Here is a 121896-nt window from a genome sequence, read left to right as displayed (position 1 = left end):
TATTATATGCCAACCCACCACAATATACATTATACTTAACTACACTATAATGCATTATACGACCATGTATTATACTATGCTATAACAAATATCACATATATTTTGCTAAATTACACTGTATTATACTACAATATATGATACTATACTACACAATGCTAAACTACTCTGCATTAGACCACACTACAAAACATTACCATACTATACTTTACTTTGCTATATACGTACTATACTATGCTATGCTATGCTATGCTATGCTATACAGTGATAAACCGGAAAGGGCTGCACAATATTAGGCAATGATGATTTTATTGTTAAATATTGCGATGAGGAAATCAGTTGCACTTAGCAACATTTCCCTCACCGGAATATTAAAGTCAACAAATACTGCATTCCTGCATAATATTTAGGTTGCACTAATACTGCCACATCAAATATTTTGGGGTCCTAACACTCTACTCTACTCTACTCTACTCTACTCTACTCTACTCTACTCTACTCTACTCTACTCTACTCTACTCTACTCTACTCTACTCTACTCTGATCTGATCTGAAATAATCTGTAAGACCCATGTCTGTCGGGATTGCACCCATTGCATGTATTGCCACCAAACTCATTTATCCAGAAGCACCCTGCCTACTTCTTATTGAAAATGAAATGAATACTTGTTGGTGTTGCGTATTATGTGAAAAGCTTGTCATGCTTGCAGGGGAGCTCATGTGTAATAAAGAGGAGGCACGCTTCCCTTAGTGCACACTGATGCTTTGATGTACAAAGTTGACCTACGGTGCTTTACTGTACAATTTGTACAGTTTTCATACCCAAAAAACATATTCAAAATGTTTTAAGTAATTAACTGAAATGTCAAAATAACCAAAATACGGTATGAAGATATATTATTTAGCTCTTGGTAATTTAGAGGCCAAAAGCAGTTTTGCCATGAAATGTAAAATTACAAAGATGTGTATGAAGGTAACTTACATTTAAGGTTAGTGCCTTCAAAGTCTTTTTGTTTGATGTTTCTGAAGAGGAAATAATTTTATGTAATTTGAGTTCTTTGAAAGGATGAAATGAATCAATGCATTTTGTGGGTTTAACAGGAACTTGGTTTTTTTTTCTAACTTTCCAGACTTCTCTGCCCAATATGCATGGCAGTAATATGGTCAAGAAAGGAAAAGAAACAGGGGGAGAACAGAGTTGGCCCCACTGGCCCCTCACCATGCCTGTGTTGAATATGAAAATATATTATACCATAATGTCTTCAGTATGCAAGCTTGAAGAAAACCATATGAAAAAAGTCCCAGACAAAGAGTCTTCTGTGTTCCAGCTGACCCCCCTCCCACCCCTATCTTTCGTCTGCTTCAAGTGAGGGAGAGCGACCGCTGCATACAGGGAGAGAGTAAGAGAGAGCGAGAGGAAAGAGGTAAAAGGGGGAGGTGTGTGCAGTCATAGGAGCTGAAAAGAGCAGCACACACCCTTCGCTGCCTCACACTGCCAGACTGCCAGACCCACCGGAGTACAGGTGAGCAGCATGATCAGAGAGCTCTGAATCTAGGAATTTTATCTGTTGCTGAAACCGTGACTGCTGCAGTCTAAAGTCACCTGCTGCTTATTTTATTTATCTGTATGGCGCAAAATGCAATCTTAGCTTGGAGAAGCACATACAGGGGAATGGGTGATCAGAGGGAATGCAATGAACTGGGGAAGAAAAAGAGGGAAACTTTGAAAGTCTTTGTCTGAGTAGATGACAAACATCTGTGGTTGCTGCCTTGCACTGTGGCAAGCTGTAGGATTGCAGAGGGGTTGAATGGCTACATTAGTACTGATATTCAAAACTATTGTCCCAGCTGTACAGATTCTGCTGTGCAGCTAAGTTATAGACTTGAGCTGCACTGTGTAACTTTAGTGGGTGCATCCAATTAAGACCTGGCTGGAGACTGCATTTACTTGCTCATTTCTGTAATTGCTTCCTGTTAACACTGCAGGTGAGAGTTATTAGGTACTTTATAGGGGAGCAACAGGGGGTCTGGTTCTGCCATATGTTAAACATATCTATGGACCAATAGCAGTCCTTTATATTTCTTGTTCTTTAAAATAATAGAAAACTGCTTTGACAAAGGTTTGAATGCAATCAGTCACTCTACAATAAGTTCATGAAATAATGGTTATGCATCCAGAACTTTGATTTAAAATGTACGAATATTTGAACCCCTTTGATGACTAACAGGTTTTAGAAGTTGACTCAAACTGTTTTAGAAAGCTCCTCCTTCTAGACACAGATTTATGCACACCTCCTTCAAGTATTTATCTTGTTTCTTTGAACTTCTCCATCTGTGATTATAGGAGCAGGTTGACCTGGCACATGAAGCAGAGACAGCTCTACAAGGTCTTTCACAGAGTGATTTATGACAGCACTCTCAGTAATCCTGAGAAAAGTGGAGGCAAATACAAAGAGGCATCTCCGAGTTTCATTAGAGGCAGTGCATAGCAATGTTTTTCCTGTGTCAGTCATCGGGCTGCGCAAGCTGGGGCCCGTTTGCCATCACAGCCTCCTGAAACTGTGGAATTATGAGCCAGGAATGCCCATTTCAGAGCACTGCCCAAAATCATTTCACAGTGCTTCCAGGGGCCTTGAATGGCTCTTTTGTCTCATCAAGAGAGAGAAGGAGCAAAGGGCCCTACTAAAACCCTTTAGCATTTACAGCTGAGTGATTTGTGCATGCCAAAGTGTAAAGGATCCAAGCAAAGGGCGAGAAATAACAGACACACAGGAGCTCTGCCCTGGAGGCGTCTGATCATAAAGACAAAGCCAGAGCTGTGATGATGTGCTGCCTCAGTACAGCCCCTGTAATTTATACTGTTACACTTTTAGGGTCTTACAGTTGGCTTGGAAAGAAAGCTCACCTGACATCCAGACATTTCACATACCTTAACACTTGTGAACCCACAGCCTTTGATGATGTACAGATGCCATACCTGAGGTCGTGGGGGGATGAGTTATGAGGCAGCTGACATGCTTTCTACAAGTTGTCTATTGATGAGAATCTGTCAAAATGTACAATATGAGGATAGTGGGAGATAAAAAAGAATCACAGTTCCTGCAGCTGCAAGGACAGTTTCCTTTGTCTGTCATCACCAGCTGCAGAGAGCTGTGGATTTGGTGCTGTCATATAAATCCATCATAAAAATAAAAAATAAAAATTTTAAATTGCAAAGAAAGAGAAACATGCTTTTCACTTTTTGTTCTACAAATAAAATCTGAAAACTGTATCTTGCATTAATAGGCACACCCACTTTATTCTGATACTCCTAAATAAAATCCAGTGCAATGAGCTGTCTTCAGAAGTCCTGTAATTAGTAAAGTCTCAGTATAGATACAGCTATTGTGTGAAGGCTCAAGAGGGTTTAAAGAAACGCCACGGAGCCAACAGCATCATGAGGACCAATGAGCACAGCAGAAAGGTCAGGGATAAAGTTGTGGAGAGGTTTGAAAACAGGGTCAGATTAGAAAACAATATGCTTAGTTCTGGACTTCGTCTGTTGCACTGTTCAGTCCATTACACTAAGTACACATTCCCTGAAGTGGAACATGGAGATGGCAGCTTTATTGTGTGGGCATGCTTTTTTCAGGTAATGCAAGCTGGCCATAGCTGATAGGATGATGGATTTAACTAAATAAAGGTCAATCCTGGAAAAAAAAACAAAAAACTGTACAGACAGCAAAAGACTTGAAACTGGGTAGAATGATCACCGTCCAGCAGGATATTGAGGCTAAATATACGTCCAAAGCTATACAGTATAATGTTTGGAATGGTCTAGTCAAAGGCCAGAGTTCAAAAATCACTTGAGAATATGAGCCAAGACTTAAAAATTCCTGTTCCCACACATTTAATCTGATCAAGGTTGAGCTAGTTTGAAAAGAAAACTGGGCCAAAATGTCTGTCTTTAGATGAGGATGGTGTGTTAAGGAAGATGTTACAAAATATTTAAAACCTTGTACCCTTTTCATTCCACTTTACAATCATGTGCTACTTTTTGATAGTTCATAACATAAACTCCAAGCTAAAGAGGAAAACCATCAGTGCAAGCCAGTCTGTCTTTTGAACTTCAACCTACCTGTACTTGGAAGCGGGATGCTGGTGGGTTACATTCAACTTCAGTCGATCTGGTATTGTGAGTAAGGATAAAAGCTGGAGTGGGTTAGAAATTGTCAGATAGTCTGGAGTAAATTTAGCCCCCAAAGCTGCAGACAAACAAGCAGAGACCATTAAAAAGCCTGCAGCAGATGTAGATTTCAGTGGTCCATATGTCAGTGTTTTGTTTCCATAAATGGAGTCAAGTGTGCATCTCTGCTGCTGTCAGTTTGGAGTGTCCTACATCTGTTCTTCGTCTGCCATTTAATAAACATTTTCAGCATGGATTGAAGATAGCAATCTGTATGCATTCTAATCAATCTGGTGATGCTGTGTTGGGACAAGACCTCAACAAGTGCTCACCTTTCTTTTCTGTGATTACAGTAAACACGAAGTTCTGGCTTGACGAAAGACATCTTTCACAAAGGAAAACATCATAAACTTGTGGATAAAGGATCATCTGAACAGCCAACAAATGAGATGCAGACTGATCACACATCTGGGAGATTCAAAGAGCTATTGTCAGAGTGCCTAAACAATACCAGCCTTCATCTCTGCTCACTTGTCAGGATCACGCCAGTTAGAGACACTGTCGAGGATTTTGGCTTCCTTGCAGCAGGGAGGTGGGCATGTGTTGTGTTTGAGAGGACTGTGAGCAGGCCTCAACTCAGCTGGTTTTTCTACTGTCGAAACGTAAAGGATGAAAAAAAGGTTCAGGTGCTCACACACCTTTGAAAAAGATTAAAAGCAGGATAGCTGCTGTGTCTGCGAGGAATGTCACAGTTATGTGCATAGCTGTCTGCACTGGCCTCCCACTCCTCTGTGATACAGCTGTGAATCACAATCAAAAGCAAACTGAGCCCTCATCCGCTCAGGGGAGAGTCAGATCAAGGAAATGGAAGTGTAAACTCTGGTTAATCATTACAATCGGTGCTTTTATTAACATTAAGGGGGGAACATAACACTGCTTATTCTTAATGAAATGCTTTATAGGATCATCTTTGTGTAATCACTTCACCCTGGTTGGAAAATTTTAAAACTGGCACTTTGTAACGTATCACATCACAAACCCTGAGGGAGAGGTGATGATACTTTTACAAATTTACTGCAGGCCTGAATCAAATGTTACTTTTCATCTTTGGCCTACAGAAGGGAGCTGAATTTAAAGTCTGTATCCTTAAGGATATAGAATAATACTTCTCATTACACAGAATTAAATTTTTCCCATAAGACAAGGAACGTCTAATAAAATCCACTACTATTTGCCCACGATTGAACTGTACTTACCTCCAACCATTTCCAGTCAAATCTGACCAACCTTTCTGTCCCTGCTGAAGAAAAGCCTCTCCATGGCATCATACTGCCACCTCCATATTTCTAAATAGTGATAGTGCTTTCAGGTTGATGTGCGGAGTCATTTTTCCACCACACATTATATTTTACATGTAGACCAAGAAATAACAAAATTGTATCCTTAAATTATACTTTTATGACTTTTTCTCAACAATGACTTTCTTCTTGTCTTCTTGCATTATTGCCAGATTTGTGGAGTTAATGACGAAAAGCTGTTAAAAGATTCCCCTACTTACAATGTGGATCTCTGCAGCTCCTCCAGAGTTATCATGGGCTTCTGGGCTGCTTCTCAGATTACTGCTCATCTAGCACTATATTCACTTTCGGTGCATGGCCTGTTTGTTCACTAATGATATCTAACAAACCACTCATACCTTCACAGAACAGCTGGGTTTATATTAACAATAAATCACACATAGATGGATTCATTTTTACCAATTAGGTCACTTCTAAAATAAATTCTTTGCACTGAATGTTTATTTATTGATATCGGAGTAAAGGAGGCTGAACACAAATGCGCGTCACGGTATTATTTGTAAACAATTTTGAACATTATGTATTGTTTTCTTTCCGCTTCACCAGCACACACTACCTTGTGTTGGTCTATCACATAGAATCCTAATCAAATACATTAAAGTTTGTGGTTGTAATGTTAAAGGGGTTTGTATGCATATGTAACACTCTGTTTTGCATTGTTTTTGCATTTTACATACCTGTATTTAACAGGCATGTTTCTCCTTTTTGCAGGCCAGAAAATTAACCTGGACGTTGCCTAAATAAAGCACAGAGACCTAACATCTACGGACAGCTGATTTCTTAAAGCTAAAGCAGTTTGGATTTATTTTCCACACGGGTCAAAATTAAAGCTTTCAACCAAAGAGGACATTTAGAAGGCTGATGCAATTCGGTAATAACCAAGCAACTGTGACTTTAACGAATGAGAAACAAGCACAAAGCAACTCTTACTAAATACTTTGGAAGACTGTAAACAAAACAGCCTCTTGAATGAACTTTCCAGCATAAAATGTTATATTCACATGCACCTTAAATGGGAGGAAGTGCCATATACATTGTTTCCCTTCACGTCCGTCATGTTAGACTTATGATATCCAATATAAAGACCAGATCCCTTTCTTAAAAGGAAAAGTAATCTGTGGGCTGCAGACTAAGATGGAAACAAAAAGCATGTTCTGCTTACCAAAATAGAAGAGGAAAGGAAAGAAAAATCTGGGAAGGAGGAAAAACTGGAGAGTTTCATTACCCTTTGCTCCAGATTTTTCAGTGTTGTTTTTCCAACGGGATTTCTTCCAAGGGACGTTGGAGCTGACCCTCTGGGAGGTCCAATTAGACTGAGATAAACACTTCATGAAGGAACAAAGTAAGAGTAAACTCTTTACGGCAAATTTCAGCTGACTGCTTGGGGAAGGAAAACGGCTACAGCAGGAGTCATGCATGGAAGCAGGAACCTGAAGTGCTGAAGTGCCTCTTTACATTCTCAGTTTTTAGGTGTTTAAACAATTTTGTTGGACAAAAAACAGAAACAGAAGGATCTGATTCTGGATAGTAATGGAAAAAGGACATACATCTATAAGGAGAGGGGTGAGCTGGAGTCCAGGAGGACTGAGAAAACCTACTGAGTCAAAACAAGAAACGCACCCTCCTGAGACTGACCGCAACACATCCTGGGAGAAGACGGGATTCAGCAAACAGCATATTAGTCGAAAAACAAGTAGGTGTTTGCTTTATTTGCCATTTTCTGGTCTTTTTTTAATGTCAAAACGAAAGCAAAAACTTTTAATGCAGAAATAAATATAGCTGTAGTGTTCCCAGAGGTTTGTCTGGTACTTTAATGCACTACTTAGGCTCGGACTGACCTAAGAATAAATCTTGCTTAGAGAGACTGGGGCTGACAACACTTGGAGAAAAAACAGTCCAGGCTTGTCAGAGCAACCTGACACAGTAAAGCGCTGCATGAAACATCTGCTCCTGGGAAAGCAGAAATGGAAATACAATCATAGACAACATATCTTAATATACATCTCAAAAGCTGACAATCATGGGATAAAAGTAGTGGGAAAAGCTACTGGGAACTGTACTTTTATATCCATCTCCTTCTACCTCACAAACAAACAAACCAGCCAAAAAATGTAAAATGTTGTCACACTGTGACAACACAATAACTGAGCAAAACACGGCAACATGACAAGAAAAATAACTTCCTCTGGGCAGTGACAAGGCTTTCAGACACACTATTCAGACTGAGTAATTGGTCATTGTGCATTATAATAGAAATGTCGCAGCCATCAAAAACCGTCTTATCTAAATCTATAGCCTGTGTTCTACCAACACCCTTCTAATCACTCATTACCCAGTAATTAGTTTCCTCAGGTCCCTGAAAACAACACAAAGACGCTGATAAAAAACTCACTTTTTGTCTGTTTGAAAAGTTAATACCTCATAAGAATGATGTTAAAAGTAAAAAGAGAAAAGGAATTTGGTTTTTGCCCTGTGGTATTTGATTCTTGATTCTTCCAACCGTGTCTTGCAAAAGTATTCATACCTTTCCAAATGTTGTCGTACAGTGGTATGAAAAGTGTTTTCCCCTGCCTCATTTCTTATTTTCTTTTATTTTTTGTTTGTCACACTTAAGTGTTTCAGATCATCAAACAAATTTAAGTAATAGTCAAAGACAACAGACGTAAACACTAATTGCAGTTTTTAAATGAAGGTTTTTATTATTAAGAATGAAAAAAAAAATCCAAACCTACATGGCCCTGTGTTAAAAAGTGATTGCACTTTAAAGCTAATAACTGGTTGGGCCATCCTTAGCAGCAACGACTGCATCAAATGTTTGTGATAACTTGTAAAGAGCCATTTACAGCACTGTGGAGGAATTTTGGCCCACTTATCTTTGCAGAATTGTTGTATTTCAGCCACATTTGAAGGTTTTCGAGCATGAACGGCCTTTTTAAGATCATGCCACAGCATCTCCATTGGATTGACATCAGGACTTTGACTAGGCAACTTTAAAGTCTTCATTTTGGTTTTTGGATTTTTCAGCCATTCAGCGGTGGACTTGCTGGTGTGTTTTGGATCATTGTCCTGCTGCAGAACTCAAGTTCTTTTCAGCTTCAGGTCACAAACAGATAGCCAGACATTCTCCTTCAGGATTTTTTTGGTAGACAGCAAGTCTTCCAGGTCCTGAAGCAGCAAAACAGCCCCAGACCATCACACTACCACCACCACTATATTTTACTGTTGGTATAATGTTCTTCTTCTGAAATGCAGTGTTTGCACTTTTAGGCCAGATGTAATGGGACACACACCTTCCAAAAAGTTAAACTTTCATCTCATCAGTCCACAGATTATTTCCCAAAAGTCTTCTGGATCTCCAAGATGTTTTCTGGAACGTTTGAGATGAGCCTTAATATTCTCTTTGCTCAGCAGTGGTTTTCTTCTTGGAACTCTGCCATGCAAACCATTTATGCCACGTCTCTTTCTTATGGTGGAGACATGAACACTGACCTTAACTGAGGCAAGTGAGGCCTGCAGTTATTTGGATGTTATTGTTGGGGTCTTTTGTGACCTCTTGGACGAGTCATTGCTATGCTCTTGGGGTCATTTTGGTCTACCGGCCACTCCTGGGAAGGTTCAATACTGTTCCATGTTATTGCCATTTGTGGATAATGGCAGTCACTGTGATTCGTTGGAGTCCCAAAGCTTTAGAAATGGCTTTATAACCATTTTCAGACTGATAAATCTCAGCGACTATCTTTCTCATTTGTTCCTGAATTTCACTGGACGTTGGCATGATCTCTACCTTTTGAGAATCTTTTGGTCTACTTCACTTTGTCCGGCTGGTTCTATTTAATTGATTTCTTGACTGAGAACAGGTGTGGCAGTAATCAGGCCTGGGTGTTGCTAGAGAAGGTGAACTCAGATGTCATAAACCACAATTAAGTTATGTTTTAAAAGGGGGAGCAATCACTTTTTCACACAGGGCCATGTAGGTTTTTTTTTCTCCCTTAGTGATAAAAACCTTCATTAAAAATTTTTACTTTGTGTTTACTTGTGTTGTCAATGACTAATATTTGTCTGATGATCTGAAACACTTAAATGGGAAAAACATGCAAAAAATAAGAAATCAAAAAGGGGGAAATACTTTTTCACACCACTGTATTACAAACTACAATGTTTTTTAATTGGGATTTTAGACCAACACAAAGTATTGTGTTGATTATAAGGTGAAAGGAAGTTTCTCCAAAAAAGTTCACAATGACAGATTCGAAAAGGGTGACATGTAATTGTATTCCCCCTGTTACTCTGATACCGTGAATAAAATCTAGTGCAACTATCCCCCTTAAAAAGCCATCTAGTTAGTTAATAGAATCCATATGTGTGTGATTTAATCTCAGTAGAGGCGTAAGAAGTTTGCTAAAGAACCTTAGTAAACAAACAGCATCATGACGATCAAGGAACACAGCCAACAGGTCAGGGAGAAAGTTGTGTAGAAGTTTAAAAAAGGGTTAGGTTATAAAACAATAACCTTAGTTGTTGACTACTCAGGAAACACTGTTCAGTCCATCATCTGAAAATGGAAAAAGCAAGGTAAAACTCTACACCCAGCAAGACATGGCCATCCACCTAAATAAGCTGGACAAAAACAGCCCAGATAAGCAGCCTAGGTCCTTGGTACCTCTGGGGGAGGTAGACATGCAATCCACACATCTGGCAAGAAGAGAGCTATTGTTGAAAGAAAATCATGAAAACGTTACCACAGGTCATGTAGAGAACTCATCAAAACACTATGTCAGGAAACACTTATCATTTATAATGGCTTATCTTTTTATTTTTAACTTAGAAATGTAGACATTAGATACTATGTTCTCCTTGTAAAAACTCAGATACAGGAATACAATGTGGGCCCACTTTAGGTTAAATGCAACTGGAATAAGAGATTGATGCTTCAACATGTACTTAAAAGCTGTAATGTTACAACATTATCTTTTGATTATCTTTCAAAAACAGCATTAAATGCTTATTATGTCTGATTTATTCTTGTCAGAGAGGAATCATCACATGCTATGTCAATATGTAATCAAGACTTATGATTTATTACCCCTAATGATTAAATTATGGCCCACGGTGATTTTAATAGTCAGAAATATGTCAATTAATGTCGGTATAAGCCAATATTTATGTAGTTATCTATGATTTATGGCCAATATAAAAGTACATACTTTTTTTATTGTGACTGATGATGACCTCTGGAGGAGTTGGAGAGATCCAGAGTTCAGCTGGACGACTGTTAACAGAATAACTAGTATTCGTGCATTACACAAACCTGATCTTTATGAGAGAGGGTCAAGAAGCCATTGTTGAACGAAAACCTTAAGAAATCCAATTTAAACTTGGCCACAAGCCATATGGGGGACACAGCATGCAGGTCAAATAATGTCTAGTCAGAAACAAACAAAAGTGAACTTTCTGTTTGACAGGCAACATGCTATATGTGAAGAAAAACTAACACAATGCATCATGCTGAACAAACGGAGATTCATGGAGTTGGCGGTATTATGCTGTGAAAACACTTTTCTTCGACAGAGACACAGAGTCTAGAGTTTATTGGAGGATAAAATGGGTCAAATACAGGACAACTTTAGAAGAAGACCTGTTTGAAGCTAAAACAGAATTGAGACTGGGATGGAAGTTCACCTTCTAGCAGGACAAGGACTCTAAACAACCAGAGCTGCAATGAATAGTTTAGATCAAAGCATATTCATTTGTTGCAATGGCCCAGTAAAAGTAAAAACATAAATTCAATTTAGAATCAGTGGCAAGTCTTGAAAATGAATCTTCACAGATGCTCTCCATTTCTACTTTGTAGTGACAGAAAATGTAGATCTCTAGACATGAAAAGCTGGTAGAAACATAGACCAAAAGATCACAGAAAATGGTGGTTCTACTAAGCATTGATTCATACATTTGAATGCCACATTTTTCAGATTTTCGTGTCTAAATGTTTTGAAAAAGATATACCATTTTCCTTCCACTTAACAATTATGTTGGTTTATGTTGGTTAATTGCACAAAAGCCCAAATGAAATATATTTCTGGTTGTAGTCCAAAAATGTAAAGCATTTGAAAGGGTATGAATACTTTTGTAATGAGAACCGCTGAGAGTTTAAGTCTCACTCAGTCTGGTGAAATACACGGCCCTCTGTTAATCCCCGTCTTTCCATACCATTTCACACATCACCCACAGGGTCCTGGGCTGTCATCCTGCTCCCCACACAGCCATCAACCCGGAGAAAGATAACATCCGACAGGGTAATCTGACCTTTGATACACAAATGTAGGGTAGGCCCCCTTGAATTGAATTCTGCTGCTGTAAGCGGAAGTCTTCCTGGCTGCTCCACCCCAGGCAGGGGATGGGGGGAAAGGGACAGCAGGCATGGAGAAGAGACAGAAAAAGTTAAGAGGTGTAGGTGAGGTAGAAATGAAGGGTGGGCAATATGATGCAAAGCTCTGTACATCAAGTCAGGAAATTCCTGTCCTGCCTTTGCAAGTTGGAGTTCAGAGAGAGCAGACACTTGGTCTGAGATAATTGTTAGTTAACATACATGGCATATTCCGACTGATGTGAAGGGCAGCAGGGGTCAGGTGCTGGAGCTCTGGAGGCTCACTGGTCTAATCCATGTAAACATAAGCTGAGGTATCTCTGGTTTGCACTTCAAAGTTTGCAACAAAGGGTCAGAGGCTCCCCTGCCATCACAGGACATTGCAGAGATAAACTGCTCAATACTTACGATTGGCAGGACACTTATCCAAAGCTGTCAAAACAAAGATGAATCTCTGCAAAAACTACTGCTGAAACATAAACACTCTGTCAACAGTAGCAACGGATTTCACTCTCAGAAGGGTCTTCATTTTATTATTTAGAGAAAAGCATATGAAAGTAGCATTATGCATTTGTAATAGTATGTATTTCAGTAACTCAATTCTCATTTAGAAAAAATGAAACTGAAGCGGAGGTTGAGTGACAGACAGTGTAACCTCCAGCTACAAACCCTCCCTCCTTACCGTCCCTTCCCTTCCCTCCCCTCTCTCCCTCTCCCTCCCTCCCTGTCTGTGTCCTGCTGGACTGCAGAGAAAAAGAAATCCGATCTTGTGTCTTGCTCCAGAAAAGAGGGGGTGTCAAGTCTTCAGACACACTTAAAATTGAAAACTCTTGTGGAGGTACTACAAGACAGCGGAGGTCTGAGTTTTGACATTGAAAAGGTAAGAGGAGTTAGGTGCTGATGTGGATCTAACAGCGAGGCAAACTCTCAGGGAACTTGTGAGGATGTGCCATGGTTTAAATTCCAACGGAGGAGCAGTTGTGTTGGATTTGTGAGGAAAGGTGAATCGTCTGTGGTTATGTGTGGAGTTTGTTACTCTAGAAACTTTACAGGATGTTTTGATTTTTTACTTTGATTAAACGCTGACTGTATTGTGTTGAGTTTCTTAGACATTTGGTTTATTATGTGACCTAAAGTTTTCCTCTATATTTTCTTTTGGTTGTTATTTTTTTATAGATATAATTTAAAAGCAATAATTTAACTTTTGGTTTGGTCTCTAAGGGGTTCTGCACCTGTATGCTATCTGATTACCCGTCTGGCCTCCAGTCAAACATCTAAGCCGGATATATATATATATATATATAAACTTTAAATATCTTCTATCAGTCAGTTCATTTGTGATAGATGAATCATCTACCAGATTTACAGTATCTCTATGACAACCACTTCATTACTGTGCTCACTAAAGAGTCTCTTTTTCCAAGAGTATATTTTGTAATAAAAAAAAAGAAAAGCCCGGATCAAGTTTTTATTTCCCTCTTTGATGTAGTTACTATGTTTAAAATGGGAACACTTAATTGTATAGTGTATTTATAGACAGCACTCTCAGAAAATAACATTTGGTAGCTGTAGATTGTAAAAGCGGTCTATTAAGGGCTTGAGCTCCAGTATTGCACAAATTAGCTACAGAGAGAAACCAAAGGCATGCTGCAAGCGCAGGCGGGGAGTTTTCTCAGCCGTGGAGGAATGCTCAGGGAGGGATGACTGCAGATGGCAGAGGAAATAGTTCCACTGCCTAGAAAAGAGAGCTTTTAAGCTCAAACAACAAAGTTTCTGTTTCAGCATAAGCAATTTCAATCAAATCTGTTGAACTTGTGTAGGAAAAAGGTTGTCAGACTCTACGTTTGCTGTAGCAGCAAAAGGCTGACCAAGTTCCATTAACTTTATTACTTAGCAAGCTTTGCCTTTTCATTAACATTTTTGTTTCATATGTGTCTCAGCCTTTGTCTATTAGCTCACTGTCTAGAGCTGCAGACTGCTGAGTCAAATGTCCACAAAGGCCCTTTTTTCTTGCTACATTGGTTAGAATCAAAAGCAAAGCAAACAACAATCTGGACAATGAGGTGGTAAAAGAGTTATGTGGGTTTTAAAGAGAATATTAAGAGCCAGACTTATAAAAGAAATTCCCCCATGTTGGCTTTATCTATTTGCATATAAAAACGTTAAGCATAGTTTTGTGGTGATGCTTAGGGAGCTGTCTCTGTATAGCAGTGGGTCTCAAGCTTTTTATAACAAGTGCTACCTTCGTAAAGTTTTTTTAAGTACAGCCATACTGACTTCTTCTACCTTGTAAATACAGTTTTTTCTAACATTTATTGCAGAAATATGCTTTACTATTATCATTGCTATTTAGCTTAATTCATGAAGAGGATCTCAAGACCATACCTTTGTTGAATGGCAACCCCAGCTTTTGGAGCCACTAGGTTAAGAAAGGCAGTTTAATTTTTCATTTTTACCCAGAAGTTGAAATTTTGAAGTTTCAAGCTGAAAAGGTTAATAGAAAGGTCCTGTGTACATGGAGTTTCCAGTGGAAAAGGTTTCTCACCCACTCCAACATTAAAATCCAATATGTCACAACTTTTTCAGTGAACATGTATGTACAGTATTTGAAAATGCAGAGAAACAATTTATCATCATCTTGCAGTTCAAAAGGTAATTAGCCACTGAAAATATCAATGAGCAAATCCTGCTTGTTTGTGAAATTGGAAGTGGAACATGGTTAAGTTGGGTTTGATGTCATTCCCAGATCTCTGGGATTTTAAACTGCCAAGAAATGTAAACAGAAAGAAATGTTAAACACTAGGAACTAGCACTACTTGTGCATCTACCTTCCATTTAATGTAGGTAATTAGATTAATAAGGTGTTTGCCCACATTAAACAGAAGACAAACAAATCATGAGTGTTGGTTTTCAGTATTTTCATTTCAACAAATTTTGGCTGTATTTTATAGCGAATGTGTGCTAAAAACCTTTTTGTCATCTTTCCTGCTTTCTGTGTCTAATTAGATCTGAGCAGGAGTGCCAGTTTATCAGAAAAAGAGCTGAAGGAGGCGCGGCTGAAAAGTCACATCATTGCCGCTCAGCTCACCATCCCCTCCAACTCTGGCTCCAGCTCCAGGGGTGTGCAGCTTTTCAACCGGCGCAAGCAGAGAGTGAACGCCTTCACGCTTGAAAGTTGTGGACAAGGGTCAGAGGTGGACAAAACTGAGAATGTGAAAAGTGATTTCTTGTCTGATAAGCAAACCTGGGCAGAGAGGAGCTGTGAGGAAAAGGACAGAGACCTTAACTTGAAGAATAATAAGACAAATTTCTTGCCAACTGTAAGCACCCTTTCAATTGGTGATATAATGGACGAGCAAAGTAAAAATTTTATCAAGGAAGAAGTCATGGAGAACAATGATATCCAGGAAAGACATTTCCTCCCTGTCAAAGAAGAGCCAGAAGAAGAGGAAGACATAAAAGACAAGATTCATGAGGATCTAGAGGATGTTGCAAGGCACGAAACTCCTCTGGGAAGTAATAACTCTCATCCAGCTGTGATGACACATGTTGAAAGGAAGACAGAGACAAATGAGGGCCACCCAGAGGTTGTTCCCAATGAAAAGCTTCCTAATGGCTGTCACAGCACCTCTGGTTCAGAGAGGACCTCCTTACTCTCATCCTCCAAAAAGACGGCCGCCTTAATCAACAGAACAGCCCGACCCTTCTTCTCACCACCAACAGTGCACTCTCCAGAGGTAGTCAGTCCTGCTCTAGACATCCCACCTCCACCGTCTTATGCCACTCCTCCTCTCCCTTCGTCCACTCAACCTGTCACATTCTCCTCTCCACCTCCAGCACCATCATATCCAACACCTCCGCTGCCAGCCTTCACAAACCGACCCCCACAGACTTTCTACTCAAGTCCACCTCCAATGTCTCCTGTTACCTCCCCATCATGTCCTTCACCATCTAACTTTCCTGTTTCCCAGCACCTACCTGCACCCCACTGTGGCCCCTCGACAGCCCCAAAGCCCTCCACCTTTGTTCCACTGCCCACTGGAGAAAGGAAGTTGATAACAACAATCAAAACAGGGATACTAGAAGAAGGTTCAGCCAGAAGGGCAAACAAGAAGTCAATGTTTACATTTAAAGAGAAGCCAGTGGTCACTCCAAACCCTGAATTGCTCTCTTTGGTGCAAGGAGTGGATGAAAGAAAGAAACATGGACACAGATTGGTCCCTGAACCTGTATCTGAAGAGGAGTTACTGGCTTTGGGAGCAGAAGCCTCCAACTTCCTTGCCAAAGAAGAGGTAAAAACAAAGGGAGCAAGAGCCCCAGAGTGGGCCTCTTGTCTCAAGAGCTCAAAGACCCGACCAAGGCTGGACCACCATCCAGAGCAGACCCTCACAAATGTGTCAGGAAAGGGGGCAGAACTGTTTGCTAAGCGTCAGTCAAGGATGGAGAAATATGTTGTTCAGAATGAGAATCCAGGACAAATTAGATCTCCTTCTCCTACAACGTCTCTGCCACCATCCTGGGTTTATCCATCGAACATGCCAGGAAGGGTCAAAGCCATTGCCAAGAACTCTGAAGTAAATGCACAGATTTCACAAAATTTAAAGGCCCAGCAAGTCGTCAAGCAAAAACCAAAACCAAAACTTACAGTACCAGAGCCAGTTCTGGAGCCACCTACGTCTTTAGAAAATGGTTGTTCCAAGATAGAGATGGACCTCGCAAGACACCGTCCCTATCAGCTCAACTCTTCCCTCTTCGTCTTTAACCCAGTCAAGGACCCGATAAGCACACTACCCAAAGGAGCGCCTCAAGCCAAGAACTTACTTAGTGGCCAAAGTTTTTCCAGACAGACTTCTTTACCTAACACAGCCTCTTCTTGCTTCAGTAGCATGTCTCTTCAGCAGCCTCTCACCTCCAAAAGAGGATCAGGGCACCCTTCAAATCCGGCTTCCCCGCATCCAAGGATCACTTCTCCGATGTCTGCTTTTTCTCCAGAGCGAGTATCCTCCCCTCGGTCTGGAATTCAGGCACCAAAGCCAACGTTTTCTGCCAAGAAGGCAGGAATTACGCCACAGGTGTGGAGACCGAGCTTATCTCATTTTTAAATTAGACTGACTATTTTATAGTGATGGAACATGTGGTTGGCATATGGAAACTAATTTAAGTGAGGCTAAAAATCACTGCACTTTGTTTAAACCACTGACTTTTCTTGTGCCTTTTCATAGCATCAGGTTTCGCCGCAGTATGAAGGAACAATTGTAACACTGACATTTACCATGAAACAGTGGATGACATAGATAACCACACATTTAAGTTAGGGATGAAATGTTTTGCAAATGATAAAATTATTTAAGTAAATACATCCTGCTTTATCTGTGAAAACATAGTATAATTGCATTTTTTTTTGGGAACCAAAATCCATTCAGCAGTGATTAAGTTCTGAAAATTAAAACTGTGCTTTGGTGTAATTGATAAAAGTTAGCAATCTCAAAAGCAACACTGGATATAAGCACTAAATGTCAATTTAAGGAACATTTTGAAACATAAAAACAATCTCATAAGTTCTCCACCGGGCACCATCAGGATTCTGCTTCACAAAGACATTTAACAGATGGTTTACCATCTGCTTTATGATCTATGATTTGCAACTTAACACTTTTCAGAGGAATGAAAGTTGTCACAGGAGGAATCTTTTATGCCTTTATGTCTTTGGGCAATTTACTCAGCTTTCTAGCTTCATTTACCTAAACACATGGTACATATGCTTGCATTCTGTGCTACTTTAAATTTGCATCAGTTTGCATCTGTTGACACTTTTCCAACTTAAAGCAGTAATTCTGTTTTCATTCTGTTGTGTTCGTGTCTGTTTCTTTACAAAAACTTTGATTTACTGCTCTTTCCTGCTGTTTCTCCCCTGTCTCTTATAACTGAGAGTGTTCTTTGCAAAAATAAGTTTGTTCTTTTCTGATTAAATCTTCTTGCTAACACTGCAAAGATTTCCTTCTATTTTTTTCGTCCTTTAATTTCCTGTTTCCACTGGCGTCTCTTAGGCATTTAATCCCGCTGCTAAATCATTTCTGTTGAACTCCTTTGCTGTCGCTGGGAACATCTAAAATACCAGTAAATGTTATGCCTTTATTAAATACAGAGACAACCTACAGCCAGAAACATCAGTGTTCAAGTTCAGCTTTCTGTCTTAACAGTTAATAACTTAAAAAAATTAATTAAAAAAAATCTTAAAAACCTTCAGTTTATTTCCAACAGCAAAGCTTTAAACCTTTAGAGGATGACTATGATCTTACATGAAAATAACTTATACGATAAATGATACTTGCGCTTTGAATTATAACACAACACCTTCTTGACATGTTATCATCCTAAGAAAAGATAGTTAATTCTTAATTGGCAAGGACACATGATGAAATGCAACCTTTGCTTTGGTTGAGTAACTTCATATCCTTGGAAAGGGTAACTACCTCAGGAGGGCAAAATGACAGTAACCTGAGAGAGACACTATATACTGGGCCTACATGTGCTAATGGCCAGGCTTACTCAAGAAACACATGTAGAGGAAAAGGAAAGTCTAAAGTTGGTTTGCATGTAACTGAGGCCCAAAGTGAACAGATATATTTAAACCTGTCAAAACATTTTTACTTTTCTGACAATTCAACCTTTCTCAGGGTTGTGTCACCAAAATGGTCAGTTTATGAATGCTGTATAATGTTGTATAATGATTGAAATTTGAAAAAAAGGAGGATATGCTAGTTAATCACAATACTGCAGTCTAAAAGCTTTTGTTTTACAAATCTTTGTCTTTTACGTGCATTAAAGAAAAATCATGTGTCATGTTCCAACAGGAATCAAAGGAGTCCTCCCCTGTTGAGTTTACTGGTGAAACATCCACAGCAACCAGCACACCTAGCTTAACCAGACATTTCAGCAGCCTGGCTAGCCAAACAACTAGATTATCAATCTCCAGCTCTCAAACAAGCCAATCACCAACGACCATCAGTGGATCCATCTGCTCAGTCACGTCTCCTATCGACCCGTCCAGTAATGCAAGATCCCAGTCCTTTATGACCAATCAGAATAATCAGTTTTCTTCTGTCAACTCCACTTCTACACCCAGGACCTACCAAACAGCTACAGCCACCTCTCCATGCTCTCCACCTTGGGGTTTAAGATGTCAGTCCCCAGCTGTCAGCCAGTCCTCCACCACTGCCTCCATTCCTTCTTTCAGACCCTCAGAAAACTCTAAAACTAATTACCCTATTTCTCCTCCTTGGGGTTCTAGATGCCAGTCCCCATTTGTGAGCAATAACAAGGCCTCCACGGCTGCATCTTTCTCCACGTCCAGACCCTCCATTACATCTGTTGCCACTTCTCCAATATCCCCTCCCTGGGGATCAAGGTGCCAATCCCCAGGAGTGAGTCAGAATACCCAATCTTCCACCATTTCCCCATGTCCTACATTCAGACCTTCCCTAACTCCTCCATGGGGATCAAGATGTCACTCGCCATCTGTAAGCCAGAATAATCAATCCTCTGGTGTCTCTGTTTCCCCATCCAGACCTTTGCAAATATTTGCAGCCACATCTCCTGTCTACCCTCCATGGGGCTCACGCTCCCAATCACCTGCGCTGTTTCAAAGCAGCTCATCCTTTCATTCCCCTAATCATCTGCACACAACAGCCACCACCTCACCTCCACAACAAAAAGACAGTAGCTGCATGTCCCAGATTGTTAACAACCTAGACTCAAAAGCAAATCATCGACTCCTTGCGAAAAATATTATAAATGCAGCCAAACGTAAAAACAGCCCCTCCCCTGGTGCACTGAGCGGTCATAGCCTCCCCATTTCACCTCTGGGAAATACCCAAAATGACTGGCAAAAACCACCAATCGGCCCCTTCCTGCAGACACCCTTGGGGGCACAGTCTCCCACCTTCACCAGCCCTCCTCCCACCCCAACTCAGAGAATCTGCTCCCCTGTAAGGCTCTACAACACCCGTTCTCTGACCGACTCGGATGCATCTGTTGAGTCTGAGGACTCAGGCCTCAGGTCACCTGGCCTGCACTCCTACAACAACTGCCCCCGTGGTTGGGGAGGCAGCCTGAGGGTCAAAAGAAGTACTGTCTCCACTGACCTGTGAGGTTGTTAGCCTACTGGATGTTCAATTAAAACATACTTCCTGTGTAAACTTATTTTTGGCATTTAAAAATAGTTTGAAAGAGTTTTGGACTGAGTTTCCTTACATTTCAGTAAAGCTAATTGTTGGGCCTAAACCATAGTAAATGTTGTATCAAGATAGTTATAGTTTTCCATATGGCTCACATTCCTTGTATGCACTGACAAGAACAAGTTTTTTATGAAACACAGTTGCTGTGGCTTGTACGCTTTTGACATACCAAAAGTGCTAAAAACATAATCAAAGATTTTAAATCGTCTCCACTATAGTTTTGGAACAAAGAAATGTCACAGTCATTACTACATTTATCATATTGACTGGTCTAATAAAAGTCATAACGGAAAGAGACTCAAGGCATAGAACAGACACATTAAAATGCTAATAATATTTAGCTTAATGGGCATTTCAGTGCTTTAGTTAAAACATGATATTTTGCACTTATACACTACATGCAATGGTCATATTTTACCATAAAGTCAGTTGTAATTGCTTTATTTTGTACTGGGTGGTATCTTGAACTTTTTCACATTTTGCTGTGTTTCAATCACCAACTTACATTTTATTATTGGACCTTATCATTTTAAATGATCCAAAGTGGTTTTCAAAATTGAACAAAAATCTAAGATAGTGTGCATTTGAATTTAGCACCCCTGTGTCCATACTTTGTAGAACCCACTTTCGTTGTAATTACATTTGCATGTCTTTTGGTAGATGTTTCTATCAACCTTTCACATCTTAAGGAGGATAATGTTGCTTGGTCTTGCAAAACAGCTCAGGCTTAGTTAGATTTCATTCAGAGCTTCTGTAAACAGCAATTTTTAAGTCACAGTTTCTTGTTTGGACTTAGGTCTGGGATTGACAGGGCCATTCTAACACATGAATATGCTTTGATCTAAACCATTGTAATGTAGCTAAGGCTGTATATTTAGTGTTGTCCTTCTGGAAGGTAAACTTCTGCTCTACTCTCAAGTCTTTTGAAGCCTCTAACCGGTTTTCTTCTGATATAACCTGTATTTAGCTTGCTTGTACACTGTAGAAAACCATCCCCACTGCATGATACCGCCAGCACCATGTTTCACTATGGTGATGATTTGCCATGGTTATTGTGCAGTATTTTTTTTCTCGAACACATAGCGCCTTCCATGTAGGCAAAACATTAACGTTTGTGGGTGTGGTGTGACAAAATCTATCTGCTATCAAGGGCAATGAATAGTTTTCCAAGTTACAAAGCCCAAAGCTCCTAAAAACTTTTCCATGATGTTCACATTGTCATTCTTGGTAAAAAAAAAAAGAAAGAAGATTGATCTAAATTCCACCTTAACCCATTTACATTAAAGTCAATCGACAATTTTTGCAGTGCAAAACCAGTTGGCATGTTGTATAAAGGCTCTTTTAAATATTTGAAAAAACGAACGTGTGCTTCACAGATGGAACATCAGACAAAGGGAGAGTATTGAAAAAAAGACATGTGGAAGTAAAGTTTAATCAAGTATTGGTGACATGCGTAAATATTCTCAGAATATGTTTTTTTTATGTTTACTTTGCTATCACCAACACCCACAGCTCATTACTTCATATCAGTAGGATCTTTGACGTGGGATAGATAAAATGTTTCAGTCTGTTTCAATGAGGTTTGGAGGCAGAAGTGTATTTCACACAAGTAGAGTAACATGATTAAAGGTTATGATGAAAAGAGCATAAGTATGTTGGAAGCCATGCAGTGTTTGTCAGAGAGAGATCAAAGGTATTAAATATATTATATTTCAGCTGGATAATGAAAGTCTAATGTATATTTTTTGTAACTTCTAACATTTCTCTGTATACTTGAATGCAGTTGTGATCATTCCATTGTAAAGACTAAATAGGCATTATTAAAAGCTTGAGCTCAAACAAATACACCAGTCAAATAAATGTCTTGCTATTAAACTTTAACCAGTTTTGGATGACACTGCATTTTGACATGAAGCTGGCAATTAGCTGCAAATGTAAATGCTCCCAGAATTATGTTTCTGCGTCAAGAAGTGTAACTCTTCCCACCATGCCTGCTCCTCCACCAGAACAACACATTACTTCTGCATTTGCTGACTCACAGGCTAAGAGCATCAGCACATTGCTAAATATTTACTCTGTGTGTCTTTTGAGTGACAGGAACTTCTGCTTCTTGGTGTCCTTGCTCCCTCAGCAGGATTGAGCCTATCACTGTCATGGATAGATTTCAGCTCTGGACAAAATGCAGATACCCTCAAACAGATACAAAAAATATATCATCACCTGTTTAATTCTGCTTAATGGTTTTACAGCTACCTAATAATGTCACTGCATTTCGTAATTAAATTCTTGTTTTATATCATAACACAATAAATCCACAACTGATGCAAAATAAAACATCTGTTTCAATTTATTTAAATGCAATAACAAACCAAATTGACATTTTTAACCAATTGAGGATTTTCTAAGCATGTGTAGTGTCCATAAAATCAGTGGAAACAAAGTAAGTGGAAGGGAAAAGAAGAAATGACAAGCAATGTCAATCTACTGCAGATAAACACTAAGTGAATTCCTGAAGAAGTTGTAAAATTTCAAAGACCTGACAATAGGTCCAGGCACAAATTAAAAAAAAACATCTGTTTCATAGTTTTACTTCTTAGATAATTTTCGGCTGCAAGTCTTATATTCACATAAATAAAACAATAAAACAATGAACATGTTATTGATTAAGCACACTCTAAGCCACAATATGGTAGTAATACGTGAAAATTCCACCCATAAGAATTAAGAGGGTAAATAGCTGTTTATCAAATGCACTTGATTAACTGATCATCAGGGTGAGTACCTTACCTTCATTAGGGCAGGAGTTTTGGAAGATTCCTCCTTGTGTTTTGATATTATACTAAACAATTAATCAGCAATTGACTTCATATAACAAATGATGCTGCCTGTCAATCAAAAAATGAAATTAAAATAAGTTTCTAACTAAGGCAATTAAAAAGAAAATACTACAGTAAACATATGATTATAAGGAAAGGTCACCAGTAAAAATATTACTCTTTTTTCTTAAACAGAGCACAGCTCAAGTTTGCAATTTTAGTTGCAAACAAACTAAAGGGCTTTTGGAACAATCTTCTTTAGACTGATTAGTCCAGATTTAAGACTGGCATCTGCAATGCACACCGTAATGATCAGTGAAAACCAAGAACTGTATTTAAACACATCCTAACAACCATCAAGCATGGTGGTGGAGGTTAATGATTTGGTCTTATTTTCCAGCCCAGCAATAAGGCATTTGCAGCCACAGAGTTAACTAACAACTCAGTTTAATAAATGATCATGGGATAAAATTTCAGACCATTGTTACAACAACTCCAAAGAAAAAAGAAAGAATCAAATCCACACCTCATTCTGACCGAGATGCTCTGCCTTCAAATTTCAATGCTCCAAATATAGATGAAAGTGACATTTCACTGTGATGTAAGGTACAGAACACAATTATTTCAACGTATTGCTTCAAGGGCACCTTTACAGGCTGTAGAATTATGGAAGGTCATTTGCAAAGAACCATTTATGCTTAGTTTTTGTTAAAGAGTTTAATGTTCATTTAAAGTTGTTTGAGATATTATTAAGATTGTAGAATTTATTTCACTTCTTTTATTTTAATATATAAAAACTTAAGAGAAAAAGAAAAATTTTTAATAACTATATATATTAATATAACTTCTCGAGACCAAGGTCAGACTGTAGCACTCCTGTGCATTCTCATCAAAAAGCGGGGAATTATCTGGTATAGATAATAATATTAATATTAAAAGTAAATAATGGTGTGATTTGCTTGTACTAATACAGCATTTTGCAAATACCGTAGCTTCAATGATTTAAAAGTCCCACTTTTAAATATAGTCATAAAAATGTGATAATTGAAATAAGCTACATGCACCGTTTTCTCTAAATAAAGTCAAAACAACAATAATGGCCTACCTCATGAGACCATAAAGACTTTTTATCTTTGACTTTCTATCTTGTGCTGAGTTCACTGTTAGTTCATTATATTTGTGGCAAATGTTTGGGAAGTGTAATGTCCCCAAAAAGCAGCATCCAAAGGTTAAAAGCAAACTTAAACCAGGTTCATAGACTGCCATCTGTAGGACTTCAGACTGAAGTTCAAATTAGTCAACACTAATGGACCCGACTCTGTTCAAGCATGTCCTGGGAAACACATCTCTGAGCATTTCATGACTTTAAAGACATTATCTGCTTCTTTTCCAACAAAGGGTCCTTTGAAAATATAGCCACCAGATATTAGACCTACCAAAAAGCACACATTTAAAAAGTCTACAGATAGCCAGCCTAATTATATTAATACCTGAGCATTTCTCATTTCAAAATATCAAATTTTGCACACAGAAATTTAAAGATTCTTATTTTCTGTTTTTTTTTTATCATGTAAACAATTTGTTTTCTACAAAATAGTCAAGTTTAACAAAACTGAAAGCTGCTAAAAACCTGGTAAAGCACAGACTATAAAGAAGGTAACAAGTAAGTAATTAAGTAAGTAAATAAACAGAATACAACAGTTCAAAAAGTCACCTGTTTACCTAATGAGTTTATGAGTAAAATGTTAATTTAATAAAAGGTTATACTCTAGACTTCTTTATGTGGCACTAAAACTGCATATTGTGACTTATTGTTTTTCCACTCTAAAAGTTAGATATGGACTCAAATCTAGAAATACCAATATTTTTCAAAACTTTTTTCCCATTAGACACTAAAATCAGATAGGATTGTTTTCCAGACTATTCAAGACAGAGTATAATTCTGTCACACCCACAACACCTTGGCAGGTAATTCCGAATGGTGCAAATGTACATCTGCATTTATTATTATTTTTGACACGTGTTCACATGCATGCGTGGGTTCTCACCGGGTACTCCGGCTTCCTCCCACAGTCCAAAAGACATTCCTGTTAGGTTAATTGGTCACTCTAAATTGCCCTTAGGTGTATGAATGAGTGTGTGCATGGTTGTTTGTGTGTTGCCCTGCGATGGACTGGTGACCTGTTCAGGGTGTACCCCACCTCTCGCCCATAGACTGCTGGAGATAGGCACCAGCTCCCTGCGACCCACTATGGAATAAGTGGTAGAAAATGACTGACTGACATGTTCATGTCCTGCAATGACAAGCATGAAGCTGAGCATCAATCTACATAAATATAAATGTTTAATAGAAATATATTTAACAATGTACACAAAACATAACCCTAATTATGACACACACCCTAACACAGAATTCAATAAAACTTTGGCTTTCATTCATAAAAAATAATAATAACTCCCCATGCAGGAGTGCCACCAGGAAATAATTCTTGACATGCCATTTTCTTTCCTTACATTTAAATAGAAAAGGTTTTCTTTCAAAACTAATCCACCTTTTTCTTTATTTTATTGTCGTTTGAAACATATCTGTGTCATTTCCCATTTGAAAGAAAGTATTGGGTTTAATGAAAACAATTGTTGATATAAAGTCTGCCGGTAGTATGAATAATTTAGGGCTTAATTGTATATGAATCATATTTTTCATTTATGTAATTTTTTGTAGGGAGAGTGAACGTTTCAGTGAGTTTCATAATTTATTTATTTGCTCCATTACATGCTCCATAGAATTGTACTTAATAAATATTAAATAACTTAATTGGGACACCATGATAAAATTCTAAACTTCTGTTATATATTGGTTGTTTTGGTGTGCCACCACAACATGGCCAGTGGCCACTATTTCACCAACCCTTTGGTAACTTTGTAGATGCGCCCCTGTACTCATGTTTCATTGTCGCAGAGGCATAACTTTATTACCCCATAATTAAAATAGGTTTATGGCAACCATAATTAATAGCATGTTTTATAAATTATCATTAATTACTAGAATATAAACAGTGGGTAAATGTGTTTTGTGATATTTTTCATTGATTTATTAACACGCCTATAATGAGTTCATCTTGAATGAAGCTCTTACTATTCATCTGATCAATAAAGTGCTTTTAAATTGGATTATGAGGAAAAAGGCTTAACTTTAACTTTTTTTTAAGTTAGTGAGAAAAAAAAACTAATTCGAGACACAAGAGGCCGCTCTTGAGGTAAAAGGGGCTAAAAGCCAACACAGTGGGTTTTGTCGTTTGACAGCAAGGGCTTGCTTCCCTGGAAAAAAAGAAAACAAAGATGAAGGATCTTATTAGCAGCGATGGAGTAGAAGAGATAACAATGGAGGTGTTAAGCTGAAGGGCCATCCGCTTTAACACTATCTGTGGGTGTTTTTTTTTTTTTTTTTTAAGCAAAGAGCCTTCTTTCGTTGAATGTCAGAGGGATTGCAGATGGATGTCTGTGCCTTAGTTAGGTGTCCCCGAATTGTTGTTGTTAGCCGTTAACGCTAACGGTAGAAGTTACGAGCTAGCTGGGCTAGCAAGAGAGAAAAAATAACAAGTGACTTTTGTTTGATTTGACCTGCTCGGAGGTCCCCGGTGAGTAAACCGTGTTCCGTTCAGCTAATGGGGACAACTAACCTTGATGGGAGTAGCTCTAGAACTGTGACTTTAGCTGAGCTTTCCAAGTACCTATCGCTTTAGGTTACTTTAGCTTCCCAGATAGCCACCACTGTTCCTTGGAAGAATGAGCAGAAAACACCATCGCATAAAGGGAGCCGAAGTCAGCTGCTGCGTTAAATACTTCTTATTTGGATTCAACATTATATTTTGGGTAAGTTCATTTGTTTTTTGTGTTTGTTCCACTTTATGTACCAATAGAAACTGAGTTAGTGGGTTCACTAAAAAAGTAATATTTTATGGTAAAAAGTTAGAGTACCGTATCGACCGTTGGTGTTGTCTATGTCTAACCTATATTAATGTATATTTTTTGGTATTGTTAAGCCACTTGTTCTGGCTTTAAAGTATTGAACTCTTTTAATCCAGTTGTTCTGATTTGCATAATTAGTGATTTCTCACATAACAGATAAGCTTGTATTAATCTTGATTACTCTGCATCAGTTGGTGGAATTTAATAGGTTTAAGGCAGTCGCCATAGAGGGATTTTAAACGTTTTAAATAAACTCAGTAACAATATAATAGTTTATTTACCACATTTTTTTGTTTGTGTTTTATTGTTGGCCTCAACAACTTGAGTGTGAAAAATAGTTTGTGCTCTTTGAGCTTCCGTAAATATTGCAAATCATTCTGTAGGTTGACAAAAAAGTTATATATTAAAATAAAGGTGGCTTGTTTTAACCATTGATGTTGTATGCTAAAGTTTGATTTATATACGTTATTTTTTTTTTATCTAATAAGTGGCTGATTGTGGCCTTTAAAACATATAATTGTATTGTTTAGTACTGTACATCTTGCTAGTACCAGGTTGGACTCCCTTTTGCCTTCAGAGCTGCCTTACATCTTCACGGCATAAAGTCAACAAGGTGTCAGAAAGATTCCTCAGAGATTGTCGGCTGCACAACTGTGATGCAAATCCCTTGTTCCGCTGCATCCTAAAGGTGGTCTATTGGATTGTCATCTGGTGGCTCTGCAGGAGTACACTGAGCTTATTGTAACATTCAGGAAATCAGTTTGAGGTGATTTGGACTTTGTGTTATCTTGCAGAAAGTAGCCATAAGACAATGGGTACATTGTGGGTGTAAAGGAATAGACATTGTCAGCAACAAAAGTTACATGGGCTGCAGTGTTGAAATGTAGTCAATCAGTACTAAGGCCTAAGGTTATTGTTCAGTTTTGGAGGCCTGTGGAAAATGTAGCCTCAGTTTCCTGTTCTTAGCTGATATCAGTGGCACCTGGTATGGTCCTTTGCAGCTAAAGCCCGTTTGTTTCAAGGTTTGATGTGTTTAGTAATGGTACAAGATATTTTTGTCCACACGACTGCTGCTAACTGGATTTTTTTCTATTTCTTGAATAATTCTCTGTAAACCCAAGAGATGGTTGTGTGTGAATTTTCCAGTAGAGCAGGAGTTTTGAAATTCTCACATCAGCCTGTCTGGCACCAACAACCATACCACTTTCAAAATCTTTTAAATCCCATTTCTTCCTCATTTTGATTCATGATTTGAACTTACGCAAGTCATCTTCATAATGTATAGATCTCTAAATGCTCTTAGTTGCTGCCATGTGATTGGTTGAGTCTAAATTGGTCTTAACAAGCAACTGAAGAGGTGTACCTTATAAAGTGGCCAGTGGATTTAGTTGTAAATTAGTGACTTCTTATGTGACAGACAAGTTTGTATTAATCATGATTTTTCTAATTTAGGTTGTTCAGGTTATGAGCCCTGGGGCAGTGGTTTAAAAGTTTTTTTTAAATAAAGTTTGTGTAACATATATACTTGTTTATACTTTTTTTTACTGGCTGGTTTGGTGTCTTAAATTTTCCTTAAAACACAAATTGCCATTTGGTTAAAATCAGACATTATGTCCAAATGTTGTCTAATGCCCACGTTTTTCAACAAAATAGCTAAGTAACTGACTATACTGTTTGTGTAATTCCTGCTTTATTTGTATGTGTTGGTATCAAGCTGAGTGCGAGAAATGGCATATCTCCTTTACAGCATATCCTCCATCTTTATCCCTCCAGATCGTCAAAAGATTCTCTGTTTAGGTTGCCTCACCCGTCCCTTCCTGACCCACCTGAATCGCCTCTGTGCGGCTGGTGTAGCATAATGTCTGTGGGTGAAGTAATGGTGTGTCTATCTGCCCTGGAGGGTCTTCCCACACACAGTTGTAAAGAAAAGGCCACACGGCCTGAATGCTACCCAGCCCTGCTCTTTTCATACATCTCTTTTAAAGTCTCCACAGCTATGGTGTTCAGGCTTTGCTCGACAGCTTTGTTTTTCTGCGCTCACAAACCCTCGAATGCACAAAGAGGAATGGTAAGAACAAAGACCGGCTGAAAGGGAGTCACTGGGGGGCTTTGAGGCTCTTGTTTTCATCCATAATGCATACGTTCTAATTGACTCATTAAATATATGAAACACAGATGCTCGCTTCCTTTTCATCATCACCTACTCACACCTCCAAACCTTTAAAAAGTGTGTGACTTTGACACTTTCATATAAAACTGAGGTAATATGAACTAGATAAATCCCATGGGCCAAAGTTGTATGAAGAGAATGACACATGTTTATATATATGTAGGCCTACCGTAATTTGCCTCGAATGAGAAGTGCTTTGCAATTCAGTTGGACTGAGGGTTCAAGCGGGAAATATTGAGTCAGAGGGCTGTGGTGCTGTGTCTGACTCATATTTTGTTCTTTCAGTTTGACACTCGGGCCAAGCCAACAGGCGCATATCTGCACTTTGCGTGCAACTGTGGAACATGTTCCAGCTCGCTGGCTGTTTCCAAGAAGATGTTTCCCACTTGTGTGTGTACTGCGCAGCCTGATTTTGATAGACAAGCTCGTGCATTGGTCAAATAGATAGAGATAGGGGTTATTCCTCTTAAATCAGTTCATTTGTTTTTCTCAAAGCAATCTTTTCAAGCTTGAAAACACTGCCTAAATTGGGAGAGAATGATTGTAAGGCCATAAATACTCTGTTGGGTTCAACCTTGTGCTTCTTTTCTCAGTGAGTTTTCCTGTCTCTCCGAGCTTGCTCTAGACAGCCAAATATTCACGCCGGCAAACAACACACCTTCTCTCGTCTCTGGAATAGATGCATTCCTCATATCTATTTAATTAATCACATTTTCTGCTCGAGCTGCTGAAATGTGTGGAAGCTCTGCCTGCTGTAATTAAGAGCTTGTTAAGCTGTAACCAAGTTACCAAATTGGTTGGATTCAGGGTGTCATTAGGCAGCTCCACAGCTCCACATTGTCTGTTCACAGTTGGTGCTACAGCACACACTGGATGGTCTCACGGAGGTGGAAAGCTATCGGGGGACACGTGTGAATGCTGTTGTTTGGGAACACACCCGTCAAGATAAATTTAGAGCTGGAACCCTGTTGGCTTGTGGTATTAGCTTTTACCTGAGCTGATCCAGTCGCAAACGGACACTTTTGAGTACTGATGTGTTTTAAGATATGTTATCTATCTATACAACCATATGGTACAACTACATACTTTAATGTAGTGATAGACCAACTCAAGCTGTGGGTCATGTTATTGTATATAGTGGGTACAAAAAGCATAACTGGTTTTGAAATGTTTTACACGTAAAAGGCTGAAACATGTTCTGTACACATCTGTTTCACATCCACTAAATCCTGCCTCATACAGTATTATTCAGGTTATTATCAAGTTTTTATCAAGCTTGCACAGCGTGATTTCCTCAGGTCGTTTTGGATGTTACGAAACACAGTGCGTACCGGCTACTACAGATATGCTTGACAGCAGTTTTTAACAGGTCTTAAAACCTTAATCTTCGTAATAAAGCTTTTCCTGTGCAAATAATTTAGGACATTTAACTCCTGAATTTGAGGCATGTTTAGGTAAATAAACCTTTGAAAATATTTAAGTGTTTGAGTCAGACGAGCTATTCAGGAGGCTTTGAGGCATTTCTGTTGATGTATCTGAAATACTGACTACGTTTAGAGTTTCACTCTTTGAATATCCTGTTGAGTCTTTACTTATTCATATGGGCATGTCAAAGATGATGGAGACTTGTCTTGTAGTTGGTTGGGGTTAATACGATTGTACAGCTCAAGGAGGGATTTTCTCATGTTGATAATCCCTTAGTTCTAATGGAAAAAAAGATTCGTTTTGTGACACTATGATTAGTCAGAACTTTCCTTAAACAATCCTTGAACCTGAATAGGAAAGCAATTACAAAAAGATCTTGTTCCAGACTTTATTTGTTCTGTGATGAAGTACAAAACTACAGTTATTAAAGCTGAGTGAAGAATGAGATGCAAATTACCTACAAGCAGAGTTGGAGGATAAATATTCAAAGACTGAGTGTGGTTTTTAAATGGAGCTGAAGCACTGCTTTTCCTGCTTACATTTATTTCCCAACTGTTAAGAGGTGGTAAAAGATTGTCACAACAGGCAATAAAGAGCACTGTTGTCTTACAGTGGAAATAATACAGTAGTATTATAGTTTTGGAGTCTGACCTCAGCTTAACCTCCAGGGTTCACATTTCACTCTGGAAAAAGTTAGATAAAAGGACGTAATGTGGCAATGCTCAAAAGCAAGTTCAGATTGGTTTCGGTGCATCCATTCATTTGAATTCCATTCAATCCCAGTCTTTGTGTGCCATGAGGCAAGTTTGATTTGCGGATAGAGCTTGAAAAGCATTGAGTGTTGTCACATATACAGGTCCTTCTCAAAAAATATGCATATTGTGATAAAGTTCATTATTTTCCATAATGTCATGATGAAAATTTAACATTCATATATTTTAGATTCATTGCACACTAACTGAAATATTTCAGGTCTTTTATTGTCTTAATACGGATGATTTTGACATACAGCTCATGAAAACCCAAAATTCCTATCTCACAAAATTAGCATATTTCATCCGACCAATAAAAGAAAAGTGTTTTTAATACAAAAAATGTCAACCTTCAAATAATCATGTACAGTTATGCACTCAATACTTGGTCGGGAATCTTTTTGCAGAAATGACTGCTTCAATGCGGCGTGGCATGGAGGCAATCAGCCTGTGGCACTGCTGAGGTCTTATGGAGGCCCAGGATGCTTCGATAGCGGCCTTTAGCTCATCCAGAGTGTTGGGTCTTGAGTCTCTCAACGTTCTCTTCACAATATCCCACAGATTCTCTATGGGGTTCAGGTCAGGAGAGTTGGCAGGCCAATTGAGCACAGTGATACCATGGTCAGTAAACCATTTACCAGTGGTTTTGGCACTGTGAGCAGGTGCCAGGTCGTGCTGAAAAATGAAATCTTCATCTCCATAAAGCTTTTCAGCAGATGGAAGCATGAAGTGCTCCAAAATCTCCTGATAGCTAGCTGCATTGACCCTGCCCTTGATAAAACACAGTGGACCAACACCAGCAGCTGACACGGCACCCCAGACCATCACTGACTGTGGGTACTTGACACTGGACTTCTGGCATTTTGGCATTTCCTTCTCCCCAGTCTTCCTCCAGACTCTGACACCTTGATTTCCGAATGACATGCAGAATTTGCTTTCATCCGAAAAAAGTACTTTGGACCACTGAGCAACAGTCCAGTGCTGCTTCTCTGTAGCCCAGGTCTGGGGAATGCGGCACCTGTAGCCTATTTCCTGCACACGCCTGTGCACGGTGGCTCTGGATGTTTCTACTCCAGACTCAGTCCACTGCTTCCGCAGGTCCCCCAAGGTCTGGAATCGGCCCTTCTCCACAATCTTCCTCAGGGTCCGGTCACCTCTTCTCGTTGTGCAGTGTTTTCTGCCACACTTTTTCCTTCCCACAGACTTCCCACTGAGGTGCCTTGATACAGCACTCTGGGAACAGCCTATTTGTTCAGAAATTTCTTTCTGTGTCTTACCCTCTTGCTTGAGGGTGTCAATAGTGGCCTTCTGGACAGCAGTCAGGTCGGCAGTCTTACCCATGATTGGGGTTTTGAGTGATGAACCAGGCTGGGAGTTTTAAAGGCCTCAGGAATCTTTTGCAGGTGTTTAGAGTTAACTCGTTGATTCAGATGATTAGGTTCATAGCTCGTTTAGAGACCCTTTTAATGATATGCTAATTTTGTGAGATAGGAATTTTGGGTTTTCATGAGCTGTATGCCAAAATCATCCGTATTAAGACAATAAAAGACTTGAAATATTTCAGTTAGTGTGCAATGAATCTAAAATATATGAATGTTAAATTTTCATCATGACATTATGGAAAATAATGAACTTTATCACAATATGCTAATTTTTTGAGAAGGACCTGTAGGTATTCAGAACTGGGTACTGGGATTGTGAGGTAATGTTAGACTCTGTCCTTAAAATAATATGAATTTGTAAGGATTTTGTTAAAAAATAAACACAAGTTAGATTGATTAAAATCTCAGTCCCATTTCAAAATGGCTCTCGAAGTTTACTTTGTTAGCCATATAGATGTCAACTATAGGGCAAAAAGAACCACAAACATATAAAACAAAATCTCAAGCACATATCAGGTAAGGATACCACTGCAGGTCTTCCTGTTGAAGGTGAAAATAACACCTTTCCTGGCCACAATGAAGGTCTGAATATTGGCAGATATCCTCAAGAGTTAGAGTAATTTGTGGTAGAGCTGCCTGATTAAAAAAACAGGCCATCTCAGTGCCTGCCTAACATGCAGGAGACGTTGGATTCCTAATTTGGGGCTAGAACCTCAGACATGATTGTGTGTGCCTGGTCGGTGCTAATAATTACATAAGGAATTAGCTCCAGAAATCTTAAAAATGTAAATTTAGAAAAGGAAAGGAATAAAATGTTTTTCCTGGGAGTAAGTTATGCCTTAATGACACAAGCTTTTTTTTCTTAAGCTGATTAAAGGACACTTGCTCAGACTGATTAAAGACTACTGAGCAAGCGACAGTGACAGATGGGTAATGTGATGACTGTGCGATAAGTGATCTAAGGTGTTTCATCTTGTAGCTAAAAATCACAGAAATGTGTTTAATGTTTTAAAGCATTTATCAACCCAAAAGAGTGATGGTCTTCTTAACGGATATTCACTTACTTGCGCTAAAAAGAACAGAAAACCTGTGGGAAATAATGTATATAATATTAGCAAAGTTTAAGCTTTTGCATTGTTTTATACGAAGTAGTTCTTGAGTTGCCCTGTTGTATTGATTAATAGGGACTACTCGTTGAGCTGGCTGACAGCCCTTTGGACATTAAAAGCAAAATTGCACAAAAAGGTTTTAGTCAGAGTGATCAACACAACCATACTAGCTGACATGATAGATGTGCCCTTTGTTTTGGCAGTGTGTGACCAACTGTTAAACGGCATAAATTGCCATGTTGTGCTTGTATATAGTTCCCTCATGTACTACTAAGGCCCTTGTTTGGAAAAGGAACAAGTTTCTATGTTTCTTCAGGCTTAAATCATCCAATCCAGTAAACAACACCAAATAAGAGTTAAGTACATTAAGCTGTTTAGCATAAAGGATTTGGCAAGTTTTTCATTGGCAAAACCCACCTTATATTACTTTTGCAGCTCAACCTTCAAATGCATTTTCCATATAAATGTGGAACCCTTTTAAAGCCCTTGTAGGGAGTTCTGGGAAATCAGTGGACATTGCTTGAAAATTTGAGCAAGCACACCTTGCAGGTCCCTCCCCCTTGCTCTCTGCTGTGCTACGTCCCTCCCTCCACAGCGGAGACTGCTGTGAATGTGCAGGCTAGTAAGCAGGGCCACTGATGACGGTGGAAAAACCGCTATGGCACATTGTCTGTTAGGGATGAAACTACAACAGTATGCTTTACATTGACAATGGCTTGCCCATACTTTGACTACAAACTTGGTCCTCAAATCCTTAGCACAGCTGCAGCACACCGGCAATGTTGAGCTTGAACAACGTTACGGGCTGTGTGGGGCCAGGAGTGTGAGAGCACATACACAAGCGTGATTGACGTTCCTCCTAGCTCTGATTGATTGTTTCTGACCGGGAGTGGTGTATTTCTGCAAATGGCAGTAGGACCACTGGGAGGAGCCAGAAGAGCTTGATATTTTTTTTCATAGATCATCTGTCCAATATTGTACTGTCAAGACATGGTGACAGTTTTAACAAAAATTTACTAAAGTTGCCTACTGTAACTTTAAGGAGAAATGAGCATGCTTTCCAACAGCATAAGATTTATTGAGAAGAAGCATTGTTACTACAACAAATAAACAACCAAACTCAGACATTCTTTTGTGTTGAGCTAGGTTTTGTTTGTGTGGCAGCATTTGTAACAGAAAAGATCTGTAAACACTGTGAGAATAGTGTGACTAGCTAACTGTTAGCTTCTAAAGTTGGTCTGAATTTGAGCGACCAATTTAAGAAATTTCTGAATTTTGAAATGAGTCAACATTTGATAATCTCTAGCTTACTACACGCTAACACTATGATAATGATGATTGAGAAGAACTCAAAAAGGTCAGTAAAGCTCCTGTATCTGGCCTGTAAGCAGTAAACCTTCCGGACCGCATAAGCTAACGCTATAGATATATCTTCACGAACTCGGACAGCCCAACGACAATAACTGTTGGTCTGAGCTCCACTGTCGAGATGCGCTTCCAAGATGCAGAGTTCGAACCAACACTTCTTTACAAAGAACAACTTTATAAAAAAACAACCTAACCGAACATGGCACACATCGAGTTGACAAAATCACTGAAAGGCGTATGAAGGAAATAAACGAAAGGATTCAACTTGGGTATGCTGTAAACACAAAATGCCAGCGGTTTCAAATCGTTCTAACACACCAAATTAAAGAAGTATTTTAAAATGTTTAAAAAGACATGTTTTAAAGGCTTTTTTATTCTTTCTGTCGATTATTAAGAAAATGTATGGTTTCATATGTGAAAGTAATTCAATAAAATTTGGCTTTCAGTTGGACTTATAAACATAGAGTTTGGATAGTAGAAGTAGCAGGTTAATAACATAAAAAGTGAAACATTAGTTTTCTGTCGATGTCTGTGTAACCAATTAAGACATTCTTCTAGTATAAAGAAAAATTAGGATCGACATGATTAAAAGAATGGTGAGTTTTTTTGATAGTGTAACAATGACCAAACCAAATTCTGTTCATGTATTACAACAATATGCTTTTATTGTAGGAGAGTTAAGATGTTGACTCTACAGACTGAGCTTTACTAGTGTATCTTTCCAACATATGTACAGTTATGTCCATTCCTAAAGTACTGGATGCATTTTAAGTAACTGTAAAAAGATAATTGAATGTAACAAGCATATTTATATCCTATCCCTAATATTTAATCCAAAATATCTGCAAATGAGAATTAAAGCTACATTGTTCTTCTTGGAAACAACATTGGGTTTTGTATGGTTAGTCTTTGTTTGGTCATCCATTTGAATCTGATGGTATTCAGTCTGATTAGCATAGAACAAAGATTTATGTTCTGCAACATTATGCTGTCAGTTTCTGTAGCACCACGTCTGCCTGCGTTTGCATTTCTGTGGTAATCTTTCTGTAGAACTTGTTCTTGTGCTATGGCTGCAGTGAGGGGAAGTCGTTATTTAATTATTTTCAGTTTGCTCTCTTGCTTTTGTTGTGATTCATTTATGCAAAGTTGTAAAAAAAAAAATGGAGCAATAAACTGTGAAAAGAACAAACACAAAAATGCTGTCATTATAATTTGTTTTATCCCTGCTTGAAAATGTTGACTGTAAGATAGAGCACAGCCTGTGGACAGTGTGCAAACGCCACTAGATAGGTATTGCTCAAACCACATGTAAAAGTTACTTTGTTAAATTTTTTATTTTTCTTGCGTGAGCATTTGTTAGTTTGGCTTGTTCGTCTAATGTCATTCCCTAAACTCAGGCTCACACTTTGTTTTTTGCAACTGCAAAGCAGCTCTATAGAGCTGCACAATGTGTCGGATTGCAGCGGCCATCTCTATATCAGTGTGTGCAACATCGCAGTTGCAATGGACGGCTTGGACAAAAGATTTGGTAGGACACTATGCTTCAAATGTCATTGATTCATGCTGTGCATACTGGAAATGTAGTTGGACGGACTCAGTGGCCACACCTGATGTATATTTTTAGTGGCTGAGATACCAAAGCTTAAATGTGTTTTGGGGACAGTGCGGAATAGTAAAGAAGACAAGAGTCAGACAAATGTTGGTTAGTTGTATTCAATAAAGTTGTCACAGGTCTCTGCTATAGTATCCCAGTTACTTATTTTCCTGAAATTGTGCATCCATAATTTCTAAATATGTTCATTAGGCATTGAGTGAAGGGATGAGTAACACTATTAACAGGGGGACGTTCAGATGAGGAAACAAGGAACCAGGAAAATAAATCACCACTAGAAATCTTCTTTTGAAGGCCCAAGAAGACCATTCAGAAACCACACAGAATGCAAACAATGTTGTTCCCATATACCTTTGTTATAAGAGCATAGTGTTCGTTTTTTTTTAGTATCACAAGTAAACCTAAAGTTTGTTTCAATAGATTGTTGACAATATTATACAATGTATACTAAAGGTTTGGTTAGCTTCTATATTCTCAAAGTTTGAGCTGGTGCCATGTGGTACCAGTTTTGTGCTGCTTTCGTGGTCACAGTCTGTCTTTAACCTGCAGCAACCTGCAGGTTAAAGACAGTAAAGCTCCTGATCTGCCATTTTAATCTCTGCTACCTGGTGTCTGCCTGTGTATCCTTGCTCTTCCTGGCTGTCACTTTCTCTCTAAATCCAGCCCCACCACAACCTTCACTAGAACTGTTATACAGGTCCTTCTCAAAATATTAGCATATTGTGATAAAGTTCATTATTTTCCATAATGTAATGATACAAATTTAACATTCATATATTTTAGATTCATTGCACACTAACTGAAATATTTCAGGTCTTTTATTGTCTTAATACGGATGTTTTTGGCATACAGCTCATGAAAACCCAAAATTCCTATCTCACAAAATTAGCATATCATTAAAAGGGTCTCTAAACGAGCTATGAACCTAATCATCTGAATCAACGAGTTAACTCTAAACACCTGCAAAAGATTCCTGAGGCCTTTAAAACTCCCAGCCTGGTTCATCACTCAAAACCCCAATCATGGGTAAGACTGCCGACCTGAGTGCTGTCCAGAAGGCCACTATTGACACCCTCAAGCAAGAGGGTAAGACACAGAAAGACATTTCTGAACGAATAGGCTGTTCCCAGAGTGCTGTATCAAGGCACCTCAGTGGGAAGTCTGTGGGAAGGAAAAAGTGTGGCAGAAAACGCTGCACAACGAGAAGAGGTGACCGGACCCTGAGGAAGATTGTGGAGAAGGGCCGATTCCAGACCTTGGGGGACCTGCGGAAGCAGTGGACTGAGTCTGGCGTAGAAACATCCAGAGCCACCGTGCACAGGCGTGTGCAGGAAATGGGCTACAGGTGCCGCATTCCCCAGACCTGGGCTACAGAGAAGCAGCACTAGACTGTTGCTCAGTGGTCCAAAGTACTTTTTTCGGATGAAAGCAAATTCTGCATGTCATTCGGAAATCAAGGTGCCAGAGTCTGGAGGAAGACTGGGGAGAAGGAAATGCCAAAATGCCAGAAGTCCAGTGTCAAGTACACACAGTCAGTGATGGTCTGGGGTGCCGTGTCAGCTGCTGGTGTTGGTCCACTGTGTTTTATCAAGGGCAGGGTCAATGCAGCTAGCTATCAGGAGATTTTGGAGCACTTCATGCTTCCATCTGCTGAAAAGCTTTATGGAGATGAAGATTTCATTTTTCAGCACGACCTGGCACCTGCTCACAGTGCCAAAACCACTGGTAAATGGTTTACTGACCATGGTATCACTGTGCTCAATTGGCCTGCCAACTCTCCTGACCTGAACCCCATAGAGAATCTGTGGGATATTGTGAAGAGAACGTTGAGAGACTCAAGACCCAACACTCTGGATGAGCTAAAGGCCGCTATCGAAGCATCCTGGGCCTCCATAAGACCTCAGCAGTGCCACAGGCTGATTGCCTCCATGCCACGCCGCATTGAAGCAGTCATTTCTGCAAAAGGATTCCCGACCAAGTATTGAGTGCATAACTGTACATGATTATTTGAAGGTTGACGTTTTTTGTATTAAAAACACTTTTCTTTTATTGGTCGGATGAAATATGCTAATTTTGTGAGATAGGAATTTTGGGTTTTCATGAGCTGTATGCCAAAATCATCCGTATTAAGACAATAAAAGACCTGAAATATTTCAGTTAGTGTGCAATGTATCTAAAATATATGAATGTTAAATTTTCATCATGACATTATGGAAAATAATGAACTTTATCACAATATGCTAATATTTTGAGAAGGACCTGTATAACTATCAGACCAACCAAACCACACTGCTACCCTGGCTATTATGTTTAACATTGCTGGACCTTTGTTGTCTTAAAACCAATTAGCTGCCTTAAGTTTTTTTTTTTTTTATCCTATTCAATCAACTTTACAATAATTTAATACCTTTTAAATGTAACTAATACAAATTTGAATATTACTCTGCTTCACGTTCCTTGAATAGTTTGATTCTGCAAAATCAAATTTGTACATCAGAGGCGATAGTGTACTTTTCAAAAAAATAAACCTGAATATTTGGAGTGCATTTTACCATAGATATCAGGTATTTGCGTTTTTCTTGTTGAGACTTTCTTGTCTTCAAAGTAATGTTTCTTGGCTTTAACAACGACAGGATATGTGCAGGATATGCAAACTGGGATGTGTTTTAAAAACGTTTACATTTTCTCAGTCCTAAAACAAAACCGTTCTTCTCTTTAGTGAATATTTATTCAGCCATAGTCTTTCAGTATCATTGTATACCTTAAGGTAAATTAGCAGAAAATGGTGCATATCAATGAAAGCAAAGTTTGGCCATGCAACAAATACATCCCAGAACCAATACAACTCATACTGCTTTTTAGTAAAGGTATTGTGAACCGAAACTTGAAGTTGCTACTGGACACAGCTGTTATTGTAGGTTTAAAAATTTGAAACACAAGAAAAACCTTGCATCACACATTAATATCAGAGTACTTGATTAATCAAGGAATTATTCAGTGAAATATTTGATAGCTGCACCTCTACAGAAGCATTTAATCAACTCTTTATAAATGCCTTCTTTGGTCAATAGGCAATTGAGTGGAAAAAAACCCTGTGAACTTATTGTGCAGTCTGGTTTGGAGTTCTGTTAGCATTGCTTTTATGTTTGTCTAAATTTGTATGTTAACATAAAGTGGTCAAGTAAGTTCTCCTTTTCTTTTGGTGTTGTCTTTCATATGTTAAAAACCTGAAACCCACTTTCATACTTCACAGGGTTAGTGGAGTAGCACTCAAAGGGTTTTCCTTAACACTCAAGTGGTCAGCCTTTAAACTACATGCTTGCAGTGCCTTATAACTACAGAAAACAACGGTTGTAATGATTCTCTCTCTGAACAACAGACATAAAGCACCTTAAAACACTTTTTTAGACGCGAGACATGGGGCGTTTATGACTTTATTTGTTAAAGCGTTGGCGTTCAATCATTCAGACATGGCTCACTTTGGCTCCGGTCTGACAGGCCTGTTAAAGTGATTGAGAGAGCCACAGTGCCTGGGAAATATTTGTCATACTTGCAATATTGAAACGCATAACAAAGGAAGTTTTAACGCTAAAGTCCTACTGAAACCATAGGTTTCTTTTCACAGCATGCCCTATCACCACCATTCACACTGTCAGGCCAAGCATGTGAGTCATTGGAAAACTTACATTTACAGAGTATCTGTATGCAGTGCTGTTGTATTTTTATTTATTCACAAATCTGCTCCTATGTTGCATAAATAAATTTATTGAAATGCAATCTTCTGAGCAAGAAGGAGGATCAGCTTCAGACTTGCTGGATTTAATACACATGATATAAAGTATGTATGCTTTGTATTTGTAAAAGTATTTGTTTTGTTTTTCTTCTCACTTTGTGGACCGCCAATATTTTCTGGACTTTATTTGCACCGTGGGAAATGGTAATAACCTGACCAAAAAATATTTTCAAAAAATTGCATTCATTCATTCCATGAAGCATTTTCTCCCTTATTCCTCTGAACAGTTGATTTAGCCTAAAATCATCTGCTGTACCTACCCCTGTGGTAATGCAAGCTTAGACTTGTGCTTATGACCGTGCTATAAAGCTAGACCTAGACACAGTGCTGCAAATCATTATGCAAAAGCACTAGAGGGGTACATAAAATAAGATAATGACAACGTCATGTTGCAATAGCATTTTTTCCCAGTTTTGGTTATGTAATTGAATGCCAGTTTTAAGAAGATTCTAATTATTTCAAATCAGGCAATTCTCCAATTATAAATTTTTATTGCCTTGATAGCAAAACATATCAGTTAAGGTTTTTTGGGAGGAGGTGACATGGATAAATCTGTTTACCATAATAGCACAACTGTCTTAAGCATTTTTTTTTATCTGCCTACATTACCTTGGAGTCAGGGCTGTAAATTATACCAATCCCAGTACAGGCCTGATAACAGAGGGTTTTATGAAATTCCTCCCAATTAAACAACTGTAGATAATGCCTCACATGTATTTGCATTCAAACCTGATTCATACATTCTTCAACTGTTATGTGATCAGGAGTTTTTTTTTACTGTTTCACAGTGGGGCTTGCTTCTTCTGTCTGCTTTGTTTTACAGTTGCTAGGAGCAGCATTCTTGGGTATAGGCCTGTGGGCATGGGCGGAGAAGGTATGTATAAACATACGTACACAAATGCACACTGAACGGACAAAATGATCACCACAGCAGCATAGCTAAAATTCCTCTAGAGTGAATGCTGAAAATATGATTTGCTGTTAAGGCCCAAACCCAAAGTGGTGTGAAATGTAAGTGCACCGTTCCACAGAATACAGAAACTGAATAACACCGGTGCTGCACCCCCTGATGCTGGTCCAGCATTTAGTTTTTGATCCATTGCCCAACAAATGATATTTGTTGGGCAATGGATTTCTTTATTTTGTTTGACTCAAACCCATCAGAAGTTGAAAACATATTGTCTGAAAGTCTGTCAGAGGAAAACGTGCATAGAATCGGCTTTTTTTTCTGTGCACACAATAAAGAACACAGAAGTCATCTTTTGCTGTTAACCTTTTATGTGCAGTGATTGTGGCAGCATGCAAAACTTCTTCCTACTTCCATTTTGCTCATTAATTAGCAAGAATTTATACCAGTCTGTTCCGTAAATGCTGCACCAACGTGGCCGAGTGTACCGATTAGTAACGTGTGGTCATGAACTGTGTGCAAATAGGGCTGCACTGGAGTACCTTTGTGGAATAGTGTGAATAATTTATAGGGATTAGGCTGCATGATGAATAGCATCGCCTGGAAAGACCTAATGGTGAATCTGGGTCTGAATGACTAAGGTGATTAGTTTCAAGATCTGTTCTTGGAGCCTGACACATTATTGTTTAAGGCCATGTGCTAAAGCTTTAATGAAGGCAGTTTATTTTCCCACAATTGACATAAAAACATAAAAAAGTAATATTGCCTGTTTCATATACCATTTTTTTTGCCCAATGCATTTTAACTTCACAGTATAGGATTTCATTTTTTTGGTATTTCATAAAATATAAGTTTTTATCACATGGACCTTTGCAGCCTGGTGGAAAAGAAAGGTCTGAGTGGGTGTTTTGGTTTATATTTAATTCCAGTTGCCCCCTAATTTGTCTAGACAGACATACAAACCTAACCTCTAAACAAGCACACTGGTAGTAACGGTGTCTGATACTGCAACAAAAATTAAAACATGTATTTTTTAGAGTACAATTATAATCTAGGAGAACAATTTTAATTTTCCACCATTTGTGCAATTATACCCATTTTTGCACATTTTCTACATGAAACGTTTTGCTTAAAGAAAATGGGGATAGTAATATTGGTGCATATGCACAAGAGAGTGGAGCAGCAACTGTCAGCATCAGCATAATCCAGTTGACTAAAGGATTTCCTATGGCTTGAAAAAGGTCGTGAGTAACCGTAAACATCCTGTCACTGCAGTTGCAGTTAATAACTTAGGTAGAGTCACTGTGAACTCAAGGTAAAGGTAACACATTTTAAATGAATGTCTCTAGCACAGACACCCACGTTTAATTGCCTAAAGGAGAAGAGAAAGCTCTCCGGTTTGGATTACAACCAGGTGTTCTACAAAAATAACATTATTTCACAGTGGTGACACCATTAAACAGTATTAAAATCACTCTAAAGTTAAGTAAAGAATGAACGTTACTCTTCATTGAATTCATTCAACATGCTCTCCAAGGTTAGCTGATTCTGTTAAGGTATTTGAATGTTAACCCTTCAAAACACTGATATTCATCAGGAGTGACACGGTTCAAATGTGTCGGCAAGTATCATTTACTCCTGCAACTTCTACAGAAAATATGTGGAGGAGTTTGAACTGGGTGATGACCGGGAAGATTAAACTAATAAAAAATGTTTAGCAGCCTCCCACAAAACCTCGCCCCTTGTTCAGGGTAGGAGCAAAAGTTCTGCCTCCCTACTAGGCCTGTTTTCTGGGGTTAATTTATTTTCTGATTTTGCCCTGGTTCCACCAATGGAAACAATAGGAGTAAGAGAATGCAGATAAAAAAACTAACATGGTTCCTGGAAAAGGTTCTTGTAATAAACTCCCCTTTTAGATTGGTAGTGAAAACCCAGATTAGTAAGGTTACTCCCACAAAATTTGTTTTGTTTGTGAAATATTGCAGTTTTCTCTGATTCTTTCACATGAGTAAGGCATAGGGCCCTAATTTTAGATAGCGTCACTTTTTCAACTTTTTTTAATCCACTTTAACATTATAGTTAGTAGCAGGTGTGATGCACAGCAGAGACTGACAGGAAACTGCTGCTCTGTTTGGTTTGGTTTCAGAGAATAGGATATGCACAGAAGAGAAACACATATCAGTCCTTGAATGTGTTTATACCTTTGTTTTCGTTATTTTATTAACAGTGCAACATAATTTAAAAGGTTGATGAAATAAGTGTCAAAACTTCTGAAGAATGCAACAGTGAACCTCTTGGATGTTAACATGAAAACACTAAAAGGTTTCTGTTTTATGTAGAATTTTGTCAAGGCAATACTTTGTCACTGTTTTGATGGATCAAGTTAGTATTTTATCTGAGTTTTTCCCACTTTTGTCTTTCTTTCCCTCAGGGCGTGCTGTCAAATCTGTCGTCGATCACTGACCTCGGGGGCTTTGACCCCGTGTGGCTCTTCATCGTCGTGGGAGGGGTCATGTTCGTCCTGGGCTTCGCCGGCTGCATCGGAGCCCTCAGAGAGAACACCTTACTGCTTAAATTTGTAAGCTCTCTCTTCTTCTGAAGCACAGGCACTATTTGAACCAGTCGACCCCCCCCCCCCTCTCTCTCTCTTAGATGTAAGGCTGCCAGGGTAGCAGGTGTCACTTTGACTCACCATTGCCAAATGCTCGGAGTGGTTACACATCATAAATATGTTCCATTAAAAAAGCAGTGAGAAGAAATTCATCATTTTCCACTCCAGGATTTTCTCTATGCACCTTCTTTGCTTTTTATATTTCATATTGAAGACCATCTCCTCACCACTGAGGTGGGTTATTTGGGGTTGGCTGTGTTGATAGCAGCATGTGTCTGACTGAGACAAATTTGCCTCATTGCTGGCTGCGATTCTGAGCATCTACTAGCTCCAGCAGATATCCATTAGCAGCAATAAGTCAGGCGTCAGACTGAGGAGCTAATGTGGCTTTTGTGCATTTATCATCAGCCCAGTCTCCTGCATTTACTGTAAATGGATAATGTAACAGTACCTGAGGGACTGGAGTCTTTGTTGCTACACTCGCTTGACACTACAGTTCGGGCACCACAGCCAGCCATAAAAGATGCCAGAAAATCAAAGCGTTCCTGGTCATTTGTTTGAAACACTGTCAAAACAAACGTTGTGCATCTTTATTACACAGATTTATTTGTGCGTGATGTGAGAGATGTATTGTTTTCTGTTGGTTTGTGTAAACGTGTGGTCATGCCGTCGTGTGTCCTGTCCTCTCCAGTTCTCTGTGTTCCTGGGTTTGATCTTCTTCCTGGAGCTGACTGCAGGGATCCTTGCCTTTGTCTTCAAGGACTGGATCAAAGACCAGCTGAACTTTTTCATCAACAATAACATCAAGGCGTATCGCGATGACATCGACTTGCAGAATCTCATTGACTTCGCCCAGGAATATGTGAGTTACCACACCCATCGACTGAAATTCATGTGAAAACCTATCTTCCTTCCTTAGGCATTGCTCATCTGCCTGCTGGAAGACTGAATTTTCTCTTGTGCAATCTTGTTTTTTACGTACTATAGAGATCAGCCTAGTATTTAGCTGCGAGGACATTTTTGGAAAAAATCTCATTATTAATGTGATTGTAATTCCTTCTCTTCATCATCCAATTACATAACTCCATGCTCTGTGATGACGTACTGTAAAATAGATTAGATCTATGGTTGATTCAATTAGTTTTCTGTAGTCCCCACAAGCTACAGTAAGCTGCCTATCTAACTGAGCTTAAGAGCTTAGATCAGAAAGCAGGAATTTTCTCTGAGCCTGTTGTTTCTGCTGTCTCAGTGGTCGTGCTGTGGAGCTCATGGGCCTGACGACTGGAACCAGAACATCTACTTCAACTGCACTGACAAGAATCCCAGTAGAGAGCGCTGTGGAGTCCCCTTCTCCTGTTGTGTCAAAGATCCTGCCGTGAGTCATTCATTGCCATCACGAAAACATCTCCATCTGTTTCACTTGCATTATTTCTCATTATTTCACTTTAGTGGTTCTCATCCTAGTGTTTCTCCCGTTTTCCACCACCAGAGATCTCAGCACAGATTAGACACAGCAAGGAAACATTGGAATTACAAGCGTTTTTAAAAAGAATTAGACAATACCTAGAGTTGACAAATTTTTGATTAGAATGGTATTCCCTGCAGACACAATCCGGTCCTACAATTATACCAGCAAAAAACAACCCAAAAAGCTGTTTATTATGTTTGATATAGCACCTTGCATCTGCAAACAAAAACTGTCAAACAGGAGCCCCCCCAGAAAATTGTCAGCAGTCTTTATGCACCATTTTGCAGCATACTTCAGTTGGAAATTAGGTCCCATTTAAGATTTAGACAAGTTCTTCATGAGCCCTTTGAACTCTCTTGTCATTAGGATGATTCTTGTCAAACAAATGTTTCATAAAGAACACAGGTTAATTAAATAGCAGATTTTTCAGGGAAGAGCTATTGCACCCAAACTTTCACTATGTTCTTCCATTCCTTACATATCTGCTGAAAGCTGAATAACTACAGGTGCTTCTCAAAATATTAGCATATTGTGATAAAGTTCATTATTTTCCATAATGTCATGATGAAAATTTAACATTCATATATTTTAGATTCATTGCACACTAACTGAAATATTTCAGGTCTTTTATTGTCTTAATACGGATGATTTTGGCATACAACTCATGAAAACCCAAAATTCCTATCTCACAAAATTAGCATATTTCATCCGACCAATAAAAGAAAAGTGTTTTTAATACAAAAAACGTCAATCTTCAAATAATCATGTACAGTTATGCACTCAATACTTGGTCGGGAATCCTTTGACAGAAATGACTGCTTCAATGCGGCGTGGCATGGAGGCAATCAGCCTGTGGCACTGCTGAGGTCTTATGGAGGCCCAGGATGCTTCGATAGCGGCCTTTAGCTCATCCAGAGTGTTGGATCTTGAGTCTCTCAACGTTCTCTTCACAATATCCCACAGATTCTCTACGGGGTTCAGGTCAGGAGAGTTGGCAGGCCAATTGAGCACAGTGATACCATGGTCAGTAAACCATTTACCAGTGGTTTTGGCACTGTGAGCAGGTACCAGGTCGTGCTGAAAAATGAAATCTTCATCTCCATAAAGCTTTTCAGCAGATGGAAGCATGAAGTGCTCCAAAATCTCCTGATAGCTAGCTGCATTGACCCTGCCCTTGATAAAACACAGTGGACCAACACCAGCAGCTGACACGGCACCCCAGACCATCACTGACTGTGGGTACTTGACACTGGACTTCTGGCATTTTGGCATTTCCTTCTCCCCAGTCTTCCTCCAGACTCTGGCACCTTGATTTCTGAATGACATGCAGAATTTGCTTTCATCCGAAAAAAGTACTTTGGACCACTGAGCAACAGTCCAGTGCTGCTTCTCTGTAGCCCAGGTCTGGGGAATGCGGCACCTGTAGCCCATTTCCTGCACACGCCTGTGCACGGTGGCTCTGGATGTTTCTACTCCAGACTCAGTCCACTGCTTCCGCAGGTCCCCCAAGGTCTGGAATCGGCCCTTCTCCACAATCTTCCTCAGGGTCCGGTCACCTCTTCTCGTTGTGCAGCGTTTTCTGCCACACTTTTTCCTTCCCACAGACTTCCTACTGAGGAGCCTTGATACAGCACTCTGAGAACAGCCTATTCGTTCAGAAATTTCTTTCTGTGTCTTACCCTCTTGCTTGAGGGTGTCAATAGTGGCCTTCTGGACAGCAGTCAGGTCGGCAGTCTTACCCATGATTGGGGTTTTGAGTGATGAACCAGGCTGGGAGTTTTAAAGGCCTCAGGAATCTTTTGCAGGTGTTTAGAGTTAACTCGTTGATTCAGATGATTAGGTTCATAGCTCGTTTAGAGACCCTTTTAATGATATGCTAATTTTGTGAGATAGGAATTTTGGGTTTTCATGAGCTGTATGCCAAAATCATCCGTATTAAGACAATAAAAGACCTGAAATATTTCAGTTAGTGTGCAATGAATCTAAAATATATGAATGTTAAATTTTCATCATGACATTACGGAAAATAATGAACTTTATCACAATATGCTAATATTTTGAGAAGGACCTGTATGTCAGAATAAAATTAAAATAACCCGTCACAAACATAAAACACGACAACTCATACAAAGGGCAGATATGCATCAATGAAGATGAGAGTTAGTGTTAATATTTAGGTATTCTTGCCATTGTTTTTTCACTGTGAATGTGCGCCAGTGTTTTTAGTTACATGTATAGAAACCTTCAGTAAAAAAAACAACAATCGCGGAACCATTTGTTTACTTTTTGGCCATGTGGAAATACTTGCGATGTTCTGATCTGAACAGGTATAGGCTCGAGGTCCCGATCACGTCTTTTTAAACTAATCAGTAATTGGAGCATTTGATTGCACTGAACTCCTACTACTGTCTGTGGTTTTACATCTGCTGCACGCCCAACGCCATCAGCAGTAAAAGCCGTAAGCTGTCCTTACACGTGGCGTTGGAAAGTGCCCACTAATATTATTAGCATAAGTGTGGAAGAAGTAGAAACAGAAATGAAAAGCAGTTCAACTCAAATGCAGTTTTAGGAGCTGCTGTAGCTACGGTACACTCTCCTCTGCTGACACAAGCAGACACACCTTTATTTGAGCAAGATAAGAAATTCTTCATCATCTGAGTGTGTCATACGTCACCACTATTGGCTTCCTTACAGACATTTGGATGTTGGAGGTTTTCCTCATGTCACTGCCTACAGTGCAGCACACTAAACAGATACTGTATAAATCATTGAGAAATCACCAAGCATGTCTGTAATTTCACCTGATAATGAAAGAAGAAAAATGTGATGGACGATATGGAGCTTCCGAACACAAGTTGCTTTACACTTCCATTGGTTGTGCATGAAGGATTCCTCTCACAATGCAGCACCACAGAGAGCAGATGCTACTCATAGGACGATAACTGACTACTACGAGTCCTTTAAACTTGTGCACAGTGCTACTGACATCTCAATCATATGAGATGCATTGAAATTAAAAACGTTTTTGTACATATGGTACATAGAGTGCAATTCTGTGCCTGAATAACATGCAGGTATCAGATCAAGCCTCCATATCCAGGGTTTCTACACTCATTCAAAAATAAAACAAATGGCAATTTTTTCTAAACTATAATCTATAATTTTAAATTCTGCTTGAACTGGAGCTGATGAACTTGGTCTAAAATGCCAAATAAAACACTAAAACTGCAAATTTTTCCAAACGAAATGATGGGATCAATCTTTGTACAAGCATTTAGTCTAAAATTTCTTCATTACTTATTTAAAAAATCTACAAGTTAAACACTTTGAAATAGAGCTGATCTAAGTTAGTCCAGATTCGATAAAAGCAGAACGATGGCTCTATATCACGCTCCAAGGACTAATTTCAGCATTGTATTGTTTCATTATTTGTGGAATCCACAGATAAGACCAGATTTTCATAAACAGATTCAAGGTTATAGGTTTGTGCTCAAATGTAAAACAAAATGTGAAAAACATCGTACAGTCTGAAAAGTATGAAAAACGTGCAAAAACCCGTGGGTATCAGCAAATATGTAATCTTAAATGACTGAAATACCAAGGTTTTAAAAAGTCAATGAGTTTAATGTTTAATGTTTAAAGTTTAATGAGATGTCACAGAAAGTGACCGGGGTTGTCCCCAGTTGTCTCCAGCATAGAGTAACGGAGCTGTTGCTGCACACTGCTCGTCAGCTGGCACTTACAAAAAAAGTCAGATTCGGCTGTTTGGAAATATTTTGCTGTTCAAAGAACAGACACTCGACTGGCAGAAAGGTTGAATATTCTTCACAATGAGTACTTTAAAAATACAGCTATGTTTAGATGGTATTTATTCTTTCATTTACTTAAGTCCGTATATCAGAATCAAAACTGATATTTTAACTCTAATAATCAAACTGTCAATATTTTAGCAACAATGGGAAACGTAATGAAAACATCTGTTCCACTTGCATTATTTCTCGATATTCCGCTTAAGTGACTCCTAACCTGGAGCTGCTCCCCTTTTCCACTACCAGAGATCTCAGGACAGATGAGACCTAATCCTTAAGTACAAAGTACTTATTTCGTAATACCTATAAAACTGTGGTATTCTTGCTCAAGGTTATCATACCTTGAAAATCTCATCCCGGATCTGTTCTTTGACATCCCTGGTGAACACTCCGAAAAAAAAGTATTTTGCTACTTGTTTATTTTTGTCAAACTTAGCAAGTGTTCAATCGTTTGAGCAACAAGCAAAAATGCAGCATCGAAATAATTCAAATCAATCTTTTTTTTTGTGCTTTTTTTTATCCTATTTCTGTAGGAGGATGTCATCAACACGCAGTGTGGTTATGATATCCGGCTTCAAGGGGTTTGTATTCTGGCTGGTCTCTGTATTCATGATTATTTGATCTTCGCTAATTGCCTAATGACTAACATACTACTAAAAGGCAGTTAAATCAGGTATTGTCTGCTTTAAAGGAATAATATAGGATTTTTTCTGTTTTACAGTAAAAAAAAAATGGATTAGTAGACATTAAATAAAAGCTGTCCTAGCAGATGGAGAGAATGTAAAGGGTTTATAAGCACACAGACTCTCATGGATGCTTCTTCCCTGTAATAACAGATTGTTCTTCTAACAGGGATAATTAGACTCCAGTTTTAGCCCATAGAGGAGCCTAACTCCACTCTGTAATTGGCCGCTCTGTGGGTTATGCCAGTCCGTTCCCTTTTCCACCATGTGTGGGTGTGGTGGTTACAACTCACTGCACTGCAGTCACAAAGATTGCTGTTGCTAGGCAAGCTGCAGTACTGTGAACCACCTGCCACAGAGTTGATATGGATTAATTTTCTCTGTGCTCTTGTGCTGACCAGTGAAACTATCAGGGATGTGCAGAGAGTTCCTGTGCAGCCCGCCTCAGGAAGCACAGGGTGGGGAATGAGGAAGAGCAGGAGACATGTGGAGGACAGGGGAACAACAAAGGAAGGGAGCCAAAATAGCTTCAGAGGAAGTTCACAGGCAGAATAACATTGTGTTCCCTGCTTTTTTTATTGGCTGCCAGTAACCTCTCTTTACTCCTCATTGGCTGAAAACTAGCTTTTGAGTTTTGCAAGAGAACAAATAATTAGCCAAGTTGACTTGACAAGGAAGCTTTGTATGGAGGCGCCCATTCTTACCCCTCTCTTTGGTGTCATAGCAGCAGTAAATTACACCTTTAGCTTTCTCCCTCTAAATGTAAATCATCGGCTCAACGAGATGACAGAGACGTCTGGTATGAGGAAAAAGATTCCCACTGTTTGCTTATTCCAGGCAGGGTCATCAGCCACTAGCTTCATGTTCTCCAAACAGTCCTAGCTATGTGGAAATCATTAAGTGTGACTCAGCTCTTCTGCTGTGGTATGGCATCCTAAACAGTGAAGGGATCAGTGGGCAAAGTGCTTCCTATGTTTGTTTGGGCCAGCCGTTGATGGTCGCAGTTCCAGTTTTTCTTTTAAATGAATCAGAGACAGCTAAAGTCCTGTGACTCTATCAGTTATGCTAAAAAATGTCAGTTGGTTAAGTCCAGAGTTTTTTGTTATTCTAATTATGTGTTATGTTTTGTTTGTGAAAAGGATCTGGACCGGCAGAAAGACATCTACACCAAGGGGTGTGTGGGGCAGTTTGAGAAGTGGCTTCAGGACAACCTGATAATTGTAGCTGGGATCTTTGTTGGTATTGCACTTTTGCAGGTAATGTGTCTCTGTTTCCTCCAAACATTCACTTCAGATAAAATGGGGGTTATTTGTGTTTGTTTTAAACTCATGTTAGATTCATTGTGATTTTGTGTCATTACTGCCACTTAGTGGTGAGAGTGTGCTACATCAGGCCTCTTCAGTTCAAGCAGTTACAACCTCAACTCCACTACAGTAGTTCTATCAAATTGCATCTCAATAAATTAGAATATCAAATTTAAAGTTCATTTATTTAATTTTTTAATTCAAAGAGTGAAAATTGTATATTATATAGCTTCAACATGTTTTTTCTGTTAAATTATATAATTATAGCTTAGAACTAATGGGAACCTAAAATCCAATTTCTCAGAAAATTTTATTATTATGTAGTATGAATTTAAAAAAATAGATAATAATACATTTTTAATGCAGGCATGTCAGGTGACTGAAAATTGCTCCCATCTACTGTATTATATATCCACCTAGAACCTTAGGGTCTCCTTTTGCATGAATTACTGCATCAATGCAGCGTTGCAAGGAGGCGATCCGTCTGTGGCTCTGCTGAGGTGTAATGGGAGACTTCAGCTTGTCTGCGTTGCCGGTTATGATGTCTCACACCTCTCTCTGGACAACATCCCATATATTGTCTATAGGATATTGGTCTTGCCAATTTGCTGGCCAGTCAAGAACAGTGGCAGTGTGTGCAGGTGCCAGATGGCTGTGTAGATTTTGGACTTGATAAAACACAGTAGACCAACACAGGTACATGACGTGGCACCCCTAATTCACCACTGACTGTGGAAACTTCCCACTGGACTTCAAGCTGCTTTTATTGTGTTCTGCTCCACTCCTCCTGACTCTGTGACAATGATTTACAAATGCAATGTAAAATTTACTTTAATCTATACAGGGGAACATAGAACCACAGCGAATGTCCAGTGCTTTTTTCTCCTTAGCTCGGGTACAATTCTTGTGACATTGTCTCTGGTTCAGCAATGGTTTAACACGGAATACAAAGATTGTAGCCCATTTCCTAGTTGTGTCTGTGTCTCCTAACATTTCTTAAATGGAATATGGTTCACAAACCTCTCAAGGCTGCATTTATCCCTGTCGTCTATGCAGCATTTTGACTTATTTTCCTTCTACTTAACTTTCCTTTAACATAATTGGGTATAGCATTCTTTGAACAACCAGCATCTTTTGTGGCTAACCCTACTTGTGGAGTGTCATTGACTGTCAGCTGGACAACTGTCAGTGACGTGGTTGCACAGGGCATATCATTTCTTTATTAAAAATCCTTTTTTAATTGATCTTATGTAGTACTCTAGTTTTCAGAGAAGCTCACTGGTTGAATTGAATTTTCTTTCCATTTTACACATTGTTCCAGCTTTTTTGGTACTGGAGTTGTGCGATGCCTTACAACTAAATGTCTCCTGTGGCTGTTTTCCAGATTTTTGGCATCTGCCTCGCTCAGAACCTGATGAGTGATGTCAAGGCTGTCAAAGCCAGCTGGTGACATGAGCCCCATCCCGCACGCCCAGCCAGGTCATTGCAGCACACTTAGTACCATCCAGATATGGATGGAGAGACAACATACTTGCAAACGTACAGTCAAAAAAGTTTATTTTCCTGTTCTTCAGTGACACTTGAAATGGGGAAGGAACATATTCAATGCAAACCAAACAGCACAGAGTTTAACCCAAATATAAAAGAAGACAGAGCTGCCTACTTGAGAGTGGATTTAAAAATTTTTGTTTTTGTTCTTTGGACAAATGTATTTATGCCACACGGTTGCACAAAGGCCCTCTTGTCAGCTGGGAAGCCATGGACGGAAGTAAGGTGATGAAAACAATAAACCAAGGAAAATTGACAGTTTCCTTTTACAGTTCAAGCATCAAAGACTTTATTCAAATGTAAAAAAGTGCCATTACTTTCCTGTGTTTGTGTCCTATATTAAATTTATCCTGTCTGCCCCCCTAATACCTCAGGACCTGGCCAATGATATGTTCTTTCTGCCACCAGGTGAAGGTAAATCTTTATTTTCACCCCATCAGTGTCAGCTATAGATAGATGAAGCAACTGAATGCAGTAAAGCAGGGCAGTTCTTTGGATGATACCTTGTTTGCCCTTTAGCGATTGTAACATTTGTTGATTCTCTGATGGAGGTTTATTTTATTAGAGTTGCTTGGTCTGGTTAAAACCTGTAGGTCAGTGCCATATAAGGAAAGGGGTTTAATGCTAGAGATTGTTGGTTATATCTGAGCATCCTTTTGGGATGTGGGATTACTGGTTTGGGGCCTTTTGTTCTTGATTTATTTACCACTTTTGTCTTATAATCTGTCCTCTGCATTAATATTTGTTGTTTGAAGACATCTTTTATTCATGCTTTATTTTGTGTCCACTTACAGATGCTTATATTCCTAAGTCATTGTTTGATTTCAAGAGGCGCCAACTGCAAAATTGCTTCTATTTGTTGGTGTTACCAATCCTTATGGAGACCAAATGGTACCAGCTGACCACTAGAGATTTCATCTGGAGTGCAAATGCCATTTTAGAAAGTCGGAATGTGAATTTATTTCCCCTTCTGTTGGAAGTGCCAGTTGAACAAAGAAATCAAACAAAGATTAAATATTAAAATTTACATTTATCTTTAATTCAGTTGTTGCATCATTTTGTCTAAAAGAAATGTTAAATAAAATTGTTAATACATGCTGTTCTCACTTTAACATGAATGCTGCTTTAACTTTTACTAGCTACTCAGTGCAGTAACCCATCTAGTGAGAGATCTCACACAACAGATTTGGAAAGAATCTTTCGTTTCTGGATGTTTCCTCGGCTAATGTTGTCTTGTTTTTAAGTTGTTTGGCTCTTACGAGTTGACTTTGCATGTCTTGCTATCCAGTTGTGAGCACAGTTTCAGTTATAACCTGGTCATTTGATAATGGTGTACTTTATTTGCAGTGTTTAACTATTGTCTCTGGTTGTAACAGTGTCATTCTGATACATGGCATAAACAGGATCTGCTGCATACACATGCATACTTAGGTTTTGAATGCTATGCACACACACCTGAAAGATGAGAGGCATTCATATTCTGGGTACACAACCACAAAACTTTCCTGCTCCACTGAGTCCGTCTGTTGAATAAATATCTTAGCACCTTTTGATCCTCTGCTGCATGTACCTGTCACATGTTGCTTTCGCCCACGTGCTCCTTTACTTCAAACCGCCACCCGATCAGAGAACGTCGGATTTGCAGCCTGCAATGTTGATGTATTTTTAAACAGTGGAGAGAAAGACGGAAAGACACAAAACAAAACAGTTTCTTGAATTTGGATGTCACAGATCCTCGAGTGGGACGACATCAGGTTTTAATGACTTCTCTCAGTTAAACTGATGTTTATCTTTGAGTAATTAGTGAATAAGTGCCTGCTGCATTTTTAGAGAAATGATCACGAGTACAAAGGGCATATTTTTCTATAATGTTTTATTTGCCTTTCTTAAAGGACACGTTTCAAGGTTTTTACACATTTTCTTTATCAGTTGTGTTCAGGCATGTAGCTCTGGATAGATATATTCATTTATATTTAGAGAAATATGTAAAAAAAGAAATAATAATAATAAATACATGAACCAAAAAAGGTAACCACAGGTTGATGCAAAGTCTGCCGCTCAAACCTGAGTTCATAATGTCAAGGTTTATGTGGTGTTTTATCCACTCAGGACGACGAAGTCAGGAGAAATCTTGTCTGAAAGCAGCAGCCTGGAGACTTAACACACTGACACCACCCAAAACTAATTCAAAACACAGCTCTAACATCATTTAGGTTTGATGCTGTAAGTCCTGATTAGCATTGTGACTCTGATTCACATGGGCATGAACCAGTGCTCCCATTTCTTTGGTGGTTAAAAAAAAAGTCATTGTCAGTTAATGCTGCACATGTTGTGGATGGAAGGGAAGTTAAAACACCCAGTTGGTATCTCCAGTCAAACTTTCTTGATTTGGTTTAGACTCTGAGGGACAATGCTGCTGCAGCTAATTATTAAAAACAAATATGCAGGGTTAATGTTTGCAGAGCATGGTTATTCATTTATTTAATACTGCAACTAATAGAAGTACTAACAGGGGACACGTTTTACTTTATAAACTTTATGCTCACAAACAATACTCGCATTTTCTTCAGTGGTCTGGCTGTTGACACCTTGCTCAACATATCTGTCTTAATGATGGGACGAAGTATGTTATGTCTGCTTCTCTCAGCCTTTGATTGATGCTTCCCTTTAATCCCAGATTCCACCTGTTCAGAGGGAGTTTTTAGTGAGTGAGGAAAAATCCATCTTCTTTTCCTGTTTAATTTCATAAAGCTCACCCACTTTTCCAGTGTACATTTTTTTTTTGTCAAGAAGCTGTCCATTGTGTAATTATTATTCTTGAGAGATTTCCAGGCAGTACTGTTAATAAACACAATATCGTCCATAAATGGAAGTGCATATACTGTTTTGTATTTTTCATTTTTTGGATTTTATTAGCCCATTAAATTTGAAATGTGGATTTTCTTATTAACACCACGTATGAAACTGGTCTTTCCCACTCTAGATCTGAGTAAAACGTGTTCTATGTTTTTTTTCCTCTTTTACACATTAATGATTAATTTCCCTTCACGCGAGTTAAGGCAGCTGATATGTTATTTACAGCAAGGATGAACACATGCTTTTTTTTCTTTTTTAATCACCTATGATGGCATGTGGTGGCTCATACCTCTCCCACTTAGACAATGCAGGAACATTTGGTGTCTGATGGCAGATGTAACTTTATAGTGTCAGGTCTGCTGCATTACAGAGCTCTCTTGTACAAAAAGCACTCCTGCCCTCCTTTTTCTGAATGCGCCGATAATCCACCTCCCTCGGTAATGATAATAACGCTGTAATAATTGGCAGCTGCGGTACAGCAAATTTCAGACGCAGAGGTGACTCAGTGGTGTCTGCTGGTTTTTTAGAGCTTTGGGTTGTTCTGCTTTTGTATTCCTTTAATGTAGCGGAAAGCACGAGGGGAGAGAGCAATGCTCATTATCCTCTGTCCTTTATCGTTATGGCCTTGCATCGTGAAACACCTTCCTAATTTCTCTGCCGTCCGTCTGGGTAATTAAATCATTCCCAGGAGGAGCCTTATGCATACCATGAATGTACATTTTACTTTATCAGCATGGACCTACAGCTTCATGGTCAGTTTGAAATCTCCTTTCTACAGTGAACAAAACAAATGAAGTTCAGGAATGTGAATAAAGACCTGTGCCCAATGAAGATTTAACAGTTTTTTATTTTTATTTTTTTATTTTAGTTTTACATTTTAAACACTGAGGGTTTTGAATAATTAACACGCATAAAACATTTAAATCAGCATGTATAACAGTATGTGATGGTTTTTCAACACCTTTTTTTTCTCCATATCTGGAAAGGTTTGAAAATGCATTAATAGGTAACCGTTTCTGATAACATCGTCATCTTCATCCACCCTGTGGATTCAGCTATAATGGCGGTTGATATGTGTATGTCGTTTAATTTACGAAGGTGAGCCACACATCACACATTGACAAGTCTTACCTCATCGTGTGCATTACGCTGCCCACATCCAAGCACAGAAGCAGCTCAGCGGATTAGTTGCTGAGCATATTAACAGTAGCAGTACCTCGGTTATTAGCACTGACATTTCTACACCACGACATGACATCTGATGGGCATACAAGTGTAAACAGAAGTTATTTTGTTAAATTGTCTGCGTTTGCAGAATCCGTAGCAGATTATGGACACAGTTTGCAACCACCTAGCCACGCTGAAACCATGTCTTGTTTTACAGCCGGCCAGCAAAAATTTTCTTTTTTTGTGCATTCATAAGTTTTTATTATTTTTTTAATTCTCTTGCTTACAGCTGAATACTACAAATGCATCTGTCTGTTCCTTGGCTTCTGTACATGCCTATTCTGAGGTGTAGCCTTGCAAAGAAATGTAAATGGGTTTTTCTGGTCTGTTACACTGTATTTTCTGTTACAACATGGCTCTTTCATATAATAAAGAATACATAAGACCAGCCCTGTTTTCTTTTTTCTTCACTTGCATAATTACAAATCGAACTCATGAATGCTTATGCTGCTGTATCATTTAATAATGCACTCAGTGAGGTGGTGTCTGTGAACATTGATTATTAAATTCTCAATTGGATTTAGGTCTGGACTTTGACTAGGCCAGTCTAACACAATATGGTTTGATCCAAATCATTCCATCACACCTGTGGCTGTATATTTGGGTGAGTCTCCAGCACTGTCTAAAGTCTTTTGCAGCATCTAAGAGGTTTTATTTCAGGATTATTCTGCATTTAGTGCCATCAGTTCTTGTATGAACTCTGACCAGTTTCTGTGTTTTAATTTAAATTCTTTTTTAATGGGTTTTTATTTTGTTGCCACTCCTGTAAAGACCAGATTTGTGAAGTGTACAAGTAATAGCTGTCCTATATGCATTTTATTTAGGAGGATCAGAGTAAAGCCGCTGAATATAAATGCGTTTTGATTTTAAAATCTAAAGTGTTAAAATCAACCTTTATCTACTACTCCTACTTTCTGTTGCTCAGTCACAAAAAATCCTGTTGAAATACATTAAAGTTTGTGGTTTTAACGTAAATATGAATGCTTTGGCAAGGACTGATATTTATGCTGCTATAACATAGATGTTAGTACTTACTGTTTCTGTGATTACAAGATTTTGTTAATATTATAAGAATTTAGCCAATAGAGGGAGACAAACAGACGGGGAGGCCAGGTTGTGACACACAGCTGCTGTGACCTCATCTTTTAATCTGGCCAGAAAGAGAAATGCTTTACCAAAGCTCTGCGGGTGTGTGTGTGTGCCCGTGTGTCGTTGTGTGCACGCCTATTATATTCCCCCATTAGAGGCTGTTGGAGAGCAGCTAGAATCTATACAAATCCATTCAGTTACCTGCTGTTACTCTTCTGCACTACAAGATTAAGATCAAACAAAAAGGGAATCAACAAACTGAATCCATATACTTCAGAGACTATTGACATTTTCCCTTACCATTCATCTTAAAGGTAAAACATGCCACTGTGGCATGCAGATTAATGTTGTTTCCTTGACAAGTAATCACTGAGTTAATGGACACCGTTGAAGTGTTTGTGTTCTGATTTCTAGGCCACAAGAGAATAGCAGGAACCGATCACAGTCCTCCCTTGGATTTCATATAAAGCAGCTGCCGCAACAATCTGTGTCTGCCTGATAAATTTGCTCTATGCGTGTGCTTTCTTTTCTTTCTATCTGGACAGGAATCGCACATCGTGCACTGCAGGCGCAATCAGTTCTCATCGTTTAATATTATTTAGTGGACACAGTTCAGAGACGTCCGTGCTGGATAGCATACACTGCATTTCCTCCATGACTGAAGATTTAATTTGCAGATTGTGCCACACATCTACAAGGCCACTTCATGATGTCTGGCTGCCCACTAACATTGCATTTTATCTCAAAGCCGAGAGCACACAGCACATCTTCATCCGGCCTTAATGTACATAATGTTCCACGTGTTGCACTCTCGGTTTCCTGCAACTGACTTTTAAGGCTCATGCGCCAACAATTCAAACTTCAGTCTGTTTGGATTGGGTGTATCGATACATGAGAGTGTGTCATGAAAATAATTTGAGTGCATTTAAAAAAATTTTTTGCTTGCCTCAGGATTTATTGTTACATTTAGGAACTTAATCACATTATTTTTGCTTTTCTGTTATTAGATCAAAAGTATCAAAATCACCAATGGTCTTAAGGTAGCCATTTGTAAATGTTCAGTGCAACTGCGGATGGCTTCGTTTCTTTTATTTATTTATTTTTTCAGTTGCGTTGAGGGTAGTTCAATCCTGGTGAAAGCTCAGGATTGAGAAAATAAACTGAAGCTAATCCATTAAGAACTTGAAAGCAGCAGGAAATATAAGAGGCAAAGAAATACAACACATCACATTTTCCTGCCCACTCTGCCATACTTAAAGTCATATGACACCACAGTTGACACTTCTCTTCTGGCAAACATCAAGGCTTCATAGAGGAAGAACTTTGAACCGTTATTAAGTTTTGTTTAAGAGGACTTTAGAGGGGTTTACAATTGGATTAAATAAGGAAATGGTTTTACAAGTTTTGAATTACTATGGATTCCCAGTTATCCATAGAGGGTTCAAATTAAAGAGACATGATCAAATATACAGGTCCTTCTCAAAATATTAGCATATTGTGATAAAGTTCATTATTTTCCATAATGTAATGATGAAAATTTAACATTCATATATTTTAGATTCATTGCACACTAACTGAAATATTGCAGGTCTTTTATTGTCTTAATACGGATGATTTTGGCATACAGCTCATGAAAACCCAAAATTCCTATCTCACAAAATTAGCATATTTCATCCGACCAATAAAAGAAAAGTGTTTTTAATACAAAAAACGTCAACCTTCAAATAATCATGTACAGTTATGCACTCAATACTTGGTCGGGAATCCTTTTGCAGAAATGACTGCTTCAATGCGGCGTGGCATGGAGGCAATCAGCCTGTGGCACAGCTGAGGTCTTATGGAGGCCCAGGATGCTTCGATAGCGGCCTTTAGCTCATCCAGAGTGTTGGGTCTTGAGTCTCTCAACGTTCTCTTCACAATATCCCACAGATTCTCTATGGGGTTCAGGTCAGGAGAGTTGGCAGGCCAATTGAGCACAGTGATACCATGGTCAGTAAACCATTTACCAGTGGTTTTGGCACTGTGAGCAGGTGCCAGGTCGTGCTGAAAAATGAAATCTTCATCTCCATAAAGCTTTTCAGCAGATGGAAGCATGAAGTGCTCCAAAATCTCCTGATAGCTAGCTGCATTGACCCTGCCCTTGATAAAACACAGTGGACCAACACCAGCAGCTGACACGGCACCCCAGACCATCACTGACTGTGGGTACTTGACACTGGACTTCTGGCATTCTGGCATTTCCTTCTCCCCAGTCTTCCTCCAGACTCTGGCACCTTGATTTCCGAATGACATGCAGAATTTGCTTTCATCCGAAAAAAGTACTTTGGACCACTGAGCAACAGTCCAGTGCTGCTTCTCTGTAGCCCAGGTCTGGGGAATGCGGCACCTGTAGCCCATTTCCTGCACACGCCTGTGCACGGTGGCTCTGGATGTTTCTACTCCAGACTCAGTCCACTGCTTCCGCAGGTCCCCCAAGGTCTGGAATCGGCCCTTCTCCACAATCTTCCTCAGGGTCCGGTCACCTCTTCTCGTTGTGCAGCGTTTTCTGCCACACTTTTTCCTTCCCACAGACTTCCCACTGAGGTGCCTTGATACAGCACTCTGGGAACAGCCTATTCGTTCAGAAATGTCTTTCTGTGTCTTACCCTCTTGCTTGAGGGTGTCAATAGTGGCCTTCTGGACAGCAGTCAGGTCGGCAGTCTTACCCATGATTGGGGTTTTGAGAGATGAACCAGGCTGGGAGTTTTAAAGGCCTCAGGAATCTTTTGCAGGTGTTTAGAGTTAACTCGTTGATTCAGATGATTAGGTTCATAGCTCGTTTAGAGACCCTTTTAATGATATGCTAATTTTGTGAGATAGGAATTTTGGGTTTTCATGAGCTGTATGCCAAAATCATCCGTATTAAGAGAATAAAAGACTTGAAATATTTCAGTTAGTGTGCAATGAATCTAAAATATATGAATGTTAAATTTTTATCATTACATTATGGAAAATAATGAACTTTATCACAATATGCTAATATTTTGAGAAGGACCAGTATACATTCACATCATTATTTGGTTAACCATCCCTTAGCAAGCTGCAGTCAAGAAGATACACCAACAACCGTGTGGCACAATTCTGATTGGATTTTTGGTTAATCATCTTGGCAGACTTGGTAGAGTTAAGTTAAACTGGTCTTGTTTCGTGACACAAACCCTACTTGTAAGAATCGTCCACAGGTTTCCAATGGGGTTAAGCTCAGGGCGTTGTGAAGACCATTCAACAAACGTAGGCTGCCCTATTCATTCTTAATCCAGTTTTAATCTCTGGCAATAACTGTTTTGTTGGAGTTGCCAAGATACAATTATTAGGGTCTTGATAGAAGTGATGAAGAGTTTGGAGGTAGTCCTCCCTCTTCATCATTGATAGCACTACAGTGTGAAATGCACTTCACAGTGGACAGCAACACTGGCGCTGCAGTAGCTTACAGTTGATGGCAGGCTTAACATTTAGGCAAGTTATTTGTATAGCACTATTTTTAACACAAACCAATCAAGTTCTTTACAGTGAACCAAAGTAAAGACATTAAAATAGCAAAGACCTTTAAGGTTTGCCTAAAAAGAGAGCTCAACATGTGAAACACTTAAAAGCATTGCATTAAAGGAAGCAAATGTTAAAATGCAAATTTTATCTTCATTTTGACGTTTTTTTCACTCATTGGTTATTGGTTATTGGCCAAACAGCTAACTGGTGAGATTCCAAATGTTTTCAGTTGGATTTATAAGGATCTTGTCACAGACCTGACAGGCAACTCAGAAATGTATTTTGGCCCAAAACATTTTAGTGGCTTATAAACTAAAAGAAACATTTTTAAATTTATTCTTTCACAAACAAGGAGTCAGTGCAGTGAACTATCATTAAGAACTGGAGTCACATTAATTTCTTGGGGTTGTTTAAGACTGGCCACATTTTGGATGAGCTTCAACTGCTTGACTGATTTTGACAGACCTGTGAAGAAAGCATTACAATAATCCAAGCTGCTCAAACTCAAATTCAATTCAATTCAGTTTAATTATGTAGTGCCTATTCACAAAACATGTCACCTCATAGCAATTCAAAAAGTAAATTTAGTCGAATCATACAGATTTCAGGTCAGGTATATTCATTCAAATTTATCCTAACTATCAAACAGTGCAGTCAGATTCAGTTTATTATTCAGATTGGTTAAAAAGTATTTCTATCTAAGGAAACCCAGCAGATTGCATCCAGTCAGGGACTTGCAGCATTCACTCCTCCCAGATGAGCATGTAGAGACAGTGGACAGTCAGTGGCGTTGACTTTGCAGCAATCCCTCATACTGACCATGCATGTAGCAACAGTGGAGAGGAAAAACTCCCTTTTAACAGGAAGAAACCTCCAGCAGAACCAGGCTCAGTGTGAGCGGCCATCTGCCACGACCGACTGGGGGTTTTAGAGAACAGAGCAGAGACAGAAAAAGAATACAGAAGGACTGATCCAGGATTCTTTCGGAAAAGTACAACATTAAAGGCAGTAGTAGCTCCTTTAGTGGCTTCATCTAGTAGAGAAAAACAGCTTAGCAGATAAACTCTGAGCCAGTTTTCAAGTCTAGAGTATCAAAGAGAGCTTATACATAAAAGCATGCATCTGCATGAGTTTATTTCTGTATATAGTTTATTTCTATATATGTTTGAGCCTGTATGTATAATTTAGACACTGGGAATTATGAGAAGTCCACAATACATAAAAAAAAAAAAATGCATACCCAGTTCTGCCCTCTGATGGTCTGGCAACCTGTCCAGGGTGTACCCTGCTGGACATAGGCACCAGACCCAATGTGGATGGATTTTTTGATGTTTGATCTTCTGCAATCATTCCTCTGGGAAAAATTGTATAAATAAATCTGTAAACGTTTCAAGAAAAGGTGGAAACGAAGTTATTAATGAAGCATTTGCTCAAATTAGTCTGACCTATTCTGCTTGCTTTTTATTTGGGCCCAACCTGAGAAGCTGTTAACTTCATTGGGAATTTATAAATAGAAATCTACACTCAATTTTCCTCAGTGCTGTTACAGAAAAAGAAATAAATGATCCTGTAAAAAATGTAAGAACAAGGGATCCACTGATTTACATGGTATTGATATGTCTTTGTAAAACATGTAACTGAGGGGATTTCAAAACCACTACAATATATCACTAGTCATTCATTTGAAACTGATTTATTTCCTAAAAAAAAAATGAAAATAGCTAAAGTAATCCCATTATACAAAAATTGATATTTGCAATTTTCTAACTGCATACCTATATATCTGTACCACAGTTCACAAGGATATTAGAAAAACTGTTTAATAATAGACTGGAAAAATGTTTAGAAATTAATCAATGAAAGTCAATATGGTTTTAGATCCAAACAATCAACATTAACCACACTTGATGTTACTAAAGAATTAAGCACTGCTGCTGACAATAAGAAAATTGCTGTTCGATTGTTGATATCAAAAAACATTTGACACAATAAATCATGATTTACTGTTCAAACTGGAATGCTATGGGATCACGGGGCTTGTGTTACAGTGGGTTAAAATTTATTAAAGTGAGGAAAACAGATTGTAAACCTGGGAGATGTGTTGTTTTGGACACCGTTTGTGGCATTCCTCAGGGGTTGGTACCAGTGTTTCATATTTTATAGGAAATGGTAAATATCTTAAAAATGAAGTTTGTATTATTTGCCGATGACACAATTTCTGTGTTGGAAATAACTTTGAACAACTGTTAAAGAATGTAATTGCAGAAATTAATAAATGAAAATTATGGTTTGATACTAATAAGTCATCTATGAATCTGAACAAAACTAAAAATAACGTTATTTGGAAACTATAGACCAAACATGGAGCTCAAAATACAGATTAAGAAGGTGAAAACTGAAATGGTACATAAAAACAAATTCTCTGGTATCCTAAACTGGAAACCTCACATCAAGTATGTTTAAATTAAATGATCAAAAAGCATTTCTGTATTGCACAAAGCCAAACATTTATTAGATCATGAAACGCTTCACGTTCTGTGCTATCCCATAGTTTTAGCCCATTTCAGTTACTATGCAGAGATTTGAGGAAATAATTACAAAACTGCAATAGAGTCATTAATCATATTTCAAAAAACAGCAATGAGAACACTTAACAAGGCTGGGTACCTAGAACACACTAACCTACTATTTATACAATGAAATTTATTAAAATTCATGGAAATACTTGAACTACAAACAGCACAAATTATGTTCAAAACCCAAAATAACCAGCTACAAGAAATAAATGGGAGTGAGTTTATGAGTTAAAAGGTCTAAATCAATATAAAACACCCATCATCAGAACAACAAAGAAAACCATCTGTATTTCTATGTGTGGTTTAAGCTTTGGCACCGTCTGAACGAGAAGTTCATACAATGTTCAGATGTTCATTAAACAGTTTTATTATTATTATTATTGATGTTGTTGCTTTTATTGTAAGTAGTTGGTGGAGATAGACACCAGCTCCACCCTGTGCAGAATAAGCGGTTATAGAAAATGGATGGATAGATGGTACATGCAATTGTATAGTGCTTTAGCAAGTCCCCAGAGACCTTTACACTACAATCAGTCATCCACCCACTCATACACTGACATTGATAAGCATTGACAATGTGGCTACAGCTGCCCTTGGGCAGACTGGCCACCAACAGACCCAAGGACACAATGACTGAGATGGACAGAGTGGGGGTTTGAACCCGCAACCCACCGGTTACAGGATGAACTCCTACCATCTATCCAATACACATCCTCAACTTACAGAAAAGGGGAAGAAAAGAAACGACAAACTATCCCTTTAAGTGTTATCTTATGTGTGTTTCATCTATTATGGCTGTTTTATGACAACAAAATACAAAGTAATTCCACCAGTATAAGTAATGGGATGACATTCAAAGTAATTAAATACATAAAAAGGTCTGTAAATAACAAAGCATAAAAACAAAAGTGGTGATTACAGCACACATGACAATTAGGATCATTGTGACATTAACTATTAAATATTTCATAGTTTTATCCTGTTTTTCAAGTTTTGGGTTTAATTTGAGGTTTGAGTAACCCTGAAGACTTGTGACTCACTAAGGAGTAACACGTCAGCTGTAAATTCTTTTTTAACACACTAAATAACTCTAAAGAGCTATCAATATGTGTTTAGATTGTCTTAAACCTTCATTTAGCAGCTGAGTTGGAAGCATTCAGTTAGTAATGGTCCCATTAAAGAGCACAGCCGTTTTAAAGGAGCCTATTAACCTTTGCTTAACAGTCAAAGCCGGGAAAACATCTTGTTCCTGGTGGTATGTTAGTTTGACCTGGTGTTACTAAAGGGGTTCTGGGAAGCATCCCAACAAAGTTAAAATCATTAATTTCTTATCACCGGCTTTTAGAGGACAAATATAGAAGAGGAGGTTGGGTTAAGTGAGATTAATTAACGGCAATCCAAGCTGGAATGTTCCAGCAACGACTGTCCCTCTATCATTTGTTCACCAACAAAACACATTAATCAACATAGTTTTCGCTTATAGCGCTAATTCAGAGTTAAGGCCATCTAAAGGCATGAATCAAAACATAAATACAGAAAATACTGGTGAACTCTCCAGGGTGTACCCCACCTCTCGCCTAAATGGATATAGACAATGAAAGAATAAATAGAATTACACTCAAGTGCCAAGCACTCCCTTTTCCTACTAATGTTCACATGATAATAACACCCACAGCTTCAGAGTAAAACAGGAAAACCCCTGAGGTAAAGTGATTGATCTGAACAAGTTGTCAGGGAATAATATTAACACTGAGAAACAGTGGGAAAAGTCCCTTCAGCTCTCTGAGAGGGACAAAATCTGTCCAACCACTGAATGGGGGCTGATAAGTCCCCCTGGCACTGGTGGTGACTGATGTTATTGATGTGAAGCCTGCTATTCCCCCAACAAACTTTCAAAGGCACCCATTCAGCAGTGGGTGACGTCACATCTGCGTCAGGGAGCTTGGAGAAGCAGACATCACATGACAGCACTCAACTTTTTCATGTGGTGAGTTGAGGATGGCGATGGAGGAACACTGTGGAGCTTTAGCTGTTATTTTTTCAGGTTTTTAGTTAAGTTTATCCAAGAAAAATTCCCTTTAGTCTTTTCTTCCTGCTTCAGTTCATTACCGGTATAATCCCCAACAATCAAAAGTGAGTGGCCTCCACATATAAAATAAATGCACATATTCCAAGAGATATCTGAGTTCTGTGGCATTCAGTGTGATCGAACATGCCCAATTGGTTTATGACATAACTGAATGAGAATGCCTCTGAAACAAGAAAAAATGAGGATGAATCAGAACCTTGAATTAAACAGTCAGGAGTGATTGTGGCCCAAGCGCAAAACTCGTAGCACTGCTTTCAATCTGCTCAGTTCTCGGTGTCATTGGTGTTGTGAGGGCACGCTGAAGGGGAGAGCTTCCCAGGCCGACCATTACTCACCCAAGCTCCGTTTTAAAGACAAAAATCACAAAGGAGCTAATTGGCTGTCACCCTTTGTTTGTGTGGGATTATTTATTGGTGGGCCACAAAGAGACCTCAGAAGAGAGACGAAGGTGTGGACGTTTGTGGTACACCTTTATTTTATTTAGATCAATTTATTAACATATGGACCAGAAAGGTAAAACACTAATTATGAAGTTGAACAGATTAGATTGAAGATCATTATTGCAGATACTACCGTTCCTTCCAAAAATATTCACACTTCTTGAATGTTTTCACATTTTGTCGGTTACAACCCTAAACCTCAATATGTTTTACTGAGATTTTGTGTGATAGACTGACATTAAGTCATGTGTAATAATGAAGTAGAAGGAAAATTATTATTTTTTTATTTTTTACAAAAAAAAAAAAACAACATTAAAATTCACCTTAATATTAAAGGTCATCTTTATGTGATTTAATTTCTGTGTAAATACAGATTTTCTGTGAAGGCCTTTAGAGGTATAATAGACAACATTGGGGAAAAAAGACATTGTTGAAAGGCAGCCATAAGAAGTCCTATTTTCAGTTTGCAGCAAGCCATTCAGAAGACACAGTGAACATGTGAAACAGAGGTCCACTGTTCAGATAAGACCAAAATTGAACTTATTTGAAAAGTGCTGAGAGTGGTCTAAAACTAGCGTTCCACATCACTCTGAGCACAGGGAGGCTGATAAGAATTGAAGACAGATAGATGGAGCTAAATCCAGGGCAATGCTGGAAGAAAGTAGTAGAGGCTGAAACTGGGGAAGAGGTTCACCTTCCAAATATACTCTCTTCTCTCTCAAATCTTTGTTTCTGCACTCTGATCTAATGCTTTGGAATAGATCATTTTTCCTCCTTCTTGCTTCATCCTTCGTGCGCACAAACTTGTTCTCTGCTTGGATCAAAACTGCGCTTTCAAGTTTCTTCCCTGCTTGCAAATTCTTTTTGCTCTCTCTCAGATTAAAGTCGTATCATCTCCTAGCAACCATATCAGCCAATAGAATGACAGTGTGCAACTGCTAGTTCACAGGCTTAGTGATGCATCAACATGTTGCTAAAAAATGGTGACCCAGGATGCCTGATTACAAATGTATGCCACACTTTTCAGATGCTTTACTTCTACTTCACTATTATTTTCTACATTATGTTGCACCGTCACCTAAAATTCTAATAAATCATAAATGTTGTTGTTTGTTATAGGACAAAATGGGTGCAAATTGCTTCTCTCCATTGACTCCCTGTTGGCTTTAGAATTGATTTAAAAGTTTTATTTTTAACTTTAAAGGCACTAAACAGACAGGCTTCTGGGTATCTATCTGACCTCTTACATCCCTATGTGCCCTCCAGATCCCTTAGATCTAATGACTACTTGCTTTTAGCTGTACCAAAGTCCAGGCTGGTTCACAGAGGTGGACGAGTGTAAATGTTGGAACTGCTAAACTGTGGAATAAACTGCCAGACAGGCTCCCACTGCCGATGTTTTCTAAGAGTCATCTAAAAACTCATCCATACTCACTGGCTTCTATATTTTTACTTTATTATTTTTTTATTGCCTTTTATTTTACTTGTTAACTTTGGGGGTTTTTTGTACTTTGCTGTCGTTTTTCTACTTTCTGTACTGCACTTTGGTCAATGTTGCAGTTGTTTTTAAGTGTGCTTTAAATAAGCTTGAACTTGAACAAAACCCAAGAGGTTCTGAATACTTTTGAAAGACACTTTAAATTTTGAGTCAAATCTTCCATAGTTTACTTCTGTGTGAGCTCTGCTGTATACATACAGTCAATATCTGGGTGTGAATATTTCTGTAGATTTAGGTAATCTGCACACTAACTCAAACACCTCTAGAAAAGTTCATCCCGAGCAACTTTGATCAGGTTTGAAGGTTGTCAGGATTTGACTGAAGACACACCATCTGCCTCTTTCTTTTCCAAGTAGCTTCTGCACTGCCTGGAGGATCGTTTCAGGTCATGGACTCGCTGGATTAGAGATTGAGTTGGTCAAACCAGACCCTACAGGTATAGCATGGCATTGTTAGATAGAACAATGTGCATATTGAATAAATGACCCATTCTAAAACAAAGCATGCACATAGTATCAAATCTCAGCAGTGGCTACAAAATAAGGAATTATCCTTACAGATAGGCCCAAAAGTATTCACACCCCCTGGCCGAGTTAGATTTAAATTATTTCCATTCAACCAAGAAGTTTGCTCCTGATCAAAGGAAACAGACATCTTTCAAAAGATAATAAAACAATACCAAAGGAATATCAATTTATAAATATTTATTTGTGTTTATTTACATTATAAAATGGTATCTGAAAAGTGTTGTATGCCCTTCTGAATAATCCTTGGAAATATTTTGGCATTACATCAATCAAACCTTTCTTAGATCTGATAATAATAAGTAATCAGGAGCATGGTGAATAGTAATTCTGTTATGATTCTGGCACGTCTGCTCTACCATGTCTCCCTGGCTGCAATCAGCAGATTAGATTCACCTGGTGGCTGCTGCAGTGTAGTGCAATCTGTGGAATGCCAAGCACCTGTGTTTTCCCTGATATATACTGACTCTGACAAGCAGACGGTGCCAGAGTTTTGAAAGCCATTCGTGTGAGTAGATATCCAGCGTTCCTTCCTATCTGATCATTGTTCTTGACCTTGCCTTGCCTTTTGGATTTTTGCCTCTGCCTGCTCCCTGTCGGACTGTTTGGATTTTGGTTTTGACCTTGTTTCTTGCAACTGGTTAATGCCTCTGCCTGCCCCTTGCCTGACGCCTCTTGTTCCGATCATTGACCCTGTTTCTGTCCTCGGATTATTCAGCCTGGAGTCACATCTTACCTGCACTGTGGAGATCACTGCCTGCCACCCACCGAGGTTTCCCCTCTGGGTTTCAAGTTCTACTCAAGACAAAAGTAGGTTAGTGACTTTTCTGATCCCTGCAATATCTGGAGAAACTACAAGTCACTAATCCCTCTTTCTGCCCCAGTGATTCCTGGAAGCTGTGTGGAGTTTTGCCTGAGTGACGTTTTCCTGTGGCTGAATAAACCTTTTCAATTTTCAGTACTGTGCCTGGCTGAATCTTGGGTCCGCCTTTTTCTGATTTGTAATAGAAAAATCTGGCCAAAAATGGACCCATCGCCAGCACAGCAGAGGCGCACCCACATTGATGAGACCCTTTTCCGGTTGAGATCCAGCTTGGAGGAAATATTTTCCACATTACGTTCTTGCAATCTTGTCTCCGAGCCATCACCATCACAAAGAAACCACGCCCAAGTGACACGGACAACAGCAGAGGTAAGGGAGCCACGCCTATCTCCGCCTGAGATGTTCAGGGGAGACCCAAACCAGTGTCTAGCTTTCCTAACTTGTTTCACTGACTAACCTCAGTGTCAGGGTCTTCAAACGCTGAATGCCTTTGAATAAAACTTATAAAGACAAAGTCCGGATTTTCTCTTGTTATGAGTCAACTTCTACCCACTTTGATAAGAAAATTCCACAACATCCGTCATCCTTTCCCACTGAACGTTCCAAGGTGGCTTTTGTTATATCTCTGCTGGCAGGAAAGGCAAAACAGTGGGGGACTGCTGAGTGGCATAACAGGTCTGCATCTTGTAACTTCTATGAAACTTTTTCCAAGGAACTCATTCGAGTTTTTGACCCAGTTATTCCAAGTTGTGAGGCCGCAAGAGGATTACTGTCCCTCAAACAGGGTGATCTACCTGTCTCAACCTATATAATTGACTTTCATTTGTTGGCTGCAGAGAGCCGTTGGAATGAGGCAGCACAAATGGATGCATTCATGAAAGGATTAAACGCAGACATCAAGGATGAGCTAGCGACCCGTGACTATCCTTCTTCCCTGAAACAACTCGAGGATTTGGCTGCTCGCATTGATATTCGGCTGGCAGAGAGAAGGAAGGAGAAGCGACATGAGGAGGGTCGCTCATCATTAACTCAGCTTTCTGCACACCGGCATGAGAGAAGGAGTCAGTCGCCTCTCACTGAGGAAAATGATAATTGTGAGCCCATGCAGTTGGGCAGAACCAAGATTACCCCTGAGGAGAAAGATCGTTGGAGAAGATTCAAGCTCTGTTTTTATTGTGGAGAGAAGGGACATTTAGCACTCAGGTGTCCACTAAAAGGACAGGCTCAGCAGAGGAAGGGAGGTCTCTACTGAGCTGAAGTCAACTATCTGCCTCCTCCTTCTTGTTTCCTGTCCATTTTCAAACCCCTTCTTTGTCTCTCCAGGGGGGCGTGTTTATTGATTCAGGAGCAGATACTGAATTCATGGACGAAACATTTGCAAATAAGAACGGCATAAAACTTATTCTGTCAGCTGACACAAGAAACGTGCTAGCTTTGGATGGTCACAGCCTGAACAATTCACATCTCAGAACAGAGATTACCTTAACAGTTGGAGGTAATCATCAAGAAAAAGTAACTTTCATGATCATTAATTCACCAGAACTTCCTGTGGTCCTAGGGGCTCCTGGTTGCAGAAACACAACCCTCACATCAACTGGAAGAAAAAAGAAGTTCTGTGTTGGTCTGAGTCATGTTCCGCTGACTTTTGTCTGCTGCTACGGATGTCAGTGTGGAAAATGAGGTTGAGAAGATCTATCCAGATTTATCCAAGGTACCGCAAGAATACCATGATTTAAAGGAAGTATTTAATAAAATCAAGGCCACAGCTCTGCCACCCCACAGACCGTATGTTTGTGCTATTGATTTGCTTCCTGGCACATCGTCCCCTAAAGGCCCAACCTATTCATTGTCTGGTCCAGAGCACAGGGCCATGAAGAATTATGTTGAGGCATTAAAGGCAGGGCACATTCAACCTTCTTCCTCTCCTGCAGGTGCTGGTTTCTTTTTTGTTGGGAAGAAGGATGGTTCGTTGAGACCATGCATTGATTATAGAGGCCTTAATGAGATAACAGTTCAAAATAGATATCCCTTACCACTCATGAACACAGCTTTTGATCAGATCCAGGGAGCCAAGATTCTTTCTAAGCTGGATCTAAGGAATGCATATCATCTGGTCCGAATCAGAGAAGGAGATGAGTGGAAAACGGCTTTCAACACGCCTACGGGCCATTATGAATACAAGGTCATGCCATTTGGACTTACTAATGCTCCTGCAGTTTTTCAGTCATTGGTCAATGACGTTCTAAGAGACATGGTGGGTCAATTCGTATTTGTTTATCTTGATGACATACTGATTTATTCTCAAGATCTGGAGACCCACAGAAAACATGTCAGAGCTGTTCTCCTGCGTCTTCTCCAAAACCAGTTGTTCGTCAAGGCAGAAAAATGTGAGTTTCACATAATTACCATTTCCTTTTTAGGCTTCATCATTTCCCCAGATAAAGTGCTTGTCGACCCCTCCAAAGTTAAGGCCGTATTGGAATGGCCTGTTCCAACTGATCGCAAGCAGCTTCAAAGATTTCTGGGCTTCGCAAACTTTTATAGGAGGTTTATCAGAAATTACAGCCTGGTTGCTACTTCCCTGAGCGCTCTTACCTCTTCCAAGGCAAAATTTTTGTAGAATAAGGATGCAGAGAAGGTCTTCAATAGGTTGAAGGAACTCTTCACGTCAGCTCCTGTGTTACAGTCTCCTGACCCAGAGAAACAGTTTATCGTGGAGGTGGATGCCTCAAGCACTGGGGTTGGAGCTGTATTAAGTCAAAAAGGTGAGGATGATCGTATTCACCCATGTACCTTCTTTTCAAGGACTCTGTCACAGGCTGAGTGGAATTACGACATGGGAAACATAGAGTTATTGGCTGTCAAGTTGGCATTGACAGAGTGGAGACATTGGCTGGAGGGGACTAAGGAGCCGTTTATGGTGTGGACTGACCATAAGAACTTGGAGTACCTGAAATCAGCAAAACGGCTAAACCCCAGGCAGGCAAGTTGGGCTTTGTTTTTTGGTCGTTTTAATTTCTCCCTGTCTTACAGGCCAGGGAGTAAAAATGGCAAACCTGACGCCCTATCCCGGATTCAAGAGCGTGCAGAATCTCAGTCTGCGGGTGAAGAGGTGTTTATCCTTCCTGAACCCGTCAGGTTGTCTGTGTCCCGAGTGGAGGTGGAAAGGGAGGTCCAGGAGGCCATTAGGGATCTGCCTATCCCACCATCATGTCCACCTGACCGCTGTTTTGTTCCTGAACGCCTTGTGCCAAAGGTACTGGAGTCTTGTCATTGCTCTCGTTTCGTTTGTGATCCTGGAATCAGCAGAATCATTCAGACAGTTCAAACTCAGTTTTGGTGGCCATCGCTGGTTAAGGATGTCAAAGACTTTGTTTCTGAATGCACTCAATGTTGTCAAACCAAGCCTTCTCATCGCCCCCCTGCGGGGTTATTGCACCCATTGCCCATTCCCCCTCGCCCATGGTCGCACATTGCGATGGACTTTGTGACAGGTTTACCGGTTTCAAATGGTCACTGTACTACTAACCATAATTGACAGATTTTTAAAGATGGTTCATCTGGTGCCCCTGGAGAAGCTTCCATCTGCTAAGGAGATGGGTGAGATATTGACCAAAGAAGTTTTTTGGCTCCATGGAATCCCTAATGACATTGTTTCTGACAGAGGACCCCAGTTTGTGTCACGTTTTTGGAATGAGTTTTTTCTTTGTTGGGAATTTCTGTTAGTCTCTCTTCAGGGTTTCATCCTCAGTCTGATGGCCAAACCGAGAGAGCCAACCAAGAAGTAGAAACCAAACTTCGTATTTTATGTGAGTCAGATCCGACGAAGTGGTCACAAAATTTGCCCTGGGTTGAATACGCCATGAACTCTATGCAATCAAGTTCCACTGGTTTGTCCCCTTTTCATGTCGTGTTTGGTTTCCAGCCACCCATGTTTTCGGTTCAGGAGAGAGAAGCTAATGTTCCGTCCGCCCAAGCGGCTGCCCTAAGATGCCAAAGAATATGGAGAAAGGCTAGGAGGTCGATGATCAGAATGTCACTGGTTCAGTCAAGAACGGCCAACCGGAGACGGATCCCTGCCCCTAAGTACCAGGTGGGGCAGAAAGTTTGGCTCTCCGCCAAGGACCTCCCTTTAAGGGTAGAATCCCGGAAATTGGCACCCCGATTTGTTGGACCTTTCCCAATCTCCAAGATCATCAACCTTGTCGCTGTACGACTGAGATTACCCAACTCCATGAGGATTCACCCCACGTTCCACATTTCTCAGGTCAAGCCCTTCATGGAGCCCCGACTTGGACCCACCTCCGGGCCCCCTACACCCACCCGGGTAATTGATGGTGGCCCGGTGTTCTCGGTCCAGCGCATTCTTTAAGGATGTTTATTTCTCTAAATGTATTGTGCTAATGTATTCTTTATGTATTTTTTAACTTTTATTATATAGTACTGTATATTGTAGTTTAAAGCCAGAGGCAATAGTCCCAACTAACGGACAAGAGTTTAAAATTAGCAATAGCCTATAAACTGTGTGGCACATCAGTTTCACTCCATGTATTAACTATGTCTAACCACTTTTCCCAATACAAATACAATTCATTTCTTATATCATCATAATAACTGATCAGCTTTTTGCATATTTTTACAGGTATTTTGACAGCATTTGAGGTTGGAAGGCCTTCTTGCCATCACCCTAATCTTTAACTCCCTCCACCAATTCAAAGTGGGAGTCTAGCTGGGCAACTCCATCCATCCATTCATCCATCCATCCATCTATCTGATAGTCATCACCAGCGGTCATTTAGGAAACATGTCAATAGAATAATGAGGTTACTTAAAACCTAAATCAGCCAGAGGCTTAACTGTAATAAAGGATATTAGTCATGTGAAGATGTAACATAAATGGTTTTCTCAAGCTTATGCTTAATAACATTTTGCTTCTTTATATAGTATCCAATCAATACATGTTGAAAATTCTTCAGTCCCTCTATAAGTATGTCACTTTATGTTAACATGTGTTACATTAAAAGATAATTTCTACACACTTCTTTTGAGTTTGGGGTTAAGATCATCAAGGACTGCCGATGCTTTCGACTGTGTTTGTATTCAAAGCCAGATAAAATGAAAGGAACACATTAAGTAGCAGCATGGCTGAAAGGGATCATTGTTAAGTAGAAATCCAAAATATAAACATGGGGTGAAAAAGTCCTTGCTTTTGAATAAATCTGCACGTGAACATGTTACGTTATTGGCAACGCATTAACAATCTAAATCTACCAACAGAATGTGTCATGGTCATGAAACCTTGCAATTTTTCATTGTAACTAAAGTTTAAAACACATTATCCTACAGAAACACAGCTTACATTGTATGGTGGGAATAGCAATCACTGCTGAATGGTCCAGCAGTATAGGAGTGAAGAGTGAAGGGAGGAGTTTGCTGATTTTCATTTAAATACATGTCAATGGACATTTTTTTATTGCTATTTCATGTTAACCTTCGTTATCATTGTCTGCTTTTAGCCAAAAAACATAAATAGACATTTTTATGTGAATGTTTCATCTTTCACTTTATAACCACACTTTCACATTGCAAGGCTAAATATCTAAATTTTTAATCAACTTTTTTGTCATTTTTTCTCTTTACACACTCCTGTTAAAATATTGTAGTTTCACGACATACAAATAGGACCAGGGAAAAAAACGTGCTAGAGGTATTTACACCTTTAATGTCACATTTTACCGGTTTAATTCTACTGAAAATAATGAATATGCTCTAGTAATCTTGTCACACTAATATATATACCCTATAAACTAATACTTTGTGATAGCGAGGGGTGAAAGTAGTTTCAAATTCTTGCTGGTACTTAGGGGCGGAGCTAGAGGGGGGGCTGGGGAGGCACTGGGGGCATATATATATATATATATATATAAGGTTTGTGTGTGTTTTTACTCTTATCAAGATCTCTCTCTCTCAGCAAAGTCCAAACTCAAACTAATTAAAACGTATCAATATTTTACTGTAGGCTGACTGTATAAGGCAGAAATTAGAATCACTTGACAATGCAGAATATGTATATAAATATATTTCACTTGTTAAAGAACTGCCATGTATGAAACAATGATAAACCATTTTCTGATGCATAACTTTTCATCTTCAGTTTCTGTCTTTTCTTTTGGACAAAGAAGTAATTGTTCTCTGCATTGTGGTCAAGTTCTGATTTCATTTAAATAAAAAATTTGACAGTTCGGTTGTTTTCGCGGTTTTTATTTAAGTCTGTAGATGGTAAGTGATTTATTGTTCGTCCTGTCCTAAACTGCCTATTGGTAGCGGATCTGATGTTCTTTGTGTGCTCGTGAATTTTTGCAGCCGTAACTGGTTCTGGATGACGGCTTCATAGCAGAGAGCCGTTCTTCCCTCTTCCCAGTACTGCGTACCAGCGAAGAATCTTTTAGTGGTACACAGTACCGGACCGTACCAGCTCACTTTCACCCCTGGTTATAGCACTTTGTCATAGTATTTGATTCAAAAACAGCATTCAGTCTTCTTTGGTAGAACTTTATCAGCTTGGAACACATTAACCTTGTAAGACTTGCCCACTCTACCTTGCAAAAGTTCTCTAAATCTCTTGCTCACTGTCCTCTTCATGCACAGATTTTCATATTTTGTCGTTGTCTCAAATAGACCATTCAAAGACTCTAATTTCCTTTAGGTGAGGCCATCGTGTTGTTGATTTGGATGTAGGCCAGGACTTGCTGTGATGCTGAACAACAAAATCCCTCCTAATTGTCAGTTTATGAGCAAACACTTGATGGTTTTGGTTCTGAGCTGATTAGTATTTGGAAGTGTTCATAATATCATTCACCTTCGCAAAATAAACTGGTTGCATCTAAGAAAATGTATCCTTGATCTTGATATTAGTCCTGTGGTAATGGTGTTCTTTTGCTAATGAACATTGTTTTTTTTTCTGCTGCCAAACGTACATTTTGGAATTTTGCTCCAAACATCTAAGTTAACCGTAACACATTCCCATTCCTCAATTTAATTGCTTTTTCACAAAGGGTTGGATTTTTACCCCCTTCATAATACACATCTTTATTTAAACACTGCTTTTTTGTTTTTACTTGTGTTATCTTTGTCTAATATTCACATTTGTGTGATGATCTGAAACATGTTTGTGTGACAAATATACAAAAAAAAAAAATAAGACATCACAATGGGGGCAAGCACGTCTTCTCACTACTGCATAGGTCTTGTTGTATCACATCTCAATGAACTGGGCTTGATCCCTTTACTTGCAGTTCTGATAGAGAATTTCTGCACAACATTTGTTTGACCTGTTCTCAAGGTTGACTCTCCCTGAAAGAACCAGCTGGCCCTGCAGTTGGATGCTCACATGGCAATTTTATTTCTTTAGCATTCAGAACTAAATTAAAAGCAATTCGACAAACTATTTTGCTGAAAGTTTAAATAAGATCATGGAGATTAAAAAAACACTATTGAATTTTATCAACTTGCACTAGGGCTAGTCTGGTTGGGCACAGCTTCTTGGTTATGTGTGTCGGCTGCTCAGTCTATCAATGTCCTCAGGAGAGTTCACATCTGTTCATGTATGTTCAAGGACAGTTTTCAAGCTTGGTTTTCAAACATACAATGTTCAGAGATCTTCTGTTTTCCAAGTGTAATAATTTATCTCTCAGGGACAAGAAGGAAACAGAAATTGCATCAATGTTCTGGTGAGACAACATCTTTTTTTGTTTATTTTCTTATTCTTGTCTTATGAGTTGACAATTATTAAACCAGCACATCATCGGTCCCTAGGAGGCGATCTGCATTTCCCTGAGCGGTGCCAAAAATATCATGGACAGGAGTGTGTGCTGGTCCAAGCTGCTCCTGTGCATAGATATGCCAAGCCCTTCGCTCCAGACATATAAAGAATCTGGCAGACTGCTGTGACATGTAGAAACTACCAGTACTTGCCAGAAATGTCTGCAGCTCCCTCAGTGTTGCTGTTGGGCTTTTGGCAGCTTCTCTAACCTGTGTCCGGTCTTATCTCTTTTCAGTTGTGAAGTTTGCTGAAGGCTGTTTGTGTTCGTATCTGCCCAGTCAAATCGTCCTTTACAAATAAAGGATAAAGCTACACATGCTTTAGAGAAGGGGTAGTTTTGAACCTATGCATCCCTCTAGAACCAAGTGGTGGACCAAGGATGGCTTGTACAGAAACGTCTGAGGGCCAATAATGATCACTTTAGTCCACCAAAGATTTGCCTATGATTGTCGTCTTCTTTTCATTGAGACTGGTAAACTGCTCTGAGTCTGAACCCTCCCCTCAGGCCAATTTGGTATCTGCGACCCAACCAGGAGCTGAATCGCCAAAACAACTTAACCCTGTGGATCATAGGAGTACACAAACCCCTCCACTGCCCTCCCACAAGCCCTGCCTTTGGAGGTTTTCCAGGCCTATATCACTGGGAGGAAACCCCAGATGCTGCTGAAAGAAATATAATGAAAATGTCTTTCGGCCTGAGAATGCTTTGGGACCCCCAAAATGCATTGGTGGGTTTTGGCAGAGGGAAAGGAATGTCTGAGTTTCCCTCCTGAGCCTGCGACATGTGCAACCCGATCTCAGATAAGCTAAAGAGAATTACTGGAAGGAGGGAAGATGTGTTTACATTGTAAAACATGGAATTCTAATAACTAAAATCTTAAAAAGTGAAATCAGACAAAAATGGAGCTAATTTCATAGGTCTAGGTTTAAATAGCTCAATAAGAAAGACAGTGCCAGTTTTCACACTAGGTTGAAATGTGCTATAATTGTCTCTGGGTATCTGAGGGTTTTAACTGTTATTTTGATATTATATTGTCTTGTCACACTTGATTTTGTGTCTATTCTTGTGTATGAAGAAAGATATTTTTGATGAGGCATAAAAAGTAATTAATTTAAATCAAGTTTATGTTAATGTTTCTTCCAAAATAAGAGTGCTCATTATGCTTTATTCTAAAAACTTAGAGCGGCTTATGGTTGCAAACAAAGATCTATATTTAAATAGCATTTCTATGCTAAACTGCCACCAAATTTAATAAAAACAATTTTGTTTTATACAGTTGTACTGGGCCCTTGGCTGGATCTGGAAATCAGATTTGTACCTTTTTAACACAAAGTTTGAAAATCTCTGTGCTAGAGCTACATATTTTAACAGTCAATGGCTCAAAATGTGGACAAATATTTAAAATAAATGTTTTCCTCTAAGTCTGGGATTCATCCATGCACCATCAACTGGAGTCATACTATTAATCTGAAAAAAACAAAACAGTCCTTATGGCAGGTTTTCTTTAACTTTTAGCTAAGAATCGCATAATCATCAGCAGCATATTGAGCTTTTCAAGCAGAAAAAGTCAACAATGTTTAGTGTGAAGCAAAGTTTCTGTAAAAACACCAAAAACATGTAAACAAAACAGGGCTGTTTATGAATAGATGAATGGATGGATGGATGGATGGATGGATGGATGGATTTATTGATTGACCATGACACATTCTGATGGTAGATTTGGATTGTAAATGCGTTGCCAATAACGTAACATGTTCACGTGCAGAATTATTGAAAAGCTAGGAAATGTAGAATCGCCAGTTACCTAATTATATTTACATACTAAAGAGCAACAACAATTGATGATAACAACAATCAAAGAGAGACAAGAAGGGCTTTAAGATTCAAACCACAGACCAAAGACAGGAAGTGCAGAAGATGAATGACTTTTGTGAAAATGCATGGTCTGCCTTTTTGTCTGTACTTTTGTGTAAGCCTCTCATGCTAAGAACTCATTCACATTATTGTGCATCTGCTGTGTTTTAATAGGTATGTAGCTTAATATAAGTAATACTTGTTTGTGTGCATATACTGTATACCGCACATTTGTTCTACTCCTATAAAATGTACGCAAGCGATGTGTACAATGATGCCGGAATAATACAAGTCCTTCTCAAAATATTAGCATATTGTGATAAAGTTCATTATTTTCCATAATGTCATGATGAAAATGTAACATTCATATATTTTAGATTCATTGCACACTAACTGAAATATTTCAGGTCTTTTATTGTCTTAATACGGATGATTTTGGCATACAGCTCATGAAAACCCAAAATTCCTATCTCACAAAATTAGCATATCATTAAAAGGGTCTCTAAACGAGCTATGAACCTAATCATCTGAATCAACGAGTTAACTCTAAACACCTGCAAAAGATTCCTGAGGCCTTTAAAACTCCCAGCCTGGTTCATCACTCAAAACCCCAATCATGGGTAAGACTGCCGACCTGACTGCTGTCCAGAAGGCCACTATTGACACCCTCAAGCAAGAGGGTAAGACACAGAAAGAAATTTCTGAACGAATAGGCTGTTCCCAGAGTGCTGTATCAAGGCACCTCAGTGGGAAGTCTGTGGGAAGGAAAAGGTGTGGCAGAAAACGCTGCACAACGAAAAGAGGTGACCGGACCCTGAGGAAGATTGTGGAGAAGGGCCGATTCCAGACCTTGGGGGACCTGCGGAAGGGGTGGACTGAGTCTGGAGTAGAAACATTCAGAGCCACCGTGCACAGGCGTGTGCAGGAAATGGGCTACAGGTGCCACATTCCCCAGACCTGGGCTACAGAGAAGCAGCACTGGACTGTTGCTCAGTGGTCCAAAGTACTTTTTTCGGATGAAAGCAAATTCTGCATGTCATTCGGAAATCAAGGTGCCAGAGTCTGGAGGAAGACTGGGGAGAAGGAAATGCCAAAATGCCAGAAGTCCAGAGTCAAGTACCCACAGTCAGTGATGGTCTGGGGTGCCGTGTCAGCTGCTGGTGTTGGTCCACTGTGTTTTATCAAGGGCAGGGTCAATGCAGCTAGCTATCAGGAGATTTTGGAGCACTTCATGCTTCCATCTGCTGAAAAGCTTTATGGAGATGAAGATTTCATTTTTCAGCACGACCTGGCACCTGCTCACAGTGCCAAAACCACTGGTAAATGGTTTACTGACCATGGTATCACTGTGCTCAATTGGCCTGCCAACTCTCCTGACCTGAACCCCATAGAGAATCTGTGGGATATTGTGAAGAGAACGTTGAGAGACTCAAGACCCAACACTCTGGATGAGCTAAAGGCCGTTATCGAAGCATCCTGGGCCTCCATAAGACCTCAGCAGTGCCACAGGCTGATTGCCTCCATGCCACGCCGCATTGAAGCAGTCATTTCTGCCAAAGGATTCCCGACCAAGTATTGAGTGCATAACTGTACATGATTATTTGAAGGTTGACGTTTTTTGTATTAAAAACACTTTTCTTTTATTGGTCGGATGAAATATGCTAATTTTGTGAGATAGGAATTTTGGGTTTTCATGAGCTGTATGCCAAAATCATCCGTATTAAGACAATAAAAGACCTGAAATATTTCAGTTAGTGTGCAATGAATCTAAAATATATGAATGTTAAATTTTCATCATTACATTATAGAAAATAATGAACTTTATCACAATATGCTAATTGTTTGAGAAGGACCTGTATTACTTAATCTCATGCTACACTATGCAGACACGCTGTTTTCACTGCTGAATATACTGCTGACCTCTATATGGTGATTGCTTAAAATGGCTCCAATAGTAGGGAACTCTGAACTCCTTTCTGAAAAATGTTGTTAATGTTCATTTGACCACTTTGGATAATGTGCTGAACCTTTCCCTCAAGAAGGTGATCATTGGGTTTAGAAAAATAAACAAGAAGGTGAAGTCAGGGCAAAAATGATTTATTCTGTTCTGAAAAACTATAAATATTACACTCTTCAATACAATACACAGGCACTATACAAAACAGGAAGGCATCATAGGCAGCACACATACTTCATAAATGTGACAATACGTAATGCTTTACATTTCTTTATATTTAAACCCATGAAAATCATGTCCTCCAATCAGTTTTAAATCCAAAGACATCTGTTGTTTTGCAATTCATATTGCAATTTTTTGTTGGACTGGGAGAAGTTTTTAACACATGTACAACTGCAACCAGATATAAAGACACACAACTATGTATGTGATAGTTTGTGTCCGCAGTCTGAATGGTCATGTTGCATTTCATTCGACTTTCACATCATTGTCCTGGCTCCGACTACTCCTCCACACAATCTTCTCTACAGACGTAACAGTCACTGCCCCATAAAACGTAATTGTTAAGAGTTGTGCTCTACCTTTCTTAATCTTGCTATGATATGGTCATAATATTGTCGGCTCCCTTTGCTCAACAACTTGAAAAATGATACACAGACACCAATATCTAATTTTACATATGTAAATAATATGCTGTTGCGTGAAGTCAATATTCTCCTCCAGTGCATGCAGGTCGCTTTGTGGTCATGAACCGTTCAGACTGAAGTCTGGCAGTCACAATTAAATAGTAGTATAAACATCCATGCAAAGAAAAATAGATTTCAGCAAAAAATCTGAATTGAGCATCAAGACCTGCTGTGTGAATGTCATCTAAATGTTTTAGGTCATTTACGACAACCAAATTGTTTTCTTTTTGCTAAATCCTAGCATATGAAGTGAGAGATTTTTTATTATTTAAGATATATATATATACAGTACAGACCAAAAGTTTGGACACACCTTCTCATTCAAAGAGTTTTCTTTATTTTCATGACTATGAATGTTGTAGCTTCACACTGGAGGCATGAAAACTATGAATTAACACATGTGGAATTATATACTGAACAAAAAAGTGTGAAACAACTGAAAATATGTCTTATATTCTAGGTTCTTCAAAGTATCCACCTTTTGCTTTGATTACTGCTCCACACACTCTTGGCATTCTGTTGATGAGCTTCAAGAGGTAGTCACCTGAAATGGTTTTCACTTCACAGGTGTGCCCTGTCAGGTTTAATAAGTGGGATATCAAGCCTTATAAATGGGGTTGGGAGCATCAGTTGTGTTGTGCAGGAGGTGGATACAGTACACAGCTGATAGTCCTACTGAATAGACTGTAAGAATTTGTATTATTGCAAGAAAAAAGCAGCTGAGTAAAGAAAAACGAGTGGCCATCATTACTTTAAGAAATGAAGGTCAGTCAGTCCGAACAATGGTGAAAACTTTGAAAGTTTCTCCCAAGTCCAGTCGCAAAAACCATCAAGGGCTACAAAGAAACTGGCTCACATGAGGACCGCCCCAGGAAAGGAAGACCAATAGTCACCTCTGCTGCAGACGATAAGTTCATCCGAGTCACCAACCTCAGAAATCGCAGGTTAACAGCAGCTCAGATTAGAGAACAGGTCAATGCCACACAGAGTTCTAGCAGCAGACACATCTCTAGAGCAACTGTTAAGAGGAGACTGTGTGAATCAGGCCTTCATGGTAAAATAGCTGCTAGAAAACCACTACTGAGGACAGGCAACAAGCAGAAGAGACTTGTTTGGGCTAAAGAACGCAAGGAATGGACATTAGACCAGTGGAAATCTGTGCTTTGGTCTGATGAGTCCAAGTTTGAGATCTTTGGTTCCAACCACCGTGTCTTTGTGCGGCGCAGAAGAGGTGAACGGATGGACTCTACATGCCTGGTTCCCACCGTGAAGCATGGAGGAGGAGGTGTGATGCTGGTGACTGTTGGAGATTTATTAAAAATTGAAGGCATACTGAACCAGCATGGCTACCACAGCATCTTGCAGCGGCATGCTATTCCATCCGGTTTGTGTTTAGTTGGACCATCATTTATTTTTCAACAGGAGAATGACCCCAAACACACCTCCAGGCTGTGTAACGGCTATCTGACCAAGAAGGAGAGTGATGGGGTGCCGCGCCAGATGACCTGGCCTCCACAGTCACCGAACCTGAACCCAATCGAGATGGTTTGGGGTGAGCTGGACCGCAGAGTGAAGGCAAAAGGGCCAACAAGTGCTAAGCATCTCTGGGAACTCCTTCAAGACTGTTGGAAAACCATTTCAGGTGACTACCTCTTGAAGCTCATCAACAGAATGCCAAGAGTGTGCAGAGCAGTAATCAAAGCAAAAGGTGGCTACTTTGAAGAACCTAGAATATAAGACATATTTTCAGTTGTTTCACACTTTGTTGTTCAGTATATAATTCAACATGTGTTAATTCATAGTTTTGATGCCTTCAGTGTGAAGCTACAATATTCATAGTCATGAAAATAAAGACAAATCTTTGAATGAGAAGGTGTGTCCAAACTATTGGTCTGTACTGTATATATATATATACTTGACATATTTTACATATTTTTTTAACTTTCTCCAAATTCACAGCTTATCCTTAGTATTTCATTTTAAACTATATGACTTGGGTCAAACATTTTGAGTTTCTTTCTACAAGCTTCTCAGGAATTTTGGCCCATTCCTGCTGATAGAACTGGTAGAACTGAATCAGGTTTGTAGACCTACTTGCTCACTCTCTACTTTTCAACTTTGTCCACATATATTCTATGGGACTGTGATCAGGGCTTTGTAATGGCCACTCCAAAACATTGATATTGTTATCCTTAAACACCTGTATATCAAATTTTGTGCCATGCTTAGATTTATTTGGAAGAACAATTTAGAAATTCATTGTCCATTTGACAAAAATGTCATTTTGAATTGTGTGCTTAACTATCTGGTTTCAACTGTTGGTGTTACATTTAGTTAACCATTCTTTAACACACATAAACCTCTACAGGAGGTCTATCAATGTTTGCTGTAGTAATTTCAGGTGAAGGGATGTCTCATCACAAGAACTGCATCCAGTTCTTACAATTGTTGCTGTGTATGAAAGCACAAATTTAGCCTGAGGTGGAAGCCTGGCACGAACAACAGCCTCATACCTCATTCTGGTAAATCCTAAAAGTCTCAAACTGGGTTGCAGTTATCAACGAAGGATTTCTAGTTTAAATCAACACATTTAGGTTTCATCACATGCTTTTTTCTAGAAAGTGAATTCAAAATGAAACTGGACTTTGAGAGACACCAAATACTTAGTGCTTCAAAATAAAACAAAAATATTAAAAATAAAAGCAAAGTCTGTTTTGGACATTTGTGAAACATTCTGCTGCATGACAACAGTGAACTTGTGTGTGAAACAATCAAAATGGACTAACGTCAGGCAAGTGCAGCTACTTTTTCTATAGAAAGAAAATATTAGATCTCTTTTTATTTTTTTGAGAAGCAGTTCACACAATATACCTGTTTCAAAGAGCCTCAACAAACATCTTATCTGAATCTTCCCCCTCCACTCCTAAAGCCCAGCCTACAGTTTCCTCAGTATAACCTTTCTTTTTCCATGCCACTGCATACTCAATTGTGCGTGAACACTGGTGTCTTGGTTGCTTCCCTGCTGCTGGCTGTATCTACTTATTTCAGCTCTAAGCTGATCTGTGCACTGAAAGTCTGCATGTGTTAAATATGGTCTGCTGAGTTTTTCTCCCTTTTTTTGTTGTGAAAACTCCTGTTTTCTGCCCTTTTATTGCTTTCTCAGGTCTGAGCCAAAAGCAACACCATCATTGCTCTTTTAGACTGAAGGGTATGATGGCTATAATCTAAAACACCTTGTTTTAAATTCATTAGTGACGGCTAGTGTACCCCAAGTCGAGATCCCAGGACGAAACCCAGGTCGAAACCCAGGACCTTCTTGCTTGAAGGCAGCAGTGCTAACAACCGTGCAGCAGAGAAAAGAGGAAAAATGTTTCTCAAACCAGAATTCCTCTTTTGCCAAGAGAGAAAACTTCTTGCCTTTGACTACAGTGTTGGTAAGAATTTACAGTTATAGTATATACCTCTAATCCTCATATTATTGTTTTTAGTTTTTTTCAAGGATTTACAAGGTCCTGGCATTATTCTGGATGAATATTTGACAACCCTTCTGCTGTAAATTGGTTAACCTCATTCAAACATCTTGATTTCCTGACATGGATTCAGTTTTCAGGCACAACCCACTCATTTTCAACTAGGTTGAGGTCAGGCCATTCCAGAAGTATAATCTCCTTTATCCATTTGAAAAACAGTTTTATTTGTATTTTAGATCACTGAATTAGTTTTAGCATTATTACTCAATGTCATCTCTGATTAAAGGAGATTGGTTATAATGCTTTGGACCAACCCAGGAACCATCAAGCCTCAAACCTATTATAAACTGGAAGCTGCTAATACAACATTGTGACTGTCAACTGTCCTTAGTGAAGTGAGGTTTACATAATTGTGGACTGAGATAATACCATCAAGAAAGAAGCCCTTCTTGAAACTAACACCTTCAAGCACCTTTGCAATTTTAAAGCTGAAACTGTCACACTGTTTCCTTTCTTGCAATCTATGCTGATGTTTTGGAAAAAAAATGTTTAATGGGTCTAAACATGAGAACATGAGTCAGATTTTGTGTTGGGAAGTGTGCGTTTTGATGTTGATGTACTCCTGTTTATAATACTGCTTGTGGGATCAAGGGTGTAGAATTCACAGAGTTCAACCACACCAGGACCAGGTATGTTACATCACAGTCTCAGATTTATATATACTTAAGGAACAACTGACCATTTTAGAATTAAATGTCAGTTCTCTATAAATGCCCCCAACTGGTCAGATAGTATTAGCTCAATTAATGAGATGGTAGTTTCAAGCATCCTGAATGCTAAGTCTTAATGCTTTGTCTTAATATGCAATTGAAGCAAGAGGTAGATATGCAATAGTGTGACAAGAGTATAAAAAACAATTGTCAAGCACAGCGGTGGCAATAACACGCTGTCCGCTTGCACAAAGTATGTTTGTGTGTGTGTGTGCGTGTGCGTGTGTGTGTCGGTGTGTGTCTGAGTGTGTGTGTGGGTGTGTGTCTGTGTGTGTGTGTGTGTGTGTGTGTGTGGTTGTGTGTCTGAGTGTGAGACACAGAGAGGCAGAAAGAAAGACAGAATCACATCCAGACATATACAGTAGGAGATACACAGAGCTATAAATAGAACAGTGAGGAATGAATCAGCCAATCAGCAAAGAGCGTCAGTGTAACTTGACACCTGCTGTTTCTCACTCACGCAGCACCTCACTCTGTGTCTCCCCTGGTCTAGGCTTTATAACATGAAGGCGCATGCTCCCGAACGACTGGCCATAACTCGGAAACCGTAGGGGCGATCGATGTCATTCTTGGACCGTTTTTATCAGAACGGACAGGGGAACATTAATATTCATCCTTTATTAGTGAAAATTTTATAATAAAGACACAACACTGGGTGAAAAGAGAGGGAAAATGGCGAAAAAGACAAAAACGCCTGAACATGCTCCCGAACAAAGTCTAATATCTCGGAAACCGTACATGGTCTTTGAATAATTGTTAAACTGTGGGCGAAAGCCATCCCTCGTCCCCAATCATGGAGATTTTCATAGCTCTATGTCATTTACAGTATAAAATAGGAGGATGGAAAGACATGGTGTCACTCATGGATTACTGGTCAAACTGTCATTGAAAATACATGGGAGAAGGCCTACAGAAATCTGCTGACTCTTGGCGATCGAGGGGGTTTTGACAGAAAACTATGAGACCTAGAACAATGTTGAAGTTATTGTGTGAAAGCAGAGGCCCGGCCCTACAAACTGACTGAAAATTGTGACTTTAGAGCGTAATCTGTGGCCGTGAGTGCCAGTTAAAAATAATTTTTTCCTGAAAAAATCCCCTTTGTACACTCTAGTTAAACTGCCATCTGCAGAGTGCGATTTTCTTGCAAACTTTGTGTCGCTTGGAGTGTAATTTTAGAGAAACCGTAGCAGTTATCAACAAACCGTTTTCACTTCCGAAAAGCCGGCGGATTTTTCTATAAACTGAAAGTCAAACTGTGTTTCTAGGTGAAAGTATGGCAATACAGTAGAGCCTCAAAAACAGTGAATTTTGAGGATTCCTCCGTCCCTGACTCCATTCATTCCTATGGGGATTTTGGGGGGGGTGGTTTTTCGTTAATTACGTCGCCATGGTAACTCGAAACGCCAATAAAAGTAATAGCACACCTCCGAGCCGGACGTTTTGATGTATATATTGTGGGGGTGCGCGCTGCGGTTCGGGCCGCATTAACGGAGATAGGTTTTGACCAGGTGAATAGTAATAGGTGCCTGCCATGCATTGCATGGGAGGCAGTGCGCTCTCCTATGCATTGCTATGGCAGGCCCCAATAACCAATTGTTACAACCAAGGCATGCAGAAGAGCATCTCTGAATGCACAACACGTCAAATCTTGAGGCGGATGGGCTACAGCAGCAGAAGACCACACCGAGTGCCACTCCTGTCAGCTAAGAACAGGGAACTGAGACTACAATTCGCACAGGCTCACCAAAATTGGACAATAGAAGATTGGAAAAACGTTGCCTGGTCTGATGAGTCTCGATTTCTGCTGCAACATTTGGATGGTAGGGTCAGAATTTGGTTTCAACAACATGAAAGCATGGATCCGTCCTGTCTGGTATCATCGGTTCAGGCTGGTGGTGGTGGTGTAATGGTGTGGGGGATATTTTCTTGGTACACTTTGGGCCCCTTAGTACTATTTGAGCATAGTGTCAATGCCACAGCCTACCTGAGTATTGTTGTTGACCGTGTCCATCCCTTTATGACCAGTGCACCCATCTTCTGATGGTTACTTCCAGCAGGATAACGCGCCATGTCATAATACACGAATCATCTCAGACTGGTTTGTTGAACATGACAATGAGTTCACTGTACTCAAATGGCCTCCATAGTCACCACATCTCAATCCAATAGAGCACCTTTGAGATGTGGTGGAACGGGAGATTCGCATCATGGATGTGCAGCTGACAAATCTGCAGCATCTGTGTGATGCTATCATGTCAATATGGACCAAACTCCCTGAGGAATGTTTCCAGTACCTTGTTGAATCTATCTATCTATCTCTAAGGATTAAGGCAGTTCTGAAGGCAAAAGAGGGTCCAACCTGGTACTAGCAAGGTGTACCTAATAAAGTGGCCGGTGAGTGTATCTGTGGGTATATAGATATATACACTGCTCAGAAAAAATAAAGAGAACACTCAAATAATACATCCTAGATCTGAATGAATGAAATATTCTCATTGAATACTTTGCTCTGTACAAAGTTGAATGTGCTGACAACAAAATCACACAAAAATCATCAATGGAAATCAAATTTATTAACCAATAGAGGCCTGGATTTGGAGTCGCACAGAACATTAAAGTAGAAAAACACACTACAGGCTGATCCAACTTTGATGTAATGTCCTTAAAACAAGTCAAAATGAGGCTCAGTATTGTGTGTGGTCTCCACGTCCCTGTATGACCTCCCTACAACACCTGGGCATGCTCCTGATGAGACGGCGGATGGTCTCCCGAGGGATCTCCTCCCAGACCTGGACTAAAGCATCCGCCAACTCCTGGACAGTCTGTGGTGCAACGTGATGTTGGTGGATGAAGCGAGACATGATGTCCCAGATGTGCTCAATCAGATTCAGGTCTGGGGAACGGGCGAGCCAGTCCATAGCTTTAATGTCTTCATCTTGCAGGAACTGCTGACACACTCCAGCCACATGAGGTCTAGCATTGTCCTGCATTAGGAGGAACCCAGGGCCAACCGCACCAGCATATGGTCTCACAAGGGGTCTGAGGATCTCATCTCGGTACCTAATGTCAGTCAGGCTACCTCTGGCGAGCACATGGAGGGCGGTGCGGCCTTCCAAAGAAATGCCACCCCACACAATTACTGACCCACTGCCAAACCGGTCATGCTGAAGGATGTTGCAGGCAGCAGATCGCTCTCCACAGTGTCTCCAGACTGTCACATCTGTCACATGTGCTCAGTGTGAACCTGCTTTCATCTGTGAAGAGCACAGGGCACCAGTGGCAAATTTGCCAATCCTGGTGTTCTCTGGCAAATGCCAAGCGTCCTGCACGGTGTTGGGCTGTGAGCACAACCCCCATTTGTGGACGTCGGGCCCTCATACCATCCTCATGGAGTCGGTTTCTCATTGTTTGTGCAGACACATGCGCATTTGTGGCCTCCTGGAGGTCATTTCGCAGGGTTCTGGCAGTGCTCCTCCTGTTCCTCCTTGCACAAAAGCGGAGGTAGCGATCCTGCTGCTGGGTTGTTGCCCTCCTACGGCCTCCTCCACGTCTCCTGGTGTACTGGCCTGTCTCCTGGTAGCGCCTCCAGGCTCTGGACACTACGCTGACAGACACAGCAAACCTTCTTGCCACAGCCCGCATTGATGTGCCTTCCTGGATGAGCTGCACTACCTGAGCCACTTGTGTGGGTTGTAGAGTCCGTCTCATGCTACCAGGAGTGTGAAAGCACCACCAACATTCAAAAGTGACCAAAACATCGACCAGAAAGCATAGGTACTGAGACGTGGTCTGTGGTCCCCACCTGCAGAACTACTCCTTTATTGAGTGTGTCTTGCTAATCGCCAAAGATTTCAAAGATTTCCCCCTGTTGTCTTTTCCATTTGCACAACAGCTGTGAAATTGATTGTCAATCAGTGTTGCTTCCTAAGTGGACAGTTTGATTTCACAGAAGTTTGATTTACTTGGAGTTATATTGTGTTTGATATTTGATATTTTTTGTGCAGTGTGTATATATATATATATATATATATATATATATATATATATGTATGTATATATATAAATATATATATATATATATATATATATATATATATATAGAGAGAGAGAGAGAGAGAGAGAGAGAGAGAGAGATAGCTATCTCTATCTCTATATATCTATCTATAGATATATATGTATACAGATACATATCTGTCTGTGTCGGAGAAGGACTGTGGGTCGGACCAAAGCGCAGACAAGAGCTCGGTAGCCGCACCATAGTTACTTCCTTGTTTATTCATAAAAGTCCAAAAGGTAACAAAACACACTGCAGGGATGAAACAAGGACTAGATCAAAACTTGCGCAAACCTGCAGGTATTCATAGCAAGGCATAGCATAGTCCAAACGAAGCATAGGTATCCAAAGCGTAGCATAAACGAAGCATGAACAAAGCATAGACATAGAAATGTAGCATAGAAACGTAGCATAAACGAAGCATAGACATCACGACATAGAAACAAGGAACCAGCCAGGAATTAAACAAACAGAACAACTAATATACACAGAGCACAGAGAGGGAAACAAAAGGCAGGTAATCAAAGAAACAGGGAACAGGTGTGACAAGGAACAGGTGAAACAAATACAAAGGCTGAGGATGGGTGAAAGGACTAAAACAGAAAACACAAACTAAGCAAGAGAATAAATCAGAGGAGGAAATAAAGAACTAGAATAACTATGAACTAAAGTAAACAGAGAAACTAGAGGGGAACATAGAAACAATAACTTAAGAAATAAACACAGAGCCATAAGGAGAATCAAAATTACAAAATAAACCAACAAGTCCAAAATGTCACTCCATGACAGTCTGTCTGTCTGTCTGTCTGTCTGTCTGTCTGTCTGTCTAGGTTCTTCAAAGTAGCCACCTTTTGCTTTGATTACTGCTCTGCACACTCTTGGCATTCTGTTGATGAGCTTCAAGAGGTAGTCACCTGAAATGGTTTTCCAACAGTCTTGAAGGAGTTCCCAGAGATGCTTAGCACTTGTTGGCCCTTTTGCCTTCACTCTGTGGTCCAGCTCACCCCAAACCATCTTGATTGGGTTCAGGTCTGGTGACTGTGGAGGCCAGGTCATCTGGCGCAGCACCCCATCATTCTCCTTCTTGGTCAAATAGCCCTTACACAGCCTGGAGGTGTGTTTGGGGTCATTGTCCTGTTGAAAAATAAATGATGGTCCAACTAAACGCAAACCGGATGGAATAGCATGCCGCTGCAAGATGCTGTGGTAGCCATGCTGGTTCAATATGCCTTCAATTTTGAATAAATCCCCAACAGTGTCACCAGCAAAGCACCCCCACACCATCACACCTCCTCCTCCATGCTTCACGGTGGGAACCAGGCATGTAGAGTCCATCCGTTCACCTCTTCTGCGCCGCACAAAGACACGGTGGTTGGAACCAAAGATCTCAAACTTGGACTCATCAGATCAAAGCACAGATTTCCACTGGTCTAATGTCCATTCCTTGTGTTCTTTAGCCCAAACAAATCTCTTCTGCTTGTTGCCTGTCCTCAGTAGTGGTTTCCTAGCAGCTATTTTACGATGAAGGCCCGATTCACACAGTCTCTTCTTAACAGTTGTTCTAGAGATGTGTCTGCTGCTAGAACTCTGTATGGCATTGACCTGTTCTCTAATCTGAGCTGCTGTTAACCTGCGATTTCTGAGGTTGGTGACTCGGATTAACTTATCGTCCGCAGCAGAGGTGACTCTTGTTCTTCCTTTCCTGGGGCGGTCCTCATGTGAGCCAGTTTCTTTGTAGCGCTTGATGGTTTTTGCGACTGCACTTGGGAACACTTTCAAAGTTTTCCCAATTGTTCGGACTGACTGACCTTCATTTCTTAAAGTAATGATGGCCACTCGTTTTTCTTTACTTAGCTGCTTTTTTCTTGCCATAATACAAATTCTAACAGTCTATTCAGTAGGACTATCAGCTGTGTACTGTATCCATCTCCTGCACAACACAACTGATGGTCCTAACCCCATTTATGAGGTTTGAAATCCCACTTATTAAACCTGACAGGGCACACCTGTGAAGTGAAAACCATTTCAGGTGACTACCTCTTGAAGCTCATCAACAGAATGCCAAGAGTGTGCGGAGCAGTAATCAAAGCAAAAGGTGGCTACTTTGAAGAACCTAGAATATAAGACATATTTTCAGTTGTTTCACACTTTTTTGTTCAGTATATAATTCAACATGTGTTAATTCATAGTTTTGATGCCTTCAGTGTGAAGCTACAATATTCATAGTCATGAAAATAAAGAAAACTCTTTGAATGAGAAGGTGTGTCCAAACATTTGGTCTGTACTGTATATATATATATATATATATATACTGTGTTGAAACCATATTTTGTGTAACTGGTGCATGACCTGGAGATCAACAAAGTGTACAGTGGTCTCATCAAAGCTTTCAGGAAAGTAATGCTTCATGTTTCGTCCACGGGAGTCCAAAGTCATCAGGCGATCCTGCCTGTGCTTTCCTGACCGGAGTTCCGGTGCAACCTTAAACAAGACCAGTAAAATAAACCTTCTAACCTTCTCTGTTCTCCTGAGTGTGGAGGCATTTGGGTTAAACAAATCTCTAAAGAAATGACAGTTTGTTTACAAAGGAAAACTACATCTATTCACTGCTTTAAACTTGTCCTTCTGTTTTATTCTTTTATATTGTGCTAAATATAGATCCAAACCCAAGGTAATTTTTTTTATAAAATTCAGCTCTAATGCTTTAGTTTTACAAACAGCAAAACACTGTTTTGCAGCTTTGTTTTCTTACACAGTGGAGGCAACACACTCAGAGATTGAGGGAATAAATGTGACCAGTCTATGCATTATGATCATTGTAGTAGAGCTTGAAGGCAAACTGATACATCTAAATAAAATCCATATATTGCCATTGTTTTGGGTGATCATCTAATTTGTAAATAAATCAATAAATGCTGTCCACCTGTGGTAATCTCTGGATAAATCCAGCTGTTCTGTAAAGTCCTCAAAGGATTTTTAGAGAACATTAGTGAACAAACAGCATCTTCAAGACCAAAGAACACATTGCAGAAGTCGGGGATATGACTGTTTGGAGAGGTTTACAGCAATGTAAGGTTATAAAACAATATCTGAAGCTTTTACTATCTCATTCATGCTACCCTTTTTACAACATGTATCCTTTTTCCTTCTTGTCAATTATGTACAACATAAGACTATGTGTTTTTTTTTTTCCTTTTAAGTAAAAAAAATGAATAAAATATTGAGTCAGTATTTCTATTGGGTCACTACCATTAACCTGATTCTGAATAGGGGTCACCTGCCTGGCATTTGGCATTCCTCCCTTCCATCAATCGAGAACTACCACCTATAGAAACTTTTTTTTCTGGTGCTTTTGCTGGATGTGGTAAATAACAATGATGTCGGTGGTGTGCATCACAAAGTTTCATCAATAAAATAAGAAGTTGAGTAGGAAAACTCTTCAATAGACGTGCAATGGGGTCAGGCATGAATATTTTCTATAGTATAATATATATTATGTATATTATAATATAATATAGCTTCTATAAGTCTGTTGTGGAGAGTGTGATCTCTTCTGCAATCATCAGCTGGGGTAGCAGCATCAGAGCCAGGGACTTAAAAAAGTTCAACAAGCTGATAAAGAAAGCTGGCTCTGTTCTAGGGACTCCTCTGGAACCTCTGGAGATCATTGTGCAAAGAAATATTCTTCATAAAATGAAGAAGATTATGGAGAACCCTGAGCATCCTCTTCATCAGACTGTCATACAACAACAGTGTCTTCAGTCAGAGGCTTCTTCAGATGTGCTGTAAGACAGACCGCTACAGGAGATCCTTCCTGCCCACAGCCATCAGCATCTACAACGGCTCTTTGAAGAAATCTGTATGATATGAGCTACAACAACATTTAATTTCCCTTCGGGATTGATAAAGTATTTTTGAATTTAATTCAATTTACCGTTTTTGCACATTTACTGGTGCAAAGATAGTGCTTAAAAGGATAAGACATATTTACAAACATGTGCCAAACAGGTACAGAGCCATACAAAATGCTGCCACATCCCACATATGATTATAACATTTTGCTTATGAACCCAAACCTACACTCTAAGTCATAATTTGATAATTGGTGATTTTCTTTTGCTGTCAAGCTACATACTCATACTCAAGTGATGTTTAGCTATCATCGACAAGTATACCACTGGTTTGGGGACCGGTAGACTTCATCACTTCTTTTTGCAGATGATGTGGTCCTGCTGGCCCCCTCTTGCCAAGACCTACAGCATGCGCTGGGGCGGTTCGCAGTTGAGTCTGAAGCGGCTGGGATGATCCAAGATGGCGCCGCAGATGGTCACCTCGGCGTGTTGGTGCACATTGTTTTGTTTTGTTTTTTGCTTTAAAACGGTCTTCTGTGATGGTACCCGGAGCTCTCTCACCAGAGAAGAACTCATGAACATCAGGGCTACTACACCAGAGGAGTTATTTCCAACTTTTCTGCCTACAGCTCTGGAATTTTTGGACATTCTGGTCAAAGGTGCGCTCACCTTTGTTCACGCGGTGAAAAGCCGGAAGAGAGGGAAACGGGCTGGGGTGCTGGTACGACTTCGCCAGCGTGGACTACGAACACCGTTACCTGGAATATTTCTCTCTAACATGCACTCACTTCCCAACAAAATTGAGGAACTACAACTGCTGTTGGGGAAAAACGGGGACTTTTATTCATCGGCAGTTTTGTGCTTCACGGAGACGTGGCTGTGTGGATTAATACCGGACTCTGCGCTGTAGCTGGCAGGATTCCAGCTCTACAGAGCGGACAGAGACACGGAACTCTCCGGCAAAGCGAAAGGTGGAGGAATCTGTTTTTACCTCAACAGCGGTTGGTGCAACGACGTGACAGTGATTCAGCAGCACTGTTCTCCAGACCTGGAAGCCTTCATCATAAACTGTAAACCTTTCTATTCCCCCCGTGAGTTCACTTCGTTCATCCTGGTTGGTGTTTACATCCCGCCGCAAGCTAATGTGCAGGTCGCACAGCGCATGCTCGCCGACCAGATACTGAGTGTGGAGCGGACCAACCCGGACTCCTTAGTTATCGTCGTTGGCGACTTTAACAAAGGTAATCTGACCCACGAACTCCCCAAATATAGACAGTTTATAAAATGTCCGACCAGAGAGGACAACATTCTGGATCACTGTTACACCACCATCAGAGACGCTTATCACGCCGTCCCACATGCTGCACTGGGCCAATCCGACCACGTCATGGTCCACCTGATTCCTGCATACAGGCAGAAACTAAAGCTCTGCAAACCTGTTGTGAGGACGACAAGGAAGTGGAGCAGTGAGGCTGTGGAGAATCTCCAGGCGTGTTTAGGCTGTACAGACTGGGATGTGTTCAGGACTACTACCAACAGTCTGGACGAGTACACATCAGCTTCTGTGAGGACAGCTGTGTACCATCATGCACCAGGGTGAGTTACAACAACGACAAACCCTGGTTCACAGCTAAACTCAGAAGGTTAAGAATGGATAAGGAAGAGGCCTTCAGGAGTGGGGACAAAGACATATACAGAGAGGCTAAGTACAAGTTTGGCAAGGCAGTGAAAGAGGCCAAACGACTGTACTCTGAGAAGCTCCAAATCCAGTTCTCAGCCAACGACTCTGCGTCTGTCTGGAAAGGGCTCAAGCAAATCACCAACTACAAGCCGAAAGCCCCCCACTCCATCAACGACCGACGCCTCGCCAACGACCTGAACGAGTTCTACTGCCGTTTTGAAAGACAAAGGGACAGTCCTGCAACCATCCCCCACGACGCCCCCAACAGCTGCAGCCACAATCCACCACCCCCACCTCCCCAACCTCAAGAAGGGCCTTGGCACCTCCAACCCCCACCCTGAAGTTCCCCCCCACCAGCCCCCTACCCACGCCGAGGACGGCTCTTTCCATCCAGGAGAGGGACGTCAACAAACTCTTCAGGAGACAGAACCCCCGGAAAGCTGCTGGTCCGGATTCTGTCTCACCAGTCAGCCTGAAGCACTGCGCTGATCAGCTGTCTCCAGTCTTCACAGACATTTTTAACACCTCACTGGAGACATGTCATGTGCCAGCCTGCTTCAAGTCCTCCACCATCGTCCCTGTTCCCAAGAAGCCAAGGACCACAGGGCTTAATGACTTCAGACCCGTCGCCCTGACCTCTGTGGTGATGAAGTCCTTTGAGCGCCTTGTGCTCTCACACCTAAAAGACATCACCGACCCCCTCCTGGACCCCCTGCAGTTTGCCTACAGAGCCAACAGGTCTGTAGATGATGCCGTCAACCTAGCCCTTCACTTCATCCTCCGGCACCTGGACTCCACAGGAACCTATGCCAGGATCCTGTTTGTGGATTTCAGCTCTGCCTTCAACACCATCGTCCCAGTTCTGCTACAGGAGAAGCTCTCCCAGCTGAGTGTGCCCGACTCCACCTACAGGTGGATCACTGACTTCCTGTCTGACAGGAAGCAGCGCATGAGGCTGGGGAAGCACGTCTCTGACTCCCTGACCATCAGCACCGGTTCCCCCCAAGGCTGTGTTCTCTCTCCTCTGCTCTTCTCCCTGTACACCAACAGCTGCACCTCCAGTCACCAGTCTGTCAAGCTTCTGAAGTTTGCGGACGACACCACCCTGATCGGACTCATCTCTGATGGTGACGAGTCTGCGTACAGATGGGAGGTGGACCATCTGTTGGACTGGTGCAGCCAGAACAACCTTGAGCTCAATGCTCTAAAGACAGTAGAGATGGTTGTGGACTTCAGGCAGAACCCAGCCCCACCTGTCCCCATACCCCCCTATGACGCCACAATTGACACTGTGGAATCTTTCCGCTTCCTGGGAACCATCATCTCCCAGGATCTCAAGTGGGAGCCAAACATCAGCTCCCTCATCAAGAAAGCCCAGCAGAGGATGTTCTTCCTGCGGCAGCTGAAGAAATTCAACCTGCCAAAGACTATGATGGTGCACTTTTACACAGCCATCATTGAGTCCATCCTCACCTCCTCCATCACCATCTGGTACGCCGCTGCTACAGCCAAGGATAAGGGCAGGCTGCAGCGTGTCATTCGGTCTGCTGAGAAGGTGATTGGCTGCAGTCTACTGTCGCTCCAGGAACTGTACACCTCCAGGACCCTGAAGCGGGCAGGGAAGATTCTGGCTGATCCCTCCCACCCAGACTCTTTGAGACTCTCCCCTCTGGTAGGAGGCTGCGGTCCATCCGGACCAAAACCTCACGCCACAAGAACAGTTTTTTCCCATCTGCCACCAGCCTGGTTAACAAAGCCAGGAAACCACCCTGACACTCTCCCTTTCCAACACACCCCCCCTTTTTTTGCTGACAGGACACCTGTAACCAGTAACTCTATGCGTTACATTAACGCTCAGCATGGACCCCTGCTTTATTTGCACTGCCATACTTAAACAATGATCACCTGCACTGTTGTATTGCTCTTGCATCTTATACTGCTCTACATTTACTCTCACTCACTTAAAACTGTGCACATACTGGTCCTTCTCAAAATATTAGCATATTGTGATAAAGTTCATTATTTTCCATAATGTCATGATGAAAATTTAACATTCATATATTTTAGATTCATTGCACACTAACTGAATTATTTCAGGTCTTTTATTGTCTTAATATGGATGATTTTGGCATACAGCTCATGAAAACCCAAAATTTCTATCTCACAAAATTAGCATATCATTAAAAGGGTCTCTAAACGAGCTATGAACCTAATCATCTGAATCAACGAGTTAACTCTAAACACCTGCAAAAGATCCCTGGGGCCTTTAAAACTCCCAGCCTGGTTCATCACTCAAAACCCCAATCATGAGTAAGACTGCCGACCTGACTGCTGTCCAGAAGGCCACTATTAACACCCTCAAGCAAGAGGGTAAGACACAGAAAGACATTTCTGAACGAATAGGCTGTTCCCAGAGTGCTGTATCAAGGCACCTCAGTGGGAAGTCTGTGGGAAGGAAAAAGTGTGGCAGAAAACGCTGCACAACGAGAAGAGGTGACCGGACCCTGAGGAAGATTGTGGAGAAGGGCCGATTCCAGACCTTGAGGGACCTGTGGAAGCAGTGGACTGAGTCTGGGGTAGAAACATCCAGAGCCACCGTGAACAGGCGTGTGCAGGAAATGGGCTACAGGTGCCGCATTCCCCAGGTCAAGCCACTTTTGAACCAGAAACAGCGGCAGAAGCGCCTGACCTGGGCTACAGAGAAGCAGCACTGGACTGTTGCTCAGTGGTCCAAAGTACTTTTTTCGGATGAAAGCAAATTCTGCATGTCATTCAGAAATCAAGGTGCCAGAGTCTGGAGGAAGACTGGGGAGAAGGAAATGCCAAAATGCCAGAAGTCCAGTGTCAAGTACCCACAGTCAGTGATGGTCTGGGGTGCCGTGTCAGCTGCTGGTGTTGGTCCACTGTGTTTTATCAAGGGCAGGGTCAATGCAGCTAGCTATCAGGAGATTTTGGAGCACTTCATGCTTCCATCTGCTGAAAAGCTTTATGGAGATGAAGATTTCATTTTTCAGCACGACCTGGCACCTGCTCACAGTGCCAAAACCACTGGTAAATGGTTTACTGACCATGGTATCACTGTGCTCAATTGGCCTGCCAACTCTCCTGACCTGAACCCCCGTAGAGAATCTGTGGGATATTGTGAAGAGAACTTTGAGAGACTCAAGACCCAACACTCTGGATGAGTTAAAGGCCGCTATCGAAGCATCCTGGGCCTCCATAAGACCTCAGTGCCACAGGCTGATTGCCTCCATGCCACGCCGCATTGAAGCAGTCATTTCTGCCAAAGGATTCCTGACCAAGTATTGAGTGCATAACTGTACATGATTATTTGAAGGTTGACGTTTTTTGTATTAAAAACACTTTTCTTTCATCGGTCGGATGAAATATGCTAATTTTGTGAGATAGGAATTTTGGGTTTTCATGAGCTGTATGCCAAAATCATCCGTATTAAGACAATAAAAGACCTGAAATATTTCAGTTAGTGTGCAATGAATCTAAAATATATGAATGTTAAATTTTCATCATGACATTATGGAAAATAATGAACTTTATCACAATATGCTAATATTTTGAGAAGGACCTGTATATTTATATTATATTGTAGATATGTTTATACTGTTTAATTTGTACTGTATTGCACCGACTACACCAAAACAAATTCCTTGTATGTCCAAAAACGTACTTGGCAATAAAGCTTTTCTGATTCTGATTCTGATTTTGATGAAGATCAGCTCCTCAGTTCTCGACCGGAAAAGGATGGCTTGCCCTCTTCAGGTTGGAGGGGAGTTCCTGCCTCAGGGAGGAGTTCAAGGCCCTGTCCCAATACCCACACTACACCCTACCACTACACCCTACGCCCCTCTAGGAAGTGTTTACTTTGTACCAGTGCATGAAAGGGTTGAAGTGCGCAGGTTATAAGCGGGCAAAATTGGAGAATTGGGACACTAGGGGTTACGTCATCGACTTGCACCTCTGCACCGTAACTGCAACATCAAAAAGGGCGGGAACCAGCGCTGTCTTCACAGTCTTGCTGCTAAAAAAACTATTTAAAACGGCAACAAGCAATTGTTTTGTGGTGAAGAAAGTGCAGGAAACGAAGGAGGCTTATACACCAGACTCTCGCCGCGCCAGTGTTTGTTTGAAAGGTAACTTCAGTGTTATGACCTACTGACTGCCCAGACTCACTCTGAACCCAGTGGTATCTTACAATGTTGAGCCTGGAAAACCAGTAAAAAAAAAATTTATTTGTCAACTTGCTGTCTAAAGTTTACGCAGTTCTTATTATTCTGATTTGATGGCTGGTTACGTTGACGGTTGTGATTGGTTTTTGCTCAGAACGTCATCTGCAGCAGTGAATTGTGGGTAATATACTTCGGCGAAGTCCACTTAGATGCAGGCTTCACCAAAGGGCGGATGTGGGGCACAAAGGGGGTGGGGCTAAGGACGACTCTGGAGAATTGGGACACACTACGCACTCGAACCCATCAACGGGAATGCACAATTCAGGGACACAAGGGTGGAAGTGCGGGTATTGGGACAGGGCCCAAGTATCTCAGGTCTTGTTCACAAGTGAGGGAAGAATGGAGCCGGAGATTGACAGACGGATCGGTGCGGCTGCCGCAGTAATGGGGGCACTGTGCCGGTCGGTTGTGGTGAAGAGAGAGCTGAGCCAAAAAGCGAAGCACTCGATTTACTGGTCGGTCTATGTTCCTACCCTCACCTATGGCCATGAACTTTGGGTCATGACCAAAAGAACGAGATCCCGGATACAAGCGGCTGAAATGAGCTTCCTCCGTAGGGTGGCCGGGCACTCCCTTAGAGATAGGGTGAGGAGCTCGGCCATCTGGGCGGAGCTCGGAGTAGAGCTGCTGCTCCTCCACATCGAGAGGAGCTAGTTGAGGTGGCTCGGGCATTTATACGGGATGCCTCCTGGACGCCTTCCTCGGGAGGTGTTCCAGGCACGTCCCACCAGGAGGAGGCCCAGGACACGGCCCAGGACACGCTGTAGGGACTATGTCTCTCGGCTGGCCTGGGAACGCCTTGGGCTCCCCCTGGAGGAGCTGGAGGAGGTGTCTAGGGAGAGGGACGTCTGGGTGTCTCTACTGAGTCTGCTGCCCCCGCGCCCCGGTCCCGTATAAAGCGGAAGACGACAAGCACAAGTACGAGTTGTTTCAATATCACAGCATGTGTACATTAGTCAGGATTGTGTGCCACAAAGAAGCAAGTTATTACTTTTTCTGCGCACCACTCTTTAATACATGCAGCCTGTTTTCCAATACATTCATTGAAATAACAAATAAATCTAATATCTAGCCCCGCAAATACTCATTTGATGGAAGTTTTCCCCTTGATTTGTCATAAGGTTTTAAATCTTCGCCAGGATATCTCCACGCAACTAATAGGCACTTATTGACGCAGAATCCAGTTAGTATTTAGAATGAAGTGATTCTTGGCCCCTCGGCGAGCAGGCGACAGAGCCCTCCACCCAGACATCGAGCCTCGCAGCATGGGATGGTAATGTGGGGTGAAATAACTGAGATTGAATATTGATCAGGTGTCTGTGTACAGCTCCGAGGCACCTCAATATAATCACTTCCAGACTTGTTCTGTCTCCTCCTAAACATGCGTGATGGAGTGGTGACAGAGGGTTCATGATTTGGCATAATTCACAGTGCTTGCACACATACAGAGAGAGAGGGAGAGATGAAGTTGTGCATAAGTGCTGCTCAAAATTAATCAGGATATGACTGTTTTGATATAAGATGTAAAAAATACCTCAAACAGCAGGCAGATGATTAAATTTACTGAAACTAAAAGCTTCACACCAAATCTAGCCTTTTTTATCTACTGAGCAATTTTAATTGAACTGTGTCAGCAGTGTTAAAAAAATAATAGTGCTCCAGCTGTAAAGAGAGTGTCTGAGAGGCATATTGATTAGCTGCTCTTGAAGGAAAGGATCTACCTCATTACACCTCCTGGCATCATCCCCTCTCACCACACACACACAGGTCATCTGTCTCAATATGATATGACAACCCTCAGGTACATCAAAACTTAATCTGGACATCGATCTGGGCCTTAAACTATATCACAGAAGAACACTTTTCTGCTCTTTAAACCTATTTCTCACAGCAGGAGTCTCCTTTCACCAAGAAAAACACTTCCTGCCTTTGACTGCTGTGCCAGGTCTGACATTCCACACATAGTGGAATGTCAGACTTTGAATGAGGCATCTGTTCTTCTTTTCCAGTGGGTATGATTATACAACAAAAAACCTTAATGAGTTAAATGAAAAAAAAAAAAACAACACATGTCTAAGTGGACCTCCCTAAACCCCACTGGGTCAAAATTATACGTGTAGGGTCAAATACATTCAGCCCTCTTATTAGTTTGTTAAATTTCCCTTAGCATGTAGCAGAGAAACCACACAGTTTTTGAAGCAATCAAGAGGTTTTCACATTGACCGTTCTTATACTTTTCTTATCAGATATGTTTGAGCTTATTTAAATTGGTTGGTTTCCTGGCTCAGACTCTACATTTAAAAATGTTCCAAAATTCTGAATAGGGTTACTTCAGTGACTTAATTTTAGTCAGCTTTATCCTACCAAAACTGGTTTTGTTGTGTGTTTAGGATTATTTTCCTGTTGAAACAACCAGTTGTGCCCACATTTCCATAATCTAGTTAATAATGTTTACACACACACACACACACACACACACACACACACACACACACACACACACATGCATGGATTACTATCTTTCTGAGGACTTTGCATTGACTTTCAGTGATTTTCATTCATTTCTATGGCTTAAACATGACCCGACCCCTAACCCTTTGTCCATCTTCATAGGAGGCAACTACATGGTGGCCATTTTGTGCATGTACTGCTGTTTCAACACCCAGACAACAGTGATTGACCCTAAAGGGCAATTTCTTTCATCAACCCTCCATGCTTACTAATGATTATTTAAAGCTTATAATAACATACAGAATGGTTTTACAATAGCAAGCAGGATCTATATAACTAATAGAAATAACCCAGACCTGAAAGGACAACCATGCTTGATTTTCAAAATAAGACAAAACCTGCTCTACAAAATAAAAGCCTTTAAACAATAGATGATTGCAGGAGTGGGCTTCACACTACTGTTGGAGCTCCCCCAGTGATGGGAATGGGACTATGGGGGACCTTTGAAACAGGCTTACTGAAACTTCCAAAATAAAAGCCTCGGTCTTCCAGAGTTACTATGGATTTTGTGAGCTGACAAGAGCATAGAAAATGATTTTTAAATAGCAAGCGGGTTCTATTTAACTAATGGAACTAACCCAGACCTGAAAGTACAACCATGCTGGACTTTCAAAATAAGACAAAACATGCTCTACAAACTAAAAGCCTTTGCATTTTGAACAATAGATCATTTCAGAACTGGGCTTCACACTAATATTGGAGCTCACCCAGCGTTGGCCTTTTAAAATAAGGCTTACTGAAAATTTCAAAATAAAAGCCTCAGTCTTCCAAAGTTAATAGTAATATTTTAAGCTGATAATAGCATAGACAATAAAAAAATAGCAAGTTCTGATCGGAGCAAAACGCACCATATATATATATATATATATATATATATATATATATATATATATACATATAGCACTGTGAAAGTGTATTTTCGAAAGCAGGAGAAATCATCTCAAAAAAGAAAGATTGCTTGAAGCGCAGCACATTGAAAAAGTTGTTACTTTTAAAGATAAATAAAAAAAATACTAGGGACATGTTTATGTAACATAAGAACTGTTGTAACACTAGCACATCCACATCACAACCCTCTCTGCTATTGGCTTCCACATTCCCATTTGATCTTGCCATTGTATGATACAGACAGATTATGATCATATTCAGACCACATTCAGCAATTGACCCATCTTGGATCACCATGAGCGCCCCCATTACCACTTCCTGATCGGTTTCTCTGAAATGTAAATTTGTTTCCTGAAATGTACATTTGTTTTCTTAAATGTAAATTTGCTTTCTGAAATTTAAATGCATTTTCTCAAATGTAAATTTGTTTCGGGACTTGTAAAAGTGTTTCAGATATTGTAATGTTGGTTTGCACCTCCTGGCCACCCTAGAGGACCAATTGGATGGAAACTTTCTAACTTTTGACTGAAGTTCAATTGGCAAGGTTCAGTGCTTCATGAAGCTTCATCTTGCAATCACTACCTGCATCTGTCTCCTCGTAAATAAACATTGCCTGTTTTTTGACCGAGTCTTACAATTTTGGATTAAAGGTTTGACTGTGGAATTGTGTGTCTGTGATGCCTCTGACATTACAGCACGCAGACTGAAGAGGATCATCTACCTTTATACTTCCTCTCCTCAACATCAGACTTTTTCCCTGAGTCTCCAACCTTTCGTCCAATCTGACGTCACCTTAGCTGCTGCTTCCCCGCCCTCTTCTTTGTGCTGCAGGCAAGTGAAGCTGACCATTTCCTCTATTGTGTTCAAGTGACCAAGCTGTTCTTTCTCCCCCCAGAGCTACGTAATGTGATCCTAATTCAAAACCTTAAACCTGTTCTCAGATTGATAAACCTTTTTTCTTATAACGCTTGCTGCTGTGTTGTAGCTGAATCTCCAGGTTCTCAGTGTAAATCATTACATTGATAACCATAAAACCGGGGTGAATAGAGAATCTAATAGCACATGCTGAAAAAGATTGAAACACCAGAAAAAGTTTTAATCAGTAAGTTTATTTTCTTAAGTTTAACAGCAAACCAAAGACAAATGTTACCTTTAGAACTGAAGCTTTCATAAACGATTTTCAGTGACACCATATAAAACATTTTCACCTTGACATTAAAGCAGAAATCTTTCCAAATATGCTGCAAACCAATTAAATGTACCAACAAAGAGAAATGAAAGTACATATTTTTGTCTTTGAGGACACAAAATTCAATCACGAATCAGTATGATAAGTGTTGAAAGGAAATAACAGGGTTATAAAGTGATCTGAACATGGAGTTAACATAGGGGATTTATCCCCACAGGTATAGAATACCTGTCATACCCATGGTGTGACAGAAAACAGTGAAGTTTGACCTTTCTTCAGGGACCTGGTGTTGCAGAGTAGTTGCTTTCCAGCAAGACAATAAACCCAAACATACATCAGAGCTATTTAAAATAGAAGTAACAGCAACAAGTGTTACCCCCATGGCTCTACATCAGCAGTCACAAGACCTCATCCCTTGTGAACATTTCTTTGGAACAAATGAGAAGGAAAAAAAATCCAATAGCATCACAAGACACAGCTGGAATGTGTTTTTAACATTCTGAAGAAGTGTCAGAAAGAGGAGTGTCGATCATGAGCTCTATTCAAAGCAATTCATACAGACCGTGTTGAGAGAGAGAAGTTTTAAACACCCAGAGCAGTATTGCTATGGCAGCGGCAGAGTGGAAAATCTGATTAGTGACCAGTTGCATGTAATCTGTTGTTTTAAACTGTGTCTGCAGTGATGGACGGAAATCTGAAAAACACATTGTTTTAATCTCTTCTAGGGAGAAACTAGTGTTTGTACACAATGAAAGTGAGCTTTGTGGACCACAAGAGGTGCATTTAACAGCATGCTCTGTCTAAACATATAGGCAACAAACAGATATTTAAGTATGTTGGGTTCCTTTTACATAGCTGTGGTGGTATAGCAGTGTCCTATAAAATGGTCAAATCATTACAGTGTATCGTCATTTCATTGTATGACCGATAGACTGATAGTATTGGGCTTTGCATCTTGAGAATCTTTACAAACCGGGACTAACACTCTCCAAGAATTGTACATCTTTAAATTTTGATTCCTAATTTCGATACCCAGTCCGCCTTCCGGAAGAAGAAGCTACCAAACACCAACGAAGAAGAATTTGTGCGAAGTGTGTGCGCAAACATAGACAGTGTTCAGGTGTGATGAAAAGTGTGGCTAATTAATTTTTTTGTGGTGCTATTGGCCTTTATTTTTGTTATTTTTCAAAAGTTAGACAGGAAGTGGAACAGGGAAAGGGGAAAGCATCTAAAACAGTGGTTTAACTCAAAAGCAAATACCCTGCTAACGTTAGCCCATCTATTTTTTCATAGACAAACGACCTGAAATTTCTGTGACAAATTCATAGTAAGGTTAAAACTTAAACAGAATTAGAAATCAGAGAAGTTCAGACTGTTTCATCCAGAGTGAGCTCTGGTTAGCTAGCTTATCTAAACCATGTAAAGATTTTTTAACCCTGCCTGTTAAAAGAATCATAACCCAGAATCGCTATAAACCAAAATCGGAAAGATGAATTGAAAACAGAATCGTTCAAATTTAAACAATGCCCAACCCTAATGACCGATAGCATTGAATAAAATGGACAATGTTTCTCTGGAATCATATGACAGACAAGTTTGTGCTGAAGTTTAAACTGTTTGGCTGCATTAAAGCAGAAATGTTATCCATCACTTAAAATGCAATTTGAAGGTAAAAGGCATTTTGTTAGCATATTCACAATTAAGACAACAAGGTTGTAGTTTAAAGAGACAGTGCATGCAAATGTTTTACAAAATGCAAGCTCTAACCCTTATCTCTTACATATGCATGAAAAGGTTGCTGTTTCTTTTTGGTTTACTCTTTATCTCATTCCAACATGCCTCTGCATTAGTATTTATGTAATAATTAGATTTTAAGCTGCAGGGTTCAAAGTCTACGCACGTAATACCCCCAAACCCTTTGAGTTTATTGGTACAGGATGTCTTCTTGGAAAGAATTCTCTTTATCATCAGCAGCACCTTCACAAAGATATGTCCTTGCAGGCACAGAAGGAGCATGTTATATTATCTCACATGCAAAACAACTGAGTCCTAGAGACCAGCGGTTTTAATGCTGCGAATGCACCTACGTTCTGAGCTTTAACCTGCTGCATTTAATACTTTCTAGATTCTGTACTGTCATTTGTGGGATGCAACAAGATGAAACATTGCATGCACTGGTATGTTTTTTTAGGTTTGAATTCCTGCAGCATTGAAAACTATGATTTTTTTTTGTATAAATTCTGATCGATTTTTTAAGGAACAAGACAATATCAGAGTTCCTACACAGTCTTGGAAAGTCTGGAAAAGCACACAATTTTTCAACATTTTCCAGGCCAGGATAAGCATGGAAAAAGGAAAACTAAGGTTGGAAAATGTTTGAACTTTCAGTAATTTTTTACATAAATGACTGATTGTGCCTCTCGCCCATAGACTGCTGGACCAGTTTCCCCGTGACCCACTATGGAATAAGCGGTAGAAAATGACTGACTGACTGACTTTGATTGTAAAACTGTGTCAATCAGTATTTTGCTTTTTCCCTTCCTAACTCCATGTATAAAAAAAGGCACAAAAGGATCAATTTCACCATCACTGAAAACTGTAGACTTTAAATTGGGATTAAACTGGACTTGTGTTTCTTAAAATGCCTGAACTAAAATAACATTATATAACAAATTAAAATGAACAGTGTTCACAAACTGGACTCTAACTGATCTACATTTATTAGGATACTTCATTCCTCATTTGGAGTTTCAGATTTTTAAATACAGCTGATTTTCTTTGTCCAGGTGCCAGAAAGCAGGTAAAGGGTCCCACATACACACTAAAAATCAGAAGACATTTTCTGCTTCATTATCTCATAATTTGTAAAATATGCAGAAAATACTTCCAGACTACTATTTAAGACTAAGAAGATTAATATTTTGTACACAAATGTGCAGAATGCATATAACCAGAAAAAATAATATAGAAATATTGAATTTTGACATGACAAATACAAAGGACCCTGTCCAGGGTGTACCCCGCCTCTCGCCCATAGACTGCTGGAGATAGGCACCAGCTCCCCCGTGACCCACTATGGAATAAGCGGTAGAAAATGACTGACTGACTGACTGACAAATACAAAGGACACTTGAAACACAGACTTTAGTGGACACTAAGCAAATTGTTCTGCCCTTACTGAGCCAGAACTAATTTCATATGAGAATTAATGGGATGGAGGCTTATCATTTTACATGATTATAAAAAGAGCAAGTTTAATGTCATGGGATTTCATGTATGTATATTAAATATGCAGGAACGTATTAATTTCCTCTTCCTGATAAAGACACTAGTTAAACTCAGCTTCTTCAATTCAGATTTAGCATTAAGAAGTGTTTAAAAAAGTCGACTCACTCAGGGGTTGTAATAGTTATCAAATGATGCATTGTCTTCTGCATTTATACATATGTAAACACACAGCAACCTCTACAATTAGAAGTACAGAAACCAATAAATGAGGTGGTTGTTATGGAGACTTGGTGATCCCAAGATGCAATTGTCATTTTGGTCGCTTAGTTTTGGGTTGTACCCTTACCACTCACCACCCTAAAAGTTAAGGCAGTGTATATTCCATTTGTAAACTGTGTTTTTCATCAATTTTATTTTATTGTACAACTTTTATTAAAGTAATATAAGTGTGTAAGAGAGCTTTTAATAATAGGTAGTGTTTGTATTATTAAATAAAATCCCCTTTAAAGGATACAGTTAACATTGCTTTCTGTTGCTATGGAGTTTTGGCCATTGTATTGCCACAGTAAACATAGACATTTAGAGCCTTTGTGTATTGATCACTGTGGCAAATAGTTCCTCAGCGCATTAGTCTAGGACATATTAGATCCATCTTTTACTGTACAGTACAAGCAAAACATGCAGCTGCAGCAGGGAGACCACTTTATGTTTTCTACAAAACAAATAATCTATTTGAGATAGGTTGCAATATACACATATAGTTACACAGCACCTACAGCATCTACAATAGAATCATGCGGCAAATTAGCTTTAATTTCACTCGGCTAGCCTAAGTTCATTAGACCCTCAATATAAAACTGGAGCAGACCTGTAACATTTACTACGGTCAGAAAAATACAAATAATGTTAGAAGGAAGATGTTTCTACCAAGCAACATCTCTGTTCCTCTCCAGAAATAAACATACAGTCAATAATTAGATCTGCATCTATTTTCTTGAGAATGTTTAAATAGGGGTAAAACAAAATGTTTTATACTCTTTAATTTAAACCTTTGCTATCCTAATAAAACAAAGTGATAAACAATCAGATTAAGTGAAATATGTTAAAGATAATAGGCAAATGAAGATGAAAAAAAAACACTGAATAACAGCTTTTTCAGAACAAATCATATGCAAACTTTAGCTTGTAATGATAACAGATCCCACCTGCTAACGCTATTCAGCTAAACTGAAGGATTAACATTCACTCTCAGACACTCCAAAATATAATTAAGACATTTTGAAAATAAAAAATGAATTCATTTAAACATTACTTTGTCTAATTACTTTGGATCAGCGGATTGTGACACATATGTAGAGATTGAAGGCTGTGGGAGAGCTATCAAATAATCAGAAACAATAGGAGCACAGGGGGTGTTGTTGTTTATTTTCTGAATTCACATTTCCATATATTTATTTATTTATTGAGTTCCTGCTGCAGTCCTCCCTCCAGCAGTTGTTCCCCTTCCCTATATGGCCTATTGTATGGGGAGTGCCTGCTCTGATACTCCTCTCTGTGTGGTGGCAAGGTAAACTTGGGTTCTCATCCAGCTATTTCCTTACTTATAAACATCAACATGTCTGCCATAAACGAATTGCATGTTCTCTTGACTTTCACATTCTAAACATTTGGTCGGTGTTACTTCATATTTATCCTCTGCGGGAATAGGAAGCCACAAGAAGGAGTTCACTGTAAAAGACCCCTCCCCGACAGACTGTGGTTGAGCTGGGCTCTCCTAACAATAGCTAGAGGGAAGAGTACAGAGCGCAGAGAATGCTCTGACTCTTGATCTAGACGTGGACACGTTTTAAAGGAATATACCCCATTACCCAAATGCATAACAGGCCAGAAGGGTTCTTAAGAATGACATCCTCCCCAGGGAGAAACGTTTGATTTTATGGTGAAAAAATATGGACCAAAAAGCACAGAGTGCATCAATGAATGGGTTAAAGATCTAAACTTTCCTGTCCGTTTAGCCATGCCATTTTACAACAAAGTTGTGGTTATTCATTTCAATCAGTGGTCCAACTTTTTTTTTACTTTTATTTACTTTCCTTTATCATTCCACTGCAATGTACTTTTTCTTTCATCATGTAAAGCACTTTGAATTGTCTTGTTGTTGAAATGTGTTATACAAATAAACTTGACTTTCCTTGCCTTGCCATTTAGGCTATAAATGTACATGACACTTTCAATTTTTTTTGTCAAATATTCAGAAAATCATAGACCCTTTTTCTTCCACTTCACTGTAATGCACTACTTTGTGTTGATCTGTCACCTAATATCCCAAAAAAACAAACTGAAGTATGTGGTTGCAACATGATAATATGTCAAGAAGTTTAGGGCATATCAGACATTGTACTTCACACGGCCATCCTCTTATATATGTATATTGTGCACCTATTATAATTTCATTATACTTCTTCCGTTGCCCCCCACACCTGAGACACACATCACTGATATATCTTTACTATCTCTTGACTGTACACAGTGAAGAAGAAAATCAGCGCTGTGGAGAAGTGGGGAGAAAATCATGGGATTTCACCGAAATGAAAGGACTGCTGTTGGGTTTATTGAGTTAAGACTGGAATGTGTTTTTGCTGCAGAGCAGGTGCTGCTTCCAGCAGTGTATGTTTGAAGGGGTCATAGAGCTCTTGACTCTTATTTGCTTAATAAGAATCTGTGAGCATAAGCTGTAAAATCAAACTCTAAGAATTCAATTTCAAAATGTTCTTTGAGACATTTTATGAATTAGAAAGCTAGGAGGAAATATTTCATATTTACCTGGAGCAAAAGCAGCTTTGTTTCAACATTTAAAAGCACATTCATTGAGTTGGCATTTAACAATTTACAGTATTTACACTAGTCATTTATTCTAGATATCACTCTATATTATGAGTTAATGCAGAAATTCATGGAGCTTCTGTTTAAATTCTCAGATTTACTAATTAATTTTAATAATGTTTTGCTTTCCTGATTGAAAATTGTCCCCCGCTCACCCTTTCTTGTTCATTTCATTAAACTGAATGCCTCATTATATACTGACAAGACTTATAAAAGGAGTCTGACATTTTAAGACATTTTATTACCTTTCTTTTCTTGGGAGTTAGATAAGAAGTTTGATAAGACTCCCACATCAGCAGAGCCAACAGACAGGAAGCAGTACCCTTTATTTAAACCGATAAATCATGTCAAAACATTATAGGCAGCCTTTAATTGTAGGCAGCTTTTTTAAAAATCCTTAGATTCTTATTTTCTGAGTGAAAATAGAATAGAGTTCATTTAAACTTCAAATTTCAAAGAAATGTAATTGTAGTCAGTTACTCCTCTGGCTTTTATAACTAGCTTTCTTCTTTTTTCAACAACTCACCCTAAACCAATAACTCATCAAACCTAAACCATAAAAGAGTTATGAAATCCTCATACAGAATGTGATTCAGAGTGTGAAATCTTCGGCGACATCAGTCTGAAGCTCTTCCCACGAACATTCAAATAAAAACAAGGTTGTGCTGTCATCCAAGGTCATTTGAGGCGAAGGTTTGTGTGCCTGAGGGTGAACCGAAGCATTACCTCAAATCCTAACGTTAGGAGACTTCCAGCGACACTATGACAGACTGCGTTTCTTCTTTTATATTGTTCCCCTTATATACCCTCGCTTGCCATTCACCACAGTCTGCTGGAGTCATAAAAAAGCAAAGGAGCTCGAGAAAAACAGAGCAGAGCAAAGTCCGCTGCCTTTATGTGGTGAGGCTGAGGATAAATCTGAAATACTCCATCTCTGGTTATGAAGTAACAACATTTACTCAACTAAATTTAAACCACAGCAGCCTCTGGATGGTGGTGTGTTAAAGTACAAACAGCAAGTTCTTCATTTGTGACCAATTAGAAACCACTGCAACTAAATGCAGTAGTGTTGTACAAGCCAGGCTTGTATTTTTCACAATCATGCTCTATAAATGGTGTTTACCATTAACATTCCAACTATACTTGGACAGTTTGAAGTAGATTTTTAAAAATAATTTATAAAATTCCCCTAATGAATGCTAATGATCATAAATAATCAGAATTTATCCACATTAATTCCAGAACTTCACCAACTCCCAAGGTGCCAAGCGAAGGTCAAAAATCTGGTAAGCTGAAGACTCCAGCAACACATGAAGTACTGTGAAGTAACTTTATTAGCAGAGCAACACGTTTCAGCTTGTAACCTTCATTAGGGTCATTAGAAAACACCAAATGATTTGTGTTTAAATAATAAAGTAAAATACAAAAAGGAATTCAAATAAACCAATCATGTATCCACACATACACAAGCTGACCAATCAGTATTCAAGGGGATGGTGTTTGAGAGGAATGATTCAACCAGTCCTGTTGAATGACATTTAAATGAAAAGCACTTTCATTCTTTTTTGGCATTGATGCCATTAAGTCTAGCCCAGGAGGTGGTAATATTAATTTGATCAAGAAACAGAGAGAAACTTTCTGGATATTTTTGTGAAGATTTGTGTGACAGGGACTGAACTGAAGTGCAGACAGGAACTCTTAATGAGTTTCTGTAACTGACCCTATTTTGCATTTATGTTGTTCATTTGAATTATTCATCCATTCATGCATTCATTCATTCATCTTCTATATGACTTATTCCATAGTGGGCCATGGGGAAGCTGGTCTCCATCTCCAGCAGTCTACGGGCGAGAGGCAGGGTACACCCTGGACAGGTCGCCGTCCATCGCAGGGCAACACAGAAACACACAGGAGAAACAACCAAACACACACTCATTCACACCTAAGGGCAATGTAGAGAAACCAATTAACTTAATAATCTTGTTTCTGGACTGTGGTAGGAAACCAGAGTGCCTGAAGAAAACCCACGCATGCACGGGGAGAACATTTTGTTTATTAATATTGATTTTTATGTATGTACAGGTCCTTCTCAAAAAATTAGCATATTGTGATAAAGTTCATTATTTTCCATAATGTCATGATGAAAATTTAACATTCATATATTTTAGATTCATTGCACACTAACTGAAATATTTCAGGTCTTTTATTGTCTTAATACGGATGATTTTGGCATACAGCTCATGAAAACCCAAAATTCCTATCTCACAAAATTAGCATATCATTAAAAGGGTCTCTAAACGAGCTATGAACCTCATCATCTGAATCAACGAGTTAACTCTAAACACCTGCAAAAGATTCCTGAGGCCTTTAAAACTCCCAGCCTGGTTCATCACTCAAAACCCCTATCATGGGTAAGACTGCCGACCTGACTGCTGTCCAGAAGGCCACTATTGACACCTCAAGCAAGACGGTAAGACACAGAAAGAAATTCCTGAACGAATAGGCTGTTCCCAGAGTGCTGTATCAAGGCACCTCAGTGGGAAGTCTGTGGGAAGGAAAAAGTGTGGCAGAAAACGCTGCACAACGAGAAGAGGTGACCGGACCCTGAGGAAGATTGTGGAGAAGGGCCGATTCCAGACCTTGAGGGACCTGCGGAAGCAGTGGACTGAGTCTGGAGTAGAAACATCCAGAGCCACCGTGCACAGGCATGTGCAGGAAATGGGCTACAGGTGCCGCATTCCCCAGGTCAAGCCACTTTTGAACCAGAAACAGCGGCAGAAGCGCCTGACCTGGGCTACAGAGAAGCAGCACTGGACTGTTGCTCAGTGGTCCAAAGTACTTTTTTCGGATGAAAGCAAATTCTGCATGTCATTCGAAAATGAAGGTGCCAGAGTCTGGAGGAAGACTGGGGAGAAGGAAATGCCAAAATGCCAGAAGTCCAGTGTCAAGTACCCACAGTCAGTGATGGTCTGGGGTGCCGTGTCAGCTGCTGGTGTTGGTCCACTGTGTTTTATCAAGGGCAGGGTCAATGCAGCTAGCTATCAGGAGATTTTGGAGCACTTCATGCTTCCATCTGCTGAAAAGCTTTATGGAGATGAAGATTTCATTTTTCAGCACGACCTGGTACCTGCTCACAGTGCCAAAACCACTGGTAAATGGTTTACTGACCATGGTATCACTGTGCTCAATTGGCCGGCCAACTCTCCTGACCTGAACCCCATAGAGAATCTGTGGGATATTGTGAAGAGAACGTTTAGAGACTCAAGACCCAACACTCTGGATGAGCTAAAGGCCGCTATCGAAGCATCCTGGGCCTCCATAAGACCTCAGCAGTGCCACAGGCTGATTGCCTCCATGCCACGCCGCATTGAAGCAGTCATTTCTGCCAAAGGATTCCCGACCAAGTATTGAGTGCATAACTGTACATGATTATTTGAAGGTTGATGTTTATTGTATTAAAAACACTTTTATTTTATTGGTCGGATGAAATATGCTAATTTTGTGAGATAGGAATTTTGGGTTTTCATGAGCTGTATGCCAAAATCATCCGTATTAAGACAATAAAAGACCTGAAATATTTCAGTTAGTGTGCAATGAATCTAAAATATATGAATGTTAAATTTTCATCATGACATTATGGAAAATAGTGAACTTTATCACAATATGCTAATATTTTGAGAAGGACCTGTATATGTGTATGTGTGTGTGGTTGTGTGTGTGTGTGTGTCTAAATATGTGTTTTTGTGTTTGCATATATGTATTTACACAGTATACAGACTTGTGGTGTTGCCAATTGTTGTTTTCCTGATCAGGTTTTATATTTTGTATTTTTTGAGTTCTTATTTAAATTTTAGCCTGTCTTCATCATCCTGTGCATGTTTAGGAAGGAACTACTTTTAGATTTGTAAGGTGATTTCTCCTTTAATTTAAAGTAATTCAGGCCAGAGCCTTTTTGGGCTCTGGTTCAACTAGTCAGGAAACACCCTCCCCTTGAATGCTGATTTGTCAGCCTCTATACGTATGGATACATGATTGGTTTATTGAACATTTTTGTCTGTATTGTAGTTTATTATTTAAACACAAACTGCAGCCACAAGCTGAAAAACGTTGGTCTGCTAATGAAGTTCTCTGTACTACGAATGTTGCTGGAGTCATCACCTCTATATTAATGTTTGGCACTGAAATCTTCTTACTTGAAATGGAAACATTCAAAAAGCAACTATAAGGAGGGTTTGCATAAATAATTGCATAAAAAAGTAAAAAAAAAATAAATACATATAGATATATATAGATAGATATACCGTATCTATATCTATACACCTGCAGACATGGAAGGGATTGTAACACACAGACAGACAGACAGACAGACTGACTTGAGACCAGATTTAAACTTTAACTCCATATGTGTTGTGTGCCAAGAAGACAAGACCTGTGGCATCCTGCTCCATTTTCTGTCTGAATATTTTTAAAAACAACAAACCTGGGACAATGCTGTTAAATTTCTCCTGAAGTTTTCCACTTATTTTGTGTGAATGAACATTAAACCAAATTAATTAGATTTCCTTCAAATCGGAGCTGATCCAAGATTGTATTTGCTCCTTAACAGACTTTGCTTGACATTTAATTATGACTGTTAGCAATCCAACTATGAAGATGATCCTTTGCATGACAGCTAGAACATTTTTTACTTAAATCTATATTTACAAATTTAGTATTTTTAATTCTGTGAAATTTACCTTTCAGAAACACAAAGAGGAAATTTATAATTAGGCTCACCTTTTTATAAGCTGCTCAGCAAATATTTAGTTTTTGAGCTCGGTATGTATGAGAAATCAAGCTCTCTTGGTGGCCTGGGGGTTAATTTACAGAAGGTTAGTTCACAATGCCTGGGTCGGCTTGCTTCAAATTATGGAAACCACGTCACCATCTTTACTAGTTCCATTTTTTTATTTTATGATGGGAGGTAACAAAAGCAAAAAATAAAATACAAGCCACATTTTCACTAACTACTAATTTCCACAGAACATACGGGTGCCGGGCCCCAGATGCTTGCAGCTGGTAACTCATTCTTGATTGAAGCACGGTGAAGAACTCTTAGAGACAATGCAAAGCACTTCTGGGGGAACATCGGTAGACACAATCTGAGTCACAGTACATCACATTTAGTGCTCGAGTGCCACTAAAACCATTTAGACACTTTACAAGACGGTCACAAAAACACTCAGTTAGGGAAAAAAGCAGCAAGCGATTAAATACAAAAAGACTGATAAAAATGTCCCCTTTGATTTCATAAACAACTCTTTAAGCCTGAGTTGGCTGGTTCATGATGACAGTCTGGTTTACTCACTAACTTGAGTAAATCCAAAGGACTAAATCATAAATTAATTAGAAATTAATTTTCAGACGCTTAATTTGAATGACTGGAGACGACTTTGTGCTGGTCAGTCATTCATGTAATCAGAAGCAACATTTGAAAAACATTTTCAAACTGTGTCATTGCTCACTGCATCGCTGATGATATCCTTTTTTTAAAAAAAAAAAGGTTAATAATAATAAACTAGTTACTAACAATCTATTAATTTGTTCCTGGCACATTCTTTATAATTTATGTTAACATCTAAACAAATTTAAAAGATAAAGTAAATCTGCTTTTTTGCAGAATGCAAAAGCAATATTAGTCCCTCGCACAGTGTTTATTGTCTCTGAAATATCACTTGTTGTCTTCTAAATCCTTTATGAAATTTTTCTCGTTATAACAGAAATGCACATCAGAAGGCAGAACATCAGAGAGGTATAAAATATGCTACATAAAACATTTTGACACCATAAATTACCAATACAAATACTTGCTCTATCTATACATATATTTAATTCATATGTTGATGTGTACATACAGTGGCTTGGAAAAGTATTCATGTATTTTGTCACATTACAACCACAAGATGTATTTTTACTGGGACTTTAAACCAGCATAAAATAGTGTACAATTATTAAGCGCTAAAAATGGCTCCAGAAGTCCTGTTTGCAGTTTGTCACAACAAACAAACAAAAAAAGATGTGACAGAAAACATATAAAAAAAATTTGCTTTTGTCAAATGAGACCAAAACTGAACTTTTTGGCCTACATGCTAAATCCTGTGGTGGGAAACTAAAACTGCACATTACCCTACAACAAACCGTTCCCACAATGCCACATGGTGGTGGCAGCATCATGCTGTGGGGGCCTGAAAGGCAGTTCCATTGTGTTGAATCTGGGGATGTGAATTAATAAGGCACAACAGCCAAAATTATCAAACCATGTATCCTTTTCACTCACTAATGTGCACTTCTTTATGTTGGTCAATCTCATAAAACCCCCCAAAATACACAGGTTTTGGGTTAAAATGAGACAAATTGTGAAAATTTTCAAGGGAAGTGAATACTTTATCAAGGCTTCATCTCTAAATGTCACATGTACATTATATACACTTGCCCATCTCTCCTGATGCATGTGGCTCAAATATTCAAATACAGCATGCTCAGAATGTCATGTTGTAAGCAGTCAAGGGATTCTTAACCACAGTACTAACTGCACAGTCTGAGAGATTACTGAGTGCTATATTGTTCTAATGAGACCTTTGGATGTAAAGCAGTCCCTGAGAGGAGTTTTCTGTTGCAGTGTTCAATGAAATGGCAAAACCTATGCAAATAACAGAGTCTGAGTCTAGTAGGAGGCCTGCGATAACGTATGTATATATATGAATAGATCTATAGATCTATAGATCTATAGATTTTCATGACTATGAATATTGTAGCTTCACACTGAAGGCATCAAAACTATGAATTAACACATGTGGAATTATATACTGAACAAAAAAGTGTGAAACAACTGAAAATAGGTCTTATATTCTAGGTTCTTCAAAGTAGCCACCTTTTGCTTTGATTACTGCTCTGAACACTCTTGGCATTCTGTTGATGAACGGATGGACTCTACATGCCTGGTTCCCACCGTGAAGCATGGAGGAGGTGTGATGGTGTGGGGGTGCTTTGCTGGTGACACTGTTGGGGATTTATTCAAAATTGAAGACATACTGAACCAGCATGGCTACCACAGCATCTTGCAGCGGCATGCTATTTCCATCCGGTTTGCGTTTAGTTGGACCATCATGTATTTTTCAACAGGATAATGACCCCAAACACACCTCCAGGCTGTGTAAGGGCTATTTGACCAAGAAGGAGAGTGATGGGGTGCTGCGCCAGATGACCTGGCCTTCACAGTCACCGAACCTGAACCCAATCGAGATGGTTTGGGGTCAGCTGGATCGCAGAGTGAAGGCAAAAAGGGCCAACAAGTGCTAAGCATCTCTGGGAACTCCTTCAAGACTGTTGGAAAACCATTTCAGGTGACTACCTCTTGAAGCTCATCAACAGGATGCCAAGAGTGTGTGGAGCAGTAATCAAAGCAAAAGGTGGCTACTTTGAAGAACCTAGAATATAAGACATATTTTCAGTTGTTTCACACTTTTTTTGTTCAGTATATAATTCAACATGTGTTAATTCATAGTTTTGATGCCTTCAGTGTGAAGCTACAATATTCAAAGTCATGAAAATAAAGAAAACTCTTTGAATATATATATATATATAGATATATATATAATATATACATATATATATATATATATATATATATATATATATTATATATCTATAGATCTATAGATACATAATATATGTATATATAAATATACATATATATATTTCCTGAGCTTTAACGTTTTAAAATCATGACAAGCGGTTTTAAGACTTCCAGCTGCTCTATTTCAAAACAGAACAGCTCATATCTGCTTTGTGTCAGTAAACTCTGGATTACTGAAGCAGCTGGTTTCAAATCATAAGCCCTTATAGCAACTTCTTAATTGGATTACTTACAGCAGATTGGGTCTGTTCAGACAGAAGACGCCACAGTAGGTACTAGTGAAATGACCAGTGAAGCTGCGCAGAGGAATTTACTCTATCATGAGCTGAGCAGCTGTGTGTAGTTTGTGGTTTCTGAGGGTTTATCCAAAAATTACAGTGCCTTTATTTAGAGTTAATTTTATAAAAGCTGGATTTAATGATGTTGCTTCAAGATTTTTTTTCTGCATATTAGCAAATTAATTTACAATACTAAAAAGCTGTACACCTCCTATTTGTTACACTGTATTCAAGCACTTATCGCCCAGACTAGATGACGGTGATGCGGTAGTTGGGGTCGTTTGCCGTGCTGGAGCCATCGTTTTTGACCACGGTGACCTTGGACGAATGCTGCGAGCTGTGCAGCGCGTTCCGCCGGCACAGGCGTTCGCGGTAATTCTGGGCGAAGATGAGCAGCATGAGCGGGTTGATGCAGCTGTGCGAGTAGCTGAGGCAGATGCTGATGTTGTACGCGTAGACGAAGGCAATGGTGGGCCGGTTGTTGCTCAGGTTGATCACCTGGATGACATGGTAGGGCGACCAGCAAATCAGAAACAAGGCGATGACCATGAGCACCATCTTCGTAGCCCTCTTCGCCCACACGGACTGCTTGCGCTTGACCCGGCGGATGGAGCTGAACACGTGGTAGAGGGTGAGTGAGTAGAAGGTGCTGATGATGATGAGTGGAATGATGAAGCCCAGGATGGACTGGTAGAGAGTGTACCAGTACATGTCCCCAGGCCCATCCAGGTACATCATGCACACCTGCAAGTGCTGCCTGTGGACCACTTTGGCGTAAATCATGACGGGCACGGTAAGGAGGAAGCTGCCCACCCACACCAGCATGTTGATTATGATAGTCCACTCCACGGTCCTCCTCTCCGAGCTGGGATGCACAATAGCGATGTAACTGGGAGGAAAAATTCAGCTTTTTACAACATAAAATAGTGAATAACATCTGAATAAAGCTGTTTTTTTAAGTGCATGATAAAGTGAAGTGCCTCAGGAGGTCATGTTAATGCTTGAGGAGCTTGAAATCAGGAAACACAGTGATGATGAAACAATATACACTAGAATAAAATTTTATTTTTCTAGCTTGATGAAAAGTTATAATTTAGACAGAGAGTGTTTGAGGGTTCTTAAAATATGTTGAATTTGGCTGTTTTTTGTTGCAAAACACTGTAAAGACAACCACATGAAAGTGCCCTTTAAGTGCACCAAATTATATACATCCAGCTGCCTTTTTATTTCATATTGTTGTCTTTGTTGATATTTTCTATGACAACAATCTCGCAATTTTCTTAGGGAGAGTCTGCTGCAGTTTTAATGTTTAAAAAGAAAAAAGCAAACTAAAAGAAACTGAAAACATCAGTTCTTTGTTTCAAAGTTTTTCTCCCTGACCAATTTGGCAACTTGTGAAAATAGACTGCGGCCTACATATAGCATTTCTCAGTGCTCAGCCTTGCTACAGTACATCTAGCTGTGCTCTGAGTATGAAACTAATTTATTTCTTACTTTCATGAAATTATGTTTTACATTACCCTAACATAAGACATAACATGGTGATGGTGAAAACAAAATAATTTTTCTTGAATGCAACAATGCTTTTGTGAGCAGGAAAAGCAGAAAACTGTTTATTAATAGATTAATATTACCTACAAACTGATTAGAAAAAAATAAAAGATCAATGAGCAAATAGGCAATTTAATGTGTAAAATTTGATATCATAAAGAGAAAAAAACTTGTTTCAAGACTGTCCTTGGTGACCTAATGCAGGTTTTAAATGACTTTGCTACAGCAACAGTTTTACTTTCTGTTAGTATTAACAGCTATTTTAATTCAGCTTTTTACTGACTCCTTCTACTTAAAGTCGGCTGCAGGCGAGGGCTATCGTCTGTGTTACTGCGACAAATAACATCTTTTTTAAAAGTGATGGAGAACAGGGTAAATAGGTCTTTGATCTTTTCTGGGACTTTATACAACTTTGTGTATTAGAAAAATAAATTAAATGTTTTGAGATTGGTGGATTTTCACTTTCATGATTCTGAACAGGTTCTCTTACTATACAAGACATAATTTGCTGGTATAGTAACCCATGGAAATTTATAGTGTGTAGCATAAATGCTCTGAGGCCAGCCTCTGCTCCAGGTGTTCCTGTGAAACAAATCTTTATCAGTTCAGAATGACCAATTAAATTGTTCCTTATGTGCTCAGATCGTAAACATAGCACCAGATCCTTTATTTAGAGAACAGTGTGTTGTCATGGCGTGTTATATAAAAACCTTTGTTATAGCTCTTAGAACATTCCTTTGAAAAACGTGACTATTTACATGCATCCGCTAATATATGCAGTATAAAAATGAATTTTAGAGGGTAATGAATATCAGATATTAAAACTATTCATATTTTAATGAACCATATTCTTTTGGAAATGTAACATTCCATATTCAGCATTACATAGTGCTTTTTGTAAAATAAATCCTACTTAAACATTTAGATTAGATTTACAAAATTTGAAACTAGACAAAGGTAACCTGAGCAAATACAAAAAAATCTGTTTTCAATTGATGTTGTGTCCAGTGAACCAAAGCGAGAGCCATGATCCCCAAATGAAGAAAACTTGTACCAGTGGTGAACTTTCCCCTGTGTTGCTAACCTACCAGAATTACTCTAAGATTTCAACAACAACTCTTTTAAGAGGTCACAAAAATCCTGAACAACATCTAAAGCACTGCAGGCCTCACTTGCCTCATGAATTGTCAGTGTTCATGATTCAATAAAAAAAAAGAGACATCCATGGGAGGGTTGATAAGCACAAACTGTTGGCTTAAAAAAAAGTATTTTATTTGCCAAAAACATCTTGTTGATCTTTAAAATATTTGTGAAAATATTCTGTGGACTAACGAGACAACAGTCAAACTTCTGCAAGGTGTGCATCCGGTTAAATTTGGCATAAAATAACACAGGAAAACGTATGTCATACTGAAAGTCCAACATGGTAGTAGTGAGATTCTCTGGGACTGCTTTGGTGCTTCATACCAGAATCTCTTGCCATAAGTGATGGAACCAAGGGATTGTAAAGCCGTCAGTTCAAGTGCACTTGGGTTATACAGCAAGACATTGATCCAAAGCATACCAACAAGTCTATCTCTGAAAGGCTCAAAAAGAAAAAAAAAAAGGTTTCGGAATGGCCTAGTCAAAGTCTAAACTTAAATCCAATTGAAATGGTGTGACATCACTTTTATGGTCATAAACCCTCCAGCATGGCAGAATTAAAGTAAATCTGCAAAGAAAAGTGAACCAACATTTTGATGCCAGTTAAATGCTTGATGGCCATTGTTGCTGCCAAGAATGATACAACCTAACCCAATAAGATTTAGG

At 39.7% G+C, this 121896-nt stretch overlaps 3 protein-coding genes across 8 annotated transcripts in view; 2 read left to right on the top strand and 1 right to left on the bottom strand.

Moving 5' to 3' along the window:
* Positions 1 to 1400: 1400 nt before the first annotated feature.
* On the top strand, positions 1401 to 22455 carry LOC124860243 (synaptopodin). 3 transcript variants are annotated; one of them, XM_047353365.1, is made up of 5 exons: positions 1401 to 1520; positions 4516 to 4754; positions 6232 to 7213; positions 14891 to 16956; positions 18739 to 22455. In XM_047353365.1, exons 3-5 carry the CDS (start codon positions 7051 to 7053, stop codon positions 20032 to 20034), a joined length of 3525 nt encoding a protein of 1174 aa, XP_047209321.1. In that variant the 5' UTR covers positions 1401 to 1520; positions 4516 to 4754; positions 6232 to 7050; the 3' UTR covers positions 20035 to 22455. The 3 variants fall into 3 exon arrangements, with proteins under 3 accessions (XP_047209321.1, XP_047209322.1, XP_047209320.1); XM_047353364.1 differs by lacking the exon at positions 1401 to 1520 and adding an exon at positions 2367 to 2384; XM_047353366.1 differs by lacking the exon at positions 4516 to 4754 and having other exon boundaries at positions 1436 to 1520.
* A 3753-nt stretch (positions 22456 to 26208) lies between these two features.
* Positions 26209 to 57318, top strand: tspan17 (tetraspanin 17). 4 transcript variants are annotated; one of them, XM_047353490.1, is made up of 9 exons: positions 26212 to 26810; positions 41341 to 41391; positions 43856 to 44002; positions 44727 to 44897; positions 45285 to 45410; positions 49846 to 49893; positions 51135 to 51251; positions 52684 to 52778; positions 53642 to 57318. In XM_047353490.1, the coding sequence occupies exons 1-8, from the start codon at positions 26724 to 26726 to the stop codon at positions 52747 to 52749; spliced, it is 813 nt and encodes a 270-aa protein (XP_047209446.1). In that variant the 5' UTR covers positions 26212 to 26723; the 3' UTR covers positions 52750 to 52778; positions 53642 to 57318. The 4 variants fall into 4 exon arrangements, with proteins under 4 accessions (XP_047209447.1, XP_047209449.1, XP_047209446.1 ...); XM_047353489.1 differs by having other exon boundaries at positions 26214 to 26810; positions 52684 to 57318; XM_047353491.1 differs by lacking the exon at positions 49846 to 49893 and having other exon boundaries at positions 26209 to 26810; positions 52684 to 57318.
* A 60925-nt stretch (positions 57319 to 118243) lies between these two features.
* The window catches only part of LOC124860846 (melanin-concentrating hormone receptor 2), a 5057-nt gene continuing 1404 nt past the window's right edge, over positions 118244 to 121896 (bottom strand). The window contains exon 2 of the mRNA XM_047354445.1: positions 118244 to 119425. Coding sequence (XP_047210401.1) covers positions 118786 to 119425 — 640 coding nt within the window. The 3' untranslated portion in view covers positions 118244 to 118785. The remainder of the gene's footprint in view (positions 119426 to 121896) is intronic.

The sequence above is a fragment of the Girardinichthys multiradiatus genome, chromosome 23 (assembly GCF_021462225.1).
Source record: "Girardinichthys multiradiatus isolate DD_20200921_A chromosome 23, DD_fGirMul_XY1, whole genome shotgun sequence".
NCBI classification, from domain to species: Eukaryota; Metazoa; Chordata; class Actinopteri; order Cyprinodontiformes; family Goodeidae; genus Girardinichthys; species Girardinichthys multiradiatus.
This window is presented reverse-complemented; position numbering and strand designations above follow the sequence as displayed.

What these genes read in the sequence shown, in the direction of transcription:
- LOC124860243 (XM_047353365.1), top strand. Translation starts at nt 7,051, where the DNA reads ATGGAAAAAGGACATACATCTATAAGGAGAGGGGTGAGCTGGAGTCCA. An exon ending in GCATATTAGTCGAAAAACAA is followed by an intron (nt 7,214 to 14,890) that starts GTAGGTGTTTGC and finishes GTGTCTAATTAG; the next exon opens with ATCTGAGCAGGAGTGCCAGT. An exon ending in AGGCAGGAATTACGCCACAG is followed by an intron (nt 16,957 to 18,738) that starts GTGTGGAGACCG and finishes ATGTTCCAACAG; the next exon opens with GAATCAAAGGAGTCCTCCCC.
- tspan17 (XM_047353490.1), top strand. Translation starts at nt 26,724, where the DNA reads ATGAGCAGAAAACACCATCGCATAAAGGGAGCCGAAGTCAGCTGCTGC. An exon ending in GATTCAACATTATATTTTGG is followed by an intron (nt 26,811 to 41,340) that starts GTAAGTTCATTT and finishes TTTGTTTTACAG; the next exon opens with TTGCTAGGAGCAGCATTCTT. An exon ending in GTTGTGTCAAAGATCCTGCC is followed by an intron (nt 45,411 to 49,845) that starts GTGAGTCATTCA and finishes CTATTTCTGTAG; the next exon opens with GAGGATGTCATCAACACGCA.